Here is a 111125-nt window from a genome sequence, read left to right on the forward strand (position 1 = left end):
AGTGAGGTGGAATCTCAGCATTGTTTTCATTTGCATCTCTTGAATGACCAGTGATGTTGAACATTTTTTCATGTATTTATTTGCTATTTCTACTTCTTTGTCTGAGAAATGTCTGTTCATTTTAGATGACCATTATCAGATCAGGTCTTTAAATTTGGGAGGTCTGATCTTTTTAAGTTCTTTATAGATTCGAGATAGTAGACCTTTGTCTGAGGAAGAGCAGGTGAAGATTTTTTCTCACATTGTGGCTTGTCTCTTCACACTGCTGGTGGTTTCTCTTTCTGTGAAGAAGCTTTTTAATAAGAACTGATCCCATTTGTTGATTGTTTGTGCTAGTTCACAGGCAACTGAGGCTTTGTTCATAAAATCTTTTCCTACACTGATGTCTTCAAGGGTTCTACCTAACCTCTGTTCCAACTGGTTCAGAGTTTCTATTTTAATATTTAGATCTTTAATCCATTTTGATTTTAGTTTAGTGCATGGTGAGAGATACAGGTCTAGTTTTTATCTTTGGCAAGTTGAAGCCCAATTTTTCCAGCACCATTTATTAAAGAGGCAGTCTTTCCTCCAGTGAGGGTATTTGGCTCCTTTATCGAAGATGAGATGGCTGAGTGTGTCTGGCATTGTTTCTGCATCTTCTAATCTGTTCCACTGGTCCTCAGGTCTGTTTCTTTGCCAGTACCATGCTGTTTTTATCACAGTAGCTTTGTAGTAGAGTACAGGTTGGGGATTGTGATACCCACCTGCCATGTCTCTGTTACCTAGAATTGCTTTTGCTATTCTGGGTCTCTTCTTGTTCCAAATGAATTTTTGGATTGTTTTCTCAAGGTCCATGAAGTATGCTGCTGGGATCTCAATTGGAATTGCATTAAATCTATATAGCAGTTTTGGAAGGATGGCCATTTTCACTATATTAATCCTTCCTACCCAGGAGCAGGAGATGTCTGTCCATTTTCTGATATCATCTTCAATCTGTCTTTTCAGAGTGCCATAGTTTTCAGAGAAGAGGTCTTTGATTTCTTTCGTTAGGTTGATTCCTAGGTATTTCAGTTTTTTGGATGCTATTGTGAAAGGAATTATTTGCCCTATTTCTCTCTCAGTGAGTCTGTCATTGGTGTAGAGGAAAGCTATTGATTTTTGTGTGTTGACCTTGTAACCAGCTACTTGACTGAATTTGGTTATTAAGTCTAGAAGACCTTTGGTGGAGTTCTTGGGGTCTTCTATATAGAGTATCATGTCATCTGTAAAGAATGACAACTTGACTTCTTCATTTCCTAGCTTTATTCCTTTTATTTCTTTCTCTTGTCTAATTGCCGTGGCTAATGTTTCCAAAACTATATTGAACAAGAGTGGTGATAGTGGACATCCTTGTCTTGTTCCTGATTTGAGTGTGAAGGATTTCAGTTTTTGACCCTTTAGTATGATATCGGCTGTTCGTTTTTCATAGATGGCTTCTATCAGTTTGAGGTAGAGACCATCTATTCCAATTTTTTGTAGGGTTTTTATCATGAATGCATGTTAGATTTTGTCAAATGCTTTTTCTGCGTCTATGAAGATAATCATATGGTTTTTGTCCTTGGCTCTATTGATATAGTGTATTACATTGATTGATTTGCGTATGTTGAACCACCCCTGCATCCCTGGGATGAATCCCACTTGATCAGGGTGCATGATCTTCTTGATGATCTTCTGCATTCTGTTTGCCATTATCTTATTAAGAATTTTTGCATCTATGTTCATTAGTAAGATTGGCCTATACGTCTCCTTTTCGGTTGGGTCTTTCTCTGCTTTGGGGATCAAGGTGATGCTTGCTTCCAGGAATGAATTTGGGAGTATTGCTTCCCTTTCAATTTCATTGAAGAGTTTAAACAGTAGTGGTAGCAGTTCCTTTCTAAATGTCTTGTAGAATTCAGCAGTGAAGCCATCAGGGCCCAGGCTTTTCTTAGTTGATAAGTTTTTAATTACATTTTCAATTTCATTGGTTGATATTGGGTTGTTCAGAATTTTTAGCTCTTCTTCACTCAACTTTGGTAATTCATATGTATCTAGGAATCTGTCCATTTCTTCTGTGTTGTCCATCTTATTGGCGTATAGGTTCTGGAAGTAGGTATTGATGATCCTCTGGATTTCTGCTGGGTCTGTTGTCATTTCACCCTTTTCATTCCTAATTGCATGGATTTGGGCCTTTTCTTTCCTTTCCTTCTTCTGATAAGGTTGGCTAAGGGTTTGTCAATTTTATTGATTCTTTCAAAGAACCAACTCTTGGCTTCATTGATTTTTTGTATCGTTCTCTTAGTCTCCATTGCATTGATTTCTCCTCTGATCTTTATAATTTCCTCCCTTGTATGAGCTTTGGGATTGTCCTGTTCTTTTTCTAGAAGCTTGAGGTTCAGCATCAGGTTGTTTAATTGGGCTCATTCTGTTTTCCGAATATGCATATTCACTGCTATGAATTTCCCTTGTAAGACTGCTTTCATTGTGTCCCATAGATTCTGATATGTTGTATTGCCATTGTCATTTAATTGAAGGAACTGTCTGATTTCTTCTTTAATTTCCTCTGTGACCCATTGGTTATTCAGAAGTGTGTTGTTCAATTTCCATGTGTTTATGAAATTTTTGAGTTTCTTTTGCTATGGATCTCTAATTTCATAGCACTATAGTCAGATAATATACAGGGGATAACTTCAATTCATTTGCACTTACTTGAACATGTTCTATGTGTGAGTATGTAGTCTATTTTGTAGAATGACCCATGTGCAGCTGAGAAGAATGTGTATTCTGATTTTGTGGGGTGGAAGACTCTGTAAACATCTGTTAAGTTCATTTGTTCATGAGTTCGATTGAGTTCTAGTATTTCATTACTTATTTTTAGTCTAGTTGATTTATCTATTTGTGACAGTGGGGTGTTGAGGTCCCCCACTACAATTGTATTAGTGCATATATGACTTTTCATGTCCATTAGTATTTGTTTTATATAGTTAGGTGCACTAGTGTTTGGTGCCTAGATATTTATGATTGTCATCTCTTCCTGTTGGATTGTTCCCTTTACAAGGCTGTAGTGTCCTTCTTCATCTCTCTTAATCAGTGTTGGTTTGAAATCTACTTGATCTGCAAAGAGGATAGCTACTCTTGCTTTTTTTCGGGTTCCTGTCACATGCAGTACTGTTTTCCACCCTTTAACTTTCAGTCTATGAGTTTCCTTTTGAATTAAGTGTGTTTCTTGTCTGCAGCATATTGTTGGATTTTGCTTCTTGACCCATTCTGCCAGTCTATTTCTTTTGATTGGTGAATTGAGACCATTAACATTGATGGTTATAACTGAAACATATTGACTTGTCATTGGCATGACTTTTTCTTTTTGTTGGGTTCTCCCCCTTTCCATTTAATTTCTTGTCATGCCAGATGGGTTCATTCTGCTTTGCTTCCTGGGGTTGTGATCCTCAATGTCTGTTCCTAGGATATTGTGTAAAATTCTTTGGAGTGCTGGTTTGGTATTCACGAATTCCTAAGGTGCTCTTTGACATGAAAGTATCTTATTTCTCCATCCATTTTGAAAGATAGTTTTGCAGGGTACATCAATCTGGGTTGGAGGCTGTTTTCTTTTAGGGCTTGGAATATGTCACTCCAAGCTCTTCTTCCCTTGATGGTTTGTGTTGAGAAGTCTGCTGTGACTCTGATGGACTTTCCTTTGTATGTGATTTGTTTCTTTTCTCTGACTACTTGGAGAACTTTGTTCTTCTGTTGAGTTTCTGGAATCTTAACAATTATATGCCTATGTGTAGATTGTTTTTGATCAAGGCTATTTGGAGTCCTATATGCCTCACTTATCTGTGTGTGAAGCTCTTTTCCCCTGCTTGGGAAGTTTTCTGCCATTATTTCTGTGAAGAGATTTTTTATGTCATGTGCACTCTCTCCTGTTTCTTCATTGACTCCAATCAGTCTTATGTTATTCTTCTTTGCATCATCTAGCAGCTGCTGGATTAATTTCTCATAGTCCCTTCTAATTTTGAAGCAATTTTTCTTTTCCTGGTCACTAATTGCAATCTTATCTTCTCTATCTGAAATTCTGTCCTCACATTGGCTCATTCTGCTGTGTAGATTTTCAGTGGAGTTTTTCATGTCCTGGAAATCTATTTGCATCTGTTTTATGGATTCCATTTGTTTCCTATGTTGGGATTCCATCATGTTCCTGAGGTCCTCTCTAGATTTATTAATCATGTCTTGCACTAGGGTCACAATTTCTCCTGTTATCTGAGAAATTATTTCTGATTTCCTTTTTTCCAGATCCCCTTTTGTTGCCAGTTCAGTGGGTCCAGGTGGTTGAGTATCAGAGGATTCCATCTCATTTCCCTTTGGGGTTGCTGTAGCTGATCTGGAAGTCTGGTTTTGAGAGTTATTTACATGTTTTCTCATTTCAACTGAAGGGGGGGGGGGCTGTTGGCGCCTGCATGGATTACCTCCTCTGAGCTGGGAGAGGTGGGACAGGGGCTGGGAGCAGTGGTAGGGATGGTGGCCCAAAAGCCCTTTGCTATGGGCTGGGAGCAGCAGGAGGGATGGTGGCCGGGAAGCCCCTTCCTCTGGGCCAGGAGCGGTGGGAGGGATGGTGGCCCGGAAGCCCCTTCCTCTGGGCCAGGAGCAGCGGGACAGAAGGTGCCCCAAAAGCCCTTTCCTCTGGGCTGGGAGCAGCAGGAGGGATGGTGGCTGGGAAGCCCCTTCCTCTGGACCAGAAGCAGTGAGACAGTGGCTCAGAAGCCCCTACCTCTGGGCTGGGAGGAGCAGGACTCAGTACCATGGTCTGGTGGTCTGGTGTCCTCTGCGACTTTGTAGTGTGGAACCAGGTGGCTGTACAGGGGAGCGCCGGGGGTGGGGGTGGGGGGGTTGTCCAGTGGATTGTTGCCTGTCTACAGCAGGCTGATTCAGTGTGTTCCTTGTGACTCAGGACCTCGGTAGGGTGTCTGCAGACCTGCCTGTCTGCAGCGGGCTGATTCAGCGTGTTCCGCCCGACTCAGGACCTCGGTCCTCCTTTGTTTTTCTTTATCACATATCTCACTTTTTATATTAACTAGTTCATTTATTCATTCTCTTTTACTGTGTATTCTCCCCTAGACCTCCTGAGGGTATAGATATTTTGTCCATTTTGCTCACTGTGCTGATCAAAATGTATCCCTAATACTGCCAGTAGTGCCTGGCACCTTAGTACTCAGTAAATGTTTGTTGTATGACTGGATGAACAACTTCATGACTAGTACTGTCCTTATTGTCCAGTGAGGACTCTAAGAAAGGCCACAGTTTGCCCAAAGCCACACAGATATGCAGGAGAGCCATGACTCCAGATCTCATGACTCCAGGAGCTTTGCTCTCAACCCGTCTTACCTGCATCAACTCCAGCCCATCTGTAGTCAGTCAAAGAGACTCAGTGAGATTTGACAACTTGCAAGTATGGCTTCCTTCTGCATAATACACTAGGCAGATTGTCACAGAATACATGGTGTGCTGTCATCTTCAGTAACCACCATATCAGGCAGAAGTTTTCAGAACAAAAGCAGGAGGGATAAGGCTCAGAAATCTAAGCAAGCCTTCATTACATGCAGAAGAAACTGGAAATAGTCTCTTGTTTTAAGCCATCTTAAAAAACAGACAACTGTGAATGTAAGAAGTTGTACTGATGAGATGGTACAAAGGACAAAGATTTGTCAGGACACCCAGCACTGTGGAAGGTAGAAGGTATCATGCGGGAACCAGCACACCATGGAAGTGTGGGCCCCATGGCGGCCATGGCAGCTCAATAATGCTGGCTGTGAAGATCACCTACCTGACTAGCCTTAATCACCAACCTGTGCACTGGCACAGCCATCCATGTGAAAATACATTGCTCTCCCGGGTGGGTGGAATTTGAGAGTTAAGCAGACCCTGACAGTGTGTATAGCCCAGCACCAAACTGTGTGGCACTTGCTTGACTTGGGAAATGTGCCTAGAGAGAGAATCTTCTGACAGGCAGATACGTACTCTCCAGCCCCACTGGCAACTTGATTTCTCACCATAAGTTAAGCAATTGGAAATCTGAGCTGCAAGTCAGATGACACGGAGGGACTGAGTGAGTTCTGTAGACCTGACAACTTTTAGGAGCTCTACCAAATCCAGAGACTGGATCTTCAGTGGGGAAGCCAGCCCTGATTGCAGTGATAGTTCTACCCCTGCACCTCTCCCCACAAACATACACACATATACGCATATATTCATAGTCACATGTACTTACAGACACATGAACTGTGCGCACACACACACACACACACTCACGTGCACAAATACACACACACCTATGAGGCTTTTTGGCTGGCAACCTTCCTAGGTCCCGTCTATCTCATCTTCCCTACAGAATCATGCAGTTAGAAAGACAGGAATCACTGCCTTCAAATGTGCTCGCATTTCTGTTTTCAGTAGTTCTAACCTTTCATAGAAGGGAAGCAGGCCCAGGTCAGCACAAAGTCAGCCAGGGTATAGCAGCCTTTTTCCCACAGTTCTTCCCTAGGCTGACCCTCCTGGCAACCAAACAGTAAGGGGTGCTTCTCTTAAAGCAGCAGGTGAGCAGGGCCAATGGGGTCCTGGACAGAGATAAGGAGACAAAGAGTGCCTTTCTCTCCTTCCAATACCAGGTCCTGGAGCCCTTTCTTTGCAGGAGCTGAAAACTGGCAAAGGCCAGTCCGAGGTACTGTTAAGATGCATGCTTGATGTTGAAAAACAGAACACTACTGGGGATTGTGTTGCATGCCTATAGTCCCAGCTACTTGAGAGGTTGAAACAGGAGGATCACTTGCCCCCAGTAGTTTGATACCAGCCTGGGCAACACAGAAAACTAAAAGAGAGGGGGTGGGGGAGACAGAGAGAGGGAGGAGGGAGAGAGAGAGAGAGAAAGAGAGAAAGGAAGGAGGAGGAGAAGTAAGGGGAGGAGGAGGGGAGGAGAGGGGAGAGGAAGAGAAAGAGAGAAAACCACTTGCAAAGCCATTTTTGGCTGCCATTCCATCTCCTCCTTAAACTGACATTTCTGGCCAGTTCACTCAGAAGACACATAAAGTTCTTACTTGGCTTTCAAGGCCATTATGAACTGGTCCTCAGTGACTCTCTGGCTGCACCCCCTACCACTTTCTGTCCTGCTTTTTCCATTGCAGGCCCAGACTCCTCACTGACCCCCTAATGCACTACATGTGTCTGTTTCAAGACTCTACATCTTCTTTTCCTTTTGTTTGAAATACTTTTCCTTTGGTTTATTTAGGTCTTCATTCGAGTGTATTTTATTAGAGATACCTTCACAACATAACTGAAAAATGTAGCAGCCCTGACCTCCTCTTATTCTTTATTTTCTGGCCCTGGTTTAGATTTCTTTGTAGTTCCTGTTCCCCACTGGCATTCTAAACATGTGTTTATGTTCCATCTTCCTTCCATAGAATACAGGCAACTTGAAAGCAGAAACTGTGTCTGATTTAATGGCTGTCATTTCTCCAGGGCTTCAATAGTGCACAGCCAGGGTATTAACCCATAAAAACATGCCAAAATAATGAACTGTGGTTCTGCTCCTCCACTTCTCTTTTTCTTAATTATTTTACTCATTTCCCCATAACTTATAGAATCTTCACAAAACATGTTGACTCTTGAAGGGTGCCATTTCTCCTTGTGGTGTTAGGGCAATTCACCAAAAGGTATGGGAGGTTCATTTGGATTGAGAGGGGCTTCAATCATTAGCTAGCTTTACAGAAAACTACTAAAAGTGAGAAGCTAAGGGGACTTCAAAATCATTCTAAGAGATAATGGCCAAATGCATCTTTTGAAGAGGCATGTTCTCTGGTTTGAAGAATTGCTTTAATGGGCCTTTTAGTTCTGCAAAGAGAAGCTTGGGCAGGATAAAAGAGGCAGAGAAAAGGTGGGCAAAATTTTGCTCTCAGACTATGATAAAAGATATCTATACTAGTCAGAGAGGTTTTGATGTTTTCTAGTTCCACTGCCTGACCTGAAACCCTAAAGTCTAAGAAGAATATAAGGAATGAAGTACAATGAAGAAGTTTGTCTATTCAATATGGCAGGAAGACAAATCTGAAGGTGCTTCTCACAAAGTTGGATGTTTCATGTTCAGTTTTATGTTCTATGAAAAATACCCCTCATTAATCCTAACTCTTCAACACAAGCCATATCCCCTAGCAAAGTCAGCTGGCGTCAGTGCTGCCTTAAGGAGACCAAGGAACACTGTACCTGTGCTTGAGGATAAGGTAGACCGAATGTCCTTGTAAAGATGAGATTGCAAGAGGTGAAGAGGGGCCGGGGATTTAACTCAGTGGTGCCGCGCCTGCCTCTCAAGCATAAGGTCCTCAGTTTTATCCCCTGTACAATAAAAAAGAGGTGACGGATGAAAACCTGAAAGCAGGAAGTCAGAGGTGTTGTCCAAGCAAACATAAGGAAATTAGAAATTCTAGAAATTTGAAACAGGAGACAGAATTTCTTGCTATCTATATCATATCACTATTTGGATAGTAAAGGAAAGGAAATCCTGAAAGAAAATAGGACTTAGAGCTTTTTGGGTCACTCTAAGTCACAATATTCAATTTGAATCTTGATAGTTTACAGGTTTTAGACTTTATATAACTATAGAAACCTTTTAATCAAATATGGAACCTAATGTATAAAACATAAAAACTGAGTTGCTGTGATAAAATGGGATAGGTGTTTAAATGTATGCCCCCTTGGCCTTCCTCACGTACCCGTGCTGGCCCTCAGGCATCTCTGTGGAATGCCAGTACACCAGAGACACAGTTTCAAAACCACAGGAATCTGCTTTTTGATATTCCAGACAGTTGGTCATTCTGCCTATGAATGCTCAGTACCTACTAAGCAGTACTCCCCTTCCTGTTGGGGTGTTCTTCCTCCTCCCAAATAGAATTCTTCAACTTCTACCCACTGGTGGAACTTCTACCAACCAGTCTTAGTGGAAAAATTAAAATAAGCCTAATTCTTTCCATGTCACAGTTCTTCAGTTCTTAGAAGGCTGCTTATACTCTTCCTTAAATTGTATTTGTTCCAAGGTAAATGTTCTTCATCCTCCAACTATTCTCAAACTATTCTTTTTTTTTTTTTTTTTTTTATTGTACCAGGGATTGAACTTGGGAACTTGCGCTTGCGCGGCAGGTGCCAGAACTACTGAGCTATATCCCCGGCCCTCTCAAACTATTCTTAAATGAATACATTACTTTGGATCAGAAATTACTGGCATCAATTGGAAAAACAAACTGAGCAGAGGAAGGGCATTCACTTAAGATAAAACAAGGCCCCATAGAAGAGGAGCACAACCACATACACTTTGAAGACAGTAAAAGAAAACAAGAGGTGTTGAACTAAAAACATCCCAGAACACATCTTCCTTCCTAGAAATCAAGCCCAACTTTTGTTCAGCTCAGGGACATGCCTGGGATCACTCCTGGCCCTGGCAGTCACCAAATCAGGGACAGGAAAGTGTTACCTATCAGCAGCAGAGGCATTAAGTGCTTAATTTAGTGTTCTTGAAACACACCTCAGCAGCTGGGCTCAGGACTGCATGACTCTGCTCAGGACTCTGTGCCTAGCATGGGCTAATTTCATGTCCTTTTAATTAACTGACTGCATATCTACAGAGCTGCTGGCCCTTGGGCAATGCCATGGACTCTGGTACCTGAAAAGCACCATTCTATAACCTTGGATCTACTGATTTTTTTTCTGAGCAGGATGCGTTGGCCCACCTGCATCATTCAGTTAATAATGGTTGGATTGATGATTTATACTCAGTTTTGATGAAGCCTGTGGGGTAGGAAGTGAGTTTCGAAGGTTAGGACTAGTTGCACAGCTAGAAAGTGCTCACGTGACCAGCTTACTATGACAGCCTCACAACCATGACCACATTCACCTCACACATCATTTGAGCTTCCTGGTACCAAGGTGCTTCACATGCACATGGGCAGGGGCTTGAAGCCTGGAGATGATGAACAAATTGTGCAATCCAACCAAGAGGATCAAGAAACAGACACCTGTGATATCAAGTCCCCCTTGCAATGCCTGTCTCTCTGCTATGTGGCTCCACTAGGTCCTTTGCCCATGTTAAGGTTGTTCTGTATCAACTGTGTGAGGCTGGTGAGTTTTGATCAGCAACAGAACATGGGACAATTCATGAGTGATTCAGGTAATGAGTGATTCAGACACAGCCTGAAGAAGGCTTTGTGAAAGTGTCAGTGTCTGGCTTTTACAGTATTGGGGTTTGTAAAGGTAATGGTGGGAGTAAGGGTGTTGATGAAGTACACAATATTTCAATTCTTCTGGACTTTAAGGAAGCTCCTCCAGAAAAACAATAGAAATGTGCTCTGGTTTACTGCAGTAGACATTTTTAAGTCTGACAAAGAACAGGTCTGTCCCAGGTTGCCAGTGTGTATACAAAAAGATGGAAAAGAACCACCACATTAATCCTTATTTCTTTCACACAACCTTCTTTATTTGGACCCAACACATCTTAGAAGAAGCAATGTGGTTTCACTGTATAAGGTCTTTTCTCCACAAATAGAATGCTACATACTCTTGAATTCTCAAAGTTCTGTGTGCAAATAATTCTGGACATAAATGAAACAAAATCATCAGATTGAAGAAAGAATCTAAGTAGCCTGATATTGGCCAGGTATTGTTAAAACAGAGACTCAGGAAGGCAGTTCAAGGGAAAGTGAATATATATGAATGTATGTATGTATACATACATAAACGTGTGTATATATATATATATGTAATTCTTACAACACGAACATGTGGAAAAAATAATCCACGATAAAAATGAAACAAAATAGACTCATTCTTAGCTAGGTTTCAGGTTATACATGAGCCCATGCTCTGTCCCCTGCTGTCTGTGACTGTGAACAAGTTTTAACTGCTTTGATGCTACTATAGTTTCCTCATCTATAAAATGGCAACAGTTTTCACTGTGCAAGATTCTGATGAGGACTAAGAGAGTTCATGTGCTATACATGTTATTAAGCTGAAAAGCACCATTGAAAGATGTCCAAAGGAGCAATTTTGACCAAGATATGCAGACTTTCTTTCCTCCATGCTATGTGAAGAGAAAAGAAGGGGCAATGGAAATCAGAGAAGGGCAAAGGAGGAAAGAGTTGCTTGGCCGTGGAAGAAACTGTATTTATTTATCCCCATCTGTCCACTCTAGAATAATCCAGTGAAGACCGATCAGGAAATCTACCACTCAACAGAGACAGATAAAGCATGGGTTTTGAGGACTCAGCATCCTACCTCCCACCATCCACCTGCAACAGAGCAAGGAGACAGGAGGGAGGCGAGCTGCAGGTGTGTGGAAGGTTAAACATGGAAGAGCTTTACAGTCATTTGTCATGTTTTATATACTACAAATTCTGGCCCTTTTCATGTGCTTATTTTATCTCATGATTATAATTATCCTGAGGAAAGGGTAACCAAAAGTATAACTAAGATTCTGAGTTTGTGCTGAGGGTATAGCTCAGTGGTAGAATGTTTGCCTAGTGGGCATGACGCCCTGGGTTTGATCCCCAGCAGAAGGAAGAAGGGAGGGAGAGGGGGGAGGGAGAGGGGGGAAGGGAAGGGAAGGAGGGAGGAAGGAAGGAATTTGAGCTGTGCTGCCCAAAGTGATCATCTAGTAAGGGCTCAACCACAACTCAAGCCTGGACCTCCTCATTATTGTAGTTTTTTTCCTTTCTACTCATTGACTCTTTCTCTTGGGCTTTCTCAGGGAATTCAACCTGGATGGGTGGGAGGGGGAGTTGAATGACCACTCCAGGCAGCCCTCCACTGATGAGGGTTGGTTAAATGCCACCCTTTAGCATGTTCCCTGTGGTTTCTAGAGGGGCGCCTAGCAGGAGTGAGCCCCAATTGCCCACAATGGTAAAGATCCACCCATAAAACAAATGCTTCTTAGCTCCCCACTTCTGTCTCTCCCCACTTTCCCACATGTTCCCCTGGAATCCCCTCCTGTGGAAACAGCAGCACCAAGTCATTACCAGAACTACTTTCAGAGGAACTTAGACTGAGACAAATTCCAAAATTCATGTGGTTGCTGCTACTGCTGTTATATTTTCAAATACTTTACATACCCTCCAGCCCTGAAAGTAATGATGACCAGGGGTGGCTGATCAGCCAGACCCTGAAAATAACGCTTTCAGAGCTTGAAAAAGGGAAGATCATTCTTCACACATATCCTGCTACTCCTGCAAATTCACAAAGCACCCATCCTGCCAATGGCTCATGACAACGTGGTAAGGGTTTCCAGGGTCTCTACTAATGCAGGTAAAGATCCAGTTGGGCTTTTTAAAGCCAGTAAACAAGTTTTAGAATATATCCCCAAAGTAGGATATTATTTCTCAATTCAAGAAAATAACTGAATTCACAGGATTAAGAGAAAACCATATACATGCTGAAAGCATTTACATTATAGAGAGTATACATACTTTTGGGAGATTTTGAGAGATTTCAATATAATACCTAAAACTGACATGCTATTTTTTTTAGTAAAAAGAGATATCTAATTACTGGTAGTTGACTTTATAGTCAATTGTATGATTTCTATGGGCTGAGGGTTTTTCAATTTTTAAAAGTATGTGTATAACATTCTCACATGAAAATCAGAGGTAGCACAACCCACTGACATGAGATGGGCATTTTTCTTGCAGTTTGCATCTGTGGTTACAAGACTAGTGAGTTACATGCAAAAAGCTCACACAGCAGTTTTGTTTTACAAGACTAACCATTTATTTAACAAAATAGGCATTTCTAATGTCTAGTACTTTCTACATTTAAAATTTCTGGGAAATAAGACTTACATTCTACAGTATACATCATTACAAAAGAGCTAATATAATAAATTTAGATCAACTAGAACACTTTCTCTACTGATTGAGATTCACTGTACTTCAGTGAAGTGACAAGTTCTGAAAAGCCCACGCCTCCTTGTTGAAGGAGACACATCTCTAGGAAAATCTCCCTTCGCTCTGACCTGTCTGTCAGAGGAGTCTTTCAGGACAAAACAGGAGGAAGCCTACTTCTCTATTGTTTCCCAGGGCAAGTGTAAGTCCTTTCAATCTAGGAAAGAACTCTGACATATGGACATTGCTCTTTCCCTCCTCCTTACATACACTCTGCTTGACAAAGCCAAGGTGTTCTGTGGCATTTGCTCGCGTGCTGACTGCTGTGTGTGTAGCTGTTTTGAGTGTGAGTGTGTGGGAGACCTTCTGAGTAATGTACAGCACTCAAGAGAAAGAACCACAGACCCTGCAGGTCTTGCTCTTACAAACTCTGGAAGCCAAGGATCACTTGTGCCTTACAGAATCTGGGGGCTCTATCCCCAGGTGCAAAGTACATTTTCCAGGTTTCTCCAGGGCAAAAGCCGGGTGAACACCCTCATTGAACCTGTGTCTCACGATGAAGAGCAGCTGCCCACTCTCTGCATTTATGAACAGGAGCCTCTGGTTGGCATAGTCCAGCAGAATGCCCACTCGGGCAGGACGCTCGGTCACATGGACATCACTCACGATGCCACTGTAGAAGAACATGTATCTGGAATGAGACAAATGGGAAATTTTAGAATTTTGGAAATCTTGAAGAATTTGAGAAGGAAAATCACTTGGAAATAACCAATTTTTCAGTCATTAGCTTCAATTAAAAATAACAAGTTGCAATAATGTGTCCCAAATACTTTCCCAGATTCCTCCTGTATGCCAAATGCATAGCTCATCCCAATAGACAAACATTTTGAATAATTTTCTCCTTCTACATTAGGAGGTTGTCCCAGAATAACCAACATATGCCTCCCTTGTGATTTTTCTCAACATTCTAATTCTTTCCCAGCTGCCCACATGTTTTAACTACCGCATTCATGGTGTGTCATTCTTTTGAATAAAACTTCCTGGAGGCTGCTATGTATTTTAAAAAGTACTGCAGGCTTGCCTTCCATACAATGCATTAATTTTATAGTTTTAAAGATTTATAGGTAACTTACATAAGGGGCTTTATGAAGTTTAAGAAAGATTTCATTCTTTTGCCAGCCGCATGCTTTGAATACATTCCCGCTGCCCCAAACCAACTTTCCCTTTTATCTTCTCCATGTTTTCTACAGCTTTGCAGCCAGAGAGCTTTGCCTTTTATTTCTCTAATTCAAATAAATCCAATACATGCTCCTGCATAATATTTGTGTACCTGGCACTTCTCTGGAGAACACAAAGGGCCACAGAGGAACCCCACCACACAGAGCAGACAGGAAAAAGTGTCACCAAGTGAAAATGGGACGAGGGCTGAAAACCGCTGTCAGGGCACACACTGCTCCAATGTCTACTCAACACATTTAGGGCACTGTTTTGGTTGTGAAAGGAAGTTCAAGGCCAGGCTGAGAGGGAGAAATTGCTGGCCACTTCTGAAAAGCTGAATCAGCCCCAGCAAAGGGGTAACACAAATTCAGGGTTTTCTCCTACCAGACTTAGAAACTGAGAGGGAGGCTCTGAAATCAGAAGAAGGGAAGAAATGAGAGATGGAAGAGAAGAAGAGATGAGCAAGAAATCTCTCTATAGAACGGATTTGTGTGCTGGGGGCATACTCAGGCAGTCTGAGGCCTCTGGATCCGGGTAAGTGCTCAGACAGCAGGGACCAAGGACCTTTGGACCTGTGATGTCTGTCCTAAGGCCCAGAAATTCAACCATTTTGGGGATGGCAAGTCACCAGCTTCATGCAAAGAGAAGCTCATGAAGAAGGATGAAGGTTCAGGGAGACAGGATATGAGATGTGCAGGATTACCAGGGACCTTTCAATGCCTTGCTAATGAGAAGGATGACAGGACATTTGAGGGTCTGGAAGCTGGAGCCACACAAGCATTTCATGTGGCAATTATAGGGAGCAAGAGTGAGGCCAGAGCTTTTAGACAAGCCTCTGGGGACAAAGGAGCTCATATTCCAAGGAAGAATGTGCAGAGATAGAGTAGGAGGAAAGAAGAGATCCAAGTAGCGGGGGTGGCAGGAACAAGGAAGAGATGACCCAAATGAGGCAATTCTCTTCATTATCTGTAAAGTTCCTGGTCTATGCAATCCCAGCCCTGTCAGTGCCCAGCCAGTCCCCACCATGGGGGCCAGGGAGGGAAAGAGATCCCCTGAAGCCTTGACTCCACCAGTTCCACAGGATTGGGAATCTTCCCAGCTCTTTTTCCACCTCCATTTCCTACAGACCAGTTCTTCCATGTGACATTTTAGACCTTAAATGACCCCAACAGCCCATGCTTGGTCAACAGCCCGTGGTGCTACTGGGGGGGTGTGGCACCTATAGAAGAAGAGCCTAAGAGAGAAAGTGAGGTCATGAGAGTGTGCCTTGAAGGGGGCACTAGAACCCACCCTGTTCTCTTTCTTTGCTTCTCAGCCTCCAGGAGGTGAATATGTCTCGTCTATCATGTGTTCCTGCTGTATTATACCACACTGCCCAGACCCAAAGCCATCAGGCCAAAGGAATATTGACTGAAACCTCTGCAACAGTGATCCAAAATAAGCCATAGCTACTGGTAAGCTTATTTTCTCAGGTACTTCGTTACAGTGTCAGAAAGCTGACTAACACGTTCCACTCACCTAAACACAGGACTAAAGCAAAGCTTGACCATCTGGGGCCTGACCCCTAGGGACATGGATTGTCCAGAAGCCTGACTGAACCACTATGTGACCCCAGAGCTCCCTGCTATGCAAAGGTCCTCAGCCCCTGGAGCCCACTGCTGGCTCAGACCTAGACCAGAGTCTCACCCACACTGGCGACTACTCCCTCTGAGCTGGGTACCATGTGGTTTCCTGGGAGCTCCCAGCAGCAATGATCCCTAATTCCCCCCAATAAAATAAATGCTTCTTAGCCCCCCCCTTCCTGTCTCTCTTTTCCCACTTCTCCACATGTTCCCCCTAAAATCCCCTCCTGTGGAAACAGTAGCCCATGTGCAGTAGCTTCCCAACTCCTGGTATAGAACCAGTGCCCAGGGAAGTGCTAGAGATCCACTTCTTCCTCCCTCTGTGGATTCCTTTTTTGAGATGAAGCCCTTTTAGCATCACCTTGAGGCATCTCTCTATCTTAGGGTGAGTTTAGAAGGAAAATCTGGCCATATAGCTCAGCTGCCCCTCCTCTTCCCTGCACCTTGGTCATGAGGAGACACACATCCTTCTCTGCCTCTCCAGGGACCAACTCTGCTCTGCAGGCTTCTGGGTTGGCCTTTCTGCCCAATAGCAGCATTCAGTATAACCAACTCTCTTGTCCTCAGGCATGGGCCACATTCTGTAAAACTACCTTCCTCAGTAATCAGAGTAATAGTTCAATCTCCATGTATTTGACTCTTAATATCTTTCTTAGTTTGCTCAGAACCTGGGCAGGAAGGGGCAATGCTCCTTACCAGGTGGGTGTCATTTGGATAATGTGAGGAAAGGCAGGGCTCCAGCTTACCTCTGTGGCTCCGAGCAGTGCATGTACCATGAGGTCTCCCCCTGTCCCAGCGCCCTGGCCCCCACTGCTGAGCTGGAGCAGATGCCAAGTCGATAAGCAGGGCAATCCGTGACAGTGGTTTCCCAGTAATGCTGGCCACAGGCAGGCAGCTCCTCACCCAGAACTGATGGGATTCTGTAAGCAAAATTGATTGGATTAAAGTTAGCACAGGACTCTCCAGCCATTCCCTCCTGAGCAGCCACATTCACAACCTCACACTCCCTTTATGCAGAATTCCATGGATGGAAACTGCTAGAATTGGACTCAAGTCATTTTCTGTTCATTGTGGTCCTAACCCCAAGCAGTCACGCATTTGACATTTGTCCACCGGCTCACACAGCCTGCACATATGGCACATTGCCTCTCCCAAAGGAGCTGGGAACCAGGAAATCACTAGAATAATGGCCAGAAGAAAAGAAATGGCACAATCTCTGCTTTTAGGAAGAAGAAGGTGGGAAACTGACTTGCAAAGTTTTCTTTCAAAACTTGTAAAAAAAGAATCTCCACAGCCTGCTTACACAATGAGCTTCCTGGGCACAGTGACCAAATAAGATGCAGCTCTCCAATGGCAAGACAGCTGGCAAGGCTACACTGGGAGAGCAGAGGTGGCCCTGTCCAGGTCAGATGGGGCTCTGTCAAGCTGTGGCCCACTCTTCACGACACAACTCTGGCCTCTCCGAATTGCAGTGGATGCCCTGGGAGCTCAGTTAATGTCCCTTTCTGTCTCACTTTAGCTATTTTTACCAGAAGCACAGTGCAACGAACCCAAGCACTTCCAAATGCTGTTGGGTGACCTTGTTTGCATGAATTGCTCAATTTTGCTTAGAAATGGCTGAGACAGCAAGGAGGCATTTTTAATTTCAGCAGTGTTAATATTCAGTCAGCACCTTCTCCCTCTCCCCTTTAACAGACGAGGAAATGATTAATGCAAGGGAATGGAATGTATTTCACTTTCTCATCTTTACCCAACAACCTCATTTCAGAGAGGTGGTTGTAGATGAGCTCTACTCCCTGGAGCAAGGTCTGGCTGCCTGATATTTATGAGCTAATTTTCAGGCTAATAAGAAGTAAACAAAATTCTATAAAATACACTACAATTTTCATCAGTTATCATCTATGAACTATTGCCAACCTCCAGCCAATTTCTTTTTGAGAAACCTAAAAAAGACAGAAAAGCCCAATCTATTTCTTAAATCATTTTTTTCTGAAACCATTCATGTGCATATTTTTAGCATTCACAATGTGCCAGGGCCCATGGTAGATTCTGAAGACTCAAAGATACATAAGACAGGCCTGCTGTTTGACAATTATTCCCAATTGAGTAGCTGACAAATGACTCTGCAATTATTAGTTCTTTTACACAGATTAAGATCAGAGGGTGCCAGAGCCCAGTGAGGGTTTGGCCATTTCCAGGAGCAGGAAGCCCTCAGCTGAGCCACAGACAGACAACAAGCAGCCTGGCAGGCACCATGCAAGTCCTGTCCCCACCAGCTCACCCAGTGCTTCACTGTGAGCCCGAGCACCTGCAGGAGCATGTTGAGAATTTTCCATATTTTTCCTTCACTTGGCCATTTTGACCCTCAAAATAACCATGAAAGGGTACAGGAAAATTTCAGCTCAGTCTTCCACCCTATCCTCAGCTTTTGATTCTTTTCTTTGATGCTTCCTTTTGTGGGAACTACTGTGGGGAAACGTCTATGGTCAGAATAGGAACTTAAATTCCTGCTATTCCTTTTCAAGTGGTTGGTACAAAATCTGATTTGTTATTGAAAATATAGAATTATTACTGGACTGTGTTCTTCATTGAACCAGAGATCATACCTTAGAATGGCCACTATTCTAAACAAAACCATCTGTGCTTAGGTTCCCAGTAAAAATACTGACACTCACTCCAAGTTATGAACTGTCCCTGCCACTCCCTACCCCTGGAGGGGTTATGAGTGCTCCTGGGATGTGCACACGTTTGTATTCAGGCCACATCCAGGCACACCCTTTACACCAGGAATACACATAGGTCCCCGAGACGCCGAAGCTTTGCCCATCACTCACTCTGTCAGCCTCCTCCTCTCAGTGAAGTTGATCACCGTCCCATCAGAGGAGATCTGCAGAGCAGGATGAGCTGTTTCTCTCAACAACAGAAATCTGGTTCCTATGACAGTTGAGAAAATAAGAAAACATTGGCACAATGTCCAGTGCTAGGCCAAGCCCCACATTTCAGGACTCTGTCTCCCTTTCCCCTGACATCAGAACCCCCTCTACAGAGTTTTCAGATCCACTGCTGAAAATTTCATTCATGATAAGGGATTAGTGCAGGCCCCTGATTGGTCACCTCTACCTGTGCTACAGGTTTGTCCTCACGGGAGTGTCCCTCCTGTCCAGGTCTCCTGAGCCAGCATCCATACCTTCTAGGTGCCCTACTGGGACTACAAGAGAAACTCTCATCCCTGACACCAGGCTGCCCTGCCTGCATCCCAAACAAGGCCCAGGCACAGGGGCAAATGACTTAACGATCCCCTCTCAGTCTTGTGCCATCTCTGTATTGCAGATAAGGTAAAATAATCACCTTTTCTTTTCTCACTTCCTTTGACAATAATTAAGAACTGACAAACATTTCTTTTGTTGGCATCATATGAGTACTTCCCCCCAAATGTCATTGAACAGTTTTATCAATTCTTTGAGTTATTCATCCATTCAAAACATATTAATTCTCACAAACTAGAATAACCAGAACAAGACTAGAGACTTGTTCACGGGCCTCATAGTAGGACAGACTAGGAACATCCTCATTCCTCCACATGCAACATTCTATACTCACAGATTGCAGCACACCATGAGGGAAACAAAGATCATATGGGAAGATTTCTAAAGCTGGGAATGTTCAGGCCCATCTCCAGGTCAGTTCAATCCATTTCTCTCAACTAGGGCCAGGGCATCACTATATTTTAAGTACCCTGAATGATTGCTAAACTCGAGCAGCCAAGCTCAAGAACCTCTGAACCAAAAAAATCAAGGAAACATCTTGACCCTTGACCAGTCTTGGGACCTCAGGACAAAAACCTCAGCTGGCAGTAGGTTGGATACTGTCTGAAGTTGCCTCTAAACATCTGGGGGTCCCAGGAGGGAATGAATGAAATGCTCATATGAAGGAGAAAGCACCTCTGGTGGAGATGAGGGCAGCGTCGCTCTGTTCACTTGTCCCAAATGCATTGATGGCTCTCACATAGAAAAAGTAATTATCGTTGGGTTGGAGGTTAACTTTTAGCTGGAGTCCTTTAATTCCAGAGAAAGATCTGAATACAAAGGGAAAATAATTTTAACTATAATGTAATGTGCTAAATGACTCATATTTCAATTCTGCATTGAATATACATCTTTTATTAATGTCAAATAACTTATTTTCTTCCCTTTGTGATCACTGGAATTAGCAAGCTAGATTCAGCAAAACAGCCACTGTCAACTAAGGTTACTTTATCAAATCATTTCTATTCTTGTCAACTCTTGTCCAGTATGTTCCTTCCAGAATGCTCTTTGGAAAAGAACCAGACACCTTTTTAAAAAATTTTTTCAGAACAAAAAAGCTACTGATTTTGTGGCTAGTGACTCCAAGAATATTTTATTTCCTTTATTAATTTTTTCTCTATTAATTTTTTTGGCTGAGAATATAGGAACAGGGGGTCATGAGCAGGAAAAAATATTAAATAAGATCTCATTGAGCTTTATTAAAAATCAATAGGAAAACTTACTAAAATTAGAGCAATAAAAAGACAAAGGAGGGAGAGAGAAGCTAGTTTGAGAGAGGAGCCAGGTAACATAATTACGGTAAGAATTTATCAAGAAGAGTTAACAGAACACTGAGAAAGCCAGAAACATAAAAGACCAGGAAAACCAGGCCCCCTCACCCACCTGAAAGAATGCAAAGGAGATAAAAGGAGCAGCCACCTAAGGACTCTTATTTAATATATAAAGCATATATGTTCCCTTTACTTAATCATTAACTCTAAGTTACCTTTCTATGAGCCCACACACATACACTTATCCATCACAAATGGACAGGAAGAAAGCAAACGGCCAGATAGAATCTAGGTAGAGGTGCTCAAATTAGGATCAAAGACAGCCAGAGAGCCCATTAGATGGCGACAACTTCCAGGTGTCCACATGAAGGGTGGGAGAAATCACTAGTCCTAAATGAAAAGGAGCTGAGGACAAAAATCCACAAGTATTTCACTTTCATATACTCCCTCCTTGTCCAGAATAGCTGTCTGTCATCTTCCTCTTCCCCCTTTTCCCCATCTTCAAATAAACTGTCTTTTCTATTATTAAAATTAAATTTAAATTTAAAACTGTCTCTTTTATTTTAAACTCTGCTCCTTTAGTCCTTTACTGATGCTAGGTTTAGGATCGCAGGGAGCTGCGTTTTCCAACACAGCAGTGGCTTACTATCCACCCCTGGATGTGACGAGAAGACTTTTGGATTAAGATGATGTTAAACCAATTTATGATATAAAGACTGTTAAAGAGGACAGTATTTTTTAAAACAATCCTGGCAAGGAAAGAGAATTCTAATACCCATTCTCTAAAAAATCCTCAACGTTGCTATTTTTAGATGATTCATTTACATTAAAAGAAAGTGCTGGGGCTGGGGATTTAGTTCAGTGGCACCACACCTGCCTCACAAGCACAAGGTCCTGAGTTCGATCCCCGGTACCAGAAAAAAAAAAAAGTGCTGGTAGTGCTACCTATTGGCAGTGGGAGCATACTGTCACTGTCCAACCACTTAAGTACAAGTGGCCCTTGCTGGGGTTGCACATGGAACTCTCTGGATTTGCAATGATCGGGAAGAGTTTTGTGCGTTTTTCCCCATTCTCTTTAATCTGTCGGATAGCATGGCCTGGAGTCTTGATAGCAGCACACAAGACCTCTTTCTGCAAGCCTCCATCCTATGAGAGTTACAAGTTAGGTTTCTTGCTAATCAAGGAATATTAGTCCAGCTCCTGGAGACCCTGTTCTGGGAGATTTGTGTTGCATGGCGATCAGTGAAAATATCAAAAATCACAGCACAACTCCCTGCATGCTCATTCTCAGACAGCGGGGGGCGGGGGGGGTGTCTTTTTCTTTTCTTCTCTTCCTTTCTCTCTCTCTTATTTTTTTTTTTTGTTATTGTTGTTAATGAATGCACCACAAAAGCATTAAAATCAGTAAGGGAACTTAACACTTTTGTTGACTTATTTAACTTCTCAAAATCAACCTTACAGAATAGCATAGGGAATTAGAAAAATAAAAACAGTATCACTGGCTCAAAAAAAAAGTATCCCGAATAACAATTTCACCCTACCCCACAGTACTCATAGTATGGTCTGAAGAGGAGGGGAGGGCAGAGGAGCGGCCTGGAGCTGTCTGCATGTCTGCTCTTTAATGCCTGTGCTTGGAAAGGTTGGCATAAACCCTTCAAATAACATTGGCTATTATTTTTGAACTCTCCTGGCACCTGACCAGCCCTTTGGAGAGTATTATCTTTAGATGCACTGAGAACAGAGGGGTGAAATTGAGCCATGTGCCCACTGACACTAATTATGCTGCAGTTAACTAATGAAAAACAATGTCTTATGATTGAGAATGTAATTTCAGACTAATATCTAGAATATTATTTTAAAGCAGATGTAGTGCTTTTGTTATTTAAATTGATGAGTAAAGAAATGTTTCAAATCAACATTAATTATAATTAGTAATAAATTACTGCCTCAATAAGCATACTCAGCCTGAACTCAATTTCAAACTTCATTCACTCATTAAATAAATATTTATTGATCACTTAACCATGTTTCCAAGCCTTGTCTCTGCCTATTTCCCTGAAGCTCAAGGCGGGAGTGGAAAGGAAGGATGGGAAAATTTTAGCTCTAGAGACTCAATAGAACATACTGACATTATTTTGTACCAATACAATTGTTAAATTCAAGGATGCTGTTTTTGGGGTTAAGATTTACTCTAAAGACTTATAAAGTCTGTCAGGGAGGAAATTCCTCATATATCATGGACTATATGCTGTATTTCTTTACTCAGGCAAAGAATAAAGGTTTACATGGCACCACAGTCAAAATATATGATCAGATCCTGCCTTCAATGCATGAAACAGGTTATCCAATTTCAACAAATACACACAATACCTTCACTGAATCTGTAAAATAAAAGTACCAGGCATGAAAACAAAAGAAACACAAAATGTGGTGGTGTTTTTCTGCTCATAACAGTTCCTATCTTATGCTCCAACACAAAGAACAAAGAGAAATAGGTCAGTCCCAACTGGTTCCTTGCCATGTCTGCTTATCCTGCCTGACTTCACTTACATGTCACCCAAATTTGCAAGTGAGCTGTCCCAGTCTTTATTTTTTTTTTAATTCTTTTATTGGTACATTTTAGGTATACAATCCATTTACATTTATCATTGGGTGCTTGTACTTGTACATGACGTACCTTGGTTCTTATTTTTTTCCCCATTACCTGTGCGCCCTTCACCCCCTCCACCCTTCCCTATTTACACAGATTTCATTTCCTTTTTTTTTTTCTTTTCTCATAATTTTTCCATTCCCTTCTTCCGTTTCCCTTTCCCCTCCCACCACTCCTACACCTTTGGACCTTTTCCTATTTCAAATTGTCAATTATTTGTTTTAATCCTTATTTACATTTTCAATTTCTCACACCAGAGAAACTATTTGGTATTTATACATGTGTGTCCTATTTATTTCACTTAAGAGCATGGCCTCAACATGCATCCATTTAGCTATAAATGTCTCTAGTTTCTCATTCTTTATGGCTGAGTAGTACTCCATTTTATTTTTTTAAAACCACACCTTCTTTATCCAGTTTCCAGTTGGTGGACACTTGGGCTGTTTCCAAGCTTTAGCTATTGCAAACTGTGCTGCTATAAACACTGGTGCACATATATCTCTGTGGTATGATTCTTTTAATTCTTTGGGGAAGATATCCAGCAGGGGACTAGCTAAGTCAAATGGGACCTCTAGTCCTAGATCTTTGAGTTATTTCCATACTGATTTCCACAGTGGTTGCACCAGTCTGCACTCCCACCAACAAAGGAGAAGGGTTCCTTTCTCTCCACATCCCTGTCAGCATTTGTTATTGGTTGATTTCTTGTTATTGGTTGGTTCACTCTTTCTGGGGTGAGGTGGAATCTCAGTGCTGTTTTCATCCACATCTCTCAAATGACCAGTGATGTTGAACATTTTTTCATATATTTATTTGCTGCTTTTACTTCTTTGTCTGAGAAATGTCTCTTCGTTTCAGATGACCATTTTTGAATTGGCTCTTTGAATTTGGGGGGTCTGATTTTTTTCAGTTCTTTATATATTCCAGACAGTAGACCTTTGTCTGAGGTACAGCTGCTAAAAATTTTTTCCCAGATTGTAGGTTGTCTCTTGACTCTGTTGGTGGTTTCTCTTGCAGTGCAGAAGCTTTTTAATAACATGAGATCCCAGTTGTTGATTCTCTGTGCTAATTCCTGTGCTACTGAGGTTTTGTTCATAGAGTCTTATCCTATGCCAATGTCTTCAAGAGTTCTACCTAACTTATCTTCCAGCAAGTTTAGTGTTTCTCTCTTAATATCTAGATCTTTAATCCACTTTGATCTTAGTTTAGTGCATGGTGATAAGTACTGGTCTAGTTTTAATCTTTGGCAGGTTAAAAATCCAGTTTTTTAAACATCATTTATTAAATAGGCTATCTTTCCTCCAAAGAGGGTGGTTAGTTCCTTTGTCAAAGATGAGTTGGATGAGTATGTCTGGAGTTGTTTCTGCATCTTCTAATCTACTCCACTGATCCTCGAGTCTGTTTCTTTGCCAGTACCATGCTGTTTTTATCACAGTAGCTTTGTAGTATAGTTTCAAGTTGGGGATTTTGATACCCCCAGCCATGTCTCTGTTGCCCAGCATTCTTTTTGCTATTCTAGGTCTCTTCTAGTTCCAAACGAATTTTTGGATTGTTTTGTCTAGTTCTGTGAAGTATATTGTTGGAATTTCAATGGGCATTGCATTAAATCTATATAGTAGTTTTGGAAGTATGGCCATTTTCACTATATTGGTTCTTCCTAGCAGGAACAAGGGATGTCTTTCCATTTTCTTATATCCTCCTTGATCTCCTTTTTCAAAGTGCTGTAGTTTTCAGTGTAGAGGTCTTTTGTTTCCTTTGTTAGATTGATTCCTAGATATTTCATTTTTTTGGATGCTATTGTAAAAGGAATTGTTTCCTGAATTTCTCTCTCAATGAGTCTGCTATTTGTGTATAAGAAGGCTATTGTTTTTTGAGTGTTGACCTTATATCCAGCTACCCAACTGAATCTGTCAATTAGGTGTAGAAGACTTTTGACCGAGTTTTTTGGGTCTTCTATGTAAAGCATAATATCATCAACAATTAATGACAGTTTAACTTCTTCCTTTCCTATCTTTATTCCTTTTATTTCTTTCTCTTTTTTAATTGCTGTGGCTAATGTTTCCAGAACAATATTGAACAGGAGTAATGACAGTGGGCATCCTTGTCTTGTTCCTGATTATAGTGTGAAAGTTTTCAGTTTTTTACCATTTAGTATGATATTGGTTTTTGGTTTTTCATAAATAGCCTTAATCAGGTTGAGATAAAGACCTTCTATTCCAGTTTTCTGTAGCATTTTTATCACGAATGGGTGTTGGATTTTCTCAAATGTCTTTTCTGCATCTACTGAAATGATCATATGGTTTTTGTCCTTGACTCTGTTAATATAGTGTATTACGTTTATTGATTTTCGAATGTTGAACCATCCTTGCATTCCTGGGGTAAATCTGACTTGGTCAGGGTGTATGATCTTCCTGATGATTCTCTGTATTCTATTTGCCAGTATCTTGTTGAGGATTTTTGCATCTAAGTTCATTAGGGAGATTGGCCTATAGTTCTCTTTTTGGGTTGGGTCTTTCCCTGGCTTTGGAATCAAAGTAACACTTGCTTCCAGGAATGAATTTGGAAGCCTTGCTTCCCTTTCAGTTTCCTTGATGAGTTTAAAAAGTAATGGCAATAGTTCTTCTTTAAATGTCTTGTATACTTTAGCAGTGAAGCCATCAGGACCTGGGCTTTTCTTTGTTGGTGAAATTTTAATTATGTTTTGAATTTCACTCATTGTAATCGGGGTGTTTAGCATTTTTATATCTTCTTCATTTAACTTTGGCAATTCGTATGTATCTAGGAATCTGTCCATTTCTTCTGTGTTTTCCATTTTATTAGAGTATAGGTTCTCAAAGTAGGTATTGATGATCCTCTGGATTTCTGCTGGGTCTGTTGTGACTTCACCTTTTTCATTCTTAATTGCATGGATTTGAGCCTTTTCTTTCCTTTTTTTGATAAGGTAAGCTAAAGGTTTATCGATTTTATGTATTCTTTTGAAAAACCAACTCTGATTCATTAATTTTTTGTATCATTTTCTTAGTCTCCATTGCATTGATTTCTGCTCTGATTTTTATAATTTCCTTTCTTGTATGAGCTTTGGGTTTGGTATGCTCTTCTTTTTCTAGGAGCTTGAGGTTCTGCATTAGGTTATTTAACTGAGTTCTCTCTTTTCCTCATATGAGCATTCACTGCTATGAATTTCCCTCATTGAACTGCTTTCATTGTGTCCCATAGTTTCCTGTACGTTATACTGGAATTATCATTTACTTGTAGAAACTGTCTAATTTCTTCTTTAATTTCCTCTGTCATGTTACCCTTTGGTGACTCTCCTTTGTTCAGGAGAGTGTTATTCAATTTCCGTGTGTCTGTGGGGGTTTTGTTGTTTCTTATGCTATTGATCTCCAATTTTATTGCACTATGGTCTGATAATATACAGGGGGTAACGTCAATTATTTTACATTTACTTAAACATGTCCCATGAGCTAGCATGTGGTCTATTTTGGAGAATGACCCATGTACAGCTAAAAAGAATGTGTATTCTGATTTTGTGGGGTGAAACACTCTGTAAACATCTATTAAATCCATTTGTTCAATAGTTCGGTTCAGTTCTAGAATTTTGTTAATTTTTGTCTAGATGATCTGTCTATTTGTGATAGTGGGGTATTGAGGTCCCCCACTACAATTGTATTAGTGCTTATTTGGTTTTTCATGTCCATTAATATTTGTTTTGTATAGTTGGGGGCATTTGTATTTGATGCATATATATATATATTTTTTTTTTTTACTTTTTTTTTGGTACTGGGGATCGAGCTCAGGACCTTGTGCTTGTGCGGCAGGTGCCGGAACCACTGAGCTAAATCCCCAGCCCATGATGCATATATATTTATGATTGTCATCTCTTCCTCTTGGATTGTTCCCTTCACAAGGATGTAGCAACAATCTTTGTGTCTCTTAATTAGTTCTGGTTTGAAGTCTACTTTGTCTGCAAGTAAGATTGCTACCTCTGCTTTTTTCTGGGTTCCTGTTGCATGAAGAACTGTTTTCTATCCTTTTACTTTCAGTCTATGAATTTCTTTTTGAGTTAGGTGTGTTTCTTGTATATAGCATATTGCTGGATTTTGCTTCTTATTCCATCCTGCCAGTCTATTTCTTTTGATTAGTGAATTGAGGCCATTAACATTGATAGTTATAATTGATAGATATTGACTCATCCTTGTCATGATGTTTTACTGTTGTTGGCTCTTTTATTTCTTATTTTTTCCCCCTTTCCCTTTAGTGTCTTACCTTGCCTGGTGGCTTCTGTTCCTGTCTTTAAACAAAACACTTCAAAAATTTTTGGAATTCAAGATCTGAAGATCAGTACTTTCTTGTTAAAGAAACAAAAACTTGTCATAACTGCACCTGAATCTACATGACCTATGACCTTTGCCTAGTTTGCAGTAGAATTCAGATTCATAGAACACCCAAACTGAGGTAAGTGGTCAAACTGAGGTAAGCTTATTACTTAGCATTAGACCCATAAATGATAGGACTGATGTCATAATTAAAAGCTGGAGCTGGCAATACAATTCAAAAGACAGGAAAGAACATGACCTAAACAAGCTAACTTTGGTTCACACATATAAGACTCTCTCTATAAGTAGCACAGTGCAGTGGCAAAGGATGGCTTCCTGTGTGGAAACTCCAGAGATGTGAGTACAAGGAACACCCTGAAACTAACACATTCACAAATTGGCTGGTAGAGTATGAGTATGGGTGGAGTTGAAGTTGATGGTTCTGTGACCACAGAGCTTTAAAAGGTTCTCAACCTGCTCATCTCTCCTTAGTAGTACGTAGGATATTTGTTAAGCTCCAATGCTGTAAAGCAGAGAGAAATGAATTAGAGGCAATCCATCACCTCAGAAGTTCACAGGGCTGCCGTGTGAGATGGTGGTGGCCACCTCTCTTGTTTTTGTGCCCAAAAGGGTGGAAGCCACCAGTAGGCTGATGGCTGCTCAATGCAAGCAAGGCCTCTTTAGCCTGAGCCCTTTTGTTCTTTAGTTTTTGTAAGGAATGTCAGGCAAGTTTGTCACAATTAAACATAGACAATGGGGTAAGAATCACCTAAAGAGAGAACTGAGAAGGATTTTCAGGATGTAAGAAATCATGATGGATACCATGTTAATGGGGAAAATTACTAAAAGTATTCCCACTAAATCAGAGAGATTCAAGAGGTTAAAAATATTTGGAGGTAGGAGGTAAAATTATTACCATCTGCAGATGATACAACTATTTATCAGAAACCCAAGAATCTCAGCTGAAACCTCTTACTTAAGAGGATCCAGTAAGATGGCTAGATATGAAACTAATACAAGAACTCAAAAGCCTTCAAACATAACTAGACAGAAGATAAAATAAAAGAACTCATGGAGAATAGTGGCAAGCATAAAAAAGCATAAGGTTTACACAAAGAATATCTTTTGGATGGGAAAACAAAAAAGTCTTGAATAAAGGAAAAGGCACATCACCTCTTGTACAGGAAAATGCAACATCACAAAAATTTCAATCCTTCCTAAGTTAACCTACAAATTTAACATGATCTCTAAAAATAATAAGTTGTTAGGGACCAGCTGACAGAGGAAGATACACAAACTGATTCCAAAAATAATGTAAAATATAAACTAGACCCAAAAAAAGCCATGAAAGGGGCCACCTAACCTGCCAAAGAATCTAAATTGTAAAGCTATACTATAATTGTAAAGCTAATAAAAATAGTGTGGTGTAGGGGCAGAAGTAATTGGGTTAATGAAACAGATTATAAGGCTAGGGACAAAGCCAAACAGTCTCTTGAGTACAATATACTTGAATATATGAAGCACTTCAGATCACAAGAAAAAATGATGGGTTTTTTTTTAATTAGGACAGCTGGATAGCCATACTAAAAAATGGATCTTTACTTCATACTTCCTATTGAAATAAATTCCAGATGATAAAATATCCAGATGATAAAGTATATACATACACACACACACACATATGGAGAGAGAGCATTTAAAAATATTACACAAAAACTAGAAGCTATTTTAAAAGATATAAATTCAACTAAATTAACATTAAAATTATGCATGGCAAAGTATAGTCACAAAAAGATTTGCAACTCATATCATACATGAAAGTAAGCTTGCTTGAAAAAAAGAAAAACAAGAGTGCCTATAAATCAGTAAGAAAAAGTGCCATAATCTAAAATGAAAAAGAAAAAACAGTAAAGGAAATGAACAGTTCAAAGAAAAGGAAGTACATGGCCCTGAAATATATGAAAAGACATTTAACCCAATGATAGAAATGCACAATTACATGATAATAAGGTTCCATTTTATACCTATCAAAGGTCAAAAGTTATATCATGCCATGTACAGGCAACGTTATGAAGAACCACTGCTCAGAGGAGTGTAAACAGCTCTGACCTCTATGGAGACTGACTGGTAACATCTGTCAAAACACCAAGTGTCAAGGTCCTGAGTTTGATCCCCGGTACAAAAACAATTAAAAACCCAAGTGTGCATACTTTTAACCAGTCATTTTACAAATATTTTTGCACATGTGTGAAATTATATATGCACAGAGTTGTTTAGTGCAGCACTGTGATAGCAAGAAAATGAAACAACTTAAGTACCTCTCAACTGATCAAGTAAGTTAAATTATATTCTTAAAACATGATACAATGGGATCATTTTTTTAAAATTGAAGCAGTTCTATATGGATTCATATGGTATACTCACAAAGGCATATTTTAAGCAAGAAAAGGTGGTAAAATATACATAATATGCTGCCATTTGTTGAAAAACTGTAGATGTTTGTATATGTTGAGATTATCTGAAAGGATATATAATAAATACAAATTATCTGTATATAAAAGACTAACTTTTAAGAGCTACGTTACCAGGTGAGAAAGAAGCCCAGGAGTTGGTTGAACATGTTTACAAAATCTTGAAGTACATATTCATTTGAATATTGTAAAGTAGCTTTTCTAGGAATTCAATAATCAAATAACTTGAGCAGGATGATGGAAGGAAGGAAGCATGTGTTTAAGGTAACTCAAAGGGCTGGCAATTATGAGTGTGGCTGTTCCCTGGCCTTCTGTGCCCAATGCCTGGATCTAAACACATGTCTCCCAAGGGGAGGGGGTGGCCTGTGAACCAACAACATGGAGGAATCCAGTACCACGACTCCAGGAACAGCCTGCAGATAGCACCGGCATCACAGTGCACAGCAGATGGCTAAGTATTAACTGTTTTTTAAAAACACAGTTGGCTCTTACTGGCATCACATCAGCAGCCAGCCAGCCATCTCCATTCACTGTAAACTGTGAACAGAGCACACCCTGGGCCACACGCAACCAGCCAGGGAACCAGTGTTTCCCAATTTGGTGGGCCTCTGAGGCCTTCTGAACTAGAGTTTCTCAAGAGCAGTCTGTGCATCTGAATCTTTAACGAACAGCCTAGTTGATTTTTATGGTTAGGTTTGGGAAACACAATCATAACATAGTATGAAGAGAGAAGGGGTGAGAAGGAGAAACAAGAACAAAGAAACCTACAGAAGCAACATTAAATACAAGAACAACTAACCAATAGCCATGGCTGTCTGAAGCCATATATAAAACCTTAATTATAAATATGGAAATTTTAAGAGGAGAAATTTTTGTTAAATTGGGATTTACAAGAAAATTCTTTACATATCTATATTCCTTTTTATAAAACTTGGTAAATAAAAATTTTTAACAGAACTATTTTTCTTTTGATAAATTTATATATTATGAGACTCAGTGTTAAATAAATATCACCATTCATTCCCATCACTGTAGAAAAGCAACTTGGGGGTTGCATGCTGACAACCATCGGAGTTTGGCTTTCCTGGAATCTCTCCTAAAAACAACAGGAGCCAAAGTCCAGTAGAAGCAGCCTGACCTTTGTTTTCTCTATAGTTACCCCCTGAAGCCTGAATGACACTGAGTATATTTCAGGCACAGAACCTGGAGTAGGTACCGTTCATTCCTCTAGAGTTACTAAGCTTTCCTTTCCTTCCTGGCCAGGTACATGGACAATCACTTGCTGTCCCCACAGACCACCTGCACAAAATGGTGACTTGACATGTGCTTTCAGAAGCCATGTAAAATATGGTTACATAGGGAATGTTTTTGCATCTTTTGTAAAACTGCTCTTAAAGACAATCACTATTATCTTGTTCAATAGCCTTTATTTAAAGATCTACATGAAAAATTCATCTTAGAGCTAAATGTCAAGAAATAGAATTGTTTCTCTTAGTGAAATGTTGTGCTTTCCTTTAAAAAAGATGAGTTATGTAATCTCTTTCTTCTCCCCCTTGTTCTCTCTGCCTCTTTCCGATTCTCACTTTCACTGCCAGGAAGTTCAGATTTGAATTTTATGTACCATTGAGGTTCTCAACCTGTGCGTCCCCATGGATTCCTCACCTCTGTATCACCCAGCTTTTGTTCTTACAGGGCTGTTGCAGTGATTCTATCACATCTCGGTCTTTTATTATGAACAGTTTAAATGCTTCTGGCAACTGACAGAGCCCAAGTTAGAAGAGATACGTGAGTTTCCATTGACAGGTTTTACTGTACAATCAGAAGGTGTATGAGATTTTTAAGTGATCAAAGTCAAATTAAATTCATTTGGGAAGAAAGATCTTATTTAGAAAAACTAAATGCCAAGAATGCTGGGTTGAGAGGGGTAGGGGGTTCAGCTTCACAATCAAAGGCTCCCACAGAGGGTGATAACAACTTGGACCAGGAAAACAATATCAAGTAAAAAGAGTGCTTAACTCATAAGGACTCCATGAATTTTGGAGCAATCATGCTAGTGACTGGCCTATCTCCCTGTGCAGGAAGCACAGAGCCAGAATGACTTGCCTCCTTTGCCCATAGGCAGGCAGAGGTCAAATCACTTGTGTTGACTGCTGATCAGTCATCACCTATCCATCTGAAAGCTTAGTAAGAAAGTGTTTTACAAAGACAAAAATGCTGATGCTCCCCACACCTACTCAGGGTTCTCCCCCCAACAGTACCTATCCTTACTATAGAGAAGGAACAGCAGTGTCCCCAGCTGGAACACCTACCCATTCTGTTCCAGCTCAACCAGGTCAGCCCCATGAGACAGAAGCAGGAAGTGAGCTCACAAGCCCAGCACTCAGAGGAGCCTGACCTTCTCTGACGATGCTCTCCTGGGTGTCAGCACAAGGAGGGCATCCTGGCCCCACAGCAGGGCCAGTGGGCCAGGGAGCAGGAAGCTCAGCCTTGATAACTTTGTGGAGTATTGAGTCTCACAGATTTGTCATTCAATGCACAGCTTCTCTCTGCACAGCCCACACAGCTAATCCCTGTACTATATTTCTCTCAGTTTTCCCTCCTCCACCCACACTTCTGCTGACTTCTCTCTGCACAGGAGAGACAGAGCAGCTGAGGAAACAGCAGAGCAATGGAAATTTTCTGAAAGTGTTTTGAGCCCACCTAACCTGAGGAGAGCATTCAAAGAAAAACAGGAAGAGGGTGAGAAGGAGCTCTCTCAGCCCCTGGCACACAAGCCAGGGATTGTCACTTCCACCCACCTCCAGTCCCAGCAGGAGCTGGGACCAAGCCTTGGTGCCCACAAGTAAAAATATGCAAATTTTTGTGAGGATTATGGAATGGAGGCAATTGCTCAGCTATTCCAGACACTGCATCACAGAACTTGGGAGCACAGTAGGTTGATTCCATTCAAACACCTACCATGAAGAGTTAAACCAACACCTTTGGTCTTAAACTAGAATATCCGGTGGTCATCATACTGGGAGAATGAATGCAGGTCTGAAAATGGATGTGATTCCTTGTAGCAAACAAAATTCAAGTCCCCAGTCTACAGGACAATCAACACCCTCCCTCCTCGAGTGTATGCACAATATTTAATATTACTCATTTTTTCCTCCCTTTTTTCATTTCCTTTCAACTTCTCTTCCTACACCAAACCAAAGCTTTTAAGGCTACTTGGTTTTTTCAGATATTGGGGATGGAAAGGAGATTGGAGCTCATTTAATATCTCCTCTCTCTCTCTCTCTCTCTCTCTCTCTCTCTCTCTCTCTCTCTCTCGATTCTAGCCAGTTAGATTCCTTGAAGTGGACAAGGACAAAAGGTGACTGGCTAATCTCATCCATTCACTCATTCATTTAACAGACCTTTACTGAGTACACAGGTAAGCTCTCCATCATTACTCACTTTATGGTCAAAGCACAATAGAACTGAGCCACACCTAAAAGAAGTAATCTTTGATCTGCTTTACTCCCCTTCAGTGCCTTCAGGATCAATTATTGGTTCTAGTTTAGAATAGGGTTTTCCACAGAACCCAGAACTCTTATAAAGGTTGTATAACCAATGAATAAATGGGAGTATAAATGTTCTTCTCTCTAACTGGTCCATAGGAAGGTTTCCAGCCCACAGATTCATCCTACCTCAATGTTAAGTATCCAAGCACTAAAATTAACACATGCACCATTCTTCACTCTGTTGGCACAATTTTTTAAAAATTATCCTCAAAACTGATCTAACTTTTCTTATGGTGAGTACTGCATGTTTGATACTTATCCATTCAAGTAACATATATTCACTGAGTAGCCATTGTATGCTAGGGACTATCTCAGACACGGAGACAGCAATTCTACATAATGATCCCTACAGAAGCCAACAAATGAGTAGACTCAGACGATTCTTGCTTGCTGCTCTTACCAAGAGAAACTAACTTTAATCACTGGCTGCTGGGCAAAAAACCAAAGTAATAAATGTGGTTCTAATACAATGGAAGAAAAGTAGGAATTGTTTCCACTTGTTGACTAGAAGTAATCAAATTTTGTGGGGTTTTTTAATCAATTCTACTGTCTGATAGTTCTCCATATCTGACATCTTACAGAGTAAGCTATACAGAATGTAGCTAGTTAATATTTTAGAGAGTTTTAAAGCACCAGACCCTGAAAGGATGTTTTAAGTTAGTTAAGAGAACCAAATGGTAAGAAGACCTAAGCCACATGGCTACTTCCAAAGAGCAGAATTTTCTCCCTCTTGAACTTGTGGATTAGAGAACCAAAAGATACAAATGGGGCTTTGCAGTTCTTTATGTCTGAGGTTAAGGATGAATTGTGTTATAGTCTATTGAGGTCATCCTGAGCTATGGGACATTGAAGTTTGCATTGATGACGGATGGCTCTCATGGGGTGGATCACCAATAGACTTGGCAGATAAACAGGGTAGTAATTTGTGTCCAAGAAAATTTTGCTTGCTCCAATAATATATCTATTGTCAGACTTAGCAGGGATCCAGAGGCCACAAACTCATCCATGGGCTGTGAACTGGACATACCATTGTACCTCCTGGCCCTGCAGGGTATTTGATAAGCTAGTTGGGAAACAGCTCCATCTCCAACACAGCTCCAAACTACCAACAGGGCTCTACATGTGGACTTTTCCCTTCACTGTTACCCTTGCTGGACTATTTCTACTTGATGACAAAGAACTTCTGTATTGTTTTAACTCCACTACAATCTTCTACTTATCCATTCCCCTATATGCTTTCTTGCAACAAGAAAAATTAAAATGAACTCATGAGGAAAGTCCCAAATAGAATAAACTAGTGATAAGTTTTCGGTTTCTGTAAGACTACTTTGGTTTTGATGAGCTTGATAGATGGCCATTTTTTTTCCCCTACAAATTGGTCTCTGGCTTTGATATAGGGATTTGTTTGGAATCCATTATTGATATCAAGTGAACTCTATCCTAAAAAATTATTTTGAAGGCCCACAATGATCAGGCAAAGAGAAAATATTAATTTAAAGAGATTTGAGTGGTGGTGCATTCGCTTTTCATGTCTGTGTTTTTCAAGTGACACAATAACTCCCAGTCGTCAGGCTGTGGAAGGTTTACTCAGCGTAAAGACAAGGGTTTTTTAAGTAGTGGAAAGAATAAGACTTTGGATTGAATTCTGACCCTAAACTCTCACTCCACCATCCTTAGGCCAAATCACTTAAACAGTCTGAGGTTGATTTAACGGAGATCACTACCTACCTACCTCATAGAATTGTTGAGAGGTTAAATGAGAGGAACTGGGTAATTCCAGGCCTGCTAAAGGCCCTCAATGGACACTGTTTCCTCTTCTGCCTCCCCTCTTCCTTCTCCCTGTACCCACTTTTATGCAATGACAACTCAGTCACAGTTCCCTCTGGGAGAAGGCTACGGGGCTCAAGGTTTCCAGATTTCAGCTGAATTAAGCATCTAACTATGGTGATGGGATGTGTGCAATGCCAGCTGGGGCCTGATGCCATAATGGAGAGAAGGCATTTCAGAGCACTCCTTAACAGTCTGATCTTGCCTTAGAGAGAAATGGTTTTCCTCACTGATGGCCCCAAGACCAGGGCACTTCCAAGACAGTATTCTCATAGCACCAAGGGAGCTTCAAAGGTAAGGTGCAGACTTCCCTGCATGACATCAGACAGGGGTTAGCAGCTGGGACTTTGACATCTGACAAAATGGGGTTGGGATCAGGATTGCCACTTGAGAGCCAAGCAGCCTCTTCAGTATTCATCTTAGTGTTCCTGTTAGGATTAAGTGCGGCCACATGCATACAGCACTCACAGTGCTGAGAATAGAGGGTGCTGGGGACAGGCCATCTGTCCTCTCTCCCTCTGACCTGCCCAGCACCACCTCCCAGCAGCTTGCTGGCTCTAAGCCTGCCTTCCAGCCATGGGCACAGGAGCAGAGAAGTTGTTTCTTGCACATTTGCTGTGTTCTCACTTCTACTAAAATACCTACTCCCCAGCCAAGCCCAGTGCATCCTCTGATCATTATTTTTTGGAGCCTGTCTTCTCTGTGAGAGAAACTACGATTACTGCTCAGTCACATGACTAAATAGTTGTTGATTGATCCTGCTGATAATCAAGAGCTTAAATAATACACTTTATTAAAAAGCTGTCTAGTTTTATACCATTATTCTCGTTTCTGTATCCTACCAAAATACTTTATCTCAGTAAATTTGGCTAAAAAGAAAAACTAAACCAATAGTGGTGGCACATGCCTGTAATCCCAGTACTAGGAGGCTGAGGCAAGAAGATCACAATTCAAGCCCAGCCTGGGCAACTTAGTGAGACCTGTCTCAAAATAAAAATATAAATAAGGTCTGGGGATGTAACTCAGTGTGAAGGCCCTGGAATTAACCCCCAGTACTGCGTCCCCAAAAGAGAAAAACTAAAAATTCCCCTGATCAAAATATGAATATTAATAATAATCTGAATGTTCATCAAAGTATGTGAAGGTGCTTGATAGCCAGGACTTCGGAGGTTAAGAAAACACCACCTTGGCCTCAGTGGTTCCAGCGCCTGCCTTGCAAGCACAAGGTCCTGAGTTTGATCCTTGTTACCAAAAAAAAAAAAGAAAACACCACCTTGTAAGTGAGCAAATTTGTACCAAATGCTTAGTGGATATACATCCCTTTATTGATAAATTTTAGTTTCATCATTTCAGTGAGAGAGCTTCATATTTCTTTTTTGCTAGAAGAATCTCTAGATCCTTCCTGCTCTTGGAGAGGCTGGGTAGGTATGTCTCTGCTCCTATATACATATGTAATTAGCACCTTCATTACTGATATAGCACTGGCGCACTCAGACTTACATTATACACATGCTCACTATTAGTGTCCTGAGATAGGTGGCACCTATTTTGATAGAGTTAGTGCATAAAATATGAATAATCCTATCTAATGACTCAAATTAAATATACCACAAGGGATGCTCTACTTCATTGAAATTTGCATACATTTTTCTTACAAGGGAGTTACTATTCTGCATGGCAGCGTGGGGTTTGTCACAAAGGTGGAGCTCATTGATGAACAGCAGTAGAGCTGCAAATCAAGTCAATAGCATCATGAGCTCAGCAGTACTTGAGAGATGCTTTCTTTGCTTGGTGAGCAGAAGATCAGGGTTAGCTAGGGCCAGAGCTCCATTCTCTCCACGGACAGGTGCTTACCTAAGGCCTTCACCCTCTGGAGAGTGCTGTCTACAGTACTCCAGAGTGTAGGACTCTGTAGTCTCCAGGTTGACAGGTCGCCATCGGATGGTGGCCACATTCCAACACACGGTACAGTCCTCAGCCCGAAATACAGGGGTTGAGGGGGCTGCAGAGAAAGAAGTAAGTCTGTCTAGAGCAATGCCAAGTATGCTTCCCTGGCACCTGGGAAGGATGCTTAGGCATGATTTTATTTTTAATTTCTTATCAGAAAATTCATTCCGGGTTGAAAACGCAAAAGAAATTAAAATTTATATAGTAAAAAGTCTCCCTCCCTCTGCTTTCCAAATTGTCAATTCTCACCCATCCTCTAATACCCTCTAAAATTAGCTTCCTATAAATCCCACCTGAGTCTCTTTACACATATACTGTATAAGCAAACAAAAGGAAAGATTCTTGCCCTTCCCCCTTCACACGAAAGATAGCCAAGATCTTTGCCTCAGTAGGCCCTCAATAAAGACGTCTTTTAAAAGACAAGAAGAAAGGATTAAGGGCTAGAGGGCAGGGGTAAGCTATTTTCTTCCCCTGAGGCAGCTGCAGAGAGTTTACAGGCAATGCAGGCTTGTCAATACCACACCTCGCTTCACCTTGAGAAAATATTTCAAACATAAAATAGCATTCCCATTGAACACCATGACTTAAAACTTTCTGGGATCTCCTGGCACCCATGGCACGAAGCCCAGGATTCTTACTTTACAAACACAGCATCTTCGTGCCAGCCTTTCTCACTTCATGTCTTTCCCTATTTTTAAGTCTAAGATCCTGCCTGCCCCCACTGTCTTGAGAAGCCCTCGATGCATATGTGGATCGTGGCCCTTCCAAACATTCTTATGATCTTCTCTTTTTCTATCTCCCCCACTTGACTCTGAGCGTCTTGCAAACAAGAACTCAGTCTTATTTGTTGTTGTATAGTCGGCACTTTGCCCAACCCCCAGCATATAATAGATGCTTTGTACTTCCTGGTTGGCCTCAAGAGTTTGTAAAGAATTGAGTATTGCCTCCTAAGGTCCCCTTAACATCTTCTTACCTGTTCTAAAAATTGCCCTTTCACTGGGCAGGCTGCATCCTGTGAAGTTCACGGCCATTACCCACACTTGATAGCATCTGTCAGGTTCCAAGTCCTCAAAAATGCAGTAGCTTTCTTTCACTGTCAATCTGTATTCTTCTACCAGCTCTAGAATAAAGTCCAATCAGAAACTCTAAGATGTCTTCCAAAGTTAACTGTAAGTTATAGCTACTGAAAAAAAGTAATGTATGATTTTTTCAGTGGAGTACCAAACTGATAACCTTACAGGTATCATTATGTGATAACTAGCTCTTCAGAATACATAAGGCAATAGCATTAAGTGACAGAATGATGTAGTATTACTTGCGAGCACTTATCAGAAAATAATAGCATATTAGTAAGATTCTGAGCTTCATATACCACAAATAAAGTAACTTATTTTAATAGCAGTTATTAAAATTGCATAGTTTATGTTAGCTTAAATCTTAGTAATACATTCTCAAGAAAATTTTTCAGAATCAATGCATAAAAAAGAACAACCCTACATTTTCTAAACTTATGGTGTTTCAAAGCAGCTTTATAGATTAGCAAACAATTTTGGTATCCAATATGACTTTCCAAGTTTCAATTCCTAGTTTCTTCTCATGAAATCCAGAATTCTCAGCTAGATACTTCTACCTTTTATGGGAATACTAAATAACTTAATGGGTCTTACACTGTTCTAGGAAGTAACTTTGTCCAACCAAGACATGTTCCTTTTAAAATTTCTTAAATTACTTTCACTACTTTTTCTTTTTTAGTAAATACTACTCAATACCATTCTGAATGCAGACCCGATTGGGCCAATCTGATTATTCTTACTGTAATTCTTTCATTTAAAAGAAATGATTTTGGGGGCTGGGGATGTAGCTTAGTGGTTGAATGCTTTCTTAGCACATATGAAGCCCTGGGTTTAATCCCCAGTACTGCAAATAGTAAAAATAATAATAATAACAACAACAATAATATTCCTTTTTAAATTAGCCTATGGTAATTTCAGTTATCTTCCCTTATTACTCCTGAATGTCATATCTTCAAAATTTCCCCAGATGAGGGGGTTGGGAGTGTAGCTCAGTGGTAGAATACTTGCCCAGCCTGCATGAATCCTGCATAGAAAAAATAAATAAATAAAAGTTTCCAGTAAAGAATACAGATTGATTTTTATAAAAAAAGAATTAAGGAGCTAGCAGAGGTCTCTTCAATTACCTCTCTTTTCCAATGAGCTATATAGTTCAAAAGAAATGGTTCAGTTTAAAGAATGTGCTAAGGACAAATATACTAAAAACCATTTCTCCCATGCCTGACCACAGTTTCACTGGACTCGCTCCTTCAGGCCCTGGTAAAGGCCCACATGACACATGCTACTGCAGACCTTACCCACACAGCACCAGCTCACAGTACAGATCTCAGACTCATCTGCAAGGTCCAAGGCCCTGAGCCAATGAGACACAGGACAGGGCAGTGTTGGGGTGGGGGTTGGCTGGAGATGAAGCACATAAACAAAGGGCTCCAAACCAGACATGGTGGATCATACCTGCAATCCCAGCTACTCAGGAGACTGAGGCAGGAGAACAAGTCCAAAGCCAGCCCGGGCAACTTATTGAGATCCTGTCTAAATAAAAAGGCCTGGGGTTGTACCTCACTGGCACAGCACTTATGTAGCAAGACCTTGGGTTCAATCTCTAGTACCGCGCACAGGCACAAAGCACCCCACATAGGACTATTTGTTAAGAGGAGTTTTGAAGTGGCACGGAGTTTCATGATATAGCATTCTATCAGAGGAAATGTAGTGCGGTGTAACAAAATAAATACAGAGATGAATAAATATAACTTATGCTTGTGAGTCTGAAAGATCTGTGTTTGAATACTGGCCCCATGTACAAGTTGTGTGACCTTGGACAAACTACATGATCTCCTCTCCTCATTTGCTAAGGGGATACAACACTTAATGCTGCTGTGTTGTGACAGAGATACAGTGACAGATCCTCATTAAACAGGAGACTTTATAGAGAGACTCAGCCAACTTTACACTGTGCCTGAGGCAGGAAGGTAGGAGGTGGCAAAGCTGGCTGGGAGGAGTAAGCAGAACCTGTAATCACAAGATCCTAGGCAGATACCACAAAGAGCTCACTATCGTGTCTCTTCTCGATAGCCTGCCCTGGGTACCCCAGGGTGTACTTTTATTTTTTGCTTTTAAGGTCTCCTCTCTTTTGTTTGGGCCAAGTTTGCTTTGTACAGCCAGTTTCTCCCTTACCATCCACCCTCACTTTTTCAAATAAACTTTGTCACTGTTTTTGCTTGTCTTGTCCAATTCTTTATTGGAGATCCGTAGGACCTGGAAACTATGAGGCAAGCACCCTAAAAACCTGATAACTAAATTTGGTGAGCCATTTCTAAAAGAAGCTACACAATTACATGCCTACAGTTACTTTTGCTTTTTCTGTGCTTTTTTTCTAAATGAATTATCACATTGTATTTCAAAAAACTTAAATCTTAGCAAGAGTGAAATATGTTACAATTCACCCCTCATTACAAATCGGGCTCCCAAGTTTTGTAATACGGTGCCAGTCCTGTGGGTCTCTCTTCAGCAAGCAATGCAGATTGCCAGCTCTTCCTGCTCTGAGTCATCAGGAAGGACAACCTCAACTGCCTGGCTGCTAGGCCTTATTAGCAGTGATGCTGGGCAGAGATTTCCACAGAGGCTCAGTGTAAGACCTGCCATCCTCTCCCCTCACTAAGCCCTTCCACTTCTAGCCACACAGCAACCTGGAGCACTGAGAGACCACACCATACCTGGGCCCATGCCTTGAGATTGTGGACACTGACTTAATTTTTAAGGGTCTTTTGTGTTTTTTATCAAAGGTAGATCTGAGAATTGGCCAACTATGACATTCAGGGCTACATTTGTACTAAAATTACTATGGAGTACACTACCCTGTATACAGCTCATTTCTCCTCTACAAAGTATGACACACTACACTCATCTTTCAGATGTTAGTGCTGATTAAAACTTTGCTCTCTTTGATACTCTGGTATGTTACCTCCTCGGTGAAAACGAGATTCAATTACTCCTGTTTTTCTGAGAGCTCAAAGTCAAATTTAAATCTGTTATAATATTCATGTTGACCATTATAATGATATTTATGGGGTTTTTTGATTTTTTTTTTTTTTTTTTTTTTGGTACCAGGGATCGAACATGGGACCTTGTGCTTGCAAGGCAGGCACTGGAACCACTGAGCTAAATCCCCGGCCCCTATATTTATGTGTTTTTGTTTTCCTTGATCTTGATTTCCAAGTACTGCTTTGCTGTTTTGATTTTATTATGTAGTTGTTGAGTTTTCGTTGTTGTTTTGTAAGTAGCTATAAATGCCTTATAGAAAGAGTTATAATATACATATATTTAAATACTTTACATTCAGATACAGACATATGCACCTTCATCTGTATTTGGATTAGCAAACCTACCATTTACTTCTTGGTCATCCTGTGGCTCCTCCATGCAATAAACCTGGAAAGAATCAATGACATCTTCTTTGTTCATGCTCCAGTAAACTGCAATTGTTGTGCTTGTGGCCGAATTTGGTTCCTGAGGCTCAAGCCTTGGAGGCTGTGGAACTGGAATATAAGCATAATTTACTATAACTAATGCTGCTTTTATTTATTTGTTGTTTTGCAAAAGTTACTTACATTGCTGGAATACAATTCAAACAATACCAAAATAAAAGGAGTAAAAGTACAGGGACTCCCTGTTTCCAGCTCCAACCCCAATTTCATTCTTTGGCTGTGATTATTGTTGCAGTTGTGCATGTATTCTTCCAGAATGTTTCTTGTGCGATTTTATATGTGCACATGTCATACAAGTAGAAATAGACAAAAATGGCTCCCAAATTGGGATCACTTGATAGTACTCTTCTTAGAGTACTTCCTTTACTTACAGCAATACATTTATACAGGTTAGAAGATGTATCAAATGACTTGGTTCTCCTTCAAAACAAAAAGAAACCTTTTGAGCATACTTTGCTAGATAACCATTGCTGTACTGTCGTGTATCAAGATAGAGCCTATATGGTATTGACAGTAGAGACCAATGAAACCCTTTTTAGATATAGTTGTGAAATCAAGGCTGGAAAAGACATGCACAAATCAAACATTAAAATACACTTTCTCAAACTTCTGAAACTATTATTCTGTTTTCTCTTTTCAACATGGCTATGCTTACAGATTTAAATCTATATATAATATATATTACCTGGGAGAAAAGAGTACCCTATTAATTGAATCATATATAAGATTTAGACATCTAGTATAAAAACTCTACTGTTCTGAATTTTACAGGTAATAATGTTCTCAGTGTTTTACAAGGGTTTTTTAGTTTACAATTTTGCATATTCAATATTGATGGTATACACAACACTACAAATCAGTGCTCTGTGTGATTCTCTTCTAAAATTTATTATACAAAATCATTGACCATATTTTATAAGTTAAAGGAAAAGGTTATTCCCACAGTTGAGAAGATATCATGTTTTAAAATTTTTTTATGTGTGGCTAATTTTTCCCTAGGCAACAATTTCCTGAGAGATACAGTAAGCTTACTGAAATAAATATGGGCCACATTTTATGAGATAACTTTATTCAGTGTTGACATGAGAAGAAAAAAACAAAGGTTAGTTTGACAAGAAGGTAAAAATGAGAAAAAATGGATTTAAAGAATGAACCAAAGAGACAAATTTTTAAAATTCAATAAAAATTTTAAAAAGTTGAAAAAATAGAGTTATGAAAAGCAAAAAGTGGGATAGGAGAATGGTCATGTTCATGAACTTCAGAGCAGAGAGTCTGGCCCAAGCTTAGTGTTAGAGCCCCCATTTACTAGCTGTATTATCTTAGCCTCAGTTTCCCCATCTTGACAACAGGTAAGCAGTAATAAATAATATATTACTTCCCAGGGTTGTTAGAAGAAGCAAGAAAGTGTATGTCAAGTGCTTAACAAAAGTGCCTAACATATACCAGTAGTAAAACTCAGGAGTGATGGCATTGGAAGGGACCAAGCAAATGAAGGGGAGAGGCAGTAGACTCCCAGAGGTGCAGCTGAGCAAGAGACCCAGCATCTGCCAGATCACAGAGGCCACAAAGAAAAGACATGCCGAGCAGGCTGCACTGAAGCCCTTTCCCCAAGGACTGACCATGGGTGAGGCCCTATGCTGCCTTTGACTCTATTGTCTTCCCCACAGGAAAGGAGTATCACCTTCTAAAGACTCCATCCAGGTAGATGAGGTTCAGTAAATTTTCACATGAAGAGCAAACTAGAATGTTTCGATCATTGTTAGTTGTTTTGGGAAAAGTGTTAGAGAACTCCTTAAGGCAAAAAAAATGTCTTTTTTTTTTCTCCTATGAATTGTACGTTGAGCTGTATCTGCTTTTTAAACATTGCTGTTCTGTATCTCTCTGCCTCTCTCTCTCTCTGTTTCTCTCTCTTTCTCAACTTAAACTTAAAGATTCATAATTGACCTTCCCCATAACTTAATGTTAAGGAAGAAGCACACGTAGGCAATTAAGTAAAGCACATATGCTAAACATAATTTTGTTCCTAACATGCTCCTTCCACTCAAAGAATCGAAGTTAAACATCTTTTTTTTTTTTCAAAAACAGGAAGTGCTGTCTCTTTGAAGTATTCTAAAAAGAAACAGGGTACAAGAACAGTCCATAGATGTAATCTAAAAGATGATGGCTGGGTTTACAGTTCCTATGTAGCAGAAGATCAGATGCCCAGTTTTTATACATTAGCAATTCTGTGTAAACAGATTAGTGATAAACTTGAATAAGTATGATGCCAAAAGAAAGGAAAAAATCATTTAGAAGTTCTTACTAGAGGCAAAGGTGTGGATAGAGGAGTCCCCCTTGCGTTCCTGCTAACTGGTGAGCAATGCCCATGAAGAGCTGTCACACACAGGGAGCTAAGCTTTCATCAGCTGCAACTTCAGCACCTATGGCCAGACATAGGTTTCCACTCAATCTAGCTTTCAGAAAGTCCCCAGGAGAGCAGCATAATTCAAAAGTGCCAAAAGGTAGAAGCAACCCAGGTGTCCAATGGATGGATGAGAAAAATGTGGTACGCACATTTGAAGGAGTATTACAAATTCAATATTAAAAAGAAAGGAAATTCTGACACATGCTACAACATGAACAAACACTGAGGAAAATATGCTAAGTAAAATGAGCTGGTTACAAAAAGAAAAACAATGTATGGTTTCACTTAGTAAATACCTAGAGTAGTCAAATTAATAGAAAGTAGAATGGTGATTTCCAGGGCTGGGGGTGTGAGGTGGGAGAACAGACAGTTACTGTTTAATGGGTATAGAGCATCAGTTTTGGAAGATGAGGAGTTCTGGATATAGATGGGGTAGTTGTACAACAGTATGAACGTCTTAAAGCCACTGACTTATATTAGCCATTTAAGATGGTTAAGATGGTATTGTGTTGTGTATTTCACTACAGATTTTTTTAAAGAATTCCTAGGGGGTAGAGTCAAAGAACCCCAGCTACCACTAATCCACATTTATCTCATCTTCCACAACAGTGTGCTCCCCCTCTTTGTCATAAGGCAAAGGTCTTAAAGCCAACCCCCCAATATTCCTTCAAACAAGCTGTGTAGTCTGTAGCAGTAAGACATGTTTTTGTTCCTCTTTTCCCTCATATATTCCATTGGGAATAAGAACAAAACCCACATCCTGGAGTTGCAAGATCAAACATCTGGATATATTAGGCCTCGTGTGAAGATGATGAACCCAAGGCAGCCACTGCTGTTCACCACAGGAACCTGCACCCTCCCTTCATGCTGTCTGCTTGACTTAGGTATGGAGTCACTGGACCCACTCCTCAAGGACCAGGTGAGGATTCCACAGAGGTACCACTGGTCACAGAGCAATGCTGTTGGGCTCCCACTCTGTGTCCCTCTGATACCAGGTAACCCCGAGCCTTCAGGGCTACACATGCACTTTCATAATTCACTGTTAACCCTTTCTGACAATTTAACTCTGTGGCCTCTGAAATGTGTAAAATGTCCTCTCATTGCCTGCCAGGTATTTGAAAGTATATCCTTCTAAATGAACAGCAGCAGGTAATAGATCCATTAAAAGAAGATCTGCTCTGTTAATAAGAATTTCTTAGTTTGTGATTGCTAACCAGTTTAATGCCTCCTGAAGATGTTACAAGAAAACAACCTTTTGTTTTGAGACATTTATAAACAAAATCCACTAGGATAAGTGACAGAATTTTTCATTTTACAAAGGGTTGTTGGGGTACTGGATTTTTGCGGGACTTTTTTAAAGGGGGGTTGGATTTTTTTTGTCTTTTTAAAGACATAGTAACCTTTTATTAGTTGCTTCCTAAAGAAATAAAATGTAGTTGTCAATGTAAACACAACTGCTGTCTTTAAGTAATTTTGGAAGAACATAGCATCTTTTGAAGAGGACAACTGATCACAATGTACAGTAGGTAAAACTCAGTAACTTGAAACACAGCAGTTTAAAAAATCTAAGTAAGTTTTATTGCCTTGTTTGTTAAAATAGCACATTAAAAAATATTTTGAAGAGCTGGCAGGATGCTTTTGACAGCTGAGTGGGAGGCTCCTGGCTACAGACTGTGATGCTGAGCTGTAGTTCTCCAAGATAATGTTTGGTTTGAAAAAGGGAAAAAGAGTTGAAATGAAGAGAGGAAAGCTACTCATAAGGAAAAATCAGTTCAACATCATGAAAATATTCGATTCCTCTTTCCTTATATACCTAGCTGTTGATAGAAGTAAATAATTCTTTTACACAGAGAGAAAAAAAGAAATATTATTTTGAAAAATGAGCGAGGAGAAGGGAGGAGAAGGACCCATTGGTTCCCTGGTGCCTTCCTCCTTTCTCCTCCAACCCCAGTACAGCCAAGAAGTTCCAAATGGAAATGCAGTTTATCACTGAAAAGGTTTGCTGACCTCATGCTTTAAAATTTTACAACCAGCACTTTCTTCTTCCAATTATAGAAACTTTATAAAAACAAATGAAAGCTGCCAAATTTCATCAAGGTAATTAATAGATTAAAATGCTTACCAGCCACTTGCTTTAGCATCTGGTCACTTCCAGCTGAGGTGTCATCGTAATGTTCAAACAGGGAGAAGGCAGCTGGCATGTGCTCTAGCGAAGCCGTGCTCGCCATGGCAGAGAGCAACCTATGGGAGCAGATTGCCAGTAAGTCAGAGTATTAACAACAGAAGAGAAGCAGAAAGCAACTGTCCAAAATGAAGCAGGTCTCAGTAGTAGTGGTTTTTATGACGTAAGGTCCACACTGTATCCAGAAAGGATTTAAATTACTTTGGGAGTCCAAAAGTACAGTTTGTCTAATGTCTAGGCACTCTTTGGCTTCCTACGCAATTGGTAATATTGAAAATTTTATTTCTATATCCTCAAATTTGAAAAAAGTTTAACAAATTATGCAGTCTTAAATTTTTTTCTATAAAGTTAGTTCTAAAAATTACTTTATTTCAATGATTCCAGTGTTTTTATTTTTTTAAATTAATTTTATTGGTACATTTTATTGGTACATTTTAGGTATACAATTCGTTTACATTTATCATTGGGTGTTTGTACCTGTACGTGATGTATCTTGGTTCTTATTTTTTTCCCCATTACCTGTGCACACTTCACCCCCTCTGCCCTTCCCTATTTACATAGATTTCATTTCCATTTTTTTTCTTTTCTCATAGTTTTTCCTTTCCCTCTTTTCCTTTCCCCTTCCCCTCCCTTCACTCTCCAGTGTTTTTTTAATTTCCTAAAGGATATACATTTTCAGAACTCATTTGGAGATTCACATGCTGTAGGAGACCCTTACTGTTCTCACACCTCAATCCCAAGCTTCCAGTCATTTAATCATTCCCAAAACAGCCCTCACCTAAAGTGTGCCCAGTGCTGGACCAGGTATAGGGTTATATCAGTGGAAGAGGGCAAGGCCTACCATCCTTAAAAAACTAAAAAAATACAGTTTATAAATTAATAGCTTTTGGAGACTCAAGCCCCTTCTAGGATGAATGGCAATGGATGCTTGTAACATTTGTATCAAGGTAAAATACGGATTTTAAAAAACAAAGGGGAAAGATGGACAGAGTCTGCAAAGAACGTGTCTTTAGCACAAGCTTTGAGGTATGTGAAAAGCTTTCTTCTGTGTGCTGCACAGGCCTGGAACTCTCTTCAGCAACTGAGTCAAGTTCTAGGAACTGCCTGGGCTTCATTCCCATGGACCTTGTGACTTTCCAGCAGCAGGCCCACTTTGGGCTGTGCAGAGGCTCTTTCTTCACTCGGTGTACAAATGTCTCCTTCCCATGGATGTGCATGGCATATCCACCTCCTCCAGCCCTTATTCCACTTGGTTTCCTCACACTCATCACCAACTATTTGATTTCTATCTGTCCACTTCACCAGAATATAATGTACATGCATGAAAGGACAGTTTTGTTCACCATTGTACTGTAATGCAATACTTGGCACACGGTGGGCATTTAATAAACACATTTTTTAATAAAGAAGAAGCCAATAGTTTCATTTGGGTAGGATATCGGGATCTCAGCAGTGGCAGATCTGGGGTCAGTATGAGGGAGATGATTATGAAACATTTAAAGAGAGTCTTCTGTGTTTCCTATTGTTGGACACCATAAAATCCACCACCATTTGATGCAGGAGAGATGGTTTCAGTCAGGGGTTCAAAGAAAAGATGACATTTGAGCTGGGTCTTAAAAAACACACAGGAGTTTGCTAGGCAGGAAAGGAAGCAGGAGTATCACAGAGGGAAGAACAGCTAGAAAAGAGGCAAAAAAGCAAAAGAGCCTGGCCCCCTGCAGGGCCAAAAGGCAGCAAGAGGACCATGGAGCTGAGCTCTTTCTCAACTGTTTCTGTTAGACAGTGAGCAATGAAATGGGAAAGTAGCTGTGGCTCGACTGTGAAGAGCCTTTCAGACCTGCCAAGAATTTCCACTTATCTTTTAAAGCCAGGAGAGCTACAGAATTGTTTCTGCAAGGGGAGTTGAGAAGAAGATCCTGGCAAGTGTCTAAGAAAGCATCAGAGCACAGAAAAGAGAGGCCCTAAGACGAGGCGGGACTAAGCCACAGTGGTCTGGTGAGGGAAGACAACCAAGCATAAATTAAAGCTTCCAAGTACAGGGGATAGAAACAAGAGATTCAGATTTAACAAAAAAACGATGAACAACAGGTACACTAAGTCCTCTCAATACACACTGCTGACTAAATGGAGGACTTTGTGTAACACAAAAGCTCTGGCTGTAAGATGTTTGAGTTTTCCCTTATGCACTGCCTGTTTCGTTTTAACATCAGGATATGAAAGGGCAACAAGACATCTTTTTATAACTAGGTCTCATAATGTTTGAAATTCTTTCTATTATTATAATAGAGAAGAGTGAAATGGAGGGGGAAATGCATCTCCTTAACAGAAGACCATTTTCTAAGCAAATGTGTTTTTCAAGATATGCAAATGTTGAGTCTAAATATGCTTGACAGCATTCCTTAATTTAAGCATTTTTAGTGTCAAGAAAAATCATTTAATATACAAGCACTGCCTTTAGAGATACAAAGAAAAAGCAGCAAGGTAAAATAAACTAGACATTTAGCACTTATGGAAAAGAATGCCAAAAACATTAAGAAGTGGAGGTAGATGTGTCTTAAGAACATGAAAGGGGTGTGTGCACATGTGCGTGAGCATGTGCGTGCACATGTGCATGTATGTACATCACATATTAACAAGGTTTTAATCGCTCATATTTCTTCACCAAAGCCTTGAATTTTGTTCTTTTTTTCCCCAACAGAAAAATAATGGTTACCCCAAATGTGTTCTCTTTATGTGACATATAGCTTTAGTAAAAATTAATTCACTATCATCTTTGCTGCCCAGAGCAGCACTGATCAGACTCAAGGCTCAGCTTCTTCTCAAAGTCTCATTTGTCTACCTTTCCTGTAATTCGCTGTGTGCTGCCGTGGCTCCCAGGAGACTAGGACTTACTGCAGAGGTTCTGGAAAGTGTCATTTTTTTTCTGTCTTCTAATACTGAAATCATGGAACAGCTCTTTGAACACCAAGTGATAAATAAATACACAATGGGTTATTAAGAAGTGAGGCCTTGAGGTCTGTGCATGCCCTGCCAAGGTCCCGAGTCACGCAGAAAACGTAGAATCAGCCCGTGCCCTGGCAACAATCCACTGGACCCCCACCCTCGCTCCTCTGTACAGCCACCTGGTTCCACACTACAAAGACGCAGAGGACACCGGACCACCAGACCATGGTACTGATTCCCGCTGCTCCCGGCCCAGAGGTAGGGGCTTCTGAGCCGCTGTCTCACTACTCCTGGTCCACAGGAAGGGGCTTCCCTGCCACCATCCCTCCCGCTGCTCCCAGCCTGGAGGATAGGGCTTTTGGGCCATCTTCTGTCACACTGCTCCTGGCCCAGAGGAAGGGGCTTCACAGCCACCATCCCTCCCACTGCTCCCAGCCCATAGCAAAGGGCTTTTGGGCCACCATCCCTACCACTGCTCCCGGCCCCTGTCCCACCTTTCCCAGCTCAGAGGAGGTAATCCGTGCAGGTGCCAACAGCGCCCCCTGCAGTTGAAATGAGAAAACGCGTAAATAAGTCTCAAAACCAGACTTCCAGATCACCTACAGCAACCCCAAAGGGAAATGAGATGGAACACTCTGATACTCAACCACCTGGACCCACTGAACTGGCAACAAAAGGGGATCTGGAAAAAAGGAAATCAGAAATAATTTCTCAGATAACAGGAGAAATTGTGACCCTAGTGCAAGACATGATTAATAAATCTAGAGAGGAGCTCAGGAACATGATGGAATCCCAACATAAGAAACAAATGGAATCCATAAAACAGATGCAAATAGATTACCAGGACATGAAAAACTCCATTGAAAGTCTACACAGCAGAATGAGCCAATGTGAGGACAGAATTTCAGATATAGAAGATAAGATGGCACTTAGTGACCAGGAAAAGAAAACTTGCTTCAAAATTATAAGGGAACATGAGAAATCAATCCAGCAGCTGCTAGATGATGCAAAGAAGAATAACATAAGACTGATTGGAGTCAATGAAGAAACAGGAGAGAGTGCACATGACATAAACAATCTCTTCATAGAAACAATGGCAGAAAACTTTCCAAGCAGGGGAAAAGAGCTTGACATACAGATAAGTGAGGCATATAGGACTCCAAATAGCCTTGATCAAAAAAACCTACACATAGGCATATAACTGTTAAGATTGCAGAAACTCAACAGAAGAACAAAGTTCTAAAAGCAGTTAGAGAAAAGAAACAAATCACATACAAAGGAAAGCCCATCAGAGTCACAGCAGACTTCTCAACACAAACCATCAAGGCAAGAAGAGCTTGGAGTGACATATTCCAAGCCCTAAAAGAAAACAGCCTCCAACCCAGACTGATGTACCCTGCAAAACTATCTTTCAAAATGGATGGAGAAATAAGATACTGTCATGACAAAGAGCACCTTAGGAACTTCGTGACTACCAAACCAGCACTCCAAAGAATTTTACACAATATCCTAGGAACAGACATTGAGGATCACAACCCCAGGAAGCAAAGCAGAATGAACCCATCTGGCATGACAAGAAATTAAATGTAAAGGGGGAGAACCCAACAAAAAGAAAAAGTCATGCCAATGACAAGTCAATATGTTTCAGTTATAACCATCAACGTTAATGGTCTCAATTCACCAATCAAAAGAAATAGACTGGCAGAATGTGTCAAGAAGTAAAATCCAACAATATGCTGCAGACAAGAAACACACTTAATTCAAAAGGAAACTCTTAGACTGAAAGTTAAAGGGTGGAAAACAATACTGCATGTGAAAGGAACCCGAAAAAAACAGAAGTAGCTATCCTCTTCGCAGATCAAGTAGATTTCAAACCAACACTGATTAAGAGAGATGAAGAAGGACACTACATCCTTGTAAAGGGAAGAATCCAAGAGGAAGAGATGACAATCATAAATATCTAGGCACCAAACACTAGTGCACCCAACTATATAAAACAAACACTAATGGACATGAAAAGTCATATATGGACTACTACAATTGTAGCAGGGGACCTCAACACCCCACTGTCACAAATAGATAAATCAACTAGACTAAAAATAAGTAATGAAATACTAGAACTCAATCGAACTCTTGAACAAATGAACTTAACAGATGTTTACAGAGTCTTCCACCCAATAAAATCAGAATACACATTCTTCTCAGGTGCACATGGGTCATTCTCCAAAATAGACCACATACTCACACATAGAACATGTTTAAGCAAGTGCAAAGGAATTGAAGTTATTCCCTGTATATTATCAGACCATAGTGCGATGAAATTGGAGATCCATAGCAAAAGAAACTCAAAAAATTTCATAAACACGTGGAAATTGAACAACACACTTCTGAATAACCAATGGGTCACAGAGGAAATTAAAGAAGAAATCAGACAGTTCCTTCCATTAACTGACAATGACAACACAACATAACAGAATCTATGGGACACAATGAAAGCAGTCTTACAAGGGAAATTCATAGCAGTGAACACGCATATTAGGAAAACAGAACGAGCCCAATTAAACAACCTGATGCTGAACCTCAAGCTTCTAGAAAAAGAAGAACAGGACAACCCCAGAGCTCATACAAGGGAGGAAATTATAAAGATCAGAGAAGAAATCAATGCAATGGAAACTAAGAGAACAATACAAAAAATCAATGAAGCCAAGAGTTGGTTCTTTGAAAGAATCAACAAAATTGATAAACCCTTAGCTAACCTTGTCAGAAAAAGGAAAGAAAAGGCCCAAATCCATGCAATTAGGAATGAAAAGGGTGAAATGACAACAGACCCAGCAGAAATCCAGAGGATCATCAATACCTACTTCCAGAACCTATACGACAATAAGATGGACAACAAAGAAGAAATGGACAGATTTCTAGATACATATGAATTACCAAAGTTGAGTGAAGAAGACCTAAAAATTCTGAACAACCCAATATCAACCAATGAAATTGAAAATGTAATAAAAAATTATCAACTAAGAAAAGCCCGGGCCCTGATGGCTTCACTGCTGAATTCTACAAGACATTTAGAAAGGAATTGCTGCCACTACTGTTTAAACTCTTCAGTGAAATTCAAAGGGAAGCAATACTCCCAAATTCATTCCTAGAAGCAAGCATCACCTTGATCCCCAAAGCAGAAAAAGACCCAACCGAAAAGGAGAACTATAGGCCAATCTTACTAATGAACATAGATGCAAAAATTCTTAATAAGATAATGGCAAACAGAATGCAGAAGATCATCAAGAAGATCATACACCCTGATCAAGTGGGATTCATCCCAGGGATGCAGGGAAGGTGCAACATACACAAATCAATCTATGTAATACACTATATCAATAGAGCCAAGGACAAAAACCATATGATTTTCTTCATAGACCCAGAAAAAGCATTTGACAAAATCTAACATGTATTTATGATAAAAACCCTACAAAAAATTGGAATAGATGGTCTCTACCTCAAACTGATAGAAGCCATCTATGAAAAACCAACAGCCAATATCATACTAAATGGTCAAAAACTGAAATCCTTCACATTAAAATAAGGAACAACACAAGGATGTCCACTATCACCACTCTTGTTCAATATAGTTTTGGAAACATTAGCCACGGCAATTAGACAAGAGAAAGAAATAAAACGAATAAAGATAGGAAATGAAGAAGTCAAATTGTCATTATTTGCAGATGACTTGATACTCTACGTAGAAGACCCCAAGAACTCCACCAAAAGTCTTCTAGACTTAATAACCAAATTCAGTCAAGTAGCTGGTTACAAGGTCAACACACAAAAATCAATAGTTTTCCTCTACACCAATGACAGACTCACTGAGAGAGAAATAGGGCAAATAATTCCTTTCAAAATAGCATCCAAAAACTGAAATACCTAGGAATCAACCTAACGAAAGAAATCAAAGACCTCTTCTCTGAAAACTATGGCACTCTGAAAAGACAGATTGAAGATGATATCAGAAAATGGACAGACATCCCCTGCTCCTGGGTAGGAAGGATTAATATAGTGAAAATGGCCATACTTCCAAAACTGCTCTATAGATTTAATGCAATTCCAATTGAGATCCCAGCAGCATACTTCATAGACCTCGAGAAAACAATCCAAAAATTCATTTGGAACAAGAAGAGACCCAGAATAGCAAAAGCAATTCTAGGTAACAGAGACATGGCAGGTGGGTATCACAATCCCCAACCTGTACTCTACTACAAAGCTACTGTGATAAAAACAGCATGATACTGGCAAAGAAACAGACCTGAGGACCAGTGGAACAGATTAGAAGATGCAGAAATAACGCCAGACACACTCAGCCATCTCCATCTTTGATAAAGGAGCCAAACACCCTCACTGGAGGAAAGATAGCCTCTTTAATAAATGGTGCTGGAAAACTTGGGCTTCAACTTGCCAAAGATAAAATCTAGACCTATATCTCTCACCATGCACTAAACTAAAGTCAAAATGGATTAAAGATCTAAATATTAAAATAGAAACTCTGAACCAGTTGGAACAGAGGTTAGGTAGAATCCTTGAAGACATCGGTGTAGGAAAAGATTTTATGAACAAAACCTCAGTTGCCCGTGAACTAGCACAAACAATCAACAAGTGGGATCTCTTCTTATTAAAAGGCTTCTGCACAGCAAGAGAAACCACCAGCAGTGTGAAGAGACAATCCACAATGTGGGAAAAAATCTTCACCTGCTCTTCCTCAGACAAAGGTCTACTATCTCGAATCTACAAAGAACGTAAAAAGATCAGACCTCCCAAATTTAAAGACCCAATCAAAAAATGGGCATCTGAAATGAACAGACATTTCTCAGACAAAGAAGTAGGAATAGCAAATAAATACATGAAAAAATGTTCAACATCACTGGTCATTCGAGAGATGCAAATGAAAACAACGCTGAGATTCCACTTCACTCCAGAAAGAATGGCTGCTATCATGAAATCCACCAATAACAAATGCTGGCGGGGCTGTGGGGAAAGAGGAACCCTGCTCCACTGCTGGTGGGATCGTAGACTGGTGCAACCACTGTGGAAATCAGGATGGAGATACCTCAAAGAACTAGGACTGGAAGTCCCATTTGACCCTGCTATTCCACTGCTGGGGATCTTCCCCAAAGAATTAAAAGAATCATACCACAGTGATATATGTGCACCCATGTTCATAGCAGCACAGTTTGTGATAGCTAAAACTTGGAAACAGCCCAAATGCCCATCAACTGGAGACTGGATAAAGAAAATGTGAGGTTTTTTATAAAATGGAGTACTACTCAGCCATAAAAAATGAGAAATTAGAGACATTTATAGCTAAGTGGATACACATTGAGGTGATACTCTTAAGTGAAATAAATAAGACACACATGTATAAATACCAAATAGTTTCTCTGGTGTGAGAAACTGAAAGTGTAAATAAGGACTCAATGTATAATAGGTAATGTGAAATAGGAAGAAAAGGGGCAAAGGGGAAGGAAGTGGGAGGGCTAGGGGAAAGGATAGAAGGGAATGGGATTAATATGAGAAAATGGAAAAATAGGAACAAAATAGTTGTAAATAGGGAGGACTGGAGGGGTTGAAGGGAGGGCTGGGCAAGGGTGAAAAATAAGAACCAAGAGAGACTATGTAAAGGTGCAAATTTCCAATGATGAATGTCATTATATTGGATACCTAAAATGTACCAATGATTAGAATGAATAATCGATAATGTAAAATAGGAAGGAAAGGTCCAAAGGGGTAGGGGTAGTGGGAGGGGCAGGGGAAAGGAAAGAAGGGAAAGGAAAAATGATGAGAAATGGAAATAAAGTCTTTGTAAATAGGGAAGGGTAGAGGGGGTGCAGGGAGGGCTAGAAATGGGGAAAAATAAGAACCAAGACGCATCATGTAAAGGTACAATTCCCAATGAGAAATGTAATTGTGTTGTATGCCTACAATGTACCAATAAAAGAATTTAATAAAAAAAAAAGAAAAGAAGATTAATTCACTGTCAACTGGACAAGGAAATAGAAATTAATTAAAATGAGAGATTGACAAGTTTAAGTACAAAACCAAAGAAATGCCATTTAGTATCAAATGGTTGTCAGTTCATATTAGCAATATTGTAATACTTAGAAAAGTAAAAACATTCTAGAGCATTTTTTAGGTAAAAATATTCACAAATTTTCATGTGTCCAATTTTCTTACCAACCATTATCATCCTTGAATGGCTGAAGCATAAATAATCAAATAGACATCTACAATATCCACTGGCACTATAAATCCATATATCTTTGAATAGGAAAAATAATAATATTTAGGAAAATGTATAATTTTAAAAATAAATGAAATCAGGAACAAGGCCTCAGTATCAGCTTCAAGACCCGCCTGGAGCAGCTGAGACTCACTGCTTTGTGAAACTGATTACATGCATACATCTGGTCCCACGCTGGGAACTCCAGTGTAGCAGCTCCTGAGGCCCAGGGTCTACGATTAAACAAACCTCAGATGACTCAGGCACAGACAGTGTGAAGAACCACTGGACCAGAGGACAGATTGCTATGAAGCAAAGGTTCTCAACCCAGGCTGCAAATTAGAATCACCTGGGAAGTTTTAAAAATGCCCAGATTACACGTTAGACCAATTAAACTAGAATCTCAGGGGATGAGATTCAGGTATCAGCATTTTCTAAAGCTGTCCACCTCTATTTATATGAAACTATTATTGATTATGCAAATATTAATACACAAACTATTTTCATAAAACGTATTGACAATATTCTGTTGAATAGAATTTTGTATAGGTAAATAGGGTTCATCTGAGTAATTTCAATTATGTAAAAAAGATTGTATTTCTAAACCAAATCCATTTTTATATATCTTAATACACCATGTATGCAAATTTCTGATTTTACTCTATGCAATTTCACAATTTGAACTGGTATGGAAATAAACTGAAGATAATATTTACAATTTATAAATTCACATTTAAAGTTACATTGAAAAGATTAAACTTTAGGTTCAACCTGTAGGAGAGACCTCAGTTCTTGTGAAGGGACAAAAGGAAAAAGGGTCAGATCAGCATGAGAATTTCAACATCAAGTGCTCCAAAAGCTAAACATATGGGCTAGGGAGTATCAATTTGCCCAGCATAGGGGAGGCCTGGGGTTTGATTCCCAGTACCACAAAAAAAAGAAAAGAAAAACAGAAGTCTAGTTTTTCTAAAAGCTTTCTAATTTCCTGTTGAGTGTTTTCCCTTTCTAAAGAGTGAAGATGGGGCTGGGGATTTAGCTCAGTGGTTCTGGCGCCTGCCTTGCAAGTGCAAGGACCTGAGTTCGATCCCCGGCACCAAAAAAAAAAAGAAAAGAAAAGAAAAGTAGGTGTTTGTGGTTAAAAAGTTCCTTCTAAAGAGTGAAGAATCAGACTGAGTACTAAAAACATCAAAAAAACAAAATGAAGAGTAAGATTCCTTCAGGTTAGCTGAGCAGAAAGTGATGATAAATATGACTATTTTTTGAAGAGAGGTGCAGGAACATGCCATTAAGATTACATAAGTCCTAAGATTGCTCTAAGCAGATACAGATTGATTCCTTCAACTACTCATATTTAACCAATAAGTCTAAGTTATCTACAAAATTTTTGTATGCAGTATGGAAAGATGGTCTAGATAGGGCTGAAAATACAGGATAAATCTCAAGGAAGCAGTCAAAAATCTACATTATGATAATTGTTATTTAGCTAAAGCCCATGCAATTTTCTTTCCAAGCTCTCATTTAGTTTTTAAAAGCATTGTGCCTAACAGTGAAAACCCAGTAGCTCACTAGATGAATTTTTAATTGACAGCTCATTTTCTATAAAGCATCAAGTTATAAAAATAAAGCATCCAGTCATGCTACAGTCCCAGTCGCCACTACATTGTGCCATGTTTTATATACTATACCTGTCATTGATTTCCTCAAATGACTTATGGGGGAGGTGGATGAAAAAGAGGCAGGTTGGGGAGACAGAAAGAGAGAGAGAGAGAGGTTAACAACAAAAAGAAAAACCAACCAAGAGCTTTAAGACCACACAGTTGGGAGACAGTTTCCCTCCACCTCCCTGGGGCCCCCAGAATGCAATCTTGGGTCAGTGGTACCCACTGAAGGACAGGGCTGCAGAGGCTCCAGTTCACAGTCACCTCCATTCCCTCTGATCTGCATGGATGACAATGGGTTGTTTGTACCTTGCTTCTCTCTATTTATTAACAAATGGCTCACCCTCCAAAATAGATTTCTCTGAAGCAAGAAAAACGACTTAAAATAGCTTAAATATACATCAATAATGTAAATCAGTGTTTATCTCTGAGTAGTTACACCTTCTCAGTGCTTTCTTGTATTTTCCAATTTTTCTAGAATGACTATATATCACTCGTATAAGGAAATTTTTTTTTCAATTTGTTACTTCTAGAGAAAAGGAAATATTCTCATCAAACAAAGATGATGTTCTTGGGGAACATAAGCATTTTATTAATTCTATACTTCACAAGAGATGCCTGATTTAAAAACACTGAAGCTCTGCCTTAATGAAATATGAAGCAACCTAATGATTTAGTTCTCCTTCAGATCGGCCACATCTACTTGATCCAGAGAAATTTCTCCGCTGGAGGAGCCTGAGGCAAATGAAAAGCCCAACATTGCACTGTTTGTCCTTGATCTATTCCCCAGCCTCACTAGAGGGCTAAGAGGATGTGATCTTTTAACACCCATCAAAAGGTGGTGCTTTCCCCAGTCTGACCACAAGGCTTGGGGCCACCCTCTGGGGAACTGTCTCCTTGCTCCTGGTTAATCCTGCCTCTGTGGAGAGCCAGCATCTGCCTGCTGTTCTAGAGAATCATGCATGAGGCTTAGAGATCTGACTCTGGAACAACCAAGGAGCACCCAAGGAACCTTCTGTCTACAACTGCTTGCTGGAATTAGGGGACCTTGTCTTCAAGTAACCACTTGGAGAAATGCCACCACACTACCTGGGAGAAGTGCCACAATTTATGGCATCCTTTTGCATCAAAAAGTGTGCCAAAATGTTCCTCTGAGCTTTGGCCAGTCTCAAAGGGAATGGCTCAAGTGAGAGGACATCTCAGATTTCGAAGTAGAGAGAAAAGGCCCAGCAGCCAGTGAGAGGATGCCAGGAACCAGGAGGAAAGAATAAGGTTGTAAAGCTGCTTCCATTCTCTCTTAGAAAAATTCCAATCCCATGTGACAAGAAGGCCTGACTTCATGAATCTTTTAGCTGGATCTGGGCATTGGAACTTTCAGGATTTGTGGGGAATTTTCTATAGGTATCTTGAATACCCAAATAATTCTAAAATTCCAGAATTATATAAACCCCAAACTGAAATATAAATAACTTTAAGGAACACTAAACGATGAATTTTGAGTGTAGACTTGGAGCACAGTGGGTGCCTGTCACATCTGGCTCTTACCATCAGGAAGACAGTCTCGTCGAGCTCCTCGGCCTCCCTCACTATGGCCTCCAGGGTGTCCTTAGCAGTGTCCATGCTCTGCAAAAAGTGAACCATCTGGTCATGCAGGAACTCCATCTTCTTCTTCTTCACTTCCTCAAAACTCTGGGCTTTCTCATCATACTGCGCCAAAACTTTCTTCATCATTTCCTCATTCTGTTCTTCTAGCCTCTTCTCATTTTTGGTACAGTTTTCCTAGGGGGAAAAACAAAAACACTCCTGAGTGAAACAAGAAGTACACCCCTTTTTTCCTCCTCCTCTTCTTTTTCTTTTAAAGAACTGACAGCTGGCATCTCAGTAAGAAAATCAGAATTTTAGATTATAGACTGTGCACTTCATATTTAATTAACATTAAATTTCTAACCTACCAACCACATTAGCAATAATTAGTTTTTCAATAGAGATAGCTGTAAGTATCACCCAGAAGGTTTTAGATACTGAAAAACCAAAGCAGGGGGCATTTGTATGGAAGTCTGAGCCAGCTGAATTCCCACGTGATAAAACTTGAAAGTGGTATTATAGCAAGCAAGGAGCCCAGACCACCAGATGGTGGTGAGGGCTGGTGCTATTTCCTACCCTCCACCAAAATCACGGTGTGAGGGAGTGGGGTGCCAGAAAATTGAGCCAGGGTCCTAAATTCCCAAATGTTCTCCGGGGAAAGGCAGCTTCTCCTTTGCCCATCTAGACACACCCAGACGCGTAGCTACCTCATCAGCAAGGTTGGTTAGTGATGAGGTGATCATATAATTTACTCTCTAAAGGTGACCCTTTGCCCCTGGCCCTCTGCCATCCTTGATTGACAGGTGAGGGTGCTGGGCCCTGTCTGCACAGGTATGGAGCATCACTACCTTCTCCTTTCACTGTGCAGGGCGAATAACAGCAGCCAGGAGGGAATGAACTCATGGAGGACAGCTGTACCATGAGAACTGCTTGCTGGCCCTGCACATAGGCCCTGGGCAGTGCCTTCAAGCATTTTTGCAGGGCTAACCCAATGAGAGACAGAAAAGCAGAATAATGTACTTAACTCTAAGTCTCAGTTTCTTAGCTACTAAATGAATGCAATAACACCTATCTCATAATGCTGTTTGGAGGATAGATTAGGTAAAGCATGTAAAACCCTGAATATAGTAAATGCCTGATGACCACATGTCTGTTGCTATGGGCACACCCTTTGTTCTTAGGCAGAAAGTGGCACCCAGGCAAGACACCAACAACCCTCACTTTGAGGGAACAAAACCAGCAATGGCAAGCAACACACATACACACACACACACACACACACACACACACACACCAATTCAGATCACTTTAGCTCAGAATCATTTATTTATGATAAGGTAAAAGGGATTATGTTAACTTACCTCAATGGTATTAAAGAAAGATTCGATCTCACTAACAAAGGCCTCAATCCTCAAGGATTTTTCTTGTAAATTTTCAAGAAATTCTGCTAATTGAACCTGAAGAAAAGAATTACAGTATCCTTAATACATAACACTTGGGAAAAGAACTTCAAGCAGTGGGCTCCAATTTCCTTATAAATATATCTGGTAGAGATTTTTTTATACCATAGTCAACTAACAAATCTTTGAATTATTTCTGCTACCATAGCTAAATTGATTATAGAAAATTCTGTATGACAAACAACAAGAGGTTTGTAAGTGACAGCCCCAAAGTACAGAAAGACAGTTATATAGGAGAAACCTGAAATACAAATAAAGAGCAAAATAAATAATAGGAAAGCGGAAGATAGATCTTTAGCAAGCAGGAAAGGAACCAAGAAATGGAGGGAGGGTTGAAGGAGGGAAGGAGAAGGGGACTTAAAAAGAATTAAGATGCGTTATGTACATGTACCAACTCCCCATGAGGAATGTAATCATTATGTACTGCAAACATGTACTGATAAAATAATAAAAATTGGAAAAAAAAAGAAAAGACCATTTATCTTCTCATGCAAAAAAAAAATTGACTTCTTGGTAAACTAGTGAGCTTATTTAAATGAGCCACAGATTTGAATGCCTTCTCCTTAGTAGTGCCTCATTCTAAGCAGCCTTCCCACTACACCAGCTCAATATACATAAGTAGTCTACTCACATTTGCACCTGTAGCCTCAGGAGCACAGGAAGGCCTGCCCATGCAAAGGTGATGGACCCCAGCAAACCAAATAACAGAAACTGCCTACTAAATGGACATAAATGTCCTAAAGACCTTCAACGAGTTAAAATACTCAACTAGAACATAAATGGGGGCAGTGAGGGAGGATGTTACCTACTTTAACCAGAGTTATGAACCTAGCAATGTATCCTGGTAGACAAACTTAACAAATTCACTGTCTGATTCCCTCCCCATCAAATGATGAAGATGTTACACTGAGGAAGCACTTTCAAGGATCTGTCCTCTCGGTCCCTACTTCCAGAATCTCCCAGCCCTTCACTCCTATCACACACCCATTCTTTCCTCAGATTCTTCTTATATGTGTGCCTTTTCCCGTGTATTCTCTAATTCTGGAATGTTCTCCAGGCCCTTGACTGCTAGAAAAGCTCTCACATGTAGGGCTCAACCAAGCTTTGGGCTTTAGAAATACCTTCCACAGCCCTCCCCATACACCCACATCTGTGTGCTCACGTTCCATACTGATCTGGGGAATCTTAAATATCCATCTTCCTATTTTCTCTTTCTTCCCATTCTCAGTTTTAGCTCCACTCCTGACACATAACAACAGGTCAATCAACTCTGAGAAGGAAGCAACGGAGTGAATGAAGAAAGAGAAAATAAGCTATCACGGTGGGAGCGGACCTGGAGGAGAAGCAAGGACTTGGGTTACCTGTAAATGCAGCCATCAGTCCCTAGGGAGGAGCAGGATACCACCTGTAAGACGCTAGAGAACTCTCAAGTCACAGCTTTTTTCGATTGATTTTTGTTTTTTAAAAGTTGCCAATCAACTTTTACTCTTTGTGGTTATCTCAATGAAATGAAGCAATATCAGACAAATTGAGAAGGATTAATTCAGTAGGAAAAATGCCCAAGATTCCAATATGGTATGTTATTTAATCAAAGCAGTCTGACAATTATTTAATAGTGACCGAATTGAATGATCACTTTGGGAATCACTACCATTGGCAAGGCACTGAGCCATGCAATATGAATGTATAGTCAAGACCAGAACTCTGGCATGGACAGGCCTGAGTACCAATCTCAGGCTGGCCTTCCATGACTTCGGGCAAATCACTTACTCTCTGACCTCATTTCCTTATCTGCAAATTGATGACACTGACTTGACAGGGTTGTAGTGAGAATTAAAAGGCATCCTGTATATAAAGAACTCAGCACAGTTCCTAGCATTGAGAAAATGCTGAGTTCTTCTTGTTTTCTAATTTTTAAGGTCATCGTGGCTGCTAGCAGGGGAATGGATTACAGAGGTGGGACCAGGGTGACCAGCTAGAAGGTGATGAAAAGATAGACAGGAAGCTCAGAAATTAAATGTTGATTTCCAACAGCATCCCTAGGGAGGTGCAGAATTTATAACCACACACAGAAGGATCTTCCCAGTGACTAACTTTGTACCTAGATTAGGGTCTTACAGATACTGTCAGAGACAATGCAAAGGGTTTTCATTTATAACATAAATTTTATAAGCAAAACAGGAAATATGAAAAAAATCAGAATTAAAAATCTTACCTATTTTGTTTTATAATAAAATTGCCCTATGTGATTATTTTATAGAACAACACTATAGATGGCATAAGTTATATTTTATGTTCAAAGGTATATTATTAAGTCTAAAATTATTTGGTATTTTTATAATGTTAAGATGCTATAAGATGATAAGTTCCCCAAAGTCAGTGACTCCGTGTTATTTCCTGGTAGTCCCCAGGACCTAGAAAAATGTCCAGCACATAGTATATACTCAATAAATATTTGTCAAGACAACCTCAACTAAATTCTTGGGGAAATATTCTCAATTTGCTTCCAGGCTATTCTCCATAAAGATGCATAAAGATTCTGCATATCCTTATGCATATTCTGCATAAAGATATCAAATACTGGTCCTTTTTTAACTGAGAAAATGTGAAGGTGAATATATATTTTTTCTTTAAAAATATATATTACAATTTAAAGTTAACTTGCCTTAACAGCACATATAGCTGTGTCAAGCGTTGAAACCTCATGGTCTTTGTGGGTGCCAAACACCTTGTCCATTGTGGAAATTGGGCTTTTGCATGTATAGCAATATGTGTCAATCTGGGACTTCTTCGGTTCCTTTTGTGCCTTCTCAGTCACTAACTCTGATGACAACTGGTCTTGTTCTGTCTTCCCTCTGGCCAACTTGTTCTGGTCAGTAGATGTATTCTGTTCTACCTCAGTAAGAAGTTCACATTTCCTGATGTGTTCAACAGATTCCTTTCCTTGAGGCAACACAACTTCAGGTGCAGATTCTGAATATACCTCATCTGATAAAGTGTCCTGACTAACCACTTCATAATTCAGGGATTCAGCAAATTCATACTCATCCTGCACAGGGCTGTTGCGGAGCCTCTCTTCGCTTGGCTCAGGTGGGACCAGTATTTTAGGTTCTTCTTGTGGGGTTTCTGGAATATTAGTTGCACCTGACACAAACTCTTCCTCTGGGAAGGACACTTGCGTTGGGACATTCTGACTGACCTCTTGGCTTATGTTTCCTGCTTCATTATCCTGACTGCTCACTTCCGCTACACTCTCTAGAACATGGCGGCTATCTTGAAATGGAACCGCATAGCTTATGTTCTGGGTAACCACTCTGACCTCCTCAGTGATGGGAGCTTTCTTCTGTTCTGCTGTGTCATTAGAGGTCTCCACATGGCCTATGGCTTCTCCTTCTCCGTAAACAACCTTCTGTTCTTCCAAACTCTTTTCCCAAAGAACAATTCCAGACTTCCTCCAAATTTCCCCTTCTGCAGCTATCAGTTGATATGAATCACTCTTGCCAACTGGTTTTTCTTCTAGACCTTGGCCTTGGTCCTTCTGCGTTACAGATGTGTCATGCAGAATGTCATCTCTGAGTGTATACTTCTCAAAATACATTCCTGTTCCATCATCAGTGTCAGAATTTCTGCTTGGAAATGATGCCTCAGAATTCACACTGTCACCTTCAGAAGCTGTCTCTCCTTCCTTCTTTTTCTCCCCAACTGCCTCTTCGTACAGATCCTTATATAAAAATGGAAGTGCAGGTGGCTCCTCCAGGAGTTCAGGATTAACAGCTTTGACAGTGTTCGGAAATATCTGGGTTCTGGATAAAACCCCTTCCTCTAAATCAAATAAAGGCATCCCAAGTGACCTGGAGTCCACATCTCTGTTTATGCTCTTTGAAGCATTTCTGTCAGCTGATTTTTGAGTAACCAAAGACTTTTGCATCTCTGGCTGAGATAATTTGCTGTGGTCCTTTTCCAGTCCATAAAAACTTTCATCTAATTTTACCAGGTCATATTCTTGTTCTAGGACACTTCCCTGGGAACTTTCTGGGAAAGTGAGAGTTTCTTCTGTAGCTTCCTTTGAGATCTCCTCCTTCATAGTTAGTTTCCATGGAGCTTTCTGTTTTTCTGGGTCTGGGGAGATGTTATAATCAATCAAAGTATATTTTTCAAAGTAATCCTCTTCACTGGGAATTGTGGGCTGAATGAAAGCTAAATCACCAGTGTCTGAGTCCATGGCTATCTTCTCTTTTGTAACATGAGCTTCCTTTCCTTCATTCTTCAATGACGTAACTTTTCCTTCAGAATCTTCTAGCTTGCTCTGTAACATTTTATGACAAACAACTGCCTCACTATCATCATGAAGGAATATAGTTTTAAATGAAGTTTTGTCTTCTAAATACTCCAAGGTATCTTTCATTTGTTCACTTTCTTCCTCATCCACTGAAGGAATAAAGGCAGGTGCATGAATATTCAATATCTCACAACCTTCAGAAATGATACTGAAGGCACTCTTCTGATCTTGTGAAAGATCAGTTGGTTTGCCGGTCACTGTGGACTCTACCTTTTTTGCATGTGCATATTCGGGCTCCTTGAACATTTCTTTAGCAGATGTCATCTCATCAGCTTTGCTTTTTGAGGCACTAATTATAAATTGAGCATAGTTGCTTCCTGCTGCAGAGGACAGTTCATTTATGTGAGCATCTTCCACATTCTCCAAGGGATGCTTTGAAATAAGAACAGATTGCTTAAGCATCTCAGATGAGTGATCTTCAGATGTCTGAATAGTTTGGCCTGTAGGGTGACCTGGAGTCAATTCTGTCCATGGAATTTCTTGTTTCTTGGCTATGTTAACTTCTGGACAAACCTCTGGAACAAGAGTTTGTGGTTTTACAGATGACAGCAAATATAGTGGCATTTCTAAGCTCTTTGTATCATCAGAAGGATGATCTACAGTACTTCCAGGGATTAGAGATGGAGATCCTCGACTGGTGCTTTCTTTTGTGGTGGCTACTGAACCACCTGTGGACAGCTGTGACAGTGTGAGCTGTCCCTTTTCCTCTCTGTCACCTGCCAGATATCTGCTTGACTTTTCTAATACCATATTTTCTTCCTGAGGGAAAGGATGCTTATCTATTTCATCACGATAAGGAAGATCCACTGGGCACAAAGTCTTAGTTTTCTTCACAAAACTTTTACTTTCTTCTAATGGATGTGGTTGGCTTTCTACCACCTGTCTTTCCTTGATTTCTAGGTGAGCCTCTGAAAGCACACTTTCTGGTTTTTCAGTAATCGATGGTGTTTTAATTGACAAAAATGGTTGTATTTCACCCAAAGAATGAAGAGAAGAGATAACTGGCTCTTCAGGCATAGACCTAGCCACATTCAGAGAATCAGGCTGATTTTCCTGCTGCTTCTTTCCTTCCAAAAATACCTGTGACTGCTTTTCTTTTTCTTCTCTGTTCTCTTCCTCAGAACAAACAATAATTTTGGCTCTTTCCTTATGCTCTTCATTTGGATAGATGTGCTCCAGCCTAGCAGCAACTTTTGATTCTTCTAATTCAACAAGTCTATATTCATGTGTCATTTGTGATTTCACTACTTTTTTATTTTCTCTAAGCTCTAAGGGAGGCACTACTTCTTGTTTGTCTGCCAGGTCATTCTTTTCTGCCAAGGTATATGATCGAGTTTCCAAGTTATCTTTGTCCTCCGTTAGGCTGACAGGACCAAGTTTTACTTCCTCTTCAGAATGTTTCAAGGAAGTAGGTTTGGGAATTTCTTTCTTTAATCTGTCTTCACCAAAATCAATTAAACTGCTTTTTGATTCTTCTACTGGCAAAATTATTGGCTCTGGCTTCTCTGATTCTTTCATGATATTTTTACTTGTGAAGGTGAATGAATCTGATTTTAGCTGTTGTGACATCTTATCTACTACATCAAATGAAAATGATTTTTCTTTTTGATCACCACTTAGTTCTTCCTTAAGAATAGAAATATTCCAATTAGATAGAGGAGCTATTGCTGGCTTCTGGTATCTTTTACTCTCAGTAACATGAGAAGGAACATTTTTGGTTTCTTCCATAACCAATTTCTTATCAGGTTGAACTCCAAAATGTTCTTCACTATCAGCAGAAGTGATTAAGTCTATGCTCATTTTCTCTGAAGAATCTGGAGTTTTATTCTTCCCATAATCTTCACTAGACACCTCTGGTAATGAATGATCACCTGGTTTCTTGGTTGCATTAAAATCAGCAGGACTCTTACCTTTTGGCTCTATCATAGTCACTGCTTTTTCTACAGAGTGACTTGGCTGAGTGCTTAATTCTTCTTTTTCAGGAACTTTGTCATCTGAGGTGCTTGATCCAAAAAGTAAACTGGACATCCATGATTTGAAAGATGAAAGTCCTTTCTTTCCCTTTTCCTCAGGAAGCCTTTGCTCTGTCATCTTCGGCTTCTCATGCAATTGCTGTGTGACTTCCGGTGTCTCTGGTGGTTGAGGTTCTTCGTTTGCTTGGATTGAGGGGATGGGTTTTGTTTGAATGGGTATCTTTACTTCAAGCACTGGTTTCCTTCCTTCAGTCGCCTCATCTATAATCTTTGTCAGAACCATTTTTGATTCTTCTCGTGGCTTCTCTTCAAGTAACGGAGGAATGCTCCTGCGTGCTTCTTTCTCACTGCCCAGTGCAGGTTCCACAGCTTCCACCAGGAAATGGGATGCTTTGACCGGAAAGGAGGTGATTTCCAACTTCATCTGTCCTGCTGACGGACCAGACACTGGTTTCTGGGTGGGTGTTTCAGGAGGTAGTTTGACTTCTTCCCAGATGCTTTCTTTAGAAAGACTGGAAAAGTCTATGTTTGCTTTCTCCGGTATAAAACTTTCACTCTCCATGAAAGAATGGATCTGCCCCTTCTCTGTGTTTCTTTCCAAATTTCCAATTGGAACTAGAGGCTTTGGTTCTTGGACCAGCTTTATTTCTTCAAAAGAATAAGTTTCAGTTGATAAGGTTTCTGTATGACTCCCAGAAGCATCAGGAGTGGATGCTGGTGTTTGTAATGGCAAATGAGATTCTTTCACAGCCTGAGACAGAACCTGCTTTCCGATTTCATATGTGTGATCCTCATTGGATGGAGCAGATTGGAGCTGCCCTATCTGTGGGTCACTTCTGCTAGAGGATTTCAGCTGCTCAGCCTCAGTTGTTATAAATGATTGTGACTGTTCCCAAGGCAAATTCTCTTTCATGAATGGCAACTGTTTAATATTTAGATCTGGTTTATCTTCAAAAGAGCTGCTCACATCAGACAAATTAACAGCTTGATCTGAATAAAGTAATTTTTCGGGTTTCTTTTGTTCTGCAGAGAGGTCAAAAGAAGCAATCTTTGATGGTTCTGCAGCAGACACACAAAGTTCCCTGTTTTCTTCTTTTTCTTTTTCTCTGCTCCTAAGCTCAACTAGGCCCTTCTCCAAAACAGAACTCTCTGTATCAGTTATAAGACATGTTACTGGTTCTGTATCTATAGGCCCACTCTGTCTGCCTAAACCACCAGTGAATTCTGGTAGTTTTGATAGTTGGTGCAGCTTGTCTTTTTTCTCAGACTCCAAAGGGAGCTCTGCCATAGCAAGATCTTGTTTTCCTGACAGGAAATCCCCATGAACTGGTGAAGTAATGTCCCCTGCTTGTTTGTTCTTTCCATCCCCAAGGGTCAGTAGTGTTGGGACTAAGTCTTCTGACACTAAGTTTTCAAACTTGGGAGAAGAACTTGTCATGTCCTCATTTTTGCCTCCTGGAACTATGTGTTTAGGTGCAGGTGATACAGCGTGTGACAAAACAAGTCTAGTTTCTTCTTTCTCAATCCCACTCTCCAGGCTGAGTGAAAGCACAGGTTCAGGCCTTGATACTTCTGAGGCAGTATCCTGTGATGAAACCAAGTGTGTGGAGTCAAGAGCCACAGAAAATGAAAGACCTTGCTTGTCTTCTCCCTTTGCTCCCTCAGACACAGCTGAATGCTGAGGAGATGACACTTTGTCTACTGGCAATCCAGGCTTCACTTCTTCAGTGTCTACCTTTGACAAAATAGAGTGGTCCGAGGTAGAACACACACTTGGAGGTGAATCCATTTTGGTTTCTTCTTCCACTTCTGATGGAGCCAAACCTTTGGATAAAGAAGCTTTAATGCTAGAAGAAGCACTTGTAATCACTACCTTTTCCTCTTCAATAAGAATGGAATGCTCATCTACAGGCTTTAGGAGCACTGGAAAATCACTTCCTAATTCACCTTCTCCTGCTTTTGTTGGGCCTGGATGTTCTTCTACAGGGGTAGCAGGAGATGAATTTATCGGGATGTCTTTTAGTAATTTGGCAGGAAATGAATCCATCGGGATGTCTTTTACTAATTTGGTTAAGATTGAATCACACTTAGTTACAGGTGTGGTTGTTGAAGAGCTGGGTTCCATTTCTTTCTTTATTTCTTCTGACAAAGCTGAAAATGTTGGTGCAGGTGGACCATGTTCAACTTCCTTTTCTACTCCAGATGAGGTTGAATGAAGCCCTCTTGTTATTTTGGAAACATGTTCCACTTCCGTTTTCACTGCAGATAAAACTTCAGGTCCAGATATAGATCTTTCCTTTGGAGGTGAATATGCTTTAACTACTTTAGGCTCATTCTTTGACAGTGTGCTCTGTTCTAGCTCAGAAGGCACAGTTGGAGCTAAATTGAGATTGACATCCTTCTTTGGCTCACTTACCAGCTCAGGCAAAACTGAATTTTTTATCCCAGACCCTGGAACATTTGGAGTCTGAGGCTCCAGTTTTTGATCCTGTGACACATGTGCTGTAGCTTCTTGAGAATCAGGCACAGTTTCTTCCTTTCTGACTTCTGACAAAGCCATCTGTTCATCTGCAGCTTTCAGAATAAGTGATGCTTTGGGCTCTTGTTCTTTCTTAGTTGCATAGACTGAATCAAGTAAAACTGAATACTGAGATGCAGGTGAAATAGGTTTGGTTTCTTCCTTTGCCAAGGATGATTGTACATTTGAAGCAGCATGGGTTGTAGCTGCTGATGACTTAGCCTTAATTTCTTCCTGCTCTGTTCTATTGGTTAAATATGGTGGAATCAAATCTTCAGGCTCAGGCTCCAGAGATGCTTCAGTTTTCTGCTGTTGTGCCAAAATGAGATATTCAGATACAGATGTTGAGAATGTTTGAACATCCAACCTAGTTTCTGCATTGTCTGCTTCATCCACTGAAGATGGAAGGCTTGAGGCTTCAGGTATAGACATGATAGGGAAAGGCTCAGCTTTTTGCTTCTCTGATGAATCAAAATACTCAGGGATGGGTGTAGCAGCTGTTGATCCAGTCTCTTCCTCATCTGCTTCTGAAAAGTAGGAAAATCCTGAAACAGACCTTGCAGGTAAGAGGGAGTCTGGCTCACTTTCATTTATTTCTGTTTCTGGGATTCTGTATGGTGGGACTGAAACTTGTGATGCTGAGTCTGGGGAAAAAAGTCCACCATCTTCAGTGTCTTCATCTGACAAAACAGGGTGTTCAGATGGAGATGTTAAACACACTGGGGAACCACACTCAAATTCTCTTTTTTCTGTTTCTTGAGTTGAATAGGGAGAAAATGAGAATTCTGACACAAATGCAGAATCTGGAGAAAAGGGTCCAATGTCTTCTTGTTCTGATAAATTCATGGGTGATGAGGCACCTTTAAGATGCAGAGGGGATCTTTGGACAATTTCTTCTTCCTGGGACTCTGGCATTGCATATGGCGGTACTGAAAACTCAGAAGTGGATGTGGAAGAGGGTGAGTACCGCTCTGTTTCTATTGTCTCTTCTTCTGATAGGACTACGTGTTCAGATAGGGTCCCTGCATGTGGTGGGGCCTGGTATTCAGAAATCATCTCAGTTGTGTGGGGTGGGAGAGAGCATTCAGGTGCAGGGACCACATCTGGAGAACATGAGCCAACATCTTCCGTCTCTGTTTCTGACAGAATCGTGTGCTGAAAAATGTCTTTTAATTTGAATTGGGGCACCTCATCAATGATCTTCTGGGATTCTTGTGTTGCATTTAGGGGGACTTCAGATTTGGAAGTCAATTTTGAATTTAGTGTGAAATGCTCACCCTCTAGGTCCTCTTTTTCTGACAGGACCATGTGTTGCAGGATAGCAGCAGAAGGCAGGGGTCTCTGGGACTCAGGAGTCTTCCCTATCAGGGGTGGTGAGAGAGAGCGCTCAGACACAGAGGCCACAGCTGGATCCTGTGACTCAGGGTCTTTTTCTTCTGACAGAATCACGGGCTCAGAAACATCTTTTGATTTTAATGGGGACTTGTGGTCAATTGTTTTCTTCAGTGACTCTTGTGCTTCATGCGAGGGAACTGAATATTCTGAAGATGTGGAATCTGGTATGTAATGTCCACTTTCTGAGGCCTCATCTCCTGAAAGGACCATGTTCTCTGAAGGGAATGCAGAAAATAGCTGTGACAGGCCTTCAGAAGGCTTCTCAGGAGTGGGTGGCCAGAGAGAGCACTTGGACACTGAGGCCACAGCTGGAGAACAAGGTTCAAACTCTTCATTCTCTTCCTCTGAGAAAACTGCACATTCAGATATGGCTTTTGCACTGGATGGAGAAACTGGATCAACTTCTTGCTTCTCTCGTTCATGGTTCAAATCCTGAGGGACTGAGTGCTCTGACAGAAAAGCAGAGTCGGTAGAAACAGACTCGATTTCCTCTCTCTCTTCAGACAAAGTGACATGGTCAGATGCTACTGTTGTCAGTAATGGAGGGCTGGGCTCCTCTTTTTCCCACATCTCAGGGGACAACTGTGGTGGGAAGGGCTGCTTAGAAACTAATGGGCTTTCTGGGTAATCGAGTTTTATGATCTCTTCTTCCAAATTAGAACCTTCAGGTTCAGGTATAGCAGCTATTGGTGGGGAAGCTTCCAGTTCTTCTTTTTCTGGCTCTTGGAACATGAGAGGCTCAGGAAGAGAAATGGGTGGCTCAGGCCTGGGTTCCTCTTTCTCTCCTTTGACACTAGAATGAGTGGGTGCCATGCATTCAGAGGCTGGCTCCATCCTTTCTAATGAAGTCAGCTCTAGTTCTTCCTTGCCTGGCTCAAGGCCTTCCTCAGTAGATGGTGACAGACCAGGTGAGACTGTCTCTGACAAATCCTTCTCTGCCTCCAGTGACATGGTACAGTCAATAAAATCCATGACTTCCTTCATAGCCTCATCAAGCAAGGCTGAGGAGACTGAAGAGTCCATCTCTAAAGTGATGGCTCTCTCTACCTCAGCCTCAGATTCTTCCTTTGCTGTCTCCTGGAACACAGTTTGTGATGCCTTCAGTAAAAGAGAGGAAGCCTTGATTTCATGGGCTTTTGCTTCATCACCTGGCTGCACTGACTGTGGGGGTCTGAGCAGCACCTCTTGTTCTGCTGCGTTGTTACTCAAATAATGGGAGGCTATGGACTCAGCTGCAGATGTGGCTTTTAGGGAGGATTCAACATCAATTTTCTTTTGATTTTCATGGCCAAATAATGAGGACAGGGACTTTGACCCTTTGGAGAGCACACCTCTCCAAGGGGGACCAAGCTCTCTTAATTTATCATCTTCTGTGCTTTGGGTGACTAATTTACTTGTTTTGGAAACTATGTTAGAATCATGATTTTCCAAATCTGGTTCTAGACTAATGGATGCATCTTTCCCTTTTCTGTAATGTATTTCTTTAATGACATAACCCTTTGGCAATGTTCCATAAAATTGCAGAGGGATTAATTCTTCTTTAACTGAATTAAACATCTTAATCTTATATTGTACGGTTCCTATGTAGACTGGCCTTAACACTAATGGTTTGTGTTCTTTGTATATTGCCCCGGTAATAAGAGGTGTATTTGAGGAGGTCTTCTTTTTTCTTGTTTTATCATAGATGCCAGGAGATGAATTCTCTTTCTCGATGTTTAGTGCCTGGCTTTCTGAAATGAAAGACTTGTCCTTTTTATTTGCTGGAACATCTTGAGATTCAAAAGAATTTCTTTTTCTGCTGCCTTTCCGACGCAATGATGGTGAGCCATGCTTTGACTTATGAGTTCTTTTCCGAACCTTTTTAACTTCATCCACAATAAAGGAAACACTTCCTGGAGGAGAATTCACACTTGACCCTTCCAGACTACACACACCAGAAGTCTGGCTCCCTTCCGAGGTCCATGGAGTAGAAGATCTGCTTGAATTGGTCTCCCACGTTATCCCACTGTCTTCCCGTTGGACTGTCACCATGGAAAAGGCAGGGTCGGACATGATGCACTCCTGCCTGGTCTTGTCCTCTTCATCCTGGTCTGATAACCTATAATGCAGAACACTATCCATAAGTATATATTATGTAATAATATGAATTTTAATTATTATAATAAGTAAATACATTACAGCAGATATAAGATTAATGTGAAATTAAAATACAGAGCTCAATGTTGTCATCTACACTAAAAATAGAGATGTATGTTAAAATATTAAAGTTAGGTTACCAAACACAATAACACCTCAGAGGCCAGAATGACTTAATGTCCCTCAAACTCAAAAACAATGCAGGGCTGGGAGTTTTAGCTCAGTGGCACTGTGCCTGCCTCGCAAGCACAAGGTCCTGAGTTCGATCCCCAGTGCCAAAAAAACAAAACTCAAAAACAATTCAGAGGGTCCCTGCAGCACCTCCCCCTCAGTGGCCTCCTGACCCCCGTGACCCTCACTGGGATCACCACAGTCCTCATCTGTCTCCTGTACCTGTGCCCTCTCTGTCACCACCGTCCCCATCCACCAGCTTTGCACCACCCCACCCCTAGACTGTTGCCATCTGCTTCCTAACTGCTCAGCTGGAATCACACTTGCCTGTTACCCCTTACCCTCTCCCCATCCTTCCAGACTAGCTTTACTCAACAGTTTCATCATGCTGCTCCTTGCTCAAAAATCTTAGTAAATCTTCATATCTACAAAAAAAAAAATGCTCTGCATCCTTAGCTCTCTGATCCATAGCTGACAGTATTTCCAAGTACGCACCTATTCCAGCATGGCTAATTTGTTTTAACTGCAATCTTGTGCCACAAAATGACATTTTGGTCAATGATGGGCCACATAAATGACATTGGTCCTAGAAGATTACAGTAGAGATAAAAAAATTTCTATCATCTAGTGACATCACAGTGTCATTAGAAACTGCCAGATGTATAACAGTATAGCACATCAATTATGCATTGTACATCATACTTGACAAAGAACACAAACTATGTTGCTGGTTTGTGTGATTGCTGGGTTATACATGTAGTACTGGTTTATGTACTAAACTTTGTATTGTTATTTTGGAGTATAATCCTTCTACTTAAGAATATTTACTGTAACAACATGTGCCTAGTCATGCCAGCACCAGCCTCATACATCTCATGCTTACTGTCTTTTGACTGCATCAGGAGGTGATGTGGAATGAATGACCTCTACTACCCAGGTTTGTATAAAGTATGTGATATGATGTTCACACAATGATGAAATCACCATAGAATGCAATTCTCAGAATGTATCCTTACCATTAAGTGACACGCAATCATATATAATTCACTATCCAGGAAATATATCATGAGATCTCTGAGTCAGGATAAACAAAAAACCGGTCACTGAATAAATGAGAGATGGCCAAAAATTTAAAATGCAGCCTACCATGCTGCACTTTCCTCATCTGTAAAACAGGAAAATAATAAAACCTACCTTGTGGGATAGCTGTGAAGACATGAAATGCTAAGTAAAGGTCTTAGCCATGTAGCTAGTGCTCAGTAAGCATGATCTGTAATCAGCCTCCAGTTCAGTCCTTGGACCTGAGAGCAAAGCAGCCTGAGCACAGACGCACAGGTGTCTCCCTCGATGGCTCTCCTGTCCCCTGTAGAGTGGCAGGCTGTGGTTGCCCCTTCAGCTGTTGTCTGGGACCCTGTCTGTCACTCTGCAACACTTTCCTCATCTGGAATTTCCTTTCCCTTTTTCTCACGTGCAGTTATGCTGTTTCTCCATTTAGAATACTTATCCTCCACCATCCTACATCACTACCCTTTGAGGCTTAATTTTAAAATGTCCACTGTCACCATTCCTAACCAATGAACCAGACATGTTTGCCAAAGCTACATAAACATTAAGTTGGAGATTAAAAAACTCCATGGGCTATTTCATCCTACAAATATGGCTACACTATGAAATAAATCCAAACAAGTGACTGGCTTATACCTTTCTACAACAACAGAAACAGAAAATTCTGTGTTAAAACCACTAAGCATAAGCATTAAATTAAGGTGTCTTTTAAAAAGACACATAGTTAGGACTATGTCATTTATTAGCCCTTTATCATCATCAGTCACTGCATATATCAGTGGTTCTCAATTTGGACACTTCTGAAACCTCTGTGGGAAGATTTTTAATACTGAAATCACTCCACATCCCTCTGTACAGTGACTCTGATTTAATGTGCAGTGTAGAGTCTGGGCATTGCCATGTTTTATGTTTTAAGAGCTTCCAGGTGACTTCAATTTGCATCCGGAGTTGAAATCCTAGATCTAAAATTTAGATAAATCCTAGATCTAAAATGTATGTTTCTTGCTTACTCTGAACCCTTCCTGGTGTTTTAGCTTTGGCTGAAGACAAAGACCATTAGTACATTCTACTCCCCTTTGTTAAACTTTAGTCAGCAGTACTCTCCCAAAAGGGAGTTCTGGCTGTGCTGAGATGTTGATCTCCTTACTTCTCAGCACAGCCAGGTGGAGCCTGGGACTGCTGGCCTGAAGTAGCAGGCAGCCTCATCCATCCACACCAGTGTGCTGTAGATAACAGCCTGTTACAGTCTATACACCCTGAATGCAAAGGATTGGGAAGCAGTGGGAAGAACTAGGTTCCCCATTTTCTGGCAATTCTGTGCTCCGTTATTTGTTTTGGTATTAAGCTACTGAATTTGATTAGTATCTAACCATGGTCCTGGACTGAATCTTACTTTGAGCTGTTTTTCAGGCTCTTTTACATACAAAATTAAAGTTATTGCTCACAATTTTCAACTCATACTACTCTTTGCTTTTGTGTCACTTAACAGAAGTAGGATGAAATTGAAAATTAAGGTTATGACACGCATCTGGAAAGTCAGAATTTGGAATGACTGTGACTGTAAGCAGCATTATAAAAGCAATTATAAATTCAATTTAGAGTTCATTACGGATTGTAAATTCAATGTGCCCAAGCAGAGACATTTTCATTACTAGCTGGCATGAGCTAGCTAGCTGAGCAGGAGTGCTGAGCAGAGCATGCAAATGGTGGCCTTAGAATAGAGCCCCACTGAGGTGGAGTTAACCAACCATCTGCTTATTTGTTAACTCATTTTTGCATTTAATAAACTTTTATTAAGTTTAGATAGTAAGAATGTAATATAATGACACAGAACCTTCTTTCAAGAAATTCAAATCTAGTGAGAAGACAGAACTAAACATTTCAATAACATGTGATAAGAACTATTGCAGGAAGTAGGCCAGATAGCTCCTAAGGAAGGAAAGACTTCACAGAGGACAGATGCTGAAACTGGTTGGTTGGTAAAATGGAGGAGGAGAGAAGACAGCATGAGGTTTGTAGAGATCAACAGAAAAGGTCCGAAGATATGCAAAACATGCACATAAATGAACACTGGCTCAGTGAGAGACAAAGTTGAATAATAGGCTGGCATCAGAGAACAACTATATTAGTGTGTGCAAAGCCATAGCCCAAGTGTTCATATCACACTCAGTCTAAAGAAACAATGTACTGTACTGTACTGTACTAACTCAGGGGAAATTGTCCTTGTGAAGCTCAGAAATGTTGCTAGGACTGTTTCTCACTAAGCAATGCAAATGTTTTCATCTATGCACACAACAGCCTTTCATCACTGAAGGATGGTGGGTGTAAAGATCATCTCTTCCATTTGCCTCTGATGATGTCCTCACAAAAGAGCCTTCTGGTGATTACTTGGCTTCCTGTGCAGGTTTATCCAAGGAGGGCGCTGAGGCAAACTAATGACTCCCCTAACCCCTGTAGAGTTGGACAAGAAGGCTCAGCAGGTCTGAGTTGGATCAAGGACAGGACAGATTAGTACCAGACAGGAGCGCCAAAGGCTCCTTCTGAGGATAGCCCTGATTAAAGTTTCCCTAGAGTTAAATTTGTTGTCTTATTATTTGTTTTCTATTTGTACAACCTAGTCAGTGTTCCTTTTTTTCTTCCTTGATTTATTTTGAATTTTTTTTATTATTCCATTTCCCCCTCCATTAGCTTGGCAGTTATATTCTATTTTACTATTCTTTCAGCAATTACTTTAGAATTTGCAACATGCATCCTTGACCCATTAATAACTAATATAAATTGTGAGGATTTTTTACCATTTCCTGGATAATGCCAAGTATCATGAATCACTTTAATTTCAACATATATATATCACTTTTACTTATATTTCAAGCCAACAAATGTTTTAAAATTTCACAAGATATAATTAATTTTACTATTTTAAACCATCAATATTTATTTAGATTTACCTAGATAGTGAAACATTTTATTGTGCTTCATTCTTTTTTGTATCTCTGAGATTCCATCTGACACCCTTTTTCTTCTCCCTGAAGAATTCCCTGTAGTATTTCCTATGGTGTGGATTTTCTGGTAACAAATTCTTACTGCTTTTTCCATTAAAAGTCTTTTACATCTTCATTCTGAGAGAATATTTTCTCAGGATATAAAAGCCTAGGTTGTTAGGTATTTTTTCTCAGCACTTTAAACATATCATTCTATTATTTTCTGTCTTCCTTTTTTTTTCTAATGATAAATTAGCTTTCAGTGTAACTATTGCTTTTTTGAAAGGAATATGAAATTTCTCCCCTATTAACCCTGATGATTCTTGGGATTTGGTTGTTGTCTTTAGTTTTCAGAAGTTGCTGTCATATGCTCAGGTATCTTATACTGCTGGGAGTTTGTGTGGTTTCTTGAATCTGCAGATTAATATCTTTCATCATTTTGAGACATCGTATTGTCTGTTCAAATATTGTTTCTGCCTCCTTGCTTCTCTTTTCTTCCGAGATTCCAATTTCTCATAAATTACAGTCTCACTATATCCAATCTGTGCTTTATTTAAATGTTTCTTCCAATCTATCATCCAGTATACTAATTCTGTTTTCAATATGTCCAAATTGTTTATTAAAATAATCAAATGTAGTTTTGTTTCTTCATTTTAAGAATTTCTATTCTTTTAATTCTCTGACAAAGTTATCAGTCTTGTCTTTTATTTTGATATCCCATCTCTATAAATACAGTATCACATAAACATCATTCTTCTACAGAACCCCTTCACTTCCCATAACAGTCCAAGTTGATCTCCAATAAGTATTACTCTTTGTGAGATGAGAGGGTGAGGGCTGGCTATGCTCTACTACTCCATGTCCAGTTTTGCCCAATAAAATGGTTTGTATCTGTGCTATGTACCCAACCTCACTGCATGGTAGAGAGAGAATGTGATGATATCTGAATTTTTTAATGTTAAATTGACATTCTGTTTTCTACATTTATTTTTGTGAGCCTAAATCAGTTGTCAAAGTGTAAATTTTATTAAATGTGCTAAAAAGTATAATTTCTGGCATTCCAAAATGAAGGAGCAGGCCCTGGAACATGATGATCATATCACAAGTTTTCATGTTTTCCATACCGGCTCCAGTTGCCCTTGCTAGGAATACATTCTTTGTCTTTCTCTTCATTTCACCTTAGCTCAGATAGAGACCAGTAACTTAGGAAGAAAATCAACTTATCAGAAATCATGAATAAAAAGAGCCTTGAAGTTTTATAATATTTCTCACTTTATAAGTGAGGAAATAAGAGAGAGGGAATACATAGCCACATGTCACTCTACACTGAGTTATAAACCCAACCCCACATAGTGAGTTTTTTTAAGGCTCTTCTAATGAATCTTTCCAAAATATTCAACTTTTTTTCAAAGAAACAACAGCTCTTTCCCTTTTGTACCTACATTTCATAAGCTTAAGTAATATTTAATTAAATTATGTTATCACATTAACAAATACAGCTAGGAAAAATCACAACTAACCCTTTATAAAAATATAACTGAAAATAACAGATATTATTAGAGAGTAACCAGCTAACTGAAGTAGTCAGCTTGCCTTTTCCATTGTTTGTTTTATAAAGAAAACAGGGAGACTTGGTTACTCCAGCCAATTATGTTTAGTGAAAAGTAATTTAAAAGCACTTCTAATATTATTTCTTTACATTACTAGTTTCCATTCATTAGTGCTTACCTCCATGAAGTTTCTGTTTCTGATTAAACTACAAGACTTTTTCAACTATTGACTTTCACATAACTTTAGATTGAAGCCCAAAGTCAAGATTCATACATTTATCTATTAAGCTCAAATTATTACTTAGCACTGTTGCACATTATTTTTTTTACAACAAGATTCAGTGCACATTATCTAAGAGGTCTGAAGAGTTTACTTCAAATTAAACAATTTGGACTGAGATATAGATTTGTGATGGAAATATAAATTTATTTCATCTAACTTTATTCTCCTGAAATCTAGGATATATTTGGATGATGCTCCTGGAGGCAGCCCCACAGTAAATCAAACTGGGTGCCTGCCTAAGTCATCATCTGTACAAGAGCATTGCCAGACACAACACATTCTCCCAACTTAGCTTAAGAATGTTCAGTTGCTGCATGTGAACAGTTTCCTGCTACATCTACACAAGATTATAGGAACAAAGTATGTGATATAAAGACTCATATCTTTTTAGCATTTTAAAGGAGCATTTCGTCTGTAAAATCTTTAAAAATACATGAAGCAATTTACTTAAAATAATTAGTTGGGACACTGATTTTTCATTCCAGAAGTTTCCTCTGGGACCTGAGTTAGTGTAATACTCCTGGCCTCGCTTCCCTTTATCACTCTTCCCAGTTTACGTTTTCCTTGCGCTGTGGAGTACATGAGGACAGGTCTGTGGTTCTTCCTGTACCTGGGTAAACAAATCTTTCTCACTCTGAGATTTGGTATTCAAAAGCACTTTGCTGTTTCATGTACCTAAGCCACATTCTCTGATGCCAGCTTTAAAAGTAATATATGATATTTTTATTTCATTTCTATTTCCACTCCTTCAACTTATTTATCAATAATTTCAGAACTTAGACAAAGGAAAGAGTATGTTGTATAGTAGTTGTACTTGCCAAATTCCAATATACATGTACACAGCACATGTACAGCAACTAGTAGGACCTAAAGGATATCCCTTAACACCAATAACAGATGTAATAGTGTCCACTACAAATAGATATAGGGACCAATCAGACCAAGAGAAACCTCCCAGCTAGATCTCAGCAGTACCCCTGATAACACACAGGTCTTCCTCAGAAGCACACAGCCACATATTTATTTACACAAGCTTTAAGAACTCCAGAACTCTGGGGTTGACAAGATGCTTTGTGAGCAACACAGATCAATGTTAAAGGTGGATTATCCATGGTCAGTCACAAATAATATCATACATATTGTAAACTTGCCCATGAGTTGGGAAGTACTGACAATTTGAATCAAATTACACACAAAAAGACCAAATTGATATGCTTGCATTTATTTATTTTATTTTATTTATTTGATTTTTTGAGACAAGGTCTCATCTTATAAGGCAGGCTGGCCTTGAATTCACTATGTAGCCCTGGCTGGCCTTGAACTCATGGCAATCCTCCCCATGCAGCCTCCTGAGTGCTGGGATACAGGCATACACCACCACGCCCAGCTCCAAATTGGTATTCTGAAGAGAAAAGCCTTTGATCCCTTTCTCCTTGCTTATCCTGTTTCTCTTCTTTCCAGGTTTACAGATTGTCTGCATTTCCCAGCCAAGTGAATGAGTTCCAGCCAAGGGAAGGTGAATACTAGTGATGTACTCTGTCACTAGGCATGGATCATCAAAATCTCCCACACATGACCCTCTGCACTTTTTCCCATTTGCAGCTTAAAGAACAGCAGCCTTAAAGACCACATGCTAGAGATGGCAAAGCCACACCAAGTAAGGCATCTTGGTCCCTGAGTCACTGCTTGAATAAGAGTTGCTAAATTATAAATGCCTGCATCAGATTTTTAAGTGAGCTAGAGAGAAACTCTTATTATACCAAGTTACAGAGATTAGGTGGATTTGTTATAGCAGCTAGTGTTACCTTACCTAATACAAATTCTAACAATATACATCTCAGTCACCCTTAAATTTCTCACCCCAATATTAAACATCTGTACTCTGGCATGGAAAACTATATATATACAGATATATAATTTTAACTTTCTTGTACTGGAGATTTAACTCAGGTTACTCTCCCATTGAGCTACATACCCAGGCGTGCCCCCCCCCACCTTTATTTCGAGACAAGATCTGGCTAAATTGCCCAGGCTGGCTCAAAAACTATGATTCTCTTGCCTCAGCTTCACAAGTAGCTGGGGTTACAGGAATGCACCACCACATCCAGTATAATTTTAGCCCTAATTACACAAGTAAACGAAAACACTCTTTTCATTAAAAAAAAAAAGTAATCTAATATAACTATGGAAAATTTCTCTTAATTACTACCACCTCTATCCCTGTCCCATTACCACAGATAACCCAGATAATCAACAATATTTTGTAAATTTAAGAAGCAAAAACAAAAACTAAGCCTGGCAAAATAAATAATAGAAATTCCACTTTTAAATTCTAATAAATACCCATAATGTGCAAAATAAAGGGAACAGGAGAATAACACAGTTCCCTCCTTGTAGGAACGTGAAGGCTCGCATGGAGCTATATCTGCAAACAGATTGTTTTAATACAGTGTGACCTGCTTCAACAGAAAGAGTGTGCAAATGGCATCAGATGTGGAACAGAAAAAGGTAGTTTTTAACTTTGAGATGGTGTGGCACAGACTGTGAGGATACAGGTGTGAGAGGGGTGGGGCAGTCTGAAGTATAATCAGAGTATAAAACGCTGATTTAATGAGTTTTCTAGAAGTTGCAAGTGGTTGGAGGCAATTCAGATAATAGGAAAACATGTGGAAAAGATAAAAGGTGTGAAACTGTACAGTGAGCCTAGCACACATGCACCTTGGGGCACCCTTCACCAGAGTCTGTGATCATCTTGAAAGTTTCAAGGCCTCCAGGCATGAATGTTAGCATTCTGCTGATGCTTACAAATGCTACTCTGAACTCCAAGCAGATGGGATAATCCCTATCACTTTGTCTTTCCCAAGGCTTTGGCCAGTGCTGATAATCAGTCAATGATGAGCGCCGTTATTGCCTTTGCTACTGTGTGGGTGCCATGTTGTTTCTCCTCTGCAATGCCTGTCTGCCATCCACCTTGCTTTGGACCCAGCTAATTATGGACTGAAACGTCTATGAACTCTGCCATTCCACCACTCCCAGGCCAGAGGAGGTGAGCCACACGGACACCAGCAGCACCCTCCCCCCCCCCACACACACACACCGTGGAAATGAGAATACACGTAAACTAGCCTCAAAAACAGACTTCTGGATCATGTACAGCAACTCCCAAATGAAACGAGATGGAACATTCTGATACTCAACCACCTGGACTCCCTGAACTGGCAACAAGAGGATCTGGAAAATATGAAATCAGAAATAATTTCTCACATAACAGCAGAGATTGTGCCCATAGGGCAAGACATGATTAATAAATCTAGAGAGGACACAGATTTAAAAAATAGAGGAGCTGAGGAACATGATGGAATCCCAACATAGTAAACAAATGGAATCCATAAAACAGATACAAACAGATTAACAGGAGAGTAAAAGTTCCATTGAAAGTCTACGCAGAAGAATGAGCCAATGTTAGGACAGAATTTCAGATACAGAAGATAAGATTGCAATTAGTGACCAGGAAAAGAAAAATTGCTTTAAAATTTTAAGGGACCACAAGAAAGCAATCCAGCAGCTGCTAGACGATGCAAAGAAGAATAACATAAGACAGATTGGAGTCAATGAAGAAACAGGAGAGAGTGCACATGACATAAAAAAAACTGTTCACAGAAGTGATGGCAGAAAACTTCCCAAGGAGGGGAAAAGAACCTGACATACAGATAAGTAAGGCATATAGGACTCCAACCAGCCTGGATCAAAAAAAATCTACACATAGGCATATAACTGTTAGGATTCCAGAAACCCAGCAGAACAACAAAATTCTACAAGTAGTGAGAGAAAAGAAACAAATCAAATACAAAGGAAAGCCCATCAGAATCACAGCAGACTTCTCAATGCAAACCCTCAAGGGCAAGAAGAGCTTGGAGTGACATATTCCAAGCCCAAAAGGAAAACAGCCTCCCACCCAGATTGACGTACCCTGGAAAACTATCTTTCAAAATTGATGGAAAAATAAGATACTTTCATGACAAAGAGCACCTTAGGAACTTCATAAATACCAAACCACCACTGCAAAAAATTTTAGACAATATCCTAGAAAAAGACAATGAGGATCACAAACCCAGGAAGCCCAGCAGAATGAATTCATTGCGCATGACAAATTAAACACAATGGGGGAAGAATCCAACAAAAAGAAAAAGTCATGATGAAGCTTTTAAAACTTTTAATTTGATCTCCCAAATGTGTATATAACTCAATCTTGTTACTGTACTGATTAGTATTTTTCTGATTCTAGTGTTGCACACCTTTCCTTGTGCTATACTGGCTATTTATCGTCTTCTTGTGTCTATTTTATAATTGGGTTTTCTATTAATGAGCTGTAAGAGTTCTTTATATATTCTGGTCATAGGTTATATGCATTGTAAATATGGTCTGTTTAAAGACTACTTTTCATTTTAACGATGTCATTTAAAGTTCTCAATTTTGATGGAATCTCATTTATCAATTTTTTTCTTTTATACATCATGTTTTTTGTATCCTAGGAAGTTCTTGCCTACCCTAAATTCATAAACATTTTCCCTTATAATTTCTTCTTAAAGTTTTACAGTTTTAGTCTTTCATATTTAGGTGCATAGATCCTTCCAAGTTATTTTTATGTATGGAAATAAAGGGTTGAGGATAATTTTTTATACACGCATACCAGGTGATCCAGTGCCATTTGCTGAAAACACTATCGTTTCCTCTGCTCTTCAATTCAGTTTATATTCTATAAAATGTTAATGTTAAGAGCCCACTGAAGACAAGCAGGTCTGCGGAAGCCCTACGGAGGTCGCAAGTCATGCGGAACATGCCAAATCAGCCCCCTGCAGACAGATAGGTCTGCAGACGCCCTACCGAGGTCACGAGTTGTGCGGAACATGCCAAATCAGCCCGCTGCAGACAAGCAGGTCTGCAGACACGCAACCAAGGTCGTGAGTCACGGAACACGCTGAATCAGTACGCGCCCCAGCAGCAATCCACTGGACATCCACCCCACCCCACCCCCCCGCTCCTCTGGCCTCCTCTCTGTACAGCCACCTGGTTCCACACTACAAAGATGCAGAGGACACTGGACCGCCAGACCACGGTACTGGTAAGTTGGAGTCATCTTCACCTCCCATCAGGACCGGGTCTATCTTCAGGGGAAGGGCAGCTGGAACCTGCAATACAACTCTGCAGAGTTCAACCCTACAGGAGGACAGGGAGCTCAACTTGGGACTTGCAGCCAGAAATCTGCCTGAATCTCATGGGTCTCCAACTAGCTTGCTGGGACTCATTGACTTATATCTGCACATTGCTATCCACGTTGTCTATTGTGACAGTAGAGACATACCCTGAAAGAGGCCCTACATCTTCACTGTTTTTTTTTATTCCCAAATTTAGTATTATTAGTTTGGTTTTTTCTCTTTTCTTTTGCTCCTCTTTAATTTTTATTCCTACTCTGCAAATATTTGTTTTTCTCTTTTTTTCTCTTCTTGTCTTCTTTTTTTTCTCTTTCCTTTCTCTCTCTCTTATACTCACCCTCTTGCTCTCCCACATTGTTCATCTTCCCTTTTTGTCCCTGTTTTGGTCCTCATTCAGAGTTCTTCTTTATTTTACTATTAGTCTCTTTTTCCTTCTCACCTGTGTCCTCTGGCCACACTGCTAACCTTCCCCTATCCTTCTGCCCATCTGTCCCTCCCTCCCCAACCCCTTCTAACTCCCCATCCCAAAGGGTAAAGTTGTTATATCAAAGAGTTTATTCACTACATGTTGGGTTGGTCCTCGATCTTGATTTAATGCACACAGCTAAAGGTGACAGATTAATAACTATCACAAAATGTCATTTTCAAAGATGTACTTGATGCAATGGTGTTGCTGATTGTATCACTTGGGCTAAGGTGTTGTTATTGATCTAGTCAATGAACCTTCCTAGTATAAGGAAAATGAGATAGCCTTAGAGCCATTAGAGACTCAAAACTTAAAGACCAGCTATATCTGGAAGACACCTCTGAGAAGCAATCATTCCATAAGGGTTCTAACTACAAGCAACAAAGATACCTACAATAGGCAATTTCCAACTATCAACCCAGGAGTTAAACCAAGGACTGTACCAAAAACAAAAATGAGAAGACATTTAAGCAAGGCACAAACTCAGACTTCCACCCCACCAAGGGTAAATCCTGGGGGAAACAAGATGGAAAAGTCCAATAACCAACCACCTGGATACGCTGAACGGATAGCACAGGAAGTAACACAATAGATGAATGAGGCTCTAGAAAAATTCAAAGCAGAAATAATCTCCCAGATATCTACAGAGATGGTGAGCAGAGTGAAAGATATGATTAGAGGATCTAGAACAGAAACAGATAAAAAAAATAGATGAGCTCAGAAACATGCTGGAAGCCATGAATACCCAGCATAAGAAAGAAATGGAATCCATGAAACAGATTCAAACAGATATTCAGGAGATCAAAAACTCCATAGAAAGTATCCACAGCAGATTAAGGGAATCTGAAGATAGAATATCAGATATAGAAGACAAAATTGTGGTTAGAGACCATGAAAATAGAGATTTCTTAAAAATAGTAAGGGACCACAAGAAATCAATCCAACAACTGCTAGATGATGCAAAGAAGAATAACATAAGACTGATAGGAGTCCATGAAAAAACACAAGAAAGCACAACTGACATAAAAAAATTGTTCAGAGAAGTAATAGTGGAAAACTTCCCAGACAAAGGTAGAGAATTGGACATCAGATAAATGAAGCATATAGAACTCAAACTAGCCATGATCAAAAAAAATCTACATCTAGACATATAATAATCAAGATCCAAGAAACCCAACAGAAAAACAAAATCCTACAAGCACTTAGAGAAAAGAAACAAATCACCTACAAAGGAAAGCCCATCAGAATCACAGCAGACTTCTCAACACAAACCCTCAAATCAAGGAGAGCCTGCAGTGAAGTATTTCAAGCCCTAAAAGAAAATAACTTCCAACCTAGACTGTTCTATCCTGCAAAATTATCTTTCAAAATCGATGGGCAAATTAGATACTTCCACGACAAAGATCACCTGAGAAATTTCATGAACACCAAACCAGCACTACAAGCAATTCTAAACAATATCCTAGAAAAAAGCAATGAAGGCCACAACTCCATGAGGTACAACAGAGGGAAGCCACCAGGCAAGGTAAGACACTAAAGGGAAAGAGGGAAAAAATAAGAAATAAAAAAGAGCCAACAAAAGTAAAACAGCATGACAAGGATAAGTCAATATTTATCAATTATAACCCTCAAGGCTAATGACCTCAATTCACCAATCAAAAGAAATAGACTGGCAGAATGGATTAAAAAGGAAAATGCAACAATATGCTGTATACAAGAAACACACCTAACTCAAAAAGAAACTCACAGACTGAAAGTAAAAGGATGGAAAACAGTTCTCCATGCCACAGGAACCCAGAAGAAAGCAGGGGTAGCAATCTTATTTGCAGACAAAGTGGATTTCAAACCAAAACTAATTAAGGGAGACAAAGATTATCACTACATCCTTGTGAAGGGAACAATCCAAGAGGAAGAGATGACAATCCTAAATATATATGCACCAAATACGAATGCCCCCAACTATACAAAACAAATATTAATAGACATGAAAAACCAAATAAACACTAACACAAATGTAGTGGGGGACCTCAATACCCGACTATCACAAATACACAGATCATCTAGACAAAAATTAACAACGAAATTCTAGAACTGAACGAAGTTATTAAACAAATGGACTTGATAGATGTTTACAGAGTGTTCCACCCCACAAAATCGGAATACACATTCTTTTCGACTGCACACAGGTCATTCTCCAGAATAGACCACATGCTAGCTCATAGGACATATCTAAGTAAATGCAAAAGAACTGAAGTTACCCCCTGTATATTATCAGACCATAGTGCAATAAAATTGGAGGTCAATAACATAAGAAACCGCAAAACCCCAACAAACACATGGAAACTGAATAACACCCTCTTGAACAACCAATGGGTCACAGAAGTAATTAAAGAAGAAATTAAACAGTTTCTACAAGTAAATGAAAATGCCAGTACAACATACAGGAATCTATGGGACACAGTGAAAGCAGTTCTACGCAGGAAATTCATGGCAGTGAATGTCCATACTAGGAAAACAGAGCAAACTCAGGTAAGTAACCTAATGCAGAACCTCAAACTCCTAGAAAAAGAACAGCATAATGAATCCAAAGCTCATAGAAGAGAGGAAATTATAAAGATCGGGGCAGAAATCAATGCAATGGAGACTAAGAGAACAACACAAAAAATCAATGAATCAAAGGGTTGGTTTTTTGAAAGAATAAATAAAATCAATAAACTTTTAGCCAACCTTATCAAAAAAAGGAAAGAAAGGGCACAAATACATGCAATTAAGAATGAAAAAGGTGAAGTTACAACAGATCCAAAAGAAAACCAGAGGATCATCAATACCTACTTAGAGAACCTCTACTCCAATAAAATAGAAAACACAGAAGAAATGGGCAGATTCCTAGATACATATGAATTGCCAAAGTTAAATGAAGAAGATATAGAAATTCTAAACACCCCAATTACAATGAGTGAAACTGAAAATGTAATAAAATATTTACCAACAAACAAAAGCCCAAGTCTGGATGGCATCACTGCTGAATTTTACAATACATTTAAAGAAGAACTAATGCTATTACTCTTTAAACTCATCAAGGAAATTGAAAGGGAAGCAATACTTCCAGACTCATTCCTGGAAGCAAGTGTTACTTTGATTCCAAAACCAGGAAAAGACCCAACCCAAAAAGAGAACTACAGACCAATCTCCCTAATGAACATAGATACAAAAATCCTCAACAAGATACTGGCAAACAGAACACAGAGGGTCATCAAGAAGATCATACACCCTGACCAAGTCGGATTTATCCCAGGGATGCAAGGATGGTTCAACATTCATAAATCGATAAATGTAATACACCATATTAACAGAGTCAAGGACAAAAACCATATGATCATCTCAGTAGATGCAGAAAAAGCATTCGGCAAAATCCAGCACCCATTCAAGACAAAAACCCTACAGAAAATTGGAATAGAAGGTCTTTATCTTAACCTGATTAAGGCTATCTATGAAAAACCAACAGCCAACATCATACTAAATGGTCAAAAACTGAAAACTTTCACACTAAAATCAGGAACAAGACAAGGATGCCCACTATCACCACTCCTGTTCAACATAGTTCTGAAAATATTAGCCACAGCAATTAAAAAAGAGAAAGAAATAAAAGGAATAAAGATAGGAAAAGAAGAAGTTAAACTGTCATTATTTGCTGAGGATATGATACTTTACTTAGAAGAACCAAAAAATTCCACCAGAAGACTTCTAGACTTAATTGACAGATTCAGTAGAGTAGCTGGACACAAGGTCAGCACTCAAAAAACAATAGCCTTCTTGTACACAAATAACAGACTCACTGAGAGAGAAATTAGGGAAACAATTCCATTTACAATAGCATCCAAAAAAATGAAATATCTAGGATCAATCTAACAAAGGAAGCAAAACACCTCTACACTGAAAACTACAGCACTCTGAAAAAAAGAGATCAAAGAGGATACAAGAAAATGGAAAGACATCCCTTGCTCCTGGGTAGGAAGAACCGATATAGTGAAAATGGCCATACTTCCAAAACTACTATATAGATTCAATGCAATGCTTATTGAAATTCCAACAATATACCTCACAGAACTAGAGAAAACAATACAAAAATTCATTTGGAACCATAAGCGACCTAGAATAGCTAAAGCAATTCTAAGCAACAGAAACATGGCTGGGGGTATCACAATTCCCAACTTGAAACTATACTACAAAGCTACTGTGATAAAAACAGCATGGTACTGGAAAAGGAACAGACCTGAGGATTAGTGGAATAGATTAGAAGATCCAGAAACAACTCCAGACATGCTCAGCCACCTCATCTTTGACAAAGGAGAAAACCACCCTCATTGGAGGAAAGATAGCCTATTTAATAAATGGTGATGGAAAAACTGGATCTCAACCTGCCAAAGATCGAAACTAGACCCACACCTATCACCATGCACTAAACAAAGATTGAAGTGGATTAAAGATATAAATATTAAGACAGCAACACTAAACTTGCTGGAAGATAAGTTAGGTATAACTCTTGAAGACACTGGCATGGGAAAAGACTTCATGAACAAAACCTCAGCAGCACGGGAACTGGCAGTAAGAATAAGCAACTGGGATCTCATCTTATTAAAAAGCTTCTGCATTGCAAAAGAAACCACCAATAGAGCTAACAGACAACCTACAATATGGGGAAAAAATTTTAGCAGCTGTACCTCAGACAAAGGACTACTATCTAGAATATATAAAGAATTGAAAAAAATCAGATCCCCCAAATTCAAAGATTCAATTCAAAAATGGGCATCTGAAATGAACAGACATTTCTCAGACAAAGAAGTAAAAGCAGCAAACAAATATATGAAAAAATGTTCAACATCACTCATCATTCGAGAGATGCAGATGAAAACAACACTGAGATTCCACCTCACCCCACAAAGAATGGCTGCTATCAAGAAATCAACAAATAACAAATGCTGGCAGGGTTGTGGAGAGAAAGGAACCCTTCTCCATTGTTCGTGGGAATGCAGACTGGTGCAATCACTGTGGAAATCAGTATGGAGATACCTCAAAGAACTAGGACTAGAGGTCCCATATGACCCAGCTATTCCCCTGCTGTGTATCTTCTCAAAAGAATTAAAAGAATCATACCACAGTGATATATGTGCACCCATGTTCACAGCTGCACAGTTTGTAATAGCTAAAGCTTGGAAACAGCCCAAGTGCCCATCAACTGGAAACTGGATAAAGAAAATGTGGTTTTTTTATAAAATGGAGTACTACTCAGCCATAAAGAATGAAAAACTAGAGTCATTTATAGCTAAATGGATGAATATCGAGGCCATACTCTTAAGTGAAATAAATAGGACACACATGTGTAAATACCGAATAGTTTCACTATTGTGAGAAACAGATAGTGTAAACAAGGGTTAAAATGATTAAAATGAATAAATGATAATTTGAAATAGGAAAAAATGTCCAAAGACAAAGGAATGAAGGGAGGGGAAGGCAAAAGGAAAAGAGGGAAAGGAAAATCTATGAGAAAAGAAAAAAATCATGGAAATGAAATCTATGTAAATAGGTAAAGGCGGAAGAGGTGAAGGGTGCACAGGTAATGGGGAAAAAAGTAAGAACCAAGATATATCATGTACAGGTACAAACACCCAATGATAAGTGCAAACGAATTATATACCTAAAATGTACCAATAAAATGTACCAATAAAATTAATTTTTTTAAAAAGTGTTACTGTTAAATAATCTTTCAAAACTCAGTGGACCATATATGTGTGGTTCTATTTCTAGATTCTCTGTTTTATTCCAATGATCTATTGTCTTTCCTTACACCAACACTGCCTTGATTACTGTAGCTTTAGAAGAAGTCTTAAAATTAGGTACTAAACGTCTTCAACACTTTTTTTTTAACTTTTCTAGGTCCTTTGTACTCCTACATAATTTTTAAATTTCAATATCCAATTCTTCATTTATAGCAAGTATACATAGACCTGAATTTTTATATATACCTTGTGTTTTCTCATCCTGCTAAATTCAAATACAAGTTCTAGGGCCTCCTAGAGATTTCTTAGTATGTTCTCTGTAGATGATCATTTCATCTACATATAAAGATTTTGCTTCTACCTTGCCAATCCTATCCTAATTGTGTCATTTTATTGCCAGACTGTTTTGGTTGGGCCTAGGTTTCAAAGTTTAATGGACAGACGAATAGTAAGCATATCAGCCCTTGTTCCACACCTTAGGGAGAAAGCATTATATCTTCTCCATTCATATAAGGCATTTTTGCTGGAAGTATGGAGTACATGTCTTTAATCTGTTGAGAAGGTTCTGTTCTACTTCTAGTCTCCTGATAGCTTTTACCATGAACAGCTGGAGAATATATTCTCCAACTAGTGACAGGATCATATGGCTTTCTCCTTTCCTCTGTTAAAATGATGACTTTTGGGGGTGGATCTTCCAATGCTGAACCAACACTGCCATCCCTATAATAAAACCACTTTTTACATACTGCCAGATCTGACTTCTAATAGTTTGTTTTGTTAAACATATTTCTATCTATGTTCATACTTTTTTCTTCTATTATCTTTATCCAGTTTTAGGATTAGCACAATGTTGATTTCCTAAAATGAGGGGAGAAGTGTTCCTTCTTTTTTCTGCTTTAATTGTTTGATATAATTTATCAGTTAAAATGTATATGAGCCTGCTGTTGTCATATAGGTAGGTTTTCAAGCTAGGAATATACTTTCTTTAATAGGTGCTATTTAAATTTTATATTTCCTCCAGTGTTAGTTTCATTAATTTGTCTTCCAAGATACTTCTTAGAAGTTGCTTTCTATATCCTTTTAAATTCTGTAAAATCTGTGGTAATGTCTCCTAGAACTTGATATTCTAATTTTAAAAATGTATAGTTGATATCATGTAATAGGAAGTAAAGGTCTAAAGGAGCAGGGGAAGTGGGAGGGGTAGGGGAAAGGAAAGAAGGGAAAAGAAAAATTATGAGAAAAGAAAAAAATTGAAACAAAGTCTTTGCAAATAGGGAAGGGTGCGGGGAGTGAAGGGAGGGCAGGGAAATGGGGAAAAAATAAGAACCAAGATACTCATGTAATGGTACAAGATCCCAATGATGAATGTAACTGTATTTTATACCAAAAATGTACCAATAAACTTAATGGGAACAAAAAAAATGATGAGCTAAACATGTGCTTATTATTAAGTGCTAAGGTAACTTGAGTTATTGTCTAAGACATGTGTAGCAGTCAGTCCAGATACACACACACACACACACACACACACACACATATATTTTAATTACATAAGCAAATGAAAAAAATTCTTGTAAAATTACAGTCTCACATAGACGTTTCCTTTTATTTCCACTGCTCCATTGCTGCCCCATTACCAGAGATAGACTTCTCCCCAGCTGTTCCACTGACTTTTTCAAAACTACAATTATAACTCCATAAAAGCATGAAGTGTGAAGGCTAATTGATCCAAAAAAATAGAACTATATGAAGAAGTGACCCATTTGAAAGTAGGATGTTTCAAAATAGTGATGTCTTTCCTACCATCTACTCCCCGCTCCAACCCAAATACTGCATGGAGGCCACATACACAAATTCTCCATTTATTTCAAGTAAGAAATGTCTACCTACTAGTGGATAAAGGTATTGATGTGACCAATCAAAAACTCTGGAATTGTAAAAATCACTTGTTTGTCCAGAGTTAAAAGGAATAATTTGGATTTTGGCATGAGCAATCAATCTATAAATACATAGGGAGAATCTATTCAGGGTCTAGCTATGGGCTGGGATCATGACTCTACACAGACTGCAGGCAAACCTCTGAACTTAACAGAGAAAAGTATAAAATCTCATCCCTCAAACTTTCAAAATCATCAAAAGCTGAGGACAAGCAGATGCTAGGTCCAGAGAGCCAAAATCAGTGATTTATGATTGGGCTAGTTCATAGCTTCGTCACCACTTGAGACCAAAATGTGGGGAACTCAGTTATTTGTGATCGTGGGAGTGATGGCACTACTGACATTTTGGGTGAGGTAATTCACCGTTGTATGTGTGCTCAGAGTGTTCAGCAGCTTCCCTATCTACTAGATGCCAGGAGTACCCCAGTCCTAACTGTGATACCCAAATGTCTTCAGACACAAATTAGCTCTGAACCACTGGTATCAGTAGACCCAAGCATGAGAAAAGACAGTTGGCCGCACATGAGAATAATAAACCATGAAGGACAGGAATATTCATGCTCTGGGACTCCTGGCTCAGGAGTTAAACACAGGCTTAACTGTTTAGCATTGGAATTCTTCAACAGCTACTGAGTATTAACACAGAGCAGAAACTGTACCTCACCTGCTGTCAGAGTCCTGGGAGTGTTGGTTACTAAGCAACAGAGCACTTCATCTGAATAGAATGTGTCAGGTTGGGGCCTTTAAAATATATCAGTGGGCCTGGATCAGCTTCTCCCCAGCTGTTCCACTAACTTTTTACATTTAAATCTACAATAACAAGTGGACAAGAGCATGAGGTATGAGGGCTACTTGGTCTGAAAAGCAGGAGAAATCTGGTGAGATCTCCTTGGCAGCTTCCTCGCAATTATTCTTGCTAAGTCTGTAACAAACAGGCACTCTGCTGTGGCCTTGAAAATAATAAATTTAAACATAAAACCCAGCTCACCTGTTAGAATCAGGGTGTGTTCATATACACATATAGGGTGATATTTTTTTAAAAAAGAAAACCATCAGGGCTTCCCTAAAGCAGACACTGCTGAGATGATCAAGAGAGGGTGAAACTTGTCCCCATCCCAAAAGCTCAGGAAGGAGAAGCCTTTTGCCTGATGCCTGGGTGGCAGTGGACTGTCTCTCCCGGGCCACCTGGATGATCACTGGAGGGCACTGAGGAGGGTGGCAGCCTCCAGCTAGGGGGAGGAGCCTCACCCAGAGCCCTCCAGGGCCACATGCAGAGGGATGTTCCGATGAAAAGTTCTGAGTAATCAGCAACTACACTCCTTCTCTTTAATTTACAGGTGCTCTTCTGCATCTTTATCTAGTCCCCACACTAATGCTGCCAATCATCCTCAAGGACAATTTAGTCATAATATTATGGGTGTCAACAGCTTCTGGGATACTTTCTGCTAGACCAGCTCTAGATAGAAACTCTTTACCACCATTCATTGTTTTCTGAAAGTGCAGTATTAGTGTGTTCTTTTGTACATATATGAAATGTTTAGAAAGCTTCCCAAACCCCATTTTTTTCCTTTATTTTCAAACCTATGATCTACAAAAGATATCTAAGAAAAAACTTTTTTTGAAAGTAGTCAATTTCCCTCTCCAATGTTGCCTTAACACTGGAGAATTACAAATGGAAAGAATCACTTCTCAGGACTTGTTTACAAAACCTTCATTAACAACTACTCATTGTGTCCTTTCAGTTTTCCAAGAAGTTGACTCAGTATTTATATTCTTATTCTCTTCCCATCCCCTTTATGTGGCTAATACACATTAGTCCATTTCTGCCATGTTAGACTGGGGGCAGGGGTGCCTGGTTTCTATGAAGTTTAAAGCAGATCAGCAAAGTTGGCAGATGAAGAGCATCCACAAAACCTAGATCCTGGCCCCATCACCAGGCTCAAACATCACCATTACAAAAAAACAGGAAACCTCTTGCCTGGAGCATAACACAGGAAACCAAACTCATAAGAAGAGGTCAGAAAAATTCCAGAGGGAAAAGGAAATAAAGAGATTAAATAAAATTCCTGTTGGTTACACTAGGAAATAACTTGCTAGTATCTTGTAAAATCTGAAAATTGGAAACAGCACAACAAATCCAACAGTTTCACTCATTTTTATGGAGTATTATGTTGGAATTATTGTAAAACTTTGCATCTCCAAAGTCATTTTTAAAAGACCTTAAAGATTTACATCTCTATAGCAATTTTAAAAATTAAGATGAATTTCCCATAACATTCTCTTATCAATCACCCCCAAAAGACAAAGTCATAAAAACTCAAAAATAAAAAAGCTATATTTGATCCAGTGAAATGTTTTAAAAGCATAATAGAGGCAGTTCTTGGAATACACACACCCCTATTCCTTAGTTGAATTCAGGTGAAAAGTTCAGGACTTTTAGTTCTTATCCTTGAAATTAAGAGCTTTTCTAGTTATCAAATTTCACTATGGAACATATGGAAAAAGAGAAAAGCAAAAACAATTAAAATAGTAGACCCAATACTCACAAAGATGACCACTTTAATATATCAATATATTTTCTCCATTCTTGGTCTATTCTACCATGTGCTTTTTGCTTTTTCCCCACAAAATGGTATGTCATATAATAGTCTTTTTCTTTTTTTAACTTAAAATATGTTCTGAATATGCAGTGAAAGAATATTTTTTCAGCAGCTATTAATATTTTTGGGATCAAAGCCACTTTATAGTTCGTATTTTTCCCCCAATATAGGGAGTGAATTCAGGGCTTCATGTAAGTTAGGCAAGCCTCTACTACTGCGTTGCATCAATGACCCTTTTATTTGTTTACTTTTAGTCTTACTAAATTGCCCAGGATGGCCTTGAACTCACAATCTTCATAGACAATAAGCAAAAACACCTTATATTCTAAAAAATTACTGAGAACCTCAAAAAGGTTTCACTTATATGGGTTGTATTTATCAATATTTATAGTCTTAACTAACACAGGAATTTAAAAATTTTATTTATTCATCTAAAAATGACAATAACATGTCACATCAATAACATAGTTTACAAAAAATAATTCCATTTTCCAAAACTTTTAAACAAGAACATTTGTGAGAAGAGTGGCATTATTTTATATTTTTGCAAATCTTTTTAATATTTGGCTTAACAGAAGACAGCTAAATTCTCAAATCTGCTTCTGCATTCAAAATGTAGATATGTTCTATAAATAAAAGTATACAAAGAAAAGCTAGTTTCAGATGGACTTGTAGTTGGAAAAAGGAATAGTAATTTTCAGGTAATTGTGGACATTTTCTTTATACCACACCAGAATTTGGAAAGTGGTAGTTTGGAAAGCAGTAGTTGTTTTTGTTTTTGTATTTGTTTTTTAAGATTAGCTGCAATGTAATATATGAAAACATATATCAATAAATGTTGGATACTGTATACACTTGTGAGAGTTTATAGGTGGAAAACGTGAGTAATGTCTTAATATCATTGTGAAAATAGTTTTGACCTTTTGGGCACTCTTGAAGAAAACTATACTTTCAGAACTGCAGTTGTACAACTTCAACATTTAATTGTTAACATACCATGCTAACATATGGCATGACACTTTATTTACCCAATACCCTGTTGTTGAGAATTTAGATTGTTTCTGTAATTTTAAAAAATGCCCTGACAAACATCTTTGGAGATACATCTTTCTGCACATTTGTCTTCTTAGAATAATATTTTAGGGTCAAAAAAAGGTTATTTTTCACTTTTTAAACATATTTCCAATTTTTCTACCAGACAGGTTGATTAACCCACATTCCTGCTGTAGTGTGTGAAAGAACCTTACTTACATTCTTATCTACACCCTTGTGGACACTGGGTACCACATGAGCTCCATCTCAATTGCACTTTTAAGAAAAGTTGGTATGACAGAGCTGGCTCTTGGCAAGCAAGAGGCTTATATGAACCACACTACTTGAAATTTCCTGGAATCCTGTGCTGGCAGATTCTAATCATTCTACCACAGTGTTTATCAAATGTATGACTTTGTATTATTGTAATTGGTATTTACCATATTGTCTTCTGATAAGCAGAAACTGTGTCTCCTAATCTTAGTATATCCTACAATGACCATGGGATAGAGACAGCGTTTCTCACCTCGGACAGGATGGGTTGAAATCCTGGCTTCACTACTCACAGCTTTGTGCTCTAGTGTGACCTTGAGGTGAGGCCTTCGGGAGGGAATTAAGTCAAGAGGTTAGAGCCCTAATGAACAGTGTTAGCAACCTTAAAAAGAGGTTGCAGGGAGGGCCTACAGACTTTTTTGCTCCTGCTGCCATTTGAAGGTTCAGCAAGAAAGTCCAAGCTCTCACCAGATACTGAATCCATGGTATCTTGATCTTGGGTTTCAGAAGTATAAGCAACAAGTTTCTGTTGTTTATAAATTACTCCGTCTCAAGTATTCTGTTATAGCAGCACAACAGACCAAGGTGCTATGCAAGAGTGGTCAAATGACTTCCTCTTCATTTCCCACACCTGAAGATCAACATCCGTTAAATGAGGAGACTCAGATTTCACCAGGCAGCTGTGCTGGGATTACATATGTGAAACACCTCACATGCTACAGACAGTCCCCGGTTTATGCTGGCTTAACTTAAACTTTTTTGACTTTATGAGAGTATGAGAGTCATATGTGTGCAGTGAAACCATACTTCAAATTCTACATTTCTATCTTCTCCTGGGTCACTGTTGTGTGGTTCAGTGTCCTTAGTGATACTACAGGTAGCAGCAAAGCACAGTTCGCAGTAAACCACACTCTCATGAGGGCCAACGACTGACATTGTGTGGGGGCTGTGCTGCCCAGCTAGGACATCAGCATATGATGTTAGATGCACTCAGTGTGGTTCCAACTTACAGCGGGTGTATCAGGACACGATCCCATTATAAACTGAGGGGCATTTGCACATGGCCAAGAATGAATGTTCTGTGCTTGTTCTGCCCCTTTTCCTTCCCAATGTTGAAGAAATACTGTGAACCCCAAACTTTGAAAAGCTACAAACCCACTTTAATTTATGAATACAGTTATAATTAAGGTAGAAATCACCTCTTTTAATGATGACTACCCCTGGAAAGAGTAACTAAGCAAAACTGATTCATTTTCTGACTATGGTTTCCTTATCACTCATCCATTCATCATTCACTCATTCATTATGATAGATTTCTCACAGAGTCCAAGGTCCAAGGATATAACCTAGCCTCTCAGGGAAGGGAATAGAGAGAAACCATGAAAATCACAGGAGCTATACTCTCTGTCAGTATGGCTTTCTCTTCTGCTTGTCTTCTCTGTGGGTCCTCTGTCTCTGTCTCTCCTCTGTCTGTCTGTCTGTCTCTCTCTCTCTCTCTGTCCATCTCTCTGTCTCTCTCTCTCTCTTTCTCTATCCTCAAATGACATCCTGAGTCTCAGAGTCTATGGAATTAACTCTGAGTTCTTAGGTTTCCTTTGTAACAGAAAAGTATTTTCCAAGGAAATTAAGAGGTAAATCAAGAACAAAAGAAAACGGTCCTGGCTTTCAGAAAAGGTATTTTATCACTTTTCCCTCTTAAGAAAAGAATGGGAAAAGAAATATAGCTTCATCCCTGGTTGTAGGCATGACTTGTTCTGGTGAGAGATGGAACCTCTGCTGCGTAACAAGACCCATGCACACAGCTCCCGGCCCTCTGACAACAGAGCCTCCTCATGGGCCCTAAACTGTGTGCTCTGTTTTAAGGTTGTAGAAACATACTTGAGGGTAGCCCTGCATTCAGATCCACAGAGTCTCAACTTTTCCCTGGATGTGAAATCACCTCCCAACCCACCTTCTATGATCCAGGCTCCCTGCCTTGACAAGTCTTTATTTAACATTAAAAGCCTTTTTTTTTCTGGATACCACCTCAGACACCAAATTATGCTCAGCAATTACAGTTAATGTTCTTTTTTACCACAGCTCCTATACTTACTTTTTTTTGACTAATAGAAAAATTAATACTTTTCAAAGATAAAAATCAATACTACATCACAAAATATATTGAAAGATCAAAATAATGTTGAATAGATTTCTAAAATGTTGACATCAAACTCCTCTCTTCTTGAGCCAACTAAATAGAACTTGTGCTTATTTCCAAGTCACCAGAATAGAGAAGCTACACTAACCATATCTTACCTCTCCCTTTGGCCAGGACATATACAGACCATGTAGCAACCCACCCTGCAAGATGGAGCACACTTCTCCAGAGGAAGACTGGCCTGGGTACACTGACAAGAAGGATTTGGAGGAATTAACTTTCTGGTTACAGCTGACAGATAGTGAAGGGGTTTCCACAGAGCTTTGAAACCTGAAGCAGAGATACCAGGTCCTGTTGAGGACCACCTGCTTGTGAAATGGAAAGTCTACGCCAGAACAACAGTGAATAGTCAGATTCTGTTGATATTTAAGGGGGGGGGATACTTTAACTTCCTATGGTTGTATGTTAAATTAAATTTCTTATGGAAATATGAACTAGTTTATTTTTCCTTTGTTTAAATAAAGTATTGTATGTCCACGGAACGAGCAAAACCTGGGCTAGAGATGTAGGTCCACGGTAGAGCACTTGCCTAGCATGTACAAGGCTTTGTCTCTCCTCCCATTTGGAGAATGCCCTCTTGTCGGGGATTCTAGGGAGCCGGAGCTGACATGCCAAATATTGTCCAATGGTGAACTGAACACCTGCCACAGACATGAGAACTGCTAAGGGAGGAGCTAGATGGTGCATTCCTCCTTCTCTCGCCAGTGAAGAGGTTGCAGTTGTGCACTACTGAGCTGCTGGTAGGGAAGTGGCAATGTGACAAGCTGTGACATCAGAGCCCAAAGGTAACAGTTTCTTCACCAGATAACTTTTTAAAAACCACTTCATTAAGGTATAATTCACCCACTAAAGTATATAATTCAATGGCTTTCGGTATATTCAGAGTTGGACAACCATCACTGCAATCAAAACATTTTATCACTCTCAAAAGAAACCTGCATCCATTAAGCATCACCCCTCAACCTTGTCCAATTTCCCTCCCACATCTAAGCACACACTAATTTACTTTCTGTCACTATGGTTTTACCTATTCTGGGCATTTTATATAAATGTAATCATAGGATGTGTAGTCCCTTGTCTTTGGCTTCTTTTCCTTGACATACTATTTATTATCTATGTTGTAGCATGTTTCAGTACTTCTTCATTCTTTTTTAATGACCAAAAAATATTCCATGGTATCAACCACATTTTTTTTATCCATTCATTGGCTACTATGAGGAATGCGGCCCTCAACATTCATGTACATCTTTTTATGTGGACATGTGTGTTTACTTCTCTTGGGAATTGCTAGGTAACATGATAACATTATGCCACCTAATGGCTTAGATTTGCCAACCTTTTATACAGTGGCTGCACCCATTTTACATTCCTACCAGCACTGTATGAGGAATGTGATTGTCTTAGTTACTTTTCTCATTGCTGAGACAAAATACCGAACACCGAAAGTTAAAGGAGAAAAGGTTTATTTAGCTCACAGTTTGTAGAGGTTTCAGTCCATAAATGGCTGGTTCCAAGGCAGGGTGTGGCACATGGCAGAGGTGCAACAGTTCATGGCAGACCAAAGGTAGCAAAGCAACAAGGAACCTTAACAGTATCTTCTTTCTGCCCCTTTTTATCTTATTCAGACTACTTGGGGCAAGTAGCACTCACACCCTTTATCCTGGTGCCCTTGAGCCTAGCATTGCACCATGAATCAATTCCAGCATCACACACTCTAGATCCAGCCACCACTGAAAAAGCCCCACCTATGACTGCATAAGGCTTTGGGGGTACATCTAAACACAAGCCATAACAGTGATTTTTTTCACAACCTTGCCAACACTTATTATTATCTTTCTTTTTAGTTAGCACCATTCTAGAAGGCATGAAATGGCATCTTGTTGTTTTTAATTTGCCTTTCTCTGATGGCTACTGTCATTGGTTATCTTGTGCTCACTGGACATTTGTATATATTTTTTTAAAACTACTTTGATCTTTTGGCCATTTTTAAATTGGATTGTCTTTTGATAATTGGGTTGTATAATTCATCAGACCACTTTGAGGCATGGTTTGAGGGATTGGTTCTAGCTATTTAAAGCTCAGTTTCCACTCTTCCCATGATTCTGTGAGATACCAAGTCATTTGCTGCTCAAACTAATCACAACTAGCTTCTATTACAACTGAAAATTCTGACTAACAAAAGCTCTGGAACCCAATGCAGTGCCTCTCACCTACATGAAATAACTTACATAAGGCTCAAATGGCAAACTGAAATCTGCTCAGTGGCAGTATTGTTACTGATGCCTGGATTCTGAATTCATGATCCTAAACTGTTAAACTTCACAAACTCAGTCTAAGGAAACTTACGAGACTGACAAGCAGAAACTCTGGCAGGTTAAGCAGCAAGTGTGAAATGGAGCAGAAAGAAAAATCTAAGAAATGGTTTTCATTTCTTGCTGATTCCTCTAAGGTAAAGTAGGCCACTGATTCCGATGAGTTATCCAGATATTACAGCCCTGATTTTCTCATGCCAACAGTCTCACGTCTGCCTTGATACTTCACTCACAGTGGCTACCTCACCCTCCATCTCTCTGCTAACCAATCTTGGTACCAATGACTCCATTAGAATTGTCTTCCAGAAGGAAAAGAAAAGAAAAGGAGAGAAAGAAAGAAAGGAGAGAAAGAAAGGAGAGAGAAAGAAGGAAAGGAAAGGAAAGAAAAAAGAAAGGGAGGAAGAAAGAGAGAGAATTGCCTTCCAAAAGGTCAATATGTAAATGGATTAGGAATCCTAATTCTACCAGCTAATCAATTTAATTCTAGTTTATACATCAATACTGCTAACTTTGTTATCCCTTCCCCTTTGTACCTCAGATTCTCTCTCAGGAGTCAGGGAAATAAAATTGCTCTCTGTGGAAGCTATCAGTGACCTGAAGACATGGGTTTCTTAGAAAGTTGTTTTCTGCAGTTTCCTGGGAGATTTCCTTGGCTCCCGAGATGTACAAGGGTATATCCAGTTTACCTCAGGTTCCCACTCCGGGAGGTAGTGGCCCTGGCAGAGTGGCATGGGACAAGCTCACAAGCTAGCAGAGGCCAGGTCAGGGAGGGCCTCTACATTAAAGTGTCTTGCCCTGGTCACAATACGAGTAAGTGGTACAGCCAGGATGACAATCCAGGTCTTTTCAATCTTCTCAGGTTTTTTTTTTTTTATGCAATGTTACTTGATTTATGCCCTAAATGATGCTGGATGAAGAGGAAAGTTGGGGTTTTAGATCTGGGGCTGTAGCTCAATGGTAGAGTGCTCAACTAGCATGTATGAGACCCTGGGTCAGTCCCCAGTAAAATAGAGAGAGGGAGGGAGAGAGGGAGGGAGGGAGGGAGGGAGGGAGAGAGAGAGAGAGATTTATGCGGTATGTGGTCCAGGCTGGCTTCCAACTCCTCCTGAATAGGTATGACTGTAGGCATGTGCCATGCATGGCTTAGAAAAAGTTTGTTTCTTTGTTTATTTGTTTAGCAGTAGTGGGAACTGAAACCAAGACCTTTGCATGGGCTACATCTTAAGCCCCTCATTATTTTTATTTCGAGACAGGGTCTCATTAAGTCAGTAAGTTACCCAGCTGAGCTCAAACTTGCAATTCTGCTGCCTCAGCCTCCCAGAGGGCTGGGATTACAGGTGTGCACCACCACATCTAGCTAGAGTGAATTACTAAAGCCCTTTTCACTGTTTTCATGTCCTCTTGAAAAAAAAATACTAGATTTGAAAACTTTAAAGTTTATCACCCTAATACAAAGTCTGTCTTTTAAATAGAATATTGTAGAGAAGTTATTTTGGGTGCTTTGACCTTATGAAAATGCAATCACACTAGATTGCCTAATGTCTATTTTTAAACATAAGAGCTACTCTCTTTATTACACATTAGGAAACTTAATATAGCTAAGGCACTGATCAGGATTAGCTGCCACATAGATTTTCAGGTCTTTTATGCTTTTGCTTAAAAAAAAAAAGCTTGAAGTAACCTGAAATACTGAAATGAGCACTCAAACTCATGAGAGTTCCAGTCCTGACTTTGCTATCACACTACGGTTAGAATCCTAGTTTGGATACTTACTTGTTGTCTGATATTAGGTAAATTATTGCTAAGTTTCTATTTTCTCTTCCATAAAACAAGGATGAAAAATGCCTATTTCATGGATCTATTGTAAAAATAGCTCAAAATAACAAGTGATAGTGCTTGAGTACATTTTCTTTTCCCTTCCCTTTTCCTGGCCTTTGTCACTCATCAAAAACACAAGACAGTCAGAGAGATAACATCTAAATGTCCTCCTGGAGTAAATGGTATCAGCAGCCAGGCTCTCCCACCAGGTCCCAGGACATGAAAGGGAAGCCTCTGCTCTGATGGAGAAGGCTGACAAGAGGGACCCAGAGACGAAGAGAACACAACCACGGGACCAGCAAGGAGTCTTTTTTCCAGCACTGGAACATCAGGACCGGGGTCCTAGTAGACCTCATCTCAGCTCCCTGGGACCAAGTCATTTTACCAGTGCATGGCTTTTAATCAATGACTTGTGAGATTGTTTCCCAGAGACTACACTGGAAAGATTAGGAATTTTATCTGTGTTGTTCACTCCATGTTTACATTAGCTAGACCTCAATAAATATCTGTTGAGTAAACATGCCTATTTTCTTATTAGAGATACAGTTCTGCAAATGGAGATTTTATTTATAAATCAACAATTTTAAGTCCTAGTGAAATCAGCCCGAAAGAAGGAATTTGATCCTAAGCATGAAAAAAAACAGGAAATTGTAGCAACTGTAAATTTCTTTTCAAAAAATTTTTAACTGACAAATAAAAACTGTATATACTTATGATGTACAACAATGAATTCAAATTTCTGTTTAGCATGTGAATTTTCCTAAAGAGAAGCATACCCAAAAGAAGAAAACATAGTAACAGCTCCCTGAGAGGGCTTTGAGCATTTAGTTTAGTAGATTATAGTAGCATAAATTAATCCTCCCACACATTTTCAACTTTAAGAGATTAGGATGTGGGATTCTGGAACTAAACCCATTTCAGTTGCCTTAATAGAGGACTTTTCTCTAGGCAAAAAACAAAGCCTATTCTTAGCATTCCATCTATGATCTAGCTCAAGGGCCAGTGTAGGGCTGGCTTTCCAGCCAGTCACAGAAGGTGGGAATGATGAGGCAGACATCATAACTGAACAATCCTTCAGTACTTATCACTGTGCCCTCCAAGTTACTGCATTTTCAAAGTCACTGGGCATTGTCAATACCTGGTATATAGTCCAACAACTAGCAAAATCCTACCTTTTCAACAAGTTTAACATGCCAACTAACTCTGCTTCAAAAGTCAAGTTGACTTGACAGTTCTTCATTTATTCAATCAACAATACTAAACCCTGGAAAATCCTGCGTGATTCAGGATGATAGAAAGATAATCTGAGACAAAGCAGCAACTAGCAACACAAGAGTTAGAACCAGGAATTAAGAGACTATCATACACATTATACCTAGAATACCTCTCTTTCCAGCTAAAGCACCACTCTACAAAACTCTTCCCAATCTTACTTTAGGAAAAATGTCTTTTCCTTAGTTAGTATCTTCAGTGTAGTGCTTATGACACAATGTTGGAGTTAACTACTTTCTGTCATCAGACTCTGAAATCCTTGAGATAAGCAACTGTGCCATCCAATCATTTTTATGTCCCTGGTATCCAGAAAAGGTCCTGACACATAGAATTCATTGCTAATGAGCAGTTCTATGGGTTTTAACAAAACTAACAGACTTCTGGGTATTATCAGTCTTCATTGTCCAACATGGTGCCCACCAGCCACGTATAGCTTTGGAGTAGTTAGGTAGGGTGAACTAAGAAGTGCTGTAAGAGTAAAATACAAACCAAATTTCAAAGACTGAGTACAAAATAATGAAAAATGTCTCAGTAATTTTTACATTGATTTCATGCTGAAATGATAATGCTTTGGCTATCAGGTTAAATAAAATATATTATTAAAATTAATGTCATCTGTTTCTTTTTACATTTCTTAAATGACTACTAAAATATTTTAAAATTATATATGGTTGGCATTACATTTCTATTAGATAATGCTGGACTAAACCAAAGATTATTTTCATGTACAAATCACATCTAGTCTTTTGTATCTAATTCTCTGTGTGTCTTGGTAGAAAGGAAATTTGGTTATAAGATCTAAATGAAGACAAGGCACTCATTAGGCCTATGTCCAGAATAGCCCGGAAACATAAGACTCTTTATGTTTTTAGATCTATCAGTCAGTATATCTTACAGTTTAGTAGGTTCACTGTTTTAAAGAAAAAATAATAACTCCAACTCTTGCTATATTCTTCTATGTTAAATCAAAGTCTTACCAAGGACATGTAATATCCATGCAACCAACATTTAAATAGCTCTTCAGTTTCTGGCTTTAAGTGCCTCTGTGTTCTCCTCTCTCCTCCCTCAGACCCTGGCAACCTGAGCAGTCAGTCATCCCTCCCATCCCCAGGTTCTTTTTCCACTGACCTCAGAAGACTCGGGCTCAAATAACACACTTGTCAAAACCCCTAGAAGTACAGCAGGGAGAGATACCATATAAATAGATAAATGGAAACAGAGTGCTCTGTACTGATAACATAAGCCAGTATGAACACCCTTTGCCTTCCAAATGTTTGTACCCTATTATAATGATTAGTTAAATGTGACTGCTACTAATAATTTTACTTCTGTTAGCTTAGACAGACATATTTTACACAGGTACCTGCAAAGCAGCAGCTGAAGGTGATTTTTAAGTTTTAGGTACTGCTGTTGGAAAAGTCATCTGAGCTTAGAGAATTTAAACTTGACAAAAGAGATCAATTAAAAAATAAAATGAGGAAAAGTTTCTAAGTGATCTGTGGGAAAGGCTAAAAGAAAGTTGGGTTTCATTGGTCTACACTGAGAAAAATACAAATCAAAACAAAACACAAATAAATGTGTCTATTTATGTATCTCTCACCACACAGGAGACCCTGAGTTTGACATACTCAGCACTGACACATGGCACGTGGCACATGTCCAGTGGAGAGGAGTTGGAGGAAAATATGAATATACAGGCGTCTGTTAATGAAAGGAACACCGTGATCACCTTTTTCTTGTTTTTTTTAAAAATAATTTTGTTTTGTTTTTAATCCTGAGTGTTGTAGTAGACAGAACATAGCTTACAAATTTTATTCACAATAAAATTCAAAGTTGTCACCGTAGCCTACAAAGCCCTACATGAACCTGAAACCCAGCTGCCTCTTAAGACTCAGCTTCACCCACCTTCCCCTTCGCCCAGTGCTCCAGCAACCTGGCCACACCTTCCTGCCTTGGTGCCCCTGCACCTGCTCCTGCCATGACCTAGAACTTCGATGGCAAACCCTTAAGAGCTTTCAATGATAACAAACAACCCACTGCAGCACACATGCTGTAAGTTGGCCACCACTGGCCTAAAACATGCACTGCTTTGACTATACTCAAATGTCACACAAATAGGGAGGCTGTCTTCACCTCCTATCCAAACAGCATGCCCTGAACCCTGCTGTACTGTCCTTCATATAACTTCTGGTCACCCAACATAGCCCATATTTCTTTACTTGTGTAATTATTTGTCATCCCAAATGGGAAAGTCTGTGTCAGGAGAGCAGGGATTTTATTCTTTTTGTCCACTGTCAATTCCCTCACAAGTGCCTGGCACATCACAAGAGTTCAATAAATATCTACTGAATGAATAAATTAATGAACTTTAGATTGAATCCAGATACCTAAGGTCTAGTCCTAATTCTTCCACTAAAAAGCTGTGTAACTTCGAAAAAAAAAAAAAAAGGCCTGACACTCAATTTCTGGATCTATAAAATGACTGTTGAAATAGGTATTTCTAAAGCCTCTCCTAGCTCTAATACCCTGGGGATTTTATAAACCTTCCATTTACATATGATCTTGTATGAAATTTTAGCAACAGAAAAATGTAATTTGGCATTCACAAACCACCAGCCCTGTGAGCAACTCCATGATAATTCAGAACCCTGTTCCACGGCAAAGCCCTCTCAAGCCCTAGCAGGCAGCATGGACCCCCAACTTTCTCTACTTTCAGGTGTTTATACACAACTTTATTCCATTTCTTTTACCAGTTAATGGCACAAGTGCATTTTTGTTTCTCCACTTAGGAGATGAATACCTTGAGGATAGCAAGGGACTTTCACTACCTTGTGATCTCCAGCACCATGTGTTGTCCATGCACCCCACGAATAGTCCATTAGTGAACGAAACATCCCTTCTAAATTATTCACAGAAAGGTAGCTATAGCTAATTCTACATATTATATCTGGAAGGGTAAATGAAAAATTTATAAGCAGATACTTTTTAAAATAAAGTTTATTTCCCTGATAACAAAATGTGTTAACACTTACTGTAGAAAACTGAAAAGTTTAGATAAAGAAAAAATTCTAATCAGTGATTATCCCATTACTCAACTACTATTAACCTTTTTTAACCATATGGTTCACTTTTATTAAGTGAACTTTTTCTAGTACATCTTTCACTTTATGGTTGACATCATACTAAACTATACTATAAAATGTTTTTAAATTCAATATAGGCATTTTCCATATCATTAGAATTTTCAAAATAGTATTTTTATAACTTTTTATGAAATATAAAACAAATTTTCAAATAAGAGAATAACAACAGTTACTACAATTTAACTTTTCTGTGCCCCTTAATCTAAAAATATGATCAATTTGTAAGTGCAAGTTCTGAGGATGGTCCTGACCACTGAGGAAATGTAGATAACTTTCCATCAAGGAGGAAGAAGACTTCCGCTGTTACGTAAAGCTGAGGTCTCTGCTTGTCCTCTGCTAAGACTTCACAGGGGGATAAGCATTGCAGTTATACCTGGAGTGAGGAAGGGGTTATGGATAGGTCGCTGGCTTTGTGGACACGGACCTGGGCCCACATCTTGCTTCATGACCCCAGGAAATGAAACAAAGCTCCAGGGTCCTCATGTCTAACAGGACAGTCACCGCACAGAACTGCCGGGAGGGGCTAACATGAGAAATGCAAGCAAGGGCTGAGCACTGTGCCCAGTGCAGAGGGAATGGGCCTTCTCTTCACTGCGATGCTCTGGTGTAAGAGTGTGGCAGGAGGGGTAGAAATGACATTTCCATCTTTTGGAAGAGTCCAAGTTCTCACTCACCTTGGAGCTCAGAAGAACACATGTGTGAGTCCACTCACAGAGAAGTGGCTTGATTACTGACCACACCCTGCAGCTGGGGTGAGCCTCAACTCCTGCTGGCCTCTCCCTGTGTCTAGCTACACCCAGTGTCCCTTCCCCAGGGACCCACTGTGGTCCCACCTCTGGATATCAGCTTTCTGTGCTGCTGCTTCCCTGGTCCCTCCTGGAACCCCACTTCCCCACCTGCCTGTCAGCCTACTTTTCTGCTGACATCTGCTGTCTGCTCTCCTAAATCCTGTTCAGAAGTTCTACTGGCTCCTTGTTACAAATCTATTACATAAAAAACTAGGAACCCAAAAGTTTTTCCTCCATCACCATCTGCCTTCATGTTTCCCCCTCTCTGCTTATTCCGACCTTGCCATCTATTTCAGAGCAGGCTCAAGCTGACTGCAGATAAATCATTTCCTGACCTGCAGGTCCTGACCTTTGTCACATGGTGATGCAATCTCAAAGTGGTGCTTTCAATTGTCAGCTGCTCACATTTTAGTGAAAATGAGTTTGCAGATTCTCCTGAGGGGAAATCTTGGCTCAGAAGGATGTGAGCACCCCAGACACCATTAGGAGGAAGGTTATAGAGCTGTGCTGACACTGCCCCTTCTCAAACCACCCAGGAATCCCTGGCCCCCTACTCCATTAAGCGACTCCCAAGTGCCTTCTCCTCTACTCTTCCCTCAAGCATCTGCTGCCCATTTTCTAAGACCCAAATCACATCCACTATTCCAAAGCAGCTGCAGCTCTACTCCTTTCTTCTGGCCTTGCACAGTACGCATGGCTTATCCTCCTCTAACTTCATCAACATAGTCTTAAACTCCCATATTCCTCCCTAACTTTTCCCACAGTTCTCAAGGGCAGAGGCGGTGCCTGTTTTCTGCTTGGTAGTTGCTTGTAACATGTGGCCGATATTCAAGACTTCTCATCTGATTGACCATTTGCCCTCATCAATGCCATTGTATAGGCGGCTTTTTTCAACTTTAGCTCTTCTGGCCTTGGTTGGACAGTAACTTTAACTTTGGGTAAGATGTGTACCCCAAAATGGTACATCCATCTGCCACCTTCAAAATCTTTCCACAGGTGCAAGCCTGTAACTCCAGCACTTAGGAGGCGGAGGCAGAAAATCTGCTCAGATTTCAAGGCCAGTCTGAACCACGTAGTGATACCCTGTCTTAAAATGCCAAAAGTAGGAGCCAGGGATTTAGCTCAGTGGTGCCATGCCTGCCTGGCAAGTGCAAGGTCCTGCTTTGGATTCTCGGTACAAAAAAAAAAAAAAAGCCAAAAGTAGAAAAAATCCAAAAAGAAATAATTCCTACTATCTTCATTTTAGGGCCTACATGAAGGGGAAGATCAAAGTGAGAAGAGGATCATCTTTTTCTATAAAAGTAATCACATTCATATTCACTGAAAAGATGATTATTTGGAACCAGCAGGAATTTAAGAACACAAGTTACTGGAATTCATGCTTCTTTAAAAAAAAAGAAAAGTATTGTTCTGTGTATCAAAGTTAGCCTAGCCAGTGCCAGGCGTCCAGGACACTGCCACCCGCTTGGAAAGACCCGGGCCTTCTTTGCCTTCATCCTCAGCCCCTTCCCCCCTGGCCTGGATCGGGGCAGATGGGCACGTTCCAGCAAAGCTCTGCATCGGGCAGGACCCCAATTTAATCTCCAAGAATAACTCAAGGCGCAAGGGCCCAGCCGCTGGGCAGTGGGGTGGGGATGGTCTCTGCCCGCGGCCGCCCTCCCACAGGCCAGCACCTCCACCTCTCCACCTCTCCTGGAAAGGCGGCGCCTTGCTGAGCCGGCCCTGGAGGTCAGCGCGGGGAGCTCACCTGGTGTCAGGTTCGGGCTCTGACTCCGACCCTGACTCAGCCGCCGTCTCCTCCCCCTCGGCCTCCGACTCCTCCGCAGCCTCCTCCATGGCATCTTCCACTTCCCAAACCGCCGTCGGGTCGCCGTCCGCGTGGCCGTACCAGGTTGCCATCGCCGTCTGTGGAGGCGGCCTGCGCCTGCCGGGTGTTCTCCCTCGACTGCGTGGCCCCGGCGGCGGCTCGAGTTCCCGCCGGGGGCGGGCGGCCAGGGTACTCGAAATAGGAGGCGTCAAAGTTTCGCCACAGAGCTGGCGACAGCCCGGCCACCCCTCCTCCCCTCCCAGCCGGGGGTATGCGAGTCCTCAGACAGCTGGAACTCGCTGGGCCACATTCCTTCTCCAGAGCCACTTTGCTTCTACTTCTGCAGGGCTACTTGAAGGACCCTTGTCCCAACCAGTGCTCCCTTCCTGAGTGGAGGATCACTGCTTTCAAGTGCTCACTCTGCCCAGGGCCTCGCTCTATCTCTATCCCCTCACAAAGCGGTGTCTTCAGAAGAGCTCTGGTAGGCTAGGGTCTCACTACTAGTGACGGGACTGAGGAGAAACTACACTCACCTGCCTAACTCAAGGCTCAGCCCTGAACCACTGTTCTGTACCGTCTCCCTGCACATTTCCAAGGCAATAAACCCCATTCTCTTCAGTAGCCCGGGTTGTTCAGCCAGAAACTATCCATAATCTTAAACTTAATTTAGTCAAAGGTTGTTTTCTCCATAGCTCAGCCTCACCGGATCCTGTAAAGCCAAAATCCCTCATTGGCTTCCTGAGGCTCAAGCATTAAAGCCCAAATCCTGGGCCCTAATAGCCCACACCCTAATCCGGTCCCTTCTTTAGTAGTCAGGGCTTCCAGCATCTTATCACGTCACTCCACTCTACCTTTACAATTCCTTCTGCCTGAAAAGCTCTTCCCACCCGTAGTTCCCTGGTTACACACATTTCTCTATAGTCCACAGGTTAAGCTCAGGTCTCCTCTTCCCAGGTCTCACATCAGCCTACAATTGAAGTCTCCCCAGGAAACTATCATAAGTTTATTAATCACCTTTGTCCCATCCCCAGCCTGTACAAGCCCATAAGCAGGCAAAATACCTAGCACCTAACAGGAACCTGATGAATGCTTCCTGAAGACAACAGGATGGATATCGTACTCACCTGCTGAGTATGCACAACAGGCAGAGTAACCCTCACAATGCAGAAAAGCATTCTTTTCATGAGAATGACCTCATAGGACAGCAAACATTTATTTCTAATTATAACATTCTATTCAGAGTTGTTAGGTATGATGAATGGAGGCTGGGTGTTTCACTACCTTGTATGCATACATTAGGTCTGTGCACAGCAAAGTACAGACAACATGGATACAGCAGAAGCAACAGTTAATGGGCATAGGAAGAGTAAAGAGGAGTCTGACCTTCCAGGTTTCACCCACCCGGGTTAAACAGCACCAATATTCATTCTTCTAACACTAGCTAGGCTTTTCCATCAGTAATCCCAAAACATCATGCTCCCCCAGGACAAGAACTCCATCCCACCTGTGGGAAACTGTTTAAAACACTAATCAAAACTACAGGTAGCCATTGTGTTTTTTCCATTTAACTCAAAAATTCTTAGGAACACTAATGGCTACAAGATTTATGTGCAAAGACCCTAGTTCAAATCAATACGAATTTTCAACCGCACCACAAAGTGCACATCTTTAACTTTCTAGGAGTAACAACATGTACAAATACATAGAAATGCAGATTAATACAAACAGAAAATAAAATGATTTAATATTCATCAAATAAGTAACTGCGATGGAAAATAAGCCTAAACAATTCTCTCTCATACTAACAGCACACTTATCTGACATATTTGGACCATCATAAAGGCCATAAGCTTGTGTCAGCCACTGGTTTAAAATTAAGTTGGTTAACTTCTTCACCTATTTGTTAGAATCAGCTGAAAAGGAGTAGTAAGGATAGGGTCACTGAAAGGTAAGA

At 40.0% G+C, this 111125-nt stretch overlaps 1 protein-coding gene across 1 annotated transcript; it reads right to left on the reverse strand.

The window, feature by feature from the left end:
* Positions 1-12762: 12762 nt before the first annotated feature.
* Cmya5 (cardiomyopathy associated 5) lies at positions 12763-109384 on the reverse strand. The gene is made up of 13 exons (XM_004870225.4): positions 109112-109384; positions 62791-72448; positions 60027-60122; positions 58627-58860; positions 57109-57131; positions 46153-46271; positions 41528-41677; positions 38045-38191; positions 36979-37126; positions 19681-19814; positions 18574-18673; positions 16486-16659; positions 12763-13590 (listed from the first exon to the last, which is right to left on the reverse strand). The coding sequence occupies exons 1-13, from the start codon at positions 109261-109263 to the stop codon at positions 13344-13346; spliced, it is 11382 nt and encodes a 3793-aa protein (XP_004870282.3). The 5' UTR covers positions 109264-109384; the 3' UTR covers positions 12763-13343.
* Positions 109385-111125: the final 1741 nt, after the last annotated feature.

Source organism: Heterocephalus glaber, unplaced genomic scaffold, assembly GCF_053883595.1.
Source record: "Heterocephalus glaber isolate CG9 unplaced genomic scaffold, H.glaber_assembly_v1.0 deba00001757, whole genome shotgun sequence".
Classification (NCBI taxonomy): Eukaryota; Metazoa; Chordata; class Mammalia; order Rodentia; family Bathyergidae; genus Heterocephalus; species Heterocephalus glaber.

Excerpts from the sequence above, each read along its gene's own strand:
- Cmya5 (XM_004870225.4), bottom strand. The coding sequence starts at position 109,263 with ATGGCAACCTGGTACGGCCACGCGGACGGCGACCCGACGGCGGTTTGG. Across the intron at positions 58,861-60,026 it reads CTTTCTTTAATACCATTGAG|GAAAACTGTACCAAAAATGA; the intron begins GTAAGTTAACAT and ends TTTTCCCCCTAG. Across the intron at positions 38,192-41,527 it reads GGATGACCAAGAAGTAAATG|AGCTGGTAGAAGAATACAGA; the intron begins GTAGGTTTGCTA and ends ACTTTATTCTAG.